The sequence below is a fragment of the Mangifera indica genome, chromosome 9 (assembly GCF_011075055.1).
Source record: "Mangifera indica cultivar Alphonso chromosome 9, CATAS_Mindica_2.1, whole genome shotgun sequence".
NCBI classification, from domain to species: domain Eukaryota; kingdom Viridiplantae; phylum Streptophyta; class Magnoliopsida; order Sapindales; family Anacardiaceae; genus Mangifera; species Mangifera indica.
This window is the reverse complement of record NC_058145.1, coordinates 3,085,956-3,228,830: the sequence shown is the minus strand read 5'-3', so window position 1 is coordinate 3,228,830 and position 142,875 is coordinate 3,085,956. Positions and strand designations below refer to the sequence as shown.

The 142,875-nt window shown below is 31.2% G+C and overlaps 17 protein-coding genes and 1 long non-coding RNA gene across 32 annotated transcripts; 6 read left to right on the top strand and 12 right to left on the bottom strand.

The window, feature by feature from the left end:
- Positions 1-4,441: 4,441 nt before the first annotated feature.
- Positions 4,442-8,667, top strand: LOC123225122. The gene is made up of 4 exons (XM_044648990.1): positions 4,442-4,935; positions 7,051-7,234; positions 7,573-7,669; positions 8,129-8,667. The coding sequence occupies exons 1-4, from the start codon at positions 4,445-4,447 to the stop codon at positions 8,422-8,424; spliced, it is 1,068 nt and encodes a 355-aa protein (XP_044504925.1). The 5' UTR covers positions 4,442-4,444; the 3' UTR covers positions 8,425-8,667.
- A 7,985-nt stretch (positions 8,668-16,652) lies between these two features.
- Positions 16,653-19,294, top strand: LOC123224725 (NADPH-dependent aldo-keto reductase, chloroplastic-like). Its single transcript, XM_044648424.1, has 4 exons — positions 16,653-16,822; positions 17,087-17,262; positions 17,617-17,860; positions 18,835-19,294. Exons 1-4 carry the CDS (start codon positions 16,703-16,705, stop codon positions 19,240-19,242), a joined length of 948 nt encoding a protein of 315 aa, XP_044504359.1. The 5' UTR covers positions 16,653-16,702; the 3' UTR covers positions 19,243-19,294.
- A 4,746-nt stretch (positions 19,295-24,040) lies between these two features.
- Positions 24,041-27,299, bottom strand: LOC123224853 (NADPH-dependent aldo-keto reductase, chloroplastic-like). Its single transcript, XM_044648583.1, has 4 exons — positions 27,180-27,299; positions 26,766-26,941; positions 26,210-26,453; positions 24,041-24,448 (listed from the first exon to the last, which is right to left on the bottom strand). Exons 1-4 carry the CDS (start codon positions 27,297-27,299, stop codon positions 24,041-24,043), a joined length of 948 nt encoding a protein of 315 aa, XP_044504518.1.
- Positions 27,300-50,875: 23,576 nt separating this feature from the next.
- On the bottom strand, positions 50,876-53,585 carry LOC123224781 (NADPH-dependent aldo-keto reductase, chloroplastic-like). The gene is made up of 4 exons (XM_044648495.1): positions 53,466-53,585; positions 52,999-53,174; positions 52,405-52,648; positions 50,876-51,306 (listed from the first exon to the last, which is right to left on the bottom strand). The coding sequence occupies exons 1-4, from the start codon at positions 53,583-53,585 to the stop codon at positions 50,899-50,901; spliced, it is 948 nt and encodes a 315-aa protein (XP_044504430.1). The 3' UTR covers positions 50,876-50,898.
- Positions 53,586-63,836: 10,251 nt separating this feature from the next.
- LOC123225680 (receptor-like protein EIX1) lies at positions 63,837-65,304 on the bottom strand. Its single transcript, XM_044649790.1, has 4 exons — positions 64,857-65,304; positions 64,315-64,583; positions 64,040-64,145; positions 63,837-63,943 (listed from the first exon to the last, which is right to left on the bottom strand). The coding sequence occupies exons 1-4, from the start codon at positions 65,302-65,304 to the stop codon at positions 63,837-63,839; spliced, it is 930 nt and encodes a 309-aa protein (XP_044505725.1).
- Positions 65,305-65,320: 16 nt separating this feature from the next.
- On the bottom strand, positions 65,321-66,277 carry LOC123225679 (receptor-like protein EIX2). The gene is made up of 2 exons (XM_044649789.1): positions 65,733-66,277; positions 65,321-65,570 (listed from the first exon to the last, which is right to left on the bottom strand). Exons 1-2 carry the CDS (start codon positions 66,275-66,277, stop codon positions 65,321-65,323), a joined length of 795 nt encoding a protein of 264 aa, XP_044505724.1.
- Positions 66,278-68,803: 2,526 nt separating this feature from the next.
- Positions 68,804-69,658, bottom strand: LOC123226126. Its single transcript, XR_006504289.1, has 2 exons — positions 69,302-69,658; positions 68,804-69,176 (listed from the first exon to the last, which is right to left on the bottom strand). It is a non-coding gene; the product is annotated as an uncharacterized LOC123226126 (long non-coding RNA).
- A 2,569-nt stretch (positions 69,659-72,227) lies between these two features.
- Positions 72,228-82,350, bottom strand: LOC123225071 (structural maintenance of chromosomes protein 2-1). 3 transcript variants are annotated; one of them, XM_044648921.1, is made up of 22 exons: positions 82,133-82,346; positions 81,594-81,928; positions 80,306-80,986; positions 80,026-80,169; positions 79,619-79,909; positions 79,348-79,533; positions 79,103-79,267; positions 78,954-79,013; positions 78,686-78,748; positions 77,666-77,757; positions 77,322-77,418; positions 76,814-76,930; positions 76,455-76,673; positions 75,857-75,997; positions 75,620-75,787; positions 75,359-75,543; positions 75,109-75,202; positions 74,954-75,042; positions 74,636-74,861; positions 73,697-73,771; positions 73,305-73,436; positions 72,228-72,515 (listed from the first exon to the last, which is right to left on the bottom strand). In XM_044648921.1, the coding sequence occupies exons 2-21, from the start codon at positions 81,909-81,911 to the stop codon at positions 73,317-73,319; spliced, it is 3,531 nt and encodes a 1,176-aa protein (XP_044504856.1). In that variant the 5' UTR covers positions 81,912-81,928; positions 82,133-82,346; the 3' UTR covers positions 72,228-72,515; positions 73,305-73,316. The 3 variants fall into 3 exon arrangements, 2 of the variants coding, with proteins under 2 accessions (XP_044504856.1, XP_044504855.1); XM_044648920.1 differs by lacking the exon at positions 72,228-72,515 and having other exon boundaries at positions 73,172-73,436; XR_006504099.1 differs by lacking the exon at positions 72,228-72,515 and having other exon boundaries at positions 73,309-73,436; positions 73,697-73,782; positions 82,133-82,350.
- A 2,139-nt stretch (positions 82,351-84,489) lies between these two features.
- LOC123224715 (NO-associated protein 1, chloroplastic/mitochondrial) lies at positions 84,490-89,865 on the bottom strand. The gene is made up of 13 exons (XM_044648412.1): positions 89,428-89,865; positions 88,811-88,996; positions 88,521-88,607; positions 88,353-88,432; positions 88,040-88,121; positions 87,618-87,638; positions 87,072-87,117; positions 86,301-86,419; positions 86,072-86,185; positions 85,887-85,985; positions 85,697-85,786; positions 85,052-85,161; positions 84,490-84,974 (listed from the first exon to the last, which is right to left on the bottom strand). The coding sequence occupies exons 1-13, from the start codon at positions 89,818-89,820 to the stop codon at positions 84,725-84,727; spliced, it is 1,677 nt and encodes a 558-aa protein (XP_044504347.1). The 5' UTR covers positions 89,821-89,865; the 3' UTR covers positions 84,490-84,724.
- A 1,315-nt stretch (positions 89,866-91,180) lies between these two features.
- On the bottom strand, positions 91,181-92,269 carry LOC123225678 (probable aquaporin TIP5-1). The gene is made up of 3 exons (XM_044649788.1): positions 92,140-92,269; positions 91,795-92,045; positions 91,181-91,703 (listed from the first exon to the last, which is right to left on the bottom strand). The coding sequence occupies exons 1-3, from the start codon at positions 92,267-92,269 to the stop codon at positions 91,314-91,316; spliced, it is 771 nt and encodes a 256-aa protein (XP_044505723.1). The 3' UTR covers positions 91,181-91,313.
- Positions 92,270-93,284: 1,015 nt separating this feature from the next.
- LOC123225110 (GDP-mannose transporter GONST3-like) lies at positions 93,285-95,650 on the top strand. Its single transcript, XM_044648974.1, is given in 2 exon segments — positions 93,285-93,402; positions 94,120-95,650. A coding segment is annotated over 1 exon segment (1,128 nt). The 5' UTR covers positions 93,285-93,402; positions 94,120-94,193; the 3' UTR covers positions 95,322-95,650.
- Positions 95,651-98,915: 3,265 nt separating this feature from the next.
- LOC123226200 lies at positions 98,916-99,702 on the bottom strand. The gene is made up of 2 exons (XM_044650729.1): positions 99,314-99,702; positions 98,916-99,232 (listed from the first exon to the last, which is right to left on the bottom strand). The coding sequence occupies exons 1-2, from the start codon at positions 99,614-99,616 to the stop codon at positions 99,032-99,034; spliced, it is 504 nt and encodes a 167-aa protein (XP_044506664.1). The 5' UTR covers positions 99,617-99,702; the 3' UTR covers positions 98,916-99,031.
- Positions 99,703-100,585: 883 nt separating this feature from the next.
- LOC123225134 (cell number regulator 6-like) lies at positions 100,586-103,384 on the bottom strand. Of its 2 annotated transcripts, none has more exons than XM_044649005.1 (5): positions 103,233-103,384; positions 102,865-102,989; positions 102,597-102,711; positions 101,594-101,859; positions 100,586-101,060 (listed from the first exon to the last, which is right to left on the bottom strand). In XM_044649005.1, the coding sequence occupies exons 2-5, from the start codon at positions 102,970-102,972 to the stop codon at positions 100,839-100,841; spliced, it is 711 nt and encodes a 236-aa protein (XP_044504940.1). In that variant the 5' UTR covers positions 102,973-102,989; positions 103,233-103,384; the 3' UTR covers positions 100,586-100,838. The 2 variants fall into 2 exon arrangements, with proteins under 2 accessions (XP_044504940.1, XP_044504941.1); XM_044649006.1 differs by having other exon boundaries at positions 102,865-102,972; positions 103,233-103,377.
- A 3,078-nt stretch (positions 103,385-106,462) lies between these two features.
- Positions 106,463-107,353, bottom strand: LOC123225450 (peroxisomal membrane protein 11B). Its single transcript, XM_044649394.1, has one exon. It carries the CDS (start codon positions 107,213-107,215, stop codon positions 106,538-106,540), a length of 678 nt encoding a protein of 225 aa, XP_044505329.1. The 5' UTR covers positions 107,216-107,353; the 3' UTR covers positions 106,463-106,537.
- A 5,324-nt stretch (positions 107,354-112,677) lies between these two features.
- Positions 112,678-117,799, top strand: LOC123226013 (luc7-like protein 3). Of its 12 annotated transcripts, none has more exons than XM_044650444.1 (10): positions 112,678-112,922; positions 113,000-113,128; positions 113,307-113,346; positions 114,786-114,861; positions 115,360-115,560; positions 115,844-116,056; positions 116,140-116,547; positions 116,652-116,712; positions 116,866-116,931; positions 117,308-117,799. In XM_044650444.1, exons 1-7 carry the CDS (start codon positions 112,880-112,882, stop codon positions 116,503-116,505), a joined length of 1,068 nt encoding a protein of 355 aa, XP_044506379.1. In that variant the 5' UTR covers positions 112,678-112,879; the 3' UTR covers positions 116,506-116,547; positions 116,652-116,712; positions 116,866-116,931; positions 117,308-117,799. The 12 variants fall into 12 exon arrangements, with proteins under 12 accessions (XP_044506379.1, XP_044506377.1, XP_044506378.1 ...); XM_044650442.1 differs by having other exon boundaries at positions 116,859-116,931; XM_044650443.1 differs by having other exon boundaries at positions 116,851-116,931.
- Positions 117,800-120,749: 2,950 nt separating this feature from the next.
- Positions 120,750-127,374, bottom strand: LOC123225870 (conserved oligomeric Golgi complex subunit 7). Its single transcript, XM_044650181.1, has 10 exons — positions 126,943-127,374; positions 126,454-126,543; positions 126,258-126,377; positions 126,039-126,140; positions 125,676-125,956; positions 125,114-125,259; positions 124,232-124,430; positions 123,361-124,039; positions 121,815-122,147; positions 120,750-121,194 (listed from the first exon to the last, which is right to left on the bottom strand). Exons 1-10 carry the CDS (start codon positions 127,225-127,227, stop codon positions 120,916-120,918), a joined length of 2,514 nt encoding a protein of 837 aa, XP_044506116.1. The 5' UTR covers positions 127,228-127,374; the 3' UTR covers positions 120,750-120,915.
- Positions 127,375-128,924: 1,550 nt separating this feature from the next.
- On the top strand, positions 128,925-129,920 carry LOC123224828 (heat shock 22 kDa protein, mitochondrial-like). Its single transcript, XM_044648554.1, has 2 exons — positions 128,925-129,278; positions 129,374-129,920. The coding sequence occupies exons 1-2, from the start codon at positions 129,074-129,076 to the stop codon at positions 129,781-129,783; spliced, it is 615 nt and encodes a 204-aa protein (XP_044504489.1). The 5' UTR covers positions 128,925-129,073; the 3' UTR covers positions 129,784-129,920.
- A 5,192-nt stretch (positions 129,921-135,112) lies between these two features.
- On the top strand, positions 135,113-137,939 carry LOC123226185 (putative glycerol-3-phosphate transporter 1). The gene is made up of 3 exons (XM_044650702.1): positions 135,113-135,233; positions 135,541-136,616; positions 136,736-137,939. Exons 2-3 carry the CDS (start codon positions 135,611-135,613, stop codon positions 137,302-137,304), a joined length of 1,575 nt encoding a protein of 524 aa, XP_044506637.1. The 5' UTR covers positions 135,113-135,233; positions 135,541-135,610; the 3' UTR covers positions 137,305-137,939.
- The last annotated feature ends 4,936 nt before the right edge of the window (positions 137,940-142,875 follow it).

Sequence of the window (142,875 nt, the reverse complement as noted above, 5' to 3'; positions counted from 1 at the left end):
TTATTTAATAAAAATATTTTAAACTCATCATGTCTTCTCCCAAATTTAAAAACTAATAATATATTTTTTTAAATATAAAATTTGAAAAATGACTATTTTCCTCATAAGGTTTGCATTTTCTCCCTTATTATTTCTCTAATAATAGGAGCCGACTAGTCTCCTCCCTCCCATCTCTTGGAAGAGGACGAATCATAAGTCAACCAGAGGTCGACCGATGATTCGTTTGTCCAACGTCATAGATCTGTGTGTCACATAAATCGATTCAATTGATTTGTGCATCGATTGATGCATAGATTAGTTAGATGAAGAGTTAAAGTCTTCATTTGACTAATATATGGGTTGGTCGATGCACAGATCAATCAAACCAATTGGTGTGACATACATATCCACACGTGGCACAAATCTGAGAAGCAGGTTGACGAATTGTTGGTGGACCTCCAATTGGCTGATGATTCATCCTCGTCCTGAAGATAGGAGGGAGAAAGTTGTTCGACTCCAATGGTGAGAGAAGCAGCAAAGGAGAAAAAACAAACCCTAGAAGAAAAGTAGTCATTTTTCAAACTTTGGGCTTAAGGGAAGGGGAATTATTATTTTTTAAACTTTGTTTGGGGGGAGGGGGGGAATAATCAATTTATAATTTTTTTAAATATTTTTATTAAATGAGTATTTTATCTCTTTCAGTAATAATAAAATTTATTGAAATAAGGTTGAAATTTGTTGAAAATGATTACCTTTTACAGTAATATTTGTGTCGTTTATCTAATGGGGCACAATAAATGATAGATGCAAGAAATAAGGTTGAAATTTGTTGAAAATGATTGCACGATAATGACTTGACATTATTTATTATTTTTTAAATTATAAAATTATGTATATTTATTTTAAATATATATACATTTATATATCATAATATACTTAAATAATTTTAAATTAAAGATAATATATTATTTAATCATATGATAATATATATACATATATTTATATATCTGAAATAAATAATATAATGTTACTTTTTTTCAAATTCTCAAACAAATCGCATCTCAACCCGAAATATCCAAGGGTTAAATAATTTATAAAAGGCCAAAACACTATTTTTCACCCCATGTATGATAAAATAACAAAATTTTACCTCTACCTTTTGAAAAAGTAAATTATAACCATTATCAATTTTTTTTATAAATAACTATTTTACCTTTTAATTAAAATTATAAAATTACTATTATTATTTAATATAAATATAAAATTATCAATATAGTATTATCAAATTTAAAATTTATTAGTTAAAATTAAAAAATATCAAAAATTTAAGTTTTCTGGGAGTGTAACATTATTTTTTAAATTATTGATGAATATACTAAAATTTTAAAAAAATTTAGAAACAATTCAATTTTTTTAAAATTTTCAAAGACTCATGAAAAAAATGATTAACATCTCAAATATTTTTAATAATTACTTTCACCCCCCAAACGCGTGTCACTTTGAAAAAGAAAAATAAATAAAAAAATCTATGCAAAATATTTTTTTTTATCTTTTTACTTTACAAAATTTACTAAAAAAAATAGGTAACAATTGAAAATTTAGTTTTTTAAAACTTAAAAATTAAAATTTCATTTTAGCAAATATTAAGTGGGAAATGGTATTTTGCCCTTTATTAAATAAATTTCCACCTAGGTTTAAGAAATTACATAAATTCCCCACTATTGCTGAATGATTAAAAGGATATAACATTAGACTTGATTTATTTATACCATCCTTATTATTTATTAAACATTCACACTTCAAAAGTATTACTATCTTTTAACATTATCCCTTTCCTTGATAGATTTTTTTAATGGTTAATCTAACTTTGAATCGAATGGGAAGATCTGCAAACGCAGCCATAAAATTAGATAAATTAAATTTTTTAAAATTAATATTCTTTTATTTGAATCTTTTATCTATGATAATTAAATTATATATTATATTATATATCAAAAACCTAATATTATATATCATATATTAAATACTCCACTGATGATGTATCTTTTAAAAAATAAGATAATAAAATATTAATAAAATAATAAAAAAATCTAATTGACATATTATTATTTTATATACATCTATTATGTTGTTATCATTTTTAAAATATATATTGATTTATTTTAATAATATATATCATAATATATTAATTTGATATATATTATAATATATATTATTTTATATATATATATAAGTCATAAAATATTGATAACGATAAGTCTGTCACTAAACTGGCATGAAGGACGTAAACTCTTTTTTTAATCTAAATTTCATTTGAAAATTAACGCCATGGTTGGTCCATTCCCACACGTAAAGCAACAATTGATTATAATATATTTAATATTTAATGACACGTGCACTCTCAACAGACATCTTTTTTTTAAAGTTAACTAAGTACAAAATTAAACCCAAATCCAAATCATTAAGCTTGGTTAATGAATAATGGCCAAATAGCTATTTCTCACCAAAGGTTGGGTGCAGACCAATATTTTAATATTATTTATTAAAAATTTATTTATCTAATAAATTATTATTATTATTATTAAGAATAAAATTATTATTTAATAAAAATATTTAAAATTCATCATGTCTTCTCTTAAATTTAAAAATTAATAATTTTTCTCAAAACATAAAGTTTAAAAAATGAGTATTTCTCTAATAGAATTTGCATTTTCTCCCTTACTACTTTTTTGACAATCAGAGTCAGCCAATCTCTTCTCTTTCATCTCTTGAAAAAGGATGAATCATTGGCCAACTAGAGGTCAATCGACAATTAGTCTGTCAAGTGTCATAGATCTATACAATACATAAATTTGTATGTCAACAGATTAGTTTAATTGATTTGTGCGTCAACCGACACACATATCACTTAGACAAAAAGTGAAAGTCTTTGTTCGACAGATCTATAGGTTGACCAATGCACAAATCGATCAAACTAATTTGTGGACGCACAAATCGAAGACGTAAGTTGATGAATCATCAGTGGACCTTTGGCTAGTCGACAATTCATTTTTATCTTGATATGGGAGGGAGGAGGTTGGCCGGTTCTAATTGTCAAATAAGCAGTAAAGGAGAAAATATAAATTCTAAAGGAAAAATAATCATTTTTTAAACTTTGAGTTTGGGGAGGGGGGAGAGGGAGATTATTAGTTTTTAAATTGGGGGGATGATCCATTTATAATTTATAATTTTTTAAATATTTTTATTAAATAACTATTTTATTTTGATAGTAATAATAAAATTTAATTAAATGAATAGAAATTTAAATTTTTTTATGATTAACAGATAAAAAATAAATGTTTGATCAAACCTTGGGTGGGACATAGTCATTCGGCCTGGATAATTAATAACGGGTCAGCAAATGCCAAACTTAGGGCCACAGCTTTTAATAACCGGAGCTGAAAATGAAGGATAATATTATAGTTTAATTTTAGATGTTACGTTAGAATTGTTTAAAATATTTAAAACATAATTCACATCGAAAATATTTAAATAAATGTTTAATTTATTGGATAAATATAAATATTCTTATTTTTTAATTAAGAGAAATCTCGAAAATAAAATTTAATCAAATTAAAACAAAGATAATTAAGTAATTTCGAAGTAAATCTTTTTAGAATTTTAATTTATAGAATTCTATCACGGGGATTTCGATTTTTTATTATTTAAAAAACATTCGAAACGTTTAAACTTTAAACGGAACGGAAAAGCATGAGAGAGATTAAAAGGGGATCGAAAACGGTACTGTTTCCATTCTATCCCCACAAACAGCTTTGGGTCTATCGAACAAGGTCTCAGTACAAAAAGCTAGGTGAAATTCATATTTGCCCCTAAATTTTAGATAAAGTTGTACAATTTTTTTTTCAAAATTTTCTTAAACGTCATTTACAGAAGGGTTGGACACTAATTAAATTGACTTAGTTCAAAAGCTAACTTGACTTGGTTCAACTCAGTTTGAATTTAAATTGAGTTTAAGTTAAAAAAGTTAGTTTATCTTTTAAATTGAGTCACACTGAGTTAGAAAAAACTTGACTTAATTCAGTTTAAATTAATGTCTTGACTTTATAGTTTAAATTTATAATTTGAATTTGAATTTATTGACAAAACGATATCGTTTCATCTATTCAAATGAAGTTTGAATTAAACTAATATTTATTTGAATCAAACTAGTTTTGGCTCAATAAACTCCAATTAAACCTTTTTATTATTCAAGCTAAACTCGAGTCAAGTGATATTCAAACTTGATTTGGTTAGTATCTATTCCTACTTAGAGATTATCTTTACCTTTTATGCTTAGGGTGGTGATTGGTAATTTTTAAATTATAAGACGCGATTGGAAATTATACTAAAATTTGGCCAACAAAATTGCAAGCGTGCAAAACGGAGAAATGAAGCAAACGAAAGCTTCTGCTACAATATTTACTATATGTTAGAACTTAGAATAAAGAAACGGAAGAGAGCCACTGATAAATACTTTTACGAAATGATGTTTGGAGGAGGCAGAAGCATGGGAGGTGGAGGAGGAGGAGGAGGGATGTTAAGAACAGTTGGGAGAGCGGTTACAAGAACTGGAGTTACGAATCTCCAAGAACCCATTTCATCTTCTTCTTCAAATTCCAGTACTACTAGTACTACTGCTCCTACTTCACCTAGAAGGACTTCTCAGAACCGGCTTAACTCTCCCAATCATCTCTCCTTGTCCGCTGTTACTTCGCCTTCACCTTTTTCTCCGCATAACGTACCCGTTTCTGCAGCTTATGGGGCCCCCACTTGGCCCTCGTTTGGGTGCGAAGATTATGAGTGGGTGTCTGTGGATGGCGGAGATGAAAGGTCCCATGGAGTTTTTCTTGATGACTTTGTTGTTGGCCCCGTTCCTTCCCTTGATGAAGTTAATAACGCTGTCTCTGCTCTTCAACAGTAAGGATTTTTTTTTTTTTTTAAATTTCGAGGCTTTTTTGTGTGTTTGTGTTATGATAGTTTGCTGTTTCTTTCGTTCATGTAGGGTTTTGTGCTGTCTTTGAATGGAAATATGCTAATTTTGTACTTTGATATCTCTTTTATTAATTGGAGTGTTCAAAATTGCAGATTGTTTTTTGGATTTGTAAAATTGATGTGGCTACTGTATTGATTTTGAGTCTCAATTGGTCATCGTTTTGTTTGTATTTTGTTTATATATCGTGATGCTGTGGGGGCCGTGGTGTTACCCATGAACATGATGATAGAATATGACATCTGCCTCAACTTATTTACTAGTGAGTTCCCCAGTGAAGTGTTATAGTTAAAGTATAAATCATGTCAGGTTTAATTTTACACTTTGGGGAGCGATTGGTTTGGGAAAAATTTTATTATTAAAATTAGAATATTACCTTGAAGATATATTAGTTTGAGAATTACTAGGTATAAATTATTACTATGTTTGATAAAATTTGATGAACTAGATAGGTATAAATAATTATTGTGTTTGGTTAGAATTAATAAAAGAATACGAGTATATTATTTTACTTACATATCCTTGGGTATAATTACTCTAAGATATTTTTTTATATTATTTGTTATATTAATTGAAAATAAGATTATTTTGCTAAAAAAAAATTAATAAATAAAGATATAATTATGATAAAATAAAGATTACCTTAATAATCTTTTAATACTTAATGTAGAAGTGATAATCAAATTACTTCTTATATTACTTGTCACATTACCATTAGTAATAGAACATTACCGGAATCTTTTAATAACCCCTAACCAGACGCACCGTTATAGTCATTCTTTTTGCAGTGAGGAATGAGGATGATAGTGATGGTGATGGAAAAGTTCATGATTGATTATGTATAAGATAACAAAGTTTCTCATGAAGGGAATTTTCTACAAGGATCCAAGATGAACAGTTGAAACAGAAATAGTTTGCTTAGAAGATTGTTGACAAATAGATTTTTGTTGCTTTCCTAGCAATCTGGAGCAGCTGTTAGACTTTTCAATTTTGAAAATTGGGGAATTGACTAAAGACCAGTGATGGTTTCCTAGAAAACTAAATTTTCATCTTATTTACCTTTTCTTTTCTTTCTTCTTCTTTCTCTTTTTTTTTTTGGGTCAAATTTCGCTCAAGTTACTTACTACACCTGATATCTGTAATAGATGAGAGAATATGTATTCAAAATGCTGTTGAATCAGGGCTTGATGGGAAATGGGGAGAAAAAGCTGAATTCTTCTTCAAAATAGTTTCTTTGTCTCTAGCATGATTCCTTGATGAGAATGGTGTTTTTTTCCCTATATTCACCCCAATTCAAATATAGAATAGGATTCAGGAAATTATAATTTTAACATGCAAATGATCCCTACATCCTTGATCAATGGAGAAGTTCAATTTAATAGTTGAAGTTAAAGTTAATAAAGGTCAGTCTTTCTCATTATAGAACACCTTTTTGCATAATGATACCCCTGAACCCAACTCACGAATTTTATTACTGCACAGTGATGATTTTGTTGTCCATTTTAAAGTTGCTTAATTAGTGTGAGTTTTCTTCTTTTTGGTTGTTTTGTTTCGAGGTCTATGACTTCACCTGATGAAGTCCAAAATGCTGCCTCCAGTCTTAATTTTTTGAGTTGAATTCTTTTTCCCTTTCTAAGCTTTATAAATCCTATGCTAATGGGTTGTTTACTGTTTATTGGTTTTGCATATGTGGAAGGAAAAATTTGGTTGATTCAATGTTTTTCATCTATCATAATTGTTGTTTACAATTGTCATGGTGTCCACACTATTGAAGGGCTTTACTTTTTTTAATGTCTTCATTGTGGTGGAGATTAATTAACTATCACTTCAACATTGAACTTTTATACTTGACTGATGCATTATTTGATTGGCTCACATTTAACCGATGTTGGCCTTTTCACTTGTTTGTTAGTTTATCCAACACGAGGAAAATGTAGATGCCTAATTATTAGTCTGTAGTTTTTCTTTTTGAAAACTTTAAGCATTGCAGATTGAAATAATACATTTAATTGAAGCTGATTTGTAAGTTTTCAAATTTGTAGGGGTTTTGACCCTGATTCATACTCCCTTGTGAGAGATAAGTATGCCTATAACTTGGACAAAGATGCTGAGTTGGATTGGGTAGAGCCCTCACTGCATCTGAGTAATTCAAGAGCATTGCAGCCTTATGGACCTGACAGAGTTTATGATGCTTTTCATTTATTACAGAATGATCCATCTATCCAGGTGCGTTCCTTATTTCAAAAAATTGAAAGCATAAAAATTTTCTTATTTTTGGATTTTAAATGTCAATTCAGTGCATCTTCCTGGAGCCAACTGCAATAGACTGCCTAAGTATAAGTAGTACAAAGCAAATAGAATACTTAGAGTCAAAAAAGTAAAGCATGAATATGTTCCAGCGCTTTTTACCAAACTTAGATGTAATCAGAACAGTGATTGTTCTTTTTTATTGTCTAACATGAAGGGAGGATTGATTTTATGTCTCAAACTCATCATGGGTTTGTACTTGTTTCAAATTTATCTGTCACACTATTAAGGGTTTTTTTTTTTAAAAATCTTTCCAGAGAATGGTCGTTTCATTATCTTCAGATCAAGCTGTCTGGAATGCTGTTTTGAATAATGAGGTGGTTCAGGAACTGAAGGAGTCTTTCTGTGCAGCAGGTTGGTACAAAGATAGTGAACATCTTTAATTGAACTATTCAACTGGTAATCCTAATCTCATGAAGAAAAGTATTATGATTACTACTGGAGAGGTTTTATTTTGTATTCCATTGCCTTCAAACTTGATGTCATATCACAATGGCGCAAATTGGGTGTTTTTCTTTTTATTTTGCATCGTGTTCTCCTTTTAGATTCTCTGCTAAGTTTTACTGTGGTATAGAAAAATTTGACTTAGGTGAAAATCAAGTCACAAGAGTCATAGTTGTTATTTTATGAGAAAGAAAACCGTTAAAACATGATCATCAATTTTGTGGTTACATGAACAATTTGAATGACTTTCTTTCTCCATAGAAAGGGATTCAGATCCATATTACTGAATACTTTCTAGTTGATATTGCTAGATTTATATAAACTCATCTAAATTATCTACAAACATGAGATTTTGGATTATGTATGCAGCTGAAGACGGTGAATTAGAGTGTTCAAGTGATTCTTGTGATGACCCCAACCCTGCAATGAATATCATCAAGTGGATTTTCCACAACACTAGGGCCAAAGTCATTGAAGTAATTGATAAAATTACTCATATTGTGAATGAGTTGTTCAAGCCTTCTGATGCCGAGACTCCAACAACAGGATCTAAATCAGCAGGGGCTATGGACCCATTTGAGGAAAAGCTGAGAACTTCATTCCTTCTATCCATTATCGTCCTGTTGGTTGTAGTTGTGACTAGAGCTGGTAGGGCTTCACCATAATTTGACGACATGACAGGTAATATTTTCCCGTAATCGTTTACATTACTAGTCTTTAAGCTGAAGTTATGCTTGTAAAATTTAAAAAAAAAAAACCAATGAAATTAGAGAGACTGAAGTTAGCACATGGATGTGTGGTATCTATTGATCTAACTATAAGAATGTTTATATTTTGTAAAGATGGTGACTGTGACACTATTGTGCTTAATTGGTCTGAAGGTTATGTTTACCGTGTAGGATTTTAAAGTTTTGCTGTTTCTGTTCTTTGTTTTGGCATTTTGCTACTTATTTAAGTCTTTTTTTCTATATAAAAAATGCTTGTGTAACATATAATTAAGGGTTGTCATGTTATGTCAGTATTTAATTGGGTATTTAAAATTAGATAAACATAAAAAATTGGGTCTATCATTTACAGCAACTATTCCCAGCCCCAGTCTTATGAATTTTACCATTTCATATGCTTGAGACTGGGCTCGGAATAGTTTATGTAGATGATAGACCCAATTTCTAATGTCTATCCAGTTTTGAATATTCAATTAGATACTGATATAATGTGATAACATTAAATTATACGATGATATATTATTTTGTATATTTAATTGGGTGTACACAACATTGTTTAAGTTAGTGTTGTCTTGTCATAAGAGTTCCAATATTTTTGTATGGATCAAGATTTGTTGCTCATGCAGCCTCTACTCAAATTCTAAAACCAATGTTTCATTTCCTATATTAGATAGTAAAATAGTTATGGAAAATCCAAATAAATAAATATTAAATATTAATTAATTAGATAATTGAAAATGTGAATTCTTACCCTGCGAGAAACAAATTGCATGCAACAGTTTATCACCTTACCATACTGATGTGATGAGACTATATGATAAAACTAGGCCTATAGATTGGCTAGGCAAGCTCCAGGTTTGATTATTTGATCTGAAAAATTCAATTTTGGAAAATAGAAGTTTGATTTTGGGCTTGTTGAACTAAAAAATTTGCCCATTGCCTTGTGGGGCTCAAACTTAAATAAAGGTTCAAGTTTGAGGCCCGATAGGTCCAAAAAATGTAGTGTGTGTAAATTTATATTAATGTTATATTTAAATTAATTTGTTATGAATGAAACAGAATAAATTTAAAATAAGATTAAATGTTATATATATATATATATATATATATATATATATAAGTGTAATTAAAACTAAATCTTTTAATTTTCCAAGTTGATTTTTTTTCAATGTATATATTCAATAGCATTACGAGTTTTTTCTTATTATATATTTTTTAGAAATCATGTATATTGCAATATTCAATTATTTTATATATTAATCTTATGTATGAAAGTTTTTTTATTTTTTATTTTTGTTTCGTGGGCCTCAATTATTATATATTAAAATTATGTATATAAATAATATGTATAATTTTGTACATTAATAATAATATATCATTATGTGATTGGATATTGATTTATCGTTAATTTAAATCACATAAGGTTATGTCATTATTTGTGTATACATTTATGCATATTATTTATGTATAAATCGCAACCCAAAATTATAATTGTAATTTATGGTTGTTTCAGTTGGTTATTTTTTAATTTAGTAGGATGTTCTTACAATTTTTTTAATATTGCAATAGTTTTATTTTTATTTTTTCAGTTTTTAAAGTTAAATTTGCATACCCAAAATAGGTCTGAAGCCCAATTCAATTTAATAAACTAGGTCACAACAAAATTATTTAGGCTTCAATGGGTACGCTTGAAGCCTGAGTTTGAAGTTTTTTCAGGGCCTTACTTAAACCTGATCAAATAGGCTTATTTGACATAGAAGAGAAAAAAACCATTGTCAAACATTAACATAAGACAAAACAAACTAATACTTTTAAATTGAGTTAGATTTGAATCAAATTAAGCTCAAATATGAGTTGACTTGAGTTTAGTTTGAATTTATAATAGTCAATTCAAAATTGAATTAATTTGAATTAGACATTAATGTCACCAATAGGATGAATAGTTTCACCGTCCAAATAAATATAACGAGATAAATATATTATTAATATGATAGAAAGGATCACCAACAAGGGATACGAGCTAAGTTGCTTAACAGAAACTTTGACTTGAATTTAGTTGGAATGGATTCATAGCTACTTTTAAAATTGTTTTAATTTTAAAATCCATTATTCTTATCTTTAAAGAGAAATTATAATTAGATAACACAATTTTGGTTGGAGTTAAAAATAGAAAAAAAAAATATAATTGAAATATATCACATGATTCAATAATAGGAATGAATTATGATTATTATTTGCATAACAACTATAAATAATCTAGACGAAGAGATGGAAATTGTATAAAATATTTAACTGAATGAAAAATAATATCATCAAAATAATCTAAAAACATAACCTATAGCTTAAAATAGGTTCAAAAGTTAATATGAAATGTTAAATGTTTTTATTTTTGATTTTTTTTTTTATGTTTACGGTCGAAGATTTGTGTTTTACGTTTCAGTTTAAGTTAATATGAAGGTTTATGTTAACCGAAGGTTTAGGAACATAACCTATAGCTCAAAATGGGTTCAAAAAGTTAAGAGGTGTTCAGGCTCAATCTGGTTTGTTTTCACCTCTAAACATAGAGTAAAGTGTAAACAACGAAAGCATATGTTTTCGGACCATATAAATCCTCCCCCAAGTGTAAACCAGTCTTCGCAGTTGCTCTTGAATCCCTTGAACAAATTGACTTGATTAGTTGCGATATTTAAAGGGAATGAAAGAAGAAGAAAGAAGGTTGTAGTTGTAGTAAATGTGGGGAGAATTGGTAAGATTACAAGAACATGCAATAATCAAAGGCTTCACATGACTCTTGATTTGGCTTTTCAGACCTCGACATCTACTGTGGCGGTGCACTATTTTACAAGACATCAATTCTGGCATATGTTCCCCAAATCCACTTTGTTCTTTCTTTTCTTTTCTTTCTTTATAGATTCTATGATAGAATGAGTATTTTCATGGTTACATTATACCCTTGATTTTCATTATCCAAATGAATCACTTTGCTTGGATTTACTTGGACATAAATAAACCTTAGATTTAGAAAAGATCTTGTGTCTGGTTATTGTTAAAATATTGTCTATTTTAAATACATTATCTATAACTTATCTTGACAATTTAATAATTCATGGACAGTTCAGCCAAACTTTATTTTCATTCCTTAACTATCTAACGTTACACCTTCGATTTTTATAATCCTAATGGATCACGTTGCTTGGAGTCACTCTAAATAAACATAATATTAAATTCAATAAACATTATGTGCCCGATATATAATCAATATATTATCCACTCTGGATATATAATCTAACATAGTATTAATTTTAAGTTTTGTAACTTAAAATACGTTTTGGTAAATTAAGAGTTGACACACCGTCAAACCAACATTTTTTTTTCATTCTTTAATTACGTAAAATAATTATATTTAACTTTTCTTCCGTACTTTATGGATAAGAGATAAATTTACTCTAATTTGATTAATAGTTTATTATAAGAGAAAGAAACATTGATTCATGCATATTTAACTTTAATCAATTAATTTTTAGGTTGAATAACTATTTCCCACCTGATCTTTGATGAAAGAAATTTCCCACCGTTTATAAGTTTAGTTTTCACTTGTTTGTCCATTTTGTTAATAAAATTTGTTAAATTTTGTATGAAATTGGTGAAAGGATAAAATAAAAGTCCTCTTTGTTTAAACTGAAGTTCAATAATAGTTTGTCTAAAAATAATAATAATAATTTTTTTATATGCAATGTTATATACACGTAAGAATCAATTGGATCTCAATAATATATTATTATATGATTAAATATTATTTTATTACTAATTTAAATTGATAATTATTATAAATACAAATAATTTTATTAATTTTTTATTTGCCTTTGATTAAATAAAAACTAAAAATTATAAAAAGTTGCCAACAGGATTAAATTTATAGTTGATGAGTGCTATTTCGGCTAACCCTTGTTCCCACCAACTCGAAGATGTCTTGCCCCTTGCATGGGCCTCAAATGCATCTAAATCCACAAAATTTTCCTTAGGTGGGTTTCTAGCAGCTAAGATACGAGAAAGGAAGAGGAAAAAAAAAAAAAAGACGGAGTGAAAAAAAGAAAATATAAAATAGTTATAGTAAAAATATAGTGTGCTTGTATTATTAAAAAAGAAGTGATATTAATTATATTATTTATTAAACAAAATAACAAAAATACTATTTAATTATTAAAATTAATGTATAAATTTGGCAAATGAATTAGAAAATAGATTTTTTTCAAATTCAAAATTTGGGGAATATTTTTTTATCAAGGTAAGAAATAGTCATTTAGCCTTTATTTTTATAATGGTTCAATTTTTGATTATAATAACATAAGAACAATACTCTATATGTATGTTTGATTATAATACCTTGGTAATCTATCTTTTATTCTCTTGTTTGGTTTGTCAGTAATAAAATATTACAGTAATCTTCTATTACCAATGCTGACGTGGCAGGTAATATAAGTGGTAATCTGATTACCACCTTCACTTTAGGTATTTAAAGATTATTGGGGTAATCTTGAGTTTATTATAGAAAAATTATTATTTATTAATTTTTTGAGATAAAAATAAATTTATTTTTAATTAATATAACAAATAATATAAAAAATATTTAAAAATAATTATATTTAAGGGCATTTAAGTAAAATAATTTACTAGTAATCTTTTATTACATTTAACCAAACACAATAATTATTTATACTTATCAAATTTTATCAAACATAGTAATCATTTATACCCAGTAATCTTCTAAGTAATCTATCTTCAAGGTAATCTTTCTATTTTAGTAATCAAACATTACCCAAACCAAACGCCCCCTATATGTATGTTTGGTCAAGTGTTTGGCTTGATACTTTGCCGTGTTTCGCTAGCCAACCAACAAAAAAAAATCCTTTAAAAATAAAAGTTACTTGGTCGGTCGATTAACCACGTTTCTGCAAGTCTTTTTTTGTCAAAAAGTGATTGGTTGGCTAGCTAAGCATTAGCCCAAGAACCTGCCCAAACAATTTTTACTTTTAAAAAGAAGTCAAACATAAATATGATTATATACATATATAAAATTAAGAAAAGGCTAAATATGTATTAACAGTTAAAAAAATGATTAAAATAATTAATATCTCTATAATCAATGTAATATATTAATACAAAAATGGTCATCTGTATTAAGATAACATTAATTAGATATTATATGTGAATATTAAAGAAAAAGTAATTTCATCTTACAAAATTGTTTCTTTGTTTGTAAGTAACTTTCGCTCTAGCCTAGCGTACATAATTTAACTTTGAATTAGAGTAAATTATAGGTCAAAGAACTATTTCTCACCTAAATTATGCTGAATTCTCAAAGTTCCTCCCATTAACTATGAAAATACCGTTTACCTATCCATGACTAGTTAAATTTAACAGAACCCTAACGTTTAGAAATTTTATCTCCTTTTGCCCCTTTAAACTTTAAAAACTAAAGTTTCTACCAGTCTAAGTTTTAAAAAATGACAGTTTCACATTAGGGTTTCGTTTTGAAATATCTGACGATATCTTCGGCTCTATTATCGATGACCTCTCCCACTGGGAAGACTACCGTCTTCTCAGACGACGAAGAACTTCGTCTCCTAAGGTTTCTTCGACGTCGATCGGACGTCCAAATAGGAGGAAAGAGATCGTCGGAAGGAGAGGATGCTTTGAGAGGGAGAGGCCGTCGGCAATGGAGTCGGAGATGTCGCCGGAGATTTCTAAACGAAACCCTAGGGTGAAACTGCTATTTTTTAAAACTTAGGCTGGGGGGAAATTTTAGTTGTTAAAGTTTAGGGGGGGAAAAATAGATTATATTTTAATTTATTTTTAATATTATAGAGCAAATAACAATTTTACCCTTACTACCGTTAATTTTAACTACTCATAGGTGGGTAAACGGTATTTCCATAGTTAATAGAGGGAACTTTGAGAATTCAGCATAGTTTAGGTGGGAAATAGTCGTTTGGCCTAAATTATATTATTTTTAACCAAGGTTTGATATAAAAACACTTTTCCATCTTTGACCACATAAATTATATTTTTCATCTCAAATTAAATTATATTACTAGGGAAAAAAAACCGTAAAACAGTGTTAAAAAATAAAATTATCTTATTATCCTGGACTATTGCACTTTTTAAAATTATTATATCATCTTAAATTTACAAAAATTATAAAAAAATCTTTAAATGTTAATTTACATAAAAACCTTCTTTTCTCGTTTTCTTTCACTCTCGTCCTCTTTCTCCTTGAAACCCATTCGATATTCTCACTTCTGACAACTTATTTGTGGCACTAATTTGACCTTTACACACACTTTAGGCATCAATCTCTCCATCTCCTACTTATTTTCCTGTCGATATCATTGTTTTTTAGTTCATTTTATATTGATGAAACTCCAACAACATATTTGACACATTGATCTCCTCCAACATTTGTAACTTTGTTCTCTCCATCTTTCACTCATTACCTCATCAATATCATCGTTTTCTTGACGAATCTCCGACAACATTCCACACTTCAATCTTCTCCTTTTCAGCATCATTTAATGCCAATTGTGACTTTTGATAATTAATCCTACCAATATCAACCTTTCTCATTCTATTAGACATTGATTTCACCATCGGTGATGATGAGATTCCAAATTTACAATGAAATGGTCGTTAGGATTAACATTAAAGTTAGATTTATAAAGCGGATATTTTTTTATTTTTTTTCAATTTTTTATCATAAAATTATTATTTTACTTTTGAATTGTTAATTTTTTTAATTAAATTTGATTTTGAGTAGAAAAATGTTATTTAAGGCATCTAAGGGTGAAAATGGTGTTTTTGGGCCAGGGGTAGGAAAATAAAATTTACTCAAACTAAATTATTTATTTATTTCTAACTTCTAATTAGCTAATAAGTTGACAAATGGCAACACCAAAATCAAATGAACTGGTTTATTTTTCTGCAACAAGTTGAGGGTTTCCTTCCACTTCCCGTTTTGACAATTTCATAAAATCAATACAAAATTAACAAAGCAAATTCAAGTCAACCTATGGACAGCAAAGTATAATTATAATAATTGTTAAGCAATTAAGTCAACTCAAAATTATATTAAGGTTTAAGTTGACAAAATTAATCACAAACCATTCAACATTTCCCTATCAAAACATCTCCCATTTTATAATTTTAATAAAACTTCGTGCTACATCATTTTGAATATATAATTAAATACATAAATAATATATTATTATATAATTAAATAATTTTATATTAAAAATAAAATAATATTCAATCACATAATAATACGTTATTTATATATTTAATTATTATTTAAAAATATATACACATAATATTATTATATATATAAGAGTAATATTATGTGTATCTAATTTTAAATATTTAATTAAATATTTAAATAATATATTATTATTTGATTAAATATTATTTTATATTTAATTTAAAATAATCTAATCATATAATATATAATACTATAATATCGAATTATATATTTCAAACTGAATATGAGTAATTTTATTTTATATATAAATACATTCCAAACTTAAACCCTTTTCCTCAACCTCAAACGCCCCGCCGGAGCCCTTTCTATAAATAGGAAGGTGGCAACTGTGAGAATTACATTAATTAATTATATTTTCAAAGGCCAGCTAATATTTTGACTCTTAAATATTTTTTATTATTTTTTCTGTAAATCTAAACAGAACCCATTTATCATTTTAATCTATTGAAAACCCTTCTTATTATGAGTGGTTTTTGGGAAATTAAGCAACCATAAAAATTCTAAATATTGCAAAAAAAAAAAAAAAAAAACTCTCCAACAAATTTTCTCAAAATTCCAAAATAATTTTCTTTTTGGAAAATAAGTTCCATAAAGGACTTTTACATAAGAGTTGGCTTTAGAAGATGGATTGAATTGAGCTGAGCCATCTCATGAAATCCGAAGAGACATGAAGGATCCCTTTTGATTTGTATTCTTCAATAATTTAAGCCCCCCACTTCTTAGTTTTGGTTACTTATATTTATCTCCAAGGGGTGATGTGTCCTCATAAACAATTATGTAATGTTGACTCTGTGGGGTATATATATCCATGTTCAGAGAGCCAAGTTTGTATGGCTGTGCAGAGACCAAAGCCAAAATCACAGAGATTCTCAAAGGAGAAAAAGAAAAATTAATTTCCTCATCACCATGAGAAGCGATCAAGTTCGTTTAAATTCTGGCATTACAATGCCTGTTCTTGGCTTGGGAACTTACTCCTTTGCCAATGATAAGGCTACCACTGAGCTTGCTGTTCATTTGGCGCTCAAGGTGCACTCTTTTTCTCACTGTTTCCTTCTTCTTCTTCTTCTTGCTATTCATTTTTCAATTAAATCTTCTACTTTGTTGTTATCTACTTGTTTTTGTTTCTGGGTTTCTTTGGTTCTTATATGACAAGATTCATATTTCATTTTCATGCAGCCTTCAACCATTTGGCAATTTTTTTTTTTCAATTTTTACGTGAAGACCTGCTGAAATGTTTTTGTTTATCTAAAATTTGCATGAAAATTGATATATGTTTTTATATACATGCAGATGGGTTACAGGCATTTTGATACAGCAAAGATCTATGGCTCTGAACCAGCACTTGGAAACGCTTTAAACGAAGCCATTATCGAAGGATGTGTGAAGAGAGAGGATGTTTTTGTGACATCGAAGCTCTGGGGAAGTGATCACCATGATCCTGTTTCAGCACTCAGACAAACTCTAAAGTAAGCCTCAAAATTCAAAATTATATTAATAAACCTTACAATTAACAAAATCCATCATCAAAATTCTCCCAAATCTTGTGTTTATGACTGGTATCATTACTTTGAGTTAAAGTAATTAGGACTTAGGTCAATCTTTGCAAGTGGGTTTAAGGCTTTTTATTCTTTCAATATCTTGCAAAATCTTACAGAATCTGAGGGCGTCAAGATCTAGAAACCTCAAGCTATCTTTCGGAAATGTCAAAATATAACATAGATGATTGTGCATGCAGTCTCATGCAACTGAATAGATTGAATTAAATTTCTTTTTGATTTTTCTTGTCTATATTTGAATTTATGTTGATGTTGCTGGTGCAGGAACTTAGGGATGGAATATGCAGACATGTATTTGGTGCATTGGCCAGTGAAATTGAAGCCTTGGGCAGTAAATCCAGTGCCCAGTGAAGAGGACTTTGAGAAGTTGGATCTTGAAGCAACATGGGCAGGCATGGAGAAATGTTTGGAGTTGGGATTGTGTAGAACCATTGGTGTCAGCAATTTCTCTAGCAAGAAGATCCAACGGTTGTTAGATTTTGCTTCTGTACCTCCAGCCGTTAATCAGGTATCATAACAATTACCTTTTATATATATATATTGCTCTTCAACCGTTCGTGGTCACCAAGTGCATAATATAATATTAAAAAAAGTTGAATTGGGAAGGCAAACAATTTAAATATCAAACACTCATGAAGAGTAATTTAATAATCTTCTCACAAATATCATCTACAGGTCTCGCTTTGGCTCTGTATTTGTAATTATTAATTAATTAGACTAGAAGGCTGTTTTTCACCCTATATATGATTAATTGTTTGTCACTAATTTGATTGATTGTTTTGATGTAGATCCCTGTCCATTGTGCCGTAGCCCACGGTGTTCCTTATTTTATTATATTTTATTTCTTTTTAAAAGTTTTGCCTTAACTTTTAAAAAATATTCAAGATATTAATGAAAATTTTTAATTTTGGACATTTAAAAATTTTGAAAATTTAAAATTTTAATATATTCCTCAATAATGTTAAAAATGATAATTATACTCCTAAAGAATTTACTATAATATAACAATTTAAAATTAATTAGAGTTTTAATATTTTTTATGAGTATTAACGATGAATTATTAAACTAATAAAATCATATTGGTAATTTAACATTTATATTAAATATTAATGGTAATTTTATAATTAAAAAAAACAAAACAATCATTAAAAAAATTTAATAGAAATTTATAACAGATGAAAATTTAGTTTTTTGAAACTTAAAAATGGGAAAGAGTCATTTCATCAAACCTGGAGTGGGAAATTGTCATTTGGCCTAATTAATTATGTAAATATATTAATGAGAAAAAAAATTAAATTTGTAAGGTCTTCATGTGCTTTGAAAACTCTATTATTATAATTGATATAATAATATTAATTCCAAGTGCAAGTATCTAAAATAATTTATGTTGCACGACTAAAAAATCGAAAAAAAAATTATTATTTAAGAATAAATGTGTAAAAATAAATAATTTATTTTTCTGATGAAATTATAATGCTACAGGTGGAAATGCATCCGATGTGGAGACAAAGCAGGCTACGTGAGGTATGTGCAGAGCACAAAATCCACGTCAGCGCTTACTCACCACTAGGTGGGCCCGGAAACTCATGGGGATCAACGGCTGTGGTTGAGCATCCGATCATCCAATCCATTGCTCTCAAACACAAGGCTACTCCGGCTCAGGTGGCTCTCAAATGGGGACTGTCAAAGGGAGCTAGTGTGATTGTGAAGAGCTTCAATCAGGAGAGAATGAGGGAGAACATGGCTGCTTTTAATCTTAAATTGGACGATGAAGATCTCTCTCAGATTGAAACGTTGGAAGAATGGAAGATTATGAGAGGAGAATTTCTTATCAATGAAACAACAAGCCCATACAGGACCCTTGAAGATTTATGGGATTACGACATCTGATAAATAAACACCAACAATTTTGGTATATTATCAATGTATTATTAATGCTAAATCATCCACTAAAATTATGTTATCAAAATTTTGTACAAAAATTTTGTGCAAAAACTTCACTTGAAATATTAATGTACAAATCCTAACTTTTTGTTATTTTTACTTTGTTGGAGACTAAAAAAGTCTCACATCAACTCTATATATATATACATATGTTTGTATGTATGTATGTATAAAAGTGAGATAGAAATATTTTAACATAAATTAATTAGTTTTGTGTAATATGAGTTTTCATCTTCATACTTATAAGTTTAATATATTTTTACATTGTATCAAAGCTCAAAACTAAATGGGTGAGTTTAACAACCTAAAGTGATACCAAGTGATAATACACCCAAGCGAAATAGCGGACCTAACGGCTTATAATGGTTACACTTGAGGTTGAGTGTTAGAAACTAAAGAGTCTCACATCAAATAAAAACAACATAAATAAATAGTATATAAGTATGATAGAATAGACTTTAACACAAGTCATTTGATTTAATATAATATAAGTTTCAATTTTTACGTTTATAGATCCACTATATTTTTACATTCTTTTATCTGTGACCGTCATGTGGTTGTAGTTGTGACTGGAGTCAACAGGGTTTGATTGTAATTTGACGACATGACAGATAATATTTTCCCATAATGGTTTACATTACTAGTCTTCTAGTCGAAGTTATGGTTGTAAAATAATTTAAAAAAAAAATAGCACATGGATGTGCGGGTATGTAATGATCTGAATAGTGGAATGTTTATATTTTGTAAAGAAAGTGACGGTGACTCTATTCTGCTTAATTAGTCTGAAGGTTATATTGACTGTGTAGGTTTTTTCAAGTGGTGCTGTTTTTGTTCTTTCTCTTGGCCTTTCTTCTTATTTAAGTCTCTTTTCTATATTAAAAAATGCTTGTGTAATTCAAGCATAAGAAGAGGTAAAATTCATGAGCCTGGCTGGGAATAGTCGCTACATATTATAAGTAATGCTTTGTGCATCATATTTTGAGTATCCAAATAATATATCATTATATGATTGAATGTTATTTTATTTTTTAATTTAAAATCATTTAGTTACATGATAACACATCATCATCATCCGAGGTTTGTTTTGGAAAAAACCTTTGATTATGTTTTCTGTGAAATCAACCCTTTTTCCTATATAAGGGAGGATTAATACTGATTACAACACTCGGAGATGTGCAGAGATGGCAGAGAGATGTGCAAAGGGAATGGAAAAAGATTTAAAATTTTGTTCTTGATATTTCTCTAGATACTTGAGGCTGAGCTTTTACCTTCTCATGTTTCACTGAAGTTTTAAATTGCCATACTGGTTTTTGAAACATTAATTCCATGATTTCCCTTTAACACAAATGAGGCCTTCAATCAATAATTTGTGTTTCCCTACCTTTTTTCTCTTATTCAATGATAAACCTAATTTCTTGCCAATAATTTTTACAGGGCTAATAAGAAATTTAGAAACTATTTAGGATTATCTCTTCTCCTTCAAGTCACAGGTATGCTTCTTCATGTCTATTGAGCAGCTGCTGCGTGACAGGTTTTGGCTGTTTGAAACAAAAATATAGCTAATTTTTTAAGATAAAAGCGATAAAGATTATTATTGTTTTCATATTCTCTGTCCTATCAGAAAAATAAATAATAATAAGAAAATTGTATTTGCTGAAGGCTTACATTAAATGTATGTTTCTGGAAGATTTTGGCTCTATAAAGATATTTTCTTTTGTTCAGAATTTTTTCCCGGCATCTTGGAAGAGTGGCTGGATTTTTAGTTTTGGTTTTTTTATATCTCGACCCATGGGATTGTCTTTGTGTATGGAGCAACATAAATGACAATGATGGAGTAAATAGCAAAAGATAACTAGGATATTGAAGTTGGATCCAAAAAATGGACCTTCTACTTAAGGTTCCAAGAGACCTCAGGAAGACTTTAACTATGAAATTTCATAATGTCTATTTGGAAATCATTTTTAATGAAAATGATTATTTGTCTTTTAATTAAGCTAGGCCAATAGAAAAATTGCAATTATAAGCTGTGAATACTAATATTGGCTCGTAATATTTAGCTCCTCTAGTTCAACTGACTTGATATGTTGGCCCCAACGCAATATGATCCCAATAAAATTATACGTACTCATTTTAAATATATAAATAAATACATACTTATATATGTCATTATGTGATTAAGTAATTTTAAATTAAAGATAAAATATTACTCAGTCACGTGATGACATGCGTTTGTGTGTATTTATTTGTGTACTCAAAATACATACACATAATGTAAATTTATTTTTACCAAAATTACAGCAAACAATTTATTATAGTAATACTTAATACTATAATTCAAGAAATCAATAAAAATTATATTCACATAATGATGCAAAACATTTCGTATGTCTTAATATGCATCAACTCAACATGAAACTTAAATATATATAAACATTGTTTTTGAGTTTTACTAATGCTAATTTTGTCCTAATTCTATTCTTATGAAATAAGAACATGCAATTATTACAGATTAATTAAGTAGACATACCTGACTCAATTAGTGATTTTATATAAGAGTTTGGTTTACTTTTGGCGTGATTGTTAAAAAACCTATACTAGGTTTTTCTCTCTTTCTCCTATAATCTATTATGTGTATCTTTGTTGGTGAGTAAAATATAATATGATATTGGGTAGAGAGAAAACCCACATTTTATAACTATTATAAAAACATCAATTACACCCCCACAAAGTGTAGTATATTTCATAAATTCTTTAAGTTTGATTAATAATACTTTAGCCTCTAATTTATTATTATACTTTATGTTAATTACACATAGAGCATATTAATAAAAATATTCGTACACATAATATCGCTAGTATGATTTTCAGAAGTATGAGAGAATAACTATGGCTATCTAGTCTTGGGGAAAACGGAGACCTTTGTGGAATATGTAAGGAAGCCTTCATTTTGGGGTTATATTATTGCATCTTCCTGCATCAGTTAAATCGCCGATTTATCTCATTATCATTTGGGAAATGCTAAAATTCAGGACATTTACTTCTACTTTTTTGTAATTTTTGGAATTTGTATAATTATTGCCAATGTAGTGATGCCTTCCCAAACGTCGGTAGCTGGCTTAGTTTGTTGGAATCTTATAAAGCTAACCTTTCTATTTGTGTTAATTCCTTGTAATTCTTATTTTTGTTGGAATAGGGTCTGACGGTGGCCAGTATATTAACAACAACATTTCCACAAACCTTGGATTGGCTGCATGGGTATCTTCTTAAGGTTTAACTGTTTATGTATATCTATTTTGGGTATATTTAATATGTATTATTAAGTGATTTAATGATTTTAAATTAATGATAAAATAATATTCACTCATATAATAATATATTATATATATTTAAAAAAAGGTACGTAGAGTATTGCTCTGTTGGGATTTCATCTTCTATTAAGGAAGGGTCTTCCAGATAAATATTTTCCTATCGACTTGCATTAATTTCTTGTCACTGTTGTATGTAGTTCCTGTATTCCTTTTCCTGCTAACATGTTGGTTACTGTAATTCGTTGTTTTTCTGGCACCTTAGAATAAATGTCTTGGCATTTTCTTAGAATGTTACTGGAACATATGATAAATTGATTTTTCTTTGTTTCTTAATCAAACTGATGCTTTTAATATCTCCATAATTGTTTCCATTATGTAGTGTGTAGAGCAAGGCATTTCATCAGTGCCCAACAAAAACAGTGAACAGCCGGCAGAAGATTAGAAACATGCAGTTCTTAGCCTGAGCCGGGACAGGTATGAAGACAATTGAGATAGACTCGAATTTAATTAAAAAAAAAAAAAAAAAAAAGATAGAATATGCTAAGCATGGCTAAACCAGGCTTATGTTGTCTGTATACTTAATTTCATTTTCCTTGCTTTCACTTCAATGACCTGTCTTTTCCTCTTCTCGTGCATAACTTTCCCTTTAGATATTTCTTGCAGCGCTCACTACTACAAATTTCATAAAATTTGATGAAAATTTTTGTCCAAAAAAGTAAAGAATTCATCCATAAAAGTCAATTGGGATGAAAGAGTAAATTGTCTAAAAAAGGCACATTAGCAAAGGGTTATGCGCATAAAAATAAATCATCCTTAATAACTAATTATTATAAATGAAATGATGTTTCGTCATAAAAAAGATATATATTTTAGAACGAAAATTTTTATTTATAAATGAATTAGATTTCATCTCAAATAACTTTATTTCGTCCCAAAAAATTATACTTAGGAATAAAATTTTTTATCCTTATTTATGCAAAGAATTGGAGACAAATTTTTTCGTCCCTACTTGCATGGCGAATTAGGGAAAAATTTTTTTATTTTTGATTCTATATTGAATCATTGTAAAATGAATTAAAGATAAAATATTTTGTTAAATTAAATCAGGCTCATGTTGTCTATATACTTAAGTCCAAATGTAGTTCTCTCTGAATACATCAGCTTCATATAATTCATCTGACCCAAAAAATTGGTTGATAAATTATATATCTTTATGATACTTAATCTCCTAAGTAATCCACTGACAATGCACCCAGAGATAATCGAAAATCTGGCATTACAGAAAGTAAGTATTTGTACATCTATATTTCAAGTGAAGTTTGGGTGGGTCTAGTACAACTGCAGCATTGTAGTATAGTGGATGGTTTTAAAAAAGAAAAAGAAAAATGGACACAAATTAAAGAAAAAGAAAAAGAAAAATTATTAGTGTTTATCTATCAGATTTCATAATCCCATAAATCTTCAAGGGTCCTGTAAGGGCTAGTTGTTTCATTGATAAGAAATTCTCCTCTCATAATCTTCCATTCTTCCAATGTGTCAATCTGAGAGAGATCTTCGTCGTCCAATTTAAGATTAAAGGCAGCCATGTTCTCCTTCATTCTCTCCTGATTGAAGCTCTTAACAATCACACTAGCTCCCTTTGACAGTCCCCAATTAAGAGCCACCTGAGCCGAAGTGGCCTTGTGTTTGAGTGCGATGGCTTGGATGATCGGATGGTCAACCACAGCCGTTGAACCCCATGAGTTTCCAGGTCCACCGAGTGGTGAGTAAGCGCTGACGTGGATTTTGTGCTCTGCACATACCTCACGCAGCTTGCTTTGTCTCCACATCGGATGCATTTCCACCTGTAGCATTAAAATTTTATCAGAAAAATAAATTATTTATTTTAATCTTAAATAACAACTTTTTTGTCGGAATTTTTTAGTTGTGCAACATAAACTATTTTAGATACTTGCACTCGGAATTAATTTGAGACTTTACAAATTTACTTATTTTTTCATTAATATTTTTACATAATTAATAAGGTGAAATGACTATTTTCATCTTTCAAATATCAAGAGTCAAGTTCTCACATGTCATCCATTTTTTTTAGTGGATCAATTAAATTTTTTTAAAACTAGTTGTTTTATCTTTTTATTGAAATTATAAAATTGTTATCAATATTTAATATAAATATCAAATTATCAATATATTTTTATCAGTTCAAAAATTTATCATTAATACTACTAAAAAATGTTAAAACTTACATCAATTTTAAAATATTATATTTTAGTAAGCTCTTTAGGATGTAATTGTCATTTTTAAAACTATTGTTGGATATATTAAAATTTTAAAATTTTTAAAATCACCCTTGAACTTTTTTTGAATGTCCAAAAAGGAAAAAACCCTTTAAATATTTTATTAACAAACCTAATATTTATAAAAATTACAATTTGTTGTCTTAACTTTTGGAAAGAAAAAATTTAAAAAAAATAAAGATAAAAGAGAATAGAAATAATACAGGAAAACAAGAGAAAGTAGAAAAATCTATACAAAATAATATTCCTACCTTTTTACTTAACAAAAATCTGTAACAAAAACAGATAATGGGTGAAATTTTGACTTTTTAAAATTTAAAAAGTAAAACTCTCATTCCATCAAACCTTGGGTGGAAAACAATTTTATAACCTAGTTAAGAATTATAAATACGAAAGCCAAGCAAGAGTTATCTATGATATTTGTGAGAAGATTATTAAATTACTCATCGTCGATTGTTTGATGTTTAATTTTTTGCCTTCCCGATTCAACCTTTTTTAATATTATATTATGCGTGTCGTAAGCATGAACTCTATATATATATATATATATATATATATATATATATATATATATATACACATACTAAGCCAAAGGATATATTTTCACATCTCTTATCCATTAACTATCAAAAATCTAAACTTTCATTCATGAACTATTAAAAGTAATAAAAATAGTTAACTCCAGCGGTAAAATCATCATTTAATTTGTAATATATTAAAAATAATAAAAAATCATTTATTTTCCCTCAAGATCAAACTTTCAAATCTTACATTTTTCCCATAGGGTTTAGAGTTTTTCTTCATCCCCTTTTTTGGCACTAGAACTGGCCACTTAACTCTCCCTCCCATTTTTCGGTGTATCTCCGACGTAAATCCCCCCACAATGACTAGCGATGAAGACATTGCCTTCGTCAAATGATGAAGATGAGTCACTGTGGGGGGGTTTACATCAAAGATGGGCTGGAAAAGGGGAAGAAGAGCGAAGTTGTCGGTTCTGATGCCAAAAAAGGGGATGGAAAAAACCTTAAATCTTAGGGGAAAAATGTAAGTTTTTAAAGTTCAATCTTGAGAAAAATGGTTAGTTTTCTAAATCTAGAGAGAAAAATAGATAATGTTTTATCATTTTTAATATATTATTAGTTAAATGATGATTTTATGTTTATAATTAACGATTTTTATTAATTTTAACATCTTATGGGAGAAAGTTTGAATTTTTGATAATTAGTTGGTGGAAGATTGGGTTTGCATCAAGCCTCGGGTGGGAAATAGTCATTTGGCCTATATGTTATACGGTAATTGTTATGATACCTGATTAACGGCTGGAGGTACAGAAGCAAAATCTAACAACCGTCGGATCTTCTTGCTAGAGAAATTGCTGACACCAATGGTTCTACATAATCCCAATTCCAAACATTTCTCCATACCTGCCCATGTAGCTTCAAGATCCAACCTCTCAAAGTCTTCTTCATTGGGCACTGGATTTACTGCCCATGGCTTCAATTTCACTGGCCAATGCACCAAATACATGTCTATATATTCCATCCCTAAGTTCCTGCATCAAAAGAAATTTAATTTAATTTACATAGTAGCATGAGACTGCATGCACAATCATCTATGTGACAATTTTAATATTTCCAAAAGATTACTAGGCTTTGAGATCTCGAAGCCCTTAGATTCTTTAAGATTTTGCAAGATCTTGAAAGAATAAAAAGCTTGAAACCCACTTCCAAAGATTGACCCAAGTCCTAATCACTTCAGCTCAAAGTAATGATACCACTCATAAACACAAGATTTGGGAGAATCTTGATGATGGATTTTGTTCATTTTAAGGTTAATTAATATTTTTTTGAATTTGTAGGCTTACTTTAGAGTTTGTTTGAGTGCTGAAACAGGATCATCGTGATCACTTCCCCAGAGCTTCGATGTCACAAAAACATCCTCTCTGTTCACACTTCCTTCGATAATGGCTTCGTTTAAAGCGTTTCCAATTGCTGGTTCAGAGCCGTAGATCTTTGCTGTATCAAAATGCCTGTAACCCGTCTGCTTATATATAAAAGCATATATCAATTTTCGTGCAAGTTTTAGATAAACAAAAACATTTCAGCAGCTCTTCACGTAAAAATTGAAAAAAAAAAAAACTGCCAAATGGGTGAAGGCTGCATGAAATTGAAATATGAATCTTGAAACAAAAACAAGTAGATAACAACAAAGTAGAAGATTTAATTGAAAAATGGATAGCAAAAAGAAGAAGAAGGAAAAAGTGAGAAAAAGAGTGCACCCTGAGAGCCAAACGAACAGCAAGCTCAGTGGTAGCCTTATCATTGGCAAAGGAGTAAGTTCCTAAGCCAAGAACAGGCATTGTAATGCCAGAATTTAATCGAACTTGATCGCTTCTCATGGTAATGATGAAATTAATTTTTGTTTTTCTCCTTTGAGAATCTCTGTGGTTTTTGCTTGTGTTTCTGCACAGCTGTACAAACTTGGCTCTCTGAACTTGGATACATATACACCACAAAGTCAACATTATTTTATTGTCTATGAGGACACATCAGCGCTTGGAGATAAATATATTTAAACAAAATTAAAATATAAAAATGTTATTTGGGAGGCGATGAAAGATGTGGGGTGGCTTAAATTATTGAAGAGTACAAGTCAAAGCTAAGGGATCTTCCATGTCTCCTGGGATTTCATCAGATGGCTTAGCTCAATCCATCTTCTAAAGACATTTCTCTTTAACTGTCTTTCTTTATGGAATTTTTTTTATCCAAAAAAGAAAATTCTTTCGGAAATTTGAGAACACTTGTTAGAGCCAGAGTTTTTTCTTTTTTTTTTTTCTAGCAATACTTAGAATTTTTAATGTTACATAATTTCTCAAAAACTACTCCTAATAGAAAGGATTTTCTAAAGAAATAAAAATGATAAATGGGTTCTTTTTATTTTTAAAGAAAAAATAATAAAAAAATATTTAAGTTGGCCTTTGAAAGTATAATTAATTAATGTAATTCTCACAGTTGCTACCTTCCTATCCATTGTAAGGGCTGGGGCGGGACGTTTGACGTTGAGCAAAAGGAATTAAGTTTTGACAGGAAAATTGTTGAATGGGTTATCATTAATTCGGTCAACTTATGCCTTAATATAATTTTGGGTTGACTTAATTGCGGAACATTTATTATTATTTTACTGTGCCGTCCTTAGGTTGACTTCAATTTGTTTTGGTTATTTTGTATTGATTCTATGAAATTGTCAAAACGAGGGGTGGAAGGAAACACTGAACTTGTTACAGATTGATTTTGGTGTTGCCATTTGTCAACTTATTAGCTAAGAAGAAGTTAGAAACAAACAAATAATTTAGTTTGAGTAACAAAAGCACATATCTACCCATTTGTCAACTTATTAGCTAAGAAGAAGTTAGAGACAAACAAATAATTGTTAAACTCTGTTGAAAAAATAATAATAGGGGTTTAGAGGCAAAATAGTAATTCCCTGATTTAAAAGTTTTGAAAAATAAACAAATAATAATCCTTTTATAGATCCAACTTTGACGAATTAAACATAATAATTTAACTATTATATAGGTTTAAAATCCAACAATTTAGTCCCTAAAACCCTAGTCATTATCCTACTATAATCTCACCATCATCGATGATGAAATCAATGTTGAATGAAGTGGGAAAAGTTGATATTGGTGGGATGAGTTGTCAAGAATCACAATCGATGTTTGATGAAGCTATAAAGGAAGAGATTGACGTGTGGTATGTTATTGAAGATTCATCGAGAAAATGATAATATCGACAAGTGTTTGTGAAATGAGTTGAAAATAGAGAGATCAATGACAAAAGTGTTTGTAAAAGTCAAATAAGCTAGATATGAGGAGATCAATGCATGAAATATATTGTTGGAGTTTTGTCAATGCAAAATGAATGGAAAACAATGATATCAATAAGGGAATGAATCAGAGATGGAGAGATTGATGTCAGAAGTGTATGTGGAAGTCGAATCAATGCAAAAAATGAGTTCTTGAATGTGAAAATGTTGGTTGGTTTCCAAGGAAGAAGAAGGTGTAAGTTAAAAAAATGAGAAGATAAGGGTTTAAATGTAAATTTAATATTTAAACAATTTTTTAATTTTTATTAATATAGAGTAATATAGTAATTTTGAAAAGTAAAATAGTTGTAGAAAATATGGTAATTTCACTTCTTAACATTATTTAAGGGTTTTTTCTATTAACACAATTTAATTTTGGGTGAGAAGTGTCATTTTTGTCATGAAATGGTGGAAAAGTAATTTTGGGATGCAATTTACTCATTTCGTTTTAAAGTTAAATTATAGACCAAAAGACTTATTCCCACTCAAGGTTTAGTGAAATTTTAAACTCGCATATGCCAACTTTTACAAACTTAAAGTCTCATCCAACACCGAACTTTTATTAAAATTTTTTATTATAACTAAAAGTAAAATCATCATTTTATTAAAAAAAAATATAATTTTATTTTTTTCTCAGGTTTTGAAAACTGATAATATTACCCAAAACTCAACTTTTTTTATTTTGAAAAGTGCCCCCCTTCCCCCCCAAGAAAAATCCCTAGGGCTTTTATCTTCCCTCTTTGGCCACTATCTCCTGCGACGACAACCATACAACAAGGGAGGAAGAGAGACGACAATCATCTCCTGATAGACAAGCTTCATTGTCAACAAAGATGTCTCTTCGTCTCCATTAACAAAAATGTTTTCATCTCTTTGTTGACGTCCAAAAAGAGACGAAGAATCATCTTTGTCTCTTCCTAGACTTCAACGAGACAGAGAAAAAGAGACATTATCGTCAACGACAAAGCTCGTCTATTGAGATATGATATTTATCTATTGCTCTTCTATTAGATGGTTGTCGCCGCCAAAGAGGGACAATAGAAACCCTAGGGATTTAGGGGGGAAGTCATTTTTTAAAATTGAAAAAGTTGGGTTTGGGGTGAAATTGTTAGTTTCCAAAATCTAAGGGGAAATAAGATAAAATTATATTTTTTTTAATATTACTAATAAAATGATGATTTTACTCTTAGCTCTAACAAAAGTTGGGCGATGAGTGGAACATTGAGTTTTTGAAAATTGGAGAGTAAGAGTTTGAAATTTTACTAAACTTCTAGTGGGAATAAGTCTTTTGGCCTAAATTATTTATGCTAGGCTGAAATGGAAGCTACAAACAAACAAAGCAACAATTTTGTAAGATCAAATTACTTAACAGTGTTTAACGTTCATATCTAATATCTAATTAATATTATCTCAATTCATATGACTATTTTTGTATCACATTCATAATAAGAGTGTAAAAATTAAATGTTTTAATCAATGAAACTCTAACACATGAATATTTGTGTCAGCTCAATAAGAAAATAAACTATTATAAGAATTAAACAAGGTTATTTCTCACCTTTAGAGTTTAAACAAGTTTACTTTTTTCACCCATCCATCATTAATTTTAACTATCTAATGGTGCTTTTGTCACTTTGTATAATCAATAATAGAGTTAATATCACTTACATTTTTTTTTTTCCCTTTCTTCTCTTTTCTTATTTTTTAATCGCTGGAAAACAACTAAGAGAAATTCAATGGATTTAGATGCATTCGAGGCTTGTGCAAATGACACTCTAAGTTTTATCTCTGGGTTTGTCACTATCATCAACAATAGATTTAAATGAGAAACGGCAAATCCATTGGTGATTGCTTAACGGTGATGTAAGAGTTGCAACAATGAGAAAGGAATAATTTTGTCAACAACCTTTCATAATTTTTTAGTTTTTAAAATGATTAATTAAGGGTGAATAAAAAATTAATAAAACTATGTGCATTTATAATGATTATTAATTTGAGTATCAATAATAATATGTTACTATGTGATTAAGTGATCTTGAATTAATGATAAAATAATAACTAACAAAAATAATAGACGGGTGAAAATGGATTTTTCAAATTTAAAGGGTTGAAAATAGTTGTCTCACCAAAGTTTGGACAGGAAAAAATCATTCAGCCTAAAAATTAATTGTTTAAAGTTAAATCTACATGAATCAGTGTTTCTTTCTCTGAGCATGAAATGTTGATCGAATTAAATTAAATCTATAAGACTATAATATCTCAAGTCAAATCTCGCATCGATAAAGTATGATAAAGATGTTAGGTATAAATTTCTCAAATAGTTAAAGAATGATAAAAGAAATTGATTAAATATTTTGTGACCTAAATATGTTATCAGTGGTGCACACATGATTTTCACATAATCTAAGATATGTTTATGCCAAAGTGAATCCAAGCAAAGTGATTCATTCAGATCATGAAAATCAAGGGTATAACATTATGATGAAAATACTCATTCTATTTCCGAATCTCAGATTCTCGGTTAGATAATAAAAAAAGAAAAGAAAAGAAAGAACATAGTGGATTTGGGAAACATATGCCAGAATTTATGTCTTGTAAAATAGTCCACCGCCACAGTAGACGTCGAGATCTGAAAAACCAAATCAAGAGTCATGTGAAGCCTTTGATTATTGCATGTTCTTATAATCTTACCAATTCCTCCTATATTTACTACAACTTCAACCTTCTTCTTCTCTCTTTCTCTTTAAATATTGCAACAAATCAAGTCAACCTGTTTAATGGATTCAAGGGCAACTTCCAAGACTGGCTTGCATTTGGGGGAGGATTTATATGGTCCGAAAACACATGCTTGTGTTTAGGAGTGGACACGGTTTGATTTATTATAGTTTAAAATTTTTTAAAACCAAATTAAAAAATAATTTAGAAAAATTTCAAATCAAAGTAAACCATTTTAAGGTTTGGACCAAACTAAACTACAAAAATACGATTTTGTTAAATTATAGTTTAAAAATATTAAAAATCATTTATTTTTAAGTATGTCATATTTAATCGATAATAATTAATTTAAAGTTTTTTATAATATGAAATAAACATTTGAAATAAATATAAAATATATATACAATAAACACATAAAAAAATAATAAAATAAATATGAAAAACAAGTGATATACCTACTTGTTTATTAAAAATTATTTTAAATATATATATTAAAAAAAAAGTTTATGTCTTAATTTGATTTGAAAATCGCTCAAACTATAATCTGAATAGTAAACTATTTTTTACAGTAATTTTGGAATGATTCAATCCGGCTTAACATTTCAGACTGAATTACACACCGCTATTTGTGTTGTGTACAGTTTACTCTATGTTGGTTTGGTTTTACGGATATTTAGGGCGGAAAGATTGGGGGTCGGTTACCTTAAAATACGAGTGAGCCGGGGAATACAGTTGAGTGAAAAATGTGCATGTTATTGTACAGATAGGAAAAAGCAACTTCCAAGAAACCAAATCCGAATCCAGTTTATATGAGGATGAGATTTTATACGGAATCATACTTAAAGTACAGCTGATTCTACATGTACGCTTGGTCTCGATACTGCCCGACAGCTTCCTGGCTGTCGCTGTTCTTCAAATAAATTATAGAAATATTTTCTGAAGGAATCGCTTTGTTTCTTTTGTGAAGATATCAAGGTGGTGTATCTTTTAGAAGTCATTTTAACTCTTAATTTTTTCTCACTTTCATGATCATGACATGTGCTCACTTTATTGCTTGATCCTTTGATATTGACACACCGAAAGCAAACATTTAAAAAAGAATCAAGAGGTGTTGTCGATTATCCCCGAGAAATCTTCTCAGCTGGGGATATTTTTGTCCTCCAATTCAACGTGCGGGGGCATTGCCAACTTGGCACAACACTATGTTATCCAATGTCTCGTCAATTCATATATATGCATTAAATGAACACTCTAAACCAAGTATAGGAACGAAAAATTATTAAGTGGCACAATTGAAAGAAACTTATGAGAGCGTGTCAAGAGGACCTTCACATACGACAAATTGATGCGAGCTACTTCCTCATATTTCCTGTACATAGCCCACTCATAGGATCCATGGTCAAGTTCCAAATCAAATTTTACTTATTGTCGTGAGGTCATTTGCCAACATCAAAAGATGATATGAAATCATCATCCTGTTGTCTGCACCCAAAAGTCTGCCAGCGATGCAAAAAATATAGTGAGGCAAACTTGACAATGTCCTTATTGTTGTCCCCTCCATAGAATCGCATTAAAAATAGAAATGAAGTCATCATAGCTGGCATACTGCATCCCAAAAAGTATGTCTCTTTAATTCAGTTCGCTCCTAAACACCGACAGTAACACTAGGCATCGGTGTGATGACTAAACTGCAGAATTCTGTCACAATCGAAAACTCTAAAGGGCTAAAGCCAACATTAATTTCTTTTAGCTGAAAACAAAGTTCAGAGTTGAGGTCCACCTTATTTATTTGTTAGAAGAACACATAATAGATTAAGACAATGCTAAACTTATGCTCCACAACATCTAGAAAGACTTCGAAGCATGTCTCGTGGACTAAGACAATGTCAATTGGACTCTATAGTGCAATGACAAATGAAACCTTTCAACCCCTGACTCTAGATTGACCAAATAAGAGATGTTCTTTCTTGTTTGCTTAAAGACTGATCGTTTAAAAAATTGGCAATATGTGTTAATTAAAACAATATTCATCAAAATATAACTCAAACAATAAAAATATTTAAAAAAAAAAACACTTACAATTGAAAAAAAGATTATTTACCAAAGAAATTGCACTTGTTGCTACCTAGATAGGCCCACTGGAAAATACGAGTGAACGTTCCAAAATGTTCACACCTAATTACAAAACCCTAAACGTCTATTGTAAAATATCAATTAACCCCTAACGAAATTTAATGCTTAATAAAATATTAATTAACCATTATTAGGCGTTTATATAATAATTTTAAAAAAATTACATTTATTGTAAGAGATTAATTAACCTTCACTAGGAGTTAGCCTCTCTCTTATTTTGTTTACTAAAAAAATATCATTTACCCCTTATGCATGATTTTACCTAGAGAAAATTCACTTACCCAGGTTACCTACTAGGCAACTAATTCCTATTTATGGGATTTTGATCATTGTCTATGTTAAATCCTGGATTTTCTACTGAAGACCAATGTAACACTTCCCAAATCACTTTTTTGTCAACAACGAACCATCTGTAACTAAAAGAACACAACATCATCATCGAAATTACTAAACCTCTATGTACCAGATATGTAAAACACAAACCCTAAACCATAAACATGAAAAAAATCATCAAAAAAAAAAACTAAAAAATAAAAGCATCAAACACTCTCTACTCTCCTTTAAACCCATTTTGAGTAGACTTTAATTTGCTGAGGAATGATTCATGCTCAGAAAATTTTTAACTCTGTTAGGTGTTCAGTTTAAATATAGGTTAACTTTGGTCAGAACCTCATTTGTATATTAGAATAAATTCGTCTAAGCTCAATCTAGTGCCTATATTCAAATAATCCTTATAATATTGTCAAATTTTATACACATCCCTCAATTAGGGTTATTTAATTATTTATTGTCTCGTTTTATTCTCTTGCAATAATGTCTCAGCTGCTGTTACATTATATTGACATGGACTGCGGACAAATCTGCTCATGTGTGAAGCTATTATGTTGAGATGCCAATGAAGATTGAGTTAGTTGAAAACCAAGTCTTTAGAAAGATTATTTATTTTTAAATGATTAGTCATGCTTTACATCAGGAGATAAATTAGATTTTCTGTTTAGATTTTTTGTATTTAAGGATATGCACTGAATCAAGAAATATGATCAATATAATTTTAAGCCCAAAATACTTGTCTCTCTTAATGGATCTTTCACTATATTTGTTCTTTGTATTGTTTATTTGCAATACAACAACAAATTGGTATTAAAGCTGTTATCTTGAGGGATATGTGAGTTGAGTGAGTCCAAAAACATAAATCAAAACATAAACACTAAACCAAAATCACAACAATAGAAAAAAAATACAACTTTCTCATCTATTACAACACCGGTGTTTGATGGTGATAATTATCAAGTCTGGGCTATTAAAATGATAGTTCATCTTGATGCATTAAACCTTTGGGAGGTTGTAAAAGAAGACTATGTCATTAATCCATTGTCTAAAAATCCTATAATGGCTCAACTCAAGTACCACAAAGAAAGGAAGTCCAAAGCTAAAGCTTGTCTATTTTCTGTAGTGTCAAATGCAATGTTCACAAGGATCATGAACCTAGAGCCTGCAAAAGATAATTGGGACTACCTTAAAAAGGAAAATGATGGTAAAGTTTGAAATGCAGAAGATGAGGAGGCAAAAAATCAGAGATTACTCTGACAGGTTGCTAAGCGTAGTGAACAAGGTGAGGTTGCTTGGTGCAAATTTCTCTGATGAACAAATTGTGTGGAAAATTCTTGTAACTCTACCTAAGAAATATGACTCTAAAATCTTTTTATTAGAAGAGTCAAAAGATTTGTCAAATATATCATTGACAAAGTTGGTGAATGCATTGAAAGCATAGGAACAAAGACAGATGATGAGACAAGAGGATTTTGTCGAGGGTGCTTTGCTAGCAAAGGCACAAATATAAGATTTATGGCTCACATAACAATAAAAAATTATATTATCAAGTATAATTACATGTATTTGATAAAATAAGTAATATTTAATAATATTTTTTATACCTAAATTCTATTGATGAGTGTAAAAATATAACTTCTTATGATGAAAAATATGACTTTTTACTGGTGAAAAGATACAACTCTTTTCTAATGAAAATATATGACTCTCTGCTAATGAAAAGACATGTCTCTTTATAATAAAAAAATGTGACACTTTATAATGAAAAGATATGATTCTTTGCAAGAATATAACTTTTGATGTGGATTTACAATTAACTCTATAAATAGTAATTTAGTCATCTCTCTACCCCTTATACTCTTACGCACAATACACTAATAACAATAACTTACAGATAGAAAAACTTAAGTTTTTTTATCCATCATTAAGTAAAAAGGTCAAATGAGAAGAATCGATATCTTTTATATTCTTCATTAATTCCCTGTATGTTTCAAAACATGATGGATCAAAATATGTTTTTCTATCTTCAAATTATGTAAAAAACATGAAGTTTATGATTTATGATATGATTGTTTGATGTTTAACTATTTCTATATAAATGTAATTATGATAGGCAAAATTCAAGAGTCAAACACTAAAAAAACAAAGAAGAAGAAGCCTAACAACAATGTAGACAACTATAAAAGCAAGGATGGAACTTATCCACCCTGCCCACACTGCAAGAAGACTAATCACCTGCAATGGAAGTGTTGGTGGAGACCAAATGTTAAGTGCAGGAAATGTGGTCAAACTGGAGACATGGAGAGAATATGCAAATCACAAAAACTAAACAATATCAGGAGGATGTTGAACAATATCAAGAGGAGGATGTGCTTGTTGCAACATGTTTTGCAATAAACAATAGCTCTAATGACTCTTGGCTATTTGATAGTGGTTGCATAAATCGCATGACTAATGATCTAGAGTTATTCAAAGAGCTTGATAAAATTGACATTTTCAAAGTTAAAATTAGAAATGCTGAATATATTCTAGTTAAAGGCAAAGAAATTATGGCTATAGAGAATTTGACAGGTTTGAAATACATTATAGATGTTTTATATGTGACATTGACCAATACTTGCTTAGTGTTGGATAGCTACTTGAAAAGGTTTCCAATTTTTTTTTTGAAGACAAATTGTGCATAATCAAAGATGCAAAAGGCAGAGATGTATTTAAGGTGAAATGAGAGGAAAAATTTTGCTCTGAATTTAATGCAAGAGAAGCAAAGCCTTTCCAAACAACATAAGCAATGCATAATTATGGCACAAAAAACTTGGACATTTCCATCATATGCAAAAACATGATTTGATGAAAGGGATACCACCATCAGGAAAGACGCAACACTCAGAAGTTCTTCCAAATAGGAAAACACAAATCAAGTATCAGTTAGAGGTATAAAGCGATTGTCTAATATTTATGAAAGGTGTAATATTGCTTTTTCTGAGTCTGCAGATTTCAAGGTGGACAAGGATCACAAATGGATTAAAACACTGAAAGAATAGCCTAAAATGATTAAAAAGAATGATACTTGGGAGCTGATGAAGTTTAAAGTTGAAATGTTCAAAGTACCTTGACTTGATGTCTTATTTTTAAGGAATGGAAGTGAAGCAAAATCAAGTTGAAATTGATTTTTAAAATGTCAAAAGGATTATGAGATCAAAATTTTAAACTTTGTGGTTATACTAACAGTGATTAGGAATATTATATTGATAACATGAGAAGCACGGCAAGTTGTTTTAGTTTTGGAGTGGCAACTACTGTTGTTGTGAGTCAAACACTTTAGCTCAAAAAGATACATAGAAACTTCAACATGAAACAGAAGAAGCCAACACAGACATATATATGCTTTATATCAGGAGCTACTAATTGTTATTTTTAAATTATTAGTTATGCTTTATATCAGGAGCTAATATAGATTTTCCAATTAGAATGATTGTATTAGATGATATGCATTGAAAAATTATCAATATAATTTTCAGCCCAAAATACTTGTCTCTCTTAATATTTCTTTCACCGTCTTTGCTTTCTATACTGTTTCTCTGTAATACAACAAAATATTTAATAGTTTTAATTATTTTACGTTCTAAAATAATTTATAAAAACTACAATTTTTAAAATATAATATTAATGTGAGACTTGAAATCCTGAGAAAGAATTTATTGCTGTTAATAATTATAAGCTTATATGGAAGCCATGATTGAATGTGAAGATAATTAAAGATGTATCAAAATTTCTTCACAATCTCAACCCCAAAACTCCTTTTATCATATTGAGATATTTGGGGCCCTCTTTTAAGTATAAAAAAATGGGAGATAGTATTTAGGGAAATTGAAATTTTTAACCTTATTTTAATCCGTGTATATATAAATGTCACCAATTCTAAAGCTTAAACAAATATACCACAACAGTAATCAATTTCCTCAAAATACCCCTCTTTAATCTTTCATGCAGAGATTCTCTCTCTTTTTCTCTGCAATTTTTTCTCTCTTCTTCCTTATCTTTTAAGTGATAAAGACATCATGTAGAGAGATCCTCTCTCTTCTTCCTCATCTTCAAAAACAAAAGAAGGAAGGAAAAAAATTAAATTCTTCAGATTAAGAATTCTTCAAAGTAAGGATTTAAAAAAAAAAGAGCAACCCACAAAAACTAAATCACATCCACTTTATATCCTAGAAGAAATGACGATCGAAGAAGATCATTTAGTAGTATTGACATTTAAGGATTTAACTTAAAAAAAAATTTTGGCATTTAACTGAAAAAAAAACCTATTGGCGTGAAAGTTGCAAGGTAATAAGGGTTGGCGTCGGCATTGATGCCAACCTTTATTTTAACCATAATATATATATTATATATAATATTATATTATATATTATAATATATAATATATAATATATTATATTATAATTATAATTATATTATAGTATAATTATAATTAAATGGTGGACGCCAACCATATTTTTACTATTATTAATAATTTTTTGGACATAAAATATATTATATTATATTTTCATCAGTCTTAGAATTTTCACAAATAACTATAAAATATATTATATTATATCAACATGGGGTTCAATATTTTCATAATTTAGACATGAAATTCAATTACTACGACTAATTTTCGAACCATCCTTGGCTTGAGATTTGTATGATCTAAAACAGGGCATCTTGATAATCAAACGCTCTTCATATTTATAAGGATTCGATCTCCATCAATCGGATTGAGAAAAGATATTTTCTCTATCTCTAACAATATTAGGAGTAACTTTATCTAAGATAAAGTTATTATAATATTTGCAATAGTCTATATGTCTTGCACTTCGTTGATTTGGGAAAATAAAGAGAGATGTTGACTTTCTTATATTCATTATAATTATGCGTTCTTCAGCGAGCTGTAATTCATCCATACATTGCCAATAATTCTTAAATTTCTTATCTCGGACAAGATAAAAAATTATTGAAGTCCAATAATTTGGTAATGATCTTAGTAATTCAGATATCTTCTCCTTTTTAGTTAATTTTATGTCCTTGTCTTTTAAATCATAATATATCTCATGCATGACACCAAGATGAGTGAAAATGTTGCGCACTGGATTCATCTTATAGTTTAGATAGTAGTTCTTAGTCAACATGTTTACCTTATATATGAGCACCAAATAGAGAACAATAATTAATACATGCATAACAATATAAATATTTACTTTAATCAAAATATATATTTTTATTTAAATATAAATAAATTAAGCCAAAATAAAAAATGTATTTTTAAATTATAAATAATTTATTTATTAAGCCAAAATTCAATAATAAGGTGTCGCCAATCCCTTATTTTTTCCAAATCTTTCCAGTCAAAAACAATTCTCTAACAGTTTTTTCTATTTTAAAATTTAACCAATTGACTAATCAACAATATTATGAAAATTTCAATATTTTACAATATGTTGATTTACTTAATTGAATTCCGATAGAATTAATTGAAGTGATTTAGAATGAATCCAAATTGATATAATTTTGGTACAATACAATACACATACATTTATGCTAAGGTTTTTATAGAAAAACCTTACCTGTTGTCCTGCCATTATTTCCTCTCTGCAAATCCAACAAGTTTCATCTGTCGATTGCTCAATGAAATCTTTTCTCGTGCAAAGAATAGATCTCTCTTTCTTTTGTGGTATGTTTAAGATAGATGTGATATATATATATATATATATATATATATATATATATATATATATATATATATATATATATATATATATATATATATATATATATATATATTATTATATTATAATATAATATAATATTAAGACATGTTTCACGTGAATACTATTGCTAAAATGCATCCCTGCAAGTCAATTTATTCTCTGCAAGATTCTTCTGCAATATTCTTTCATGTTTCTGCAATAAAATTTAACAAGGATTTAGGGTGGGCTTACGTTTGTATAAACTAAAAGAAAATTGGTATAAAAAAGGTTGGCTTGTTAGCATTAATTTAGGGTGGGTCCACCCTTGTATAAACTAAAACACTTGGTGTAGGAAAGGGTTGGCATTGATGCCAACGCCAACCCTTTTTTTATTTTATATTGAGGTCGCCAGACCCTTTTCCCACCTTTAATTATTCTTCTGAATCTTTATTGTTATGCAGAATTTTTTAAAAATGTTTTTCTAGATGAAATAATGAATCCTGACATAAAGTTGAATTATTGGCATGAATAGTACATAATTTTATTAAAGAATGCATGAATGTGGAGTATCCTAAAGAATATATATGAATAATTCACTGACATGAATAGTGCATTTACTTTAATAATTCAGTAGTTGCCATGTCTCAATAATTCACTGGAACGTTTTGCTTGATTGGAAATTTATATGTGCAAGTGTTTTCATTTTTTTCCCACTAAAGTTTTTAGTTGCTTGCTTCCATATTTCCCACAAAAGTGTTTAGTTGCTTGTTTTGGGTTGTTTTCTCATTCAGAAGAAAATCCAGCAAATAGCTTCATCGAACATTGATACTATCAACGTAATGGCAGGAGGACATGTTATGTTTCATTATATCAAATTTAATAATATATATTTTCAAAAGTTTTTTTTTTTGGATTGGATTAATATGATCAAAGATTTTTGTGGATTAGATTTTGTCGTTTAGCATAATTTAGCAATTTTGTCCTTTTTCATTTTTCATTGACAACAATTTTTGTGGGTTTGGTGCATTTAGTTATTTATTTATTAATGGTTTTTTTCCTCCTTTTTGAGTGGAATTTTATGAATTTCGATTTCATTTCGTTGCATAAGTAAATTACTTAATGGTTTAAGCTAAGGAAACAATTTTATAATTTTGTCTATGCTTGAGGAAAATGAAGTCAAGTTGATTGGAAGGGTTCGAATGTTGTATTTAGTTAGCTTTTATTTTTCTTTCAGAATTCAGTTATTCTTTCTCTCTGTATTGAGAATGTAAATTATTTTTCTTGATTGACTTTAGTTGTATGAAATTTAAGTTCGTTCAGCGTGCATTTTCTAAGAATACATATATTTAATTATGACTAATTTAGTTCAGCGTGAAATTTACAGTTTTTTTAAAATGTAGAAGAAAGATATAAAAAATTAAAACAAATAAAAAATTAAATTGATAACAAAATTGATAAATTTTTTGTTTTACAGGAAATTAACTAAAATAACCTTCATCTTTTTTCCTGTGTAAAACATTTTAGCCCATTTTTAAATTATTATTATTTTTTTGGTTATATCTTTCTATCTATATAGTATGTGCATAACTAATTATTGTAGTGATGTGAAGAAGAAATTGTGTTATGTTAAAGCGGTACAAATTCTAATACATGAATCTCGTGAGTTATTGCTTTTGGAATTTTTAAGACATGTTTGTATAGTTTACGTTGTTTTGCATACATGCTATGTTTAATTTACTAATAATAATCCAATTTCTTTCATTAATGTAATTTAAGGAATTAATATATATTTTCAGGCATTTGCAATCAACCATCAAGAGGGGTCGTATAGATTCCACAATGTATATAGATTTCGTATGCACATGTCGCTTTGGACAAAAATGGACACTGTGATTATAATTAGAAATAAACTAACGTTTACTCAAAGAGTCATTTTTCGGATAACTTGTTTTGGACATTTACGAGATTTGGCGGAGCCACGATTCAGTGTCATTTTTATTCAAGCAATGTTATTACGTATGATCAACCGCGGGAACCCAGACAAGGAAATGTGATTCAGAATAAATGGTGTTGAATTCTGATTCAACCCTGTTAAGTTTGCACTCGTGACTGGTTTGATTTTCGGGGAGGACATGGATGTGTCCAATTACGTTGATTGCACGGATACGCCTCGATTGAGAGAGAAATACTTCCCGAACATTCACAGGTTGTTGTCTCATGGGGAGATCGAGCAAGCATTTGACAATGAAGTTTGGGGAGACAATGATGACGACACAGTGAAGTTTGCGTTATTGTACTATGCATTTACAGGACTATCAGAGGCGGACAATAGAACCAAAGTACCTGATCATTTTTTTGCATTTAGCAAACGATTTAGATGCATTTAGTCGATACCCATAAGGAACACTAACATGGAATAAAACAATAGACTCGATACGAAAAAGTATACATAACAAATATCAATATTGTGTTGAACATTACCCATCGTACACAAGTCCGCTCCTACTTCTCAGTTACAGTATTTTGAGATACCCGATTGCTTTTCAAGTAAGTATCATATAATAGATAAAGTTTACATTCATATTGAGTATTGTAAATACTAACCATGAATATTGTACATTGTGTAGTATTAGATTTATGAGACGATTCAGAATTTATCGCCTTATATCCGTTTGGAAGCAAATGATCTAATCCCTCGTATCCTAAAATAGAAAATAGTTGTACTACCTACATGAGATGACATATCGATACTTTGGGACGTTTCTCCGATATGTTGCTCATTTATATTTTATTATTCCGTTTTGTATTTCAATAATTTTTATAAATTTCTTTTATTTTCTAGGAGGAGATTACAACTACATTACATCCCACTGAGATTGAGCATTACTCTGAGTGGTATATTCGAGCTTTGGAGTTTATAGGAGAACACGTACCATCTACGTATTCAGACGATGATGATGCCATCCAGTCGAACATTCCTATTGCCTTTCAGAAAGCCCCCAGAGGGTCTTCATCTTCTTCCACTACTTCCGTATGAATTTCTTCATCACGAGGTGCTAGACTCGTGGTTCCTAGGACGTTTAGTATTGGACATGCATCCCTTCCACAAGTGTCATCCTCCCGCACAGCATACCCCGCAAGTTACATAGGGACACACCTAATGTACCTGTTTCCTCACCACGAAAGTCTACTTCCTGCGCCTCTCATTCTCGAGAGCACCAGATAAACGAGCCTGTAAGACACTTGGTCCATGGGACATCGTACAGTGGTGTTTCATACGACTGTTTTCAACAAATATTAATGAAACATGGAAGAGACATCAGCTCTCAGATGCAGCAGCAATTGGACAAGCACAGTACAATGATGTGCACGGAGTAGGAGCACCAGTCGTCAATGTTTCATGAAGAGATGCAATCCTATTGGCAACAACAAACATCAACGTTTTAGGAGGAGATGCAGGACCAATGGCAACAACAACAATCGACATTTCGGGGGGAGTTACAGGATAGATGACAACAATAAACATCGATGTTTCGAGGGAAGTTACAAGACCAATGGCAATAACAAACATCGATGCTTCGAGGGGAGATGCAAAAAAAAATGACATCATTAAATAATCGAATTATAGGACTTGAAGATTCTTATGTTCAGGCATCAGAATCAGTACATGTTATTATCCACCATACTTAATTTTTATTTTCAATTAGTTGTATTACTTAATTTTTATTTTCAATTGCTTAATTATAAAATATTGATAAAAATAAATTTGTTAACTTTTTCCAGTTAGACGAATCATCAGACGATGATGTCCAACAACAAGTGCAGGACTAACTAACAGATGTTCAGAAGCTGATGACAACTAAAAAAGTGTTAGCTTTCGGACGTGTACTACGAAAAGAGAAACAGTTGGTAAGTCCATTCACAAATCAAAATAAGGGAAAAAAGAACAAACAACCCATAACTGAGGGTCATCATCTAGACCCGTGATTAGTTGAGTCATATTCAGAGTTCACATTATGGTACCGTCAAACGTCAGATAAAGAGACTTGACGTGTCTTCCTCGAAGGACCCAAATTGTAACACTTATATACCTATTCAGAGAACGATCGCTTATATGCCCAAACCATGGTTGACCCAAATTGTAACACTGGGGCAATAGTTGGAAAATACGGTATGTACCCTTCCCTTGTATTTGTTCATATTAGTTATCATATTCAACTTATGATGTGACTTATATGTGTACACAACATATCGAAGCTTTTATGGGTATACTCCGTCAATCTTATCTAGATGATAATTGGATAACTGTTTCGACCCAGTTTGTTAGACTTTTCCCACAATGTTATAGTGAGTTTAAACAGTTGGGTGCAAATATGGAGTGACCCACGTTTTTTCTAGATCAAATTAATGGCATCTCACGCCTTCAGACAATTGAATTCTTTCGGCCATGGAGTAGTGTTGACAAGGTGGTGTACAACTGTAATTTGTTTACGATAAAATTGATTATAGGTACTTATTTCTCTTCATTGGTTGACAGGTATTCATTCCGCTCAACTTCGACAACCAACATTGGGTGTGTGGCGTATTGGATATCAATGATTGGAAGTTGTATATATACTACTCTGCCCAATATACTAATAGCGTATAGAGGGTGAAGAAGTTATTGATGCCATGTAGGACACTGACACATCTAATGAAGGCGAGTAATTTCTATACATCAAAGGGAATTCAACCGTCAGATACTCCACCGACATTACAATACAGGTGTATTCATGATGTGCCAAAACAGAATGTTGGAAGCGGAGACTGTGGCATTTTTTTACTCATGTTTATGGAATACCTTACCCAAGATCAGCCATTTAATTTCACATCGACACATTTCAGGAGGTTAAAAAAACGCGTAGCTACAACCATATTCCAAGGAAGGGCCCTCAGTAAGTATTTAGTGTTTATAAGTTTATTTATATGTCAGCAAACTTTACTAAACTGGTTGTATTTATTAAATTCAATTGGATTGTGAAAATATAGGCTTCGAGGATTTCGATTAAGGCATGGATGGACAGGCATGCATATGAATTGGATGTCATTTTATTATTATTTGTATGGTGTATTTTATTATTATTTTATTGAAACACGGTATGGGAAAAAAATCAAATATATACATAAAATTGATAGGCTAACAAATATATGTTGAGGTAATTCCATTCAACTATTTTGATCCATTGTCATCACATACATGTAAGAGTTTGAACAAAAAAAATAATAAAATGCAATACATTAAAATTTGTACAAAACCTAATAGATAAATTACATAAAATTAAACATGAAATACATTAAAATTCATTGTCATCGCGTACATGTACAAAACCCAATAGAAGATTCAACATGATAACCTATTCGGTCGTATGGGTTGCACCGTGAGTATGACGACCTTGGGTTCGTGTGTTACTAGGGGTGCGAGACGAGCTAACCACAGGCACTGGAGCTAGACTCTGACATTTCAACTGAGTATGACCAGGTTGATGACATCGACTGCAGTATTGTTGTCGAACTTCCTCTCCTTGTGAAGGTCTTTTTGCATGATTGGAAGGGCGACTGGACCTTCGTTGCTTCATCACTGAAGGATAAATCGCAGACATATTTGATGGTGCCCAAGTTGATTGATCCCCTAGTGGATTAATATCTTCTTTATACACCCTACGTAAATATTCAGTAGAGTAGTATGTACTGACCCAGCCTACACAGTCCGATAGGTTATTATACCTTGTTATAGCTACAATGTATGCACATGGAATTTGGGAATGTTGAAAATTTCCACAATCACACGTTCGATATAGAATATTCACGATGAACACTTGTTGTCATAAATCATGAACTTCGTATTGTTGCATATTGATTGGTTTAACAACCATGTTGGCAGATTTGAACACATGTCGAGCAAGCTCGTCCTCAACCCATGGTGTTAACGGTGAGATCTCTCACCTGCAAAAAAACAACTAAAATAAATGCGATGAAAAAATAGAAACATCAGAATAAATTTTAGTCATACGAACCAGCCATGTTTCGCCTATTAAAAAACCAATGTTGCATTGTGCTTCGAAGAAACTCTACCAATATGGTGATGGGCAAAGCGCGAGCAGTCCGTGTCAAAGCATTGAAGGACTCAACAATATTTGTCGTCATAATATTATACCGTCATCCTCCAAAGTGGGCACGCACCCATCTTTCATACCCATCTCTGGTCGCTTATGGCCGCCATTTACATTGTGGTTGTACGCACTTAAGCTCATACCGTATGTTATCGGAATGACCAACCTTTCATTGAATTCTTGTCTCTAAGGCATACGTTCAAAATAATACTCTCAATTCTGCCTTGGAGTTATAAAAACCTATTACTTATAAATGGTTGCCCCTTTGTGTTGCCCGGTTAGTAATACCTGTATTCTCAACATCAACAGCAGACTCAGGAACCCATTGAAATGGATTTGAATTATGGATGTGACTTGGATATGCTCCAATATTCATAAAGCCATGACGTCTTGTGCTACATTTAACCCCATCATAACAAGCATGACTTTGACTTCTGCCAATGTCTTGGCTTGGAACACTATATATGTCATTATCAAACCCCGAGAATTATTCGTCTTCATCATCATCATCATCATCCTCCTCCTCATTACCTTCTACTTCATAATCTTCATCCATGTTGTCATCATTATCATCATCAACACCATAATTCCCACTAAACTCTTGAAAACTTTGTGGATGTGCCTACTCATCTGTCGGATAATTTTCCCTTTCTTCCTCATGAACATCTTCGCCTTGTTTATTGTCCCTTCTGTCAATTTGACTCTCAGTAACAAAAAGTTTTGTGTATCCTTGTGAACTTCTTGCTACAACCATCAAAAACTTCATATCATCATCGTCTATAATCTCCACTGGACCCATATCACCTAGTGTAAATACGCGCATATTTGACTGACTTCAATCGAGTCTTAGACGATAGTTGATTCTTGCAATGAATCCTTCAAAATCAACATTTATGTCAATACAAATCCCTCTCTCATTCCTACCAATATATCTTGCGACATTATCATCACCTTCAACGCATTGGCCTCTATAGCGAATCTTAAATGCAGTTTTTTTCATCCTAACTAAAAATAAACCTAAAAAACATAAAAACTTCAAATTACACTACTTTACCATTTTTTCAAATTAAGCCCCAAATGCAATACCAATGTAATCAAACTTTATATATACGTATTTACAACACATTAAACTATCATATCATCAGCTGATCAGCAAAAATTTATCAAGGCAAGACAATAAAAAACATGAAAAAAATGACAATGGCAATATCATAATTTTTTATGTAACTTTCTGTCAAAACAAGGAAAACAATACACACAGAAGCTCCAAATTGGAATAAACAAGCATAAAAAATAAAAAAATTAAGTGCAATGGAAGAAAACAGAAAAAAATAAATAAACTCACTGGAGCCTAGGGGGTTGGCGTTAACGCCAACCTGTTCATCATCTGGAATTTTTTTTTGGGCTATATTTTGGTATTTTATAACCATCACAACAACATTAAACAATAATAACAACTTTAAACAATATAAACAACATGAAATAATAGCATTAAACAATCTAACAATATGAAATCACAATAAAGTTAAATTTTACATGAAATTATTATGAACATGAATATACCATACTTATTTCATTTTCAATTATTTATAAAGAAAACACATAACATACAGGGTTAAGTCAACACTCACCTGAACGTGGATGATTTTGCTATGAAGTCTTTGCAACAGATGTTAATTCTCTTAATAAATTTAGCAATTTTCGTCTCTCCCTCCCTTATGTCCAAGTTGAATCTTTTATAATGAATTTCTCACAGGTTTTATTATGCAATCACATGTCTTCTTCCTTCCATTAATACCAATATTTTATTGTCATGTTGTTGGGATTCCTTCCTCAGTTGAGAAAGAAGAGAGAACAAGTTACAGAGAAAAACAAAGATTCTCTGCATGGATCATTTCAAAAAGGGTATTTTGGGGAAGTAGATTACTGTTGGCGTCAACCATTTAATTATAATTATACTATAATATAATTATAATTATATTATAATATTATACTAAAAAATATAATATAATTATATATTATATATTATATAATTATAATTATATAATATATAATATATAATAAGGGTTGGTTTGGCGTTAATTATATTATAATATTATAATTATATAATAATATTGTAATAATATTAAAATATATTATAATTATATTAATATTATAATATTATATACATATAAGGGTTGGCGTACATATATTAAGGGTTGGCATCAACGCCAACCCTTGGTGGCGTTGACGCTAACCCTTATTACCCAGTTCATGCCCTATCCCTTTTTCACTTTTTTTTTTCTTTTGTTAAATGTCAATCTTTTATTTTTCAATTAAATCCTTAAATGCTAATTTTTTATTTTTTTCAGTTAAATTATACTAAATGATCTTCTTCAATCGTCATTTCTTCTAGGGTATAAAATGGATGTGGTTGAGTTTTTGTGGGTTACTTTTTTTTTTTATAATCCTCACTTTGAAGAATTCTTAATCTAAAGAATTCAGTTTTTTCCTTCATTCTTTTGTTTTTGAAGATGAGGAAGAAAAGGGAGAATCTCTCTGCATGATTCCTTTATCACTTTGAAATAAGAGAAAGAAGAGAGAAAAAAATTGCAGAGAAGAAGAGAGAGAATCTCTACATGAAAGATTAAAGAGGGGTATTTTGAAAAAGTTGATTACTGTTGTGGCATATTTGTTTAAGCTTTAGAATGAGTGACATTTTTGTATACACGGATTAAAATAAGGGTAAAAATTTCAATTTCCCTAGTATTTATTTGAGCTATCGGTTATTATATTCTTAGATTGGTCATATGATATAATTTTTCATTCAGTTAAATATTTTATACAATTTCAATCTCTTTCTATTCTATGAATAATTTATAATTGTTTTGCAAATAATAATAAAAGTAATATTATATATATATTCATTTTAATTATATAAATATGTATATACTTATATATATTATCACATGATTAAGTATTATTTTATTTGTAATTCAAAATCACTCAATCATGTGATGACACATATAAGTGTGTATATATTTATATATAAAAAATAGATACACATAATTTTATTGTAATAATAATTCATTCTGTTATTATTGATTCAAATGGTTTTTTTCTATTATATTATTATTTTGCTGCTTTTAACTTCAACCAAAATAGTGTCATCTAATTATAATTTCTCTTTAAAGGTAAACAAGATTAATGAAATTAAAATTTAAACAGATTAAAAAGTTGGTTTGGATCCGAATTGAGTTTATTCGATTTCAACTTAATGCGAACAAGAACTTTAATTTGATAACTCGACTCTAATCCCTTTTTTACACTGCTATTAATCTTGTTGGTGATATTATTTATTTTGTCAGTAACATTATTTATCTTGTTAATAATATTATTTATCTCATCAGTAAAACTATTTGCCCTATCGACGACTCTACGACAATATCAATATCTAATTCAAATAAGTTCGAACTTGAATTAACTATCATAAATTTAAACTGAACTCAAACCAATTCATACATGAGCTCAACTTAGCTCAAATACATCCATATTAAAAGTACTAGTTTATTTGTTATAGGAAAAGATAAATTAATCTTAGAATTTGAGTAGAGATTAGATATATGATAGTCGAATCACCTATCATATTGTATTTCAAAAATTTAATTTTATATTGTGTATCGCACATCATAGGACATATCTTTTTTATAAATGATAATAATAAATTAATAAAAATATATCATTATCATGTTATCATCTTAAAAAATATCACTAAACAATTAAAATTCTAAAATTTCTTTAAATAAATCCAAACCACATCATCACATTTCTAAAAAAGTATATCAATATATATTAGTAATGTGCATCATATAATACACCTAATCTATTGTATAATTTTCTATACAGCTTAAAATAGATATCATATTCTAGTTATATTATATCATAGGATGGGTATGTTTGTATGAGCAACAAATAATGACTTATTCATAACTGTTGGAACTCCTATGACAGGACAAGACTACCAAAAGCAGATACAGAAACTGGGTCTGTAATCCATGGCAACTATTTCCAGCCTAGTCTCATGAATTTATCTCTTCATATGCTTGAATTACACAAACATTTTTTGTTAATATATAGAAAAGAGACTTGAATAAGTGGAAAAGGCAAAAGAAAGAACACAAACAACACAACTTTAAAATCCTACGCAGTAAACATAACCTTCATTTTGTTTAGACACCTTTTTGTATAGTCTATACTTAGTGGAAAAACCTGAATTTCCTTTTTACTTGTTTCCTGGTTTGTTTAAATTTGTTGCGACTTTCTTTTTAAACTCTATCATGATTAGAATGCGATAGGCCTTCAAAAAAAGAAGTTGTTGGTTTATGTTTTGTTTTCAGTCTTGTCCTAAAGCTTTTTTGCTATCCTCCCCATGGGTTGGATGTGCTTAAGTTGTATCCGGGTCTTCTCGTTAGAGATTTCTTTACCTTTTTGTCTATATATACATTTATTTACTCAAAAAACAAAAAAAGAAAAAAACATGACCTTCACCATCTTTACAAAATATAAACATTCCAATATTCAGATTACTACATACCGCACATCCATGTGCTAACTTCAGTAGGTCTAATTTCATTGTTTTTTTTTTTCAAAAAAATTTTACAGGCATAACTTCAGCTTGAAGACTAGTGAAGTAAACAATTATGGGAAAATATTACTTGTCATGTCGTCAAATTACAGTCAAGCCCTGCCAGCTCTAGTCACGACTACAACCATCAGGACAATAATGGAAAGAAGGAATGAAGTTCTCAGCTTTTCCTCAAATGGGTCCGTAGCCCCTGCTGTTCCCTGAGCGATAACCCAAACCGTAAACCCTTTTTTTTTAATTTATCAATCCAAACCAAATTATTTTATAAATCAAACCATACTATTTAGTCCCTTCTTACAATTTGAATTGAATTACACACCAAATACACGAGTTTCGTATAATTCAACTGCACCGGAAAATTGGTTGATAAATTTTATATCTTTATGATACTTGAGTTTCCTAATGAATCTGCTGATAATAAATTGATAATATACCAAAATTATTAGTGTTTATTTATCAGATGTCGTAATCCCATAAATCTTCAAGGGTCCTGTATGGGCTTGTTGTTTCATTGATAAGAAATTCTCCTCTCATAATCTTCCATTCTTCCAACGAGTCAATCTGAAAGAGATCTTCATCGTCCAATTTAAGATTGAAAGCAGCCATGTTCTCCTTCATTCTCTCCTGATTGAAGCTCTTCACAATCACACTAGCTCCCTTTGACAGTCCCCATTTGAGAGCCACCTGAGCCGGAGTAGCCTTGTGTTTGAGAGCAATGGATTGGATGATCGGATGCTCAACCACAGCCGTTGATCCCCATGAGTTTCCTGGCCCACCTAGTGGTGAGTAAGCGCTGACGTGGATTTTGTGCTCTGCACATACCTCACGCAGCTTGCTTTGTCTCCACATCGGATGCATTTCCACCTGTAGCATTATAATTTCATCACAAAAATAAATTATTTATTTTTACGCATTTAATCTTAAATAATAATTTTTTTAATTTAAGTTTTTAGTCTTACAACATAAACTGTTTTAGATACTTACACTTGGAATTAATATTATTATATTAATTATAATAATAGAGTTTTCAAAGCACATGAAGACCTTACAAATTTAATTTTTTTCTCATTAATATATTTACATAATTAATTAGGGCAAATGACTATGTCCCACTCCAGGTTAGAAGAAATGACTCTTTCCCATCTTTAAGTTTCAAAAAACTACATTTTCACTTGTTATAAACTTTTGTTAAATTTTTCTAATGACTATTTTGCCTTTTTATTAAAATTATAAAATTATCATTAACAATTAATATAAATGTTAAATTACCAATATAACCTTATCAGTTTAATAATTTATCATTAATACTCATAAAAAATATTAAGACTCTAACTAACTTTAAAATGTTGTATTATAGTAAATTTTTTGGGAGTATAATTATCATTTTTAAAATTATTGAGGAATATATTAGAATTTTAAATGTTCAAAAATTTTGAATGTCCAAAATTAAAAGTTTTCATTAACACCTTTAATATTTTTAAAAATTATAATTTTTATCTAAACTTTTGAAAAGAAAAAATATAAAAAAATAAGGGGAAAAGAAAATAGAAATAATAAGAGAGAAGAAGAGAAAATAAAAAAATTGATATAAAATAATTTTTTTGCCCTTTCACCAAATAGAATTCGCTAATAAAAGTAAATGAGTGAAAATTTTAACTTTTTGAAATTTAAAAAGCAAAATTTTATGATTTTATGATTTCATGAAATATTGGATGAAAAACAGCCCTTTAGTCTAACTAATAATTGCAAATACAGAGCCAAAGCGAGACTTGTAGATGATATTTGTGAGAAGATTATTAAATTACTCTTCGTGAGTGTTTGATATTTAAATTGTTTGCCTTCCCAATTCAACTTTTTTTAATATTATATTATGCACTTGGTGACCACGAACTATTGAAGAGCAATATACATACATTCATACATACATACATATTTATATATATAAGGTAATTGTTATGATACCTGATTAACGGCTGGAGGTACAGAAGCAAAATCTAACAACCGTTGGATCTTCTTGCTAGAGAAATTGCTGACACCAATGGTTCTACACAATCCCAACTCCAAACATTTCTCCATGCCTGCCCATGTTGCTTCAAGATCCAACTTCTCAAAGTCTTCTTCATTGGGCACTGGATATACTGCCCATGGCTTCAATTTCACTGGCCAATGCACCAAATACATGTCTATATATTCCATCCCTAAGTTCCTGCACCACCAACATCAACATTAATTCAAACATAGACAAGAAGAAATCAAAAAGAAATTTAATTTAATTTATAAAGTTGCATGAGACTACATGCACAATCATCTATGTGATATTTTGATATTTCCGAAAGATAGCTTGAGGTTTTGAGATCTTGAAGCCCTTAGATTCTGTAAGATTTTGCAAGATCTTGAAAGAATAAAAAGCTTCCACATCCATGGATTGACCTAAGTCCTAATGACTTTAACTCAAAGTAATGATACCGGTCATAAACACAAGATTTGGGAGAATCTTGATGATGGATTTTGTTAATTGTAAGGTTTATTAATATAATTTTGAATTTTGAGGCTTACTTTAGAGTTTGTTTGAGTGCTGAAACAGGATCATGGTGATCACTTCCCCAGAGCTTCGATGTCACAAAAACATCCTCTCTCTTCACACATCCTTCGATAGTGGCCTCGTTTAAAGCGTTTCCAAGTGCTGGTTCAGAGCCATAGATCTTTGCTGTATCAAAATGCCTGTAACCCATCTGCATATATATAAAAAAATATATTAATTTCTCATGCAAATATTAGAGAGATTAAAACATTTCGGCAGTTCTTCACGTTAAAAAAAAAAAAAACTGCTGATTGGGTTGTTCAGTTCAGTCATAATAATATGATCACTATGTGAAGGCTCCATGCATGAAAATGAAATATGAATCTTGTCATATAAGAACCAAAGAAACCCAGAAACAAAAACAAATAGATAATAACAAATTAGAAGATTTAACTGAAAAAGGAATAGCTAGAAGAAGGAAAGAGTGAGGAAAAGAGTGCACCTTGAGAGCCGAATGAACAGCAAGCTCAGTGGTGGCCTTATCATTGGCGAAGGAGTAAGTTCCTAAGCCAAGAACAGGCATTGTAACGCCAGAATTCAAACGAACTTGATCGCTTCTCATGGTGATGATGATATTGATTTTGGTTTTCTCCTTTGAGAATCTATGTGATTTTGGCTTGTGTCTCTGCACAGCTATACAAACTCGGCTCTCTGAACATGGATATATATACCCCACAAAGTCAACATTATCTAATTGTTTACGAGGAGGACACATCACCCCTTGGAGATAAATATAAATAACCAAAACTAAGGTGTGGGGGGGCTTAAATTATTGAAGAATACAAATCAAAACTAAGGGATCTTCCATGTCTCTTGGGATTTCATGTGATGGCTCAGCTCAATCCATCTTGTAAAGGCAACTCTTATGTAAATTTCTTTCTTTATGGAACCTATTTTCCAAATAAGAAAATTATTTTGGAATTTTTAGAAAATTTGTTGGAGAGTTTTTTTTTTTTTTTTTTTTTGCAATATTTAGAAATTTTAACGTTACTTAATTTCTCAAAAACCACGCATAATAAGAAGGGTTTTCTATAGATAACCATGATAAATGGCTTCTGTTTAGATTTGAAGAAAAAATAATAAAAAAATATTTAAGAGTCAAAATATTAGCTGGCCTTTGAAAATATAATTAATTAACGTAATTCTCACAGCTGCCACCTTCCTATTTATTATAGGGGCTGGGGCGGGGCGTTTGAGGTTGAGCACAAGGAATTAAGATTTGAATGTATTTATATATATAATAAAATTATGTGTATTCAATTTTGAATATATAATTTGATATTAAAATAATATATATCATGTAATTAGATTATTTTAAATTAAATATAAAATAATATTCAATTAAATAATATTATATTATGTGAGTATTTAATTAAATACTTAAAACTAAATATATATATATATATAATGTTATTCTTATATAAAAAATAATTTTAAATATATAGATAATATATTATTGTGTGATTAGATATTATTTTATTATTAATTAAAAATTATCTGATGATATAATATTATATTATTTATCCATTTAATTGTATACACAAAATTCTGTATATAGAATTTTATTGATAAAAAAAAAAGGAGATGTTTTGCTAGGAAAATGTTGAATGGTTTGTCATTAATTTGGTCAACTTATACCTTAATATAATTTTGAGTTGAACTAATTGCGCAACATTTGTTATTATTTTACTTTGCCGTCCTTAGGTTGACTTCAATTTGTTTTGTTATTTTTGTATTGATTTTATGAAATTGTCAAAACGGGAAGTGGAAGGAAACCCTGAACTTGTTGGAGAAAAATATTTAGATTGAGTAAATGTCATTTTACTCTTGTGTTGCCGTTTGTCAACTTATTTATGAAATTGACAAATTGCAAGTTATTATAATAATAGTTCATTTCATTCTGGTGTTGCCGTTTGTCAACTTATTCGCTAATTAGAAGTTAGAAACAAATAAATAATTTAGATTGAGTAAATGTCATTTTCCCACCAAGGTTTGTACTAAAAGTACTTTTTTACTCTTTGGTGACAAAATTAATATTTTTCCAATCCAAAACCAAACTTTATTAAAGGCGAAACAATGATTTCATGATCCAAAATTTTGAAAAAAAAAAAATTGAAAACCTCCACATTCAATTTGTTAAAGTGTAATTTAACAAAGTTAATCTTAATGTATTAAGCATAACAATTAAACTTTTTTATGATTTTGAAAACCTCCACATCAAATGGAGTGGGTAAGGTTGATTTACGTGGGATGAGTTGTTAGAAGTCACAATCAACATTGGATGAAATTAGAAAGAAGGAGATTGATGTGTGGTATGTCACTAAAGATTCACAAGAAAAACGATGATATCGACAGAGTAATTAATCGAAGATGGAGATATCGACGTTAAAAGTGAATATGAAGGTCAAATCAACATCAAATAAAGCTAAAAATGAGGGCATCAACTTGTGAGATATGTTGTCAGAGTCTTGTCAATGCAAACTGCATAGAAAATGACAACATCAATAGAGGAATGAGCTAAAGATAAAGAGATTGATGTCGAAAGTGTGTGAAGGTCAAATCAACACCAGAAAAAAGTTGTCAAAAGTGAGAATGTTGGTTGGGTTCAAAAGAAGAAGAAGGTGAGGGTGAAAGAAAATGAGAAGATAAGGTTTTTAGTGTAAATTTAAGGCCAAAAGACTAGTTCTCACCCGAGATATAGTGAAATTTCAAAGTGTCACTTTCTAACTTTAAAAAACTTAAATATCCACCCATGAGCCAATTTTTATTAAATATCTCAGTTAGGATTAGGGATAAAACTATTATTTAATAAAAATATTTAAAAAACTAAATATTTATCATATTTTTCCCCTATGGTGTTAAAAACTAATAATTTCCCTCTTACCCAAAGTTTGAAAACTAATATTTTCACCCCTAGGGTTTATTTTTCTCTTCCTCTAGCAACATCTTCGCTTTGACTGTCAGCCAGCTAATCTTCTATCTTCAGTCACAAGTTTTGTCATTCATCTCTTCAATCGGATAAAGACGATTCGTCTTTGTCTAGCATCAGATGAATCGTCTCATGGTCAAAGACTTGTTGTTCAAATGATTCGTTTGGACGATAATGTGTCTAGACAATCATCTTAACAACAATTAAGGGTAGGGAAACACACAACCAATGTCGATAACGGTTAGGGTGAAAAGAGGACGTTGCCAATGCCAGAGACAATGACTAGAGGTGAAGAAAACAAAACCTAGGTTTCAAAGGGGGAAATGTGATTTTTTAAACTTGAAAAAGTTGTTAAAATTGATGAATTTGTGAGTTTTTAAAACCTAGAGGAAGAAATTAATAAATTATATATATTTTTAATTATGTTAATAAAATTACAATTTTACCCCTAACTTTAACTGAGATTTTTAACAAAATTTAGCTCATGGGTGGGTATTTGAGTTTTTGAAAGTTGGAGAATGACACTTTGGGGTTTCACTATACCTTGTGTGGAAACAAGTCTTTTGATTTAAATTTAATATTTAAAGAGTTTTTTATTTTTATTTTTTTGTAAATATAAGGTAATATTGTAATTTTAAAAAGTGAAATAGTTATGGACAATATAATAATTTTATTTCTTAATACTATTTTATGGTTTTTCTTTTAACAAAGTCTAATTTTGATTAAAAAAGTGTAATTTTGTAAGATCAAATTACTTAGCTTTTAGTATTCATATATAATATCTAATTTATGTTATCTCAATTCATATGACTATTTTTGTATCAATATATCACGTTAATGATAAGGAATAAGATGGTAAAATGTAAATGTTTTAATTAATGTAATTCCAACACATGAATATTTGTTTTGGTTCAATAAGAAGTTGAAGCATTTTATTTCCTTCCGAACTTTGATGAAAAGATGATTTTTTACCTTCTAAATTTGAAGGGTCTATTTTTGCACACAATCGTCAAAATCATACATTAATTTTAATAATTAAAGGGTATTTTCATCATTTTATAAAATATATAATAAAGTTAATATCAATTACACTTTAATAATACAAACAAAATCAATTTTACTTTAACTATTTTATATTTACATATATATATGTTTTGTTTTTCTTTTCTTCTCCTTTCTCATTTTGTAGTCACTATATATATTTGCTCTTCATTTTTTTTTTTTCCTTTCTTCTCCTTTCTCATTTTGTAGTCACTAAAAGACATCTCGAGAAACTTGCTAGGTTTGGATCCGCTAAGTGCTCATACAGGCGACAAGGTGTTTTGGAATTAACAGAAACAACAAGATTCAACCAAAATAGAGTTCATCAACAATAGATTCAAGCAAGAAGCAACAAATCCACCAGTAACTTTTTGATAATAACCCAAGGGTAGCAACAATGAGAGAGAAACAATCTCAGTAAACATCATCAACTTTTTATAATTTTTAGTTTTTATAATTATTAGTTAGTAAGGGTGGATAAGAAATATATAAATTTTTTAAGACAAATTGTTATTAAGTTTTAGTAACACAAAGGGTATTATTGTCCTTTTAGCAAATTTATTAAAAAAATTAACAATTTTTTTTAACAACACTAATATACATGTGAAAAAATAGTCTTTTTAAAATTAAAAGATGAGAAATATTCATTTCATCAAAGTTCAAATGGAAAATAATCATTTGCCCTAAAAATTAATTGTTAAAAATTAAATCTACGCATTAATGTCTCTCTCTTAGCACAAACTGTTGTATGAATTAGATTGAATCTATATATAATATCCTGTAGTCAAATCTTACATCGATAAAATATGAAAAAAAATATTAAGTATGAATATTTTATTTCAAATAGTTAAGGAATGATAATAAAAATTAATTAAATAATTTATAAACTCCTAATTTATTAATACTCATTATAAATGGTATCCCTAGGGATATGTATAATTTGGTTTAAATCATAAAATCGAACCAAACTATTTAAAAATTATAGTTTGGTCTGGATTGAAAATTTGTCAAACTGTTTTTGTTTTTTTTAAGTTTCTATTACGGTTTGAATAATTTTTAAACCAAACCAAATTGTAAACAATATTTTTTTAAATATATATATATATATATATATATATATATATATATATATATATATATATATATATATATATATATATATATAAAACTATATTTGGGAAAAATTTTCAATAAGCAATGAGATATATAACTTGTTTTTTCATATTTATTTTATTAATTTTTTACATGTATATTGTATATATATTTCGTATTTATATTATTTTAAAAAAAATTATAATTCAATTAATTTTATTAAACAATATATATTTAGAAATGTATAATTTTAATAGGTTCAAACCATAATTCAAACTAGATTAAACTATATTTTTTTCAATTTGATTTGGTTTGATTAAAAATTTTTCTAAACTGTTTTTTTTTTTTCAATTTAGTTTGAAAAAACTATCAAACCACATCAAACCGAACCATGCACACTCCTAGATATTTCTAAAGCAAACAATATGTTATCAGTGGTCCACACATGATTTTTACAGAATCTAAGATATGTTTATGCCAAAGTGAGTCCAAGCAAAGTGATTCATTCGGAACATGAAAATCAAGGGTATAACATTATGATGAAAATACTCATTCTATTTCCGAATCTCAGATTCTCGGTTAGATAATAAAAAAAGTAAAGAAAAGAAAGAACATAGTGGATTTGGGAAACATATGCCAGAATTTATGTCTTGAAAAATAGTCCACCGCCACAGTAGATGTCGAGATCTGAAAAACCAAATCAAGAGTCATGTGAAGCCTTTGATTATTGCATGTTCTTAGAATCTTACCAATTCCTCCCATATTTACTACAACTTCAACCTTCTTCTTCTCTCATTCTCTTTAAATATTGCAACAAATCAAGTCAACCCGTTTAACGGATTCAAGAGCAACTTCCAAGACTGGTTTACACTTGGGGGAGGATTTATATGGTCCGAAAACACATGCTTGTGTTTAGGAGTGGGCACGGTTTGGTTTAATATAGTTTAAAATTTTTTAAAACCAAATTAAAAAATAATTTAGAAAAATTTCAAATCAAAACAAATCATTTTAGGGTTTGGACCCAACTAAACTACAAAAATACGATTTTGTTAAATTATAGTTTAAAAATATTAAAAATCATTTATTTCTAAGTATACATATTTAATCGATAATAATTGAATTAAAGTTTTCTATAATATAAAATAAACATGTGAAATAAATATAAAATATATATATATAATAAACTCATAATGAAATTATAAAATAAATATGAAAAACAAATGATATACCTAATTATTTATTGAAATTTTTTGTCAAATATTATTTTATATATATGTATTTTCAAAAGATATAATTTAAAATTTAGCTCAGTTTGAAATTTGTTCAACGAAATGCAAACATTAAACTATTTTTCTGAAAGTTATCTACCCAAACTAAATTATTTTATAAATCAAACTAAACTAAATTAAATCAAATCATAATTTTCAAATAATTCATTCTAGATTGACCGTTTAAACTGAATTAATCACATCACTGCTTGTGTGTTTACAGTTTACCCTATGTTGGCCTGGTATCGTATTACGGATTTTGAGGGCTGAAAGATTAGGGGTCGGTGATCTTAAAATACGAGTGAGGTGGGGGAATATATGTTGAGTGATAAATGAGCATGTGATTGTACAGATGGGAAAAATAAAGCAGCTTCCCAGAAACCAAATCCGAATCCTGTTTTTATAAGGATGAGATTTTATACGGAATCATACTTGAAAGTACACCTGATTCTACAAGTACGCTTGGTTTCCACACTGCCCGACAGAAATAAGTTAAAGAAATATTTTCTGAAAGGAATCGCTTTGTCTTCTTTTTTTGAAGATTCGTAAGTTATTCACTCAATAGTTCTTTTGATCCTCTCTCTCTGAAAACGTTTTTGTTTTCATTTCTGCATGATGATGTATCTTTTAGAAGTCATTTTAACACTTTTTTTCTCACTTTCATGATCATGACATGTGTTCATTTTGTCGCTTTATCCTTTGACATTGATACACAAAAAGCAAAGTTTCTTAAAAGAATCAAGAGTTCCTAAAATTATACGTGTTCAGTGGCCATTCAAACCATTTCATCTGAGAAAATTTTATTATGAGCAGGGGAAGAGAAGAAAATCCCTAAGGAAATTTTAACCATGCCCATTGTCAACAGAAGTGTGGCATCTTCAAGTTAACAGCATTACTATATACATTTACAGGGAGCATCTCAATCATCAACTCAAGTGCATGTGATAAGATGTCGTCAGAAATTGAAAGCCCACCTTGCATACGGCAGATGGGAACAAGCTAGATCCTCATATTTCCTCTATATAGCCCATCTCATAGAGTCCATTGTCCAGTTCCAAACCAAATATCGGTTAATTGTCGTGAGGTTGTCTGCTAGCATCAAAAGACAACATGAAATCATTTCCCAAAGTCCACGGTGCAAAAAAATATAGTAAAGCAAACTTGACGGTGTCCTTGTTGTTGTCCTCCCATAGAATCACCTCAAAGACTGAAATAAGGTCATCATAGCTAAGGAATTGCATCCCGGAAAGTATGTCTTCTTGATTTAGTTCACTCCTAAACTCCAACAATAAAAATAGACGTCATTGTGATGACTAAACTTCAATATTGTCACCATTGCAAACACTAACGGGCTAAAGCCAATATCATCTCTGCTTAACCAAAAGCAAAATTTAGAGTTGAAGTCCCCCTTATTCTTTTGTTGGAGGAACACAGATGAATCAAGACAATGCTAAACCTCTACTCCTCAACATTTGGATTGACACCGAAGCATGTCTCATGGAATAGCTTCTCTGACTGTTTATGAGGTTCCCATATATCTTTACCATAGCATCCTTATGCCTATGAACTGTCAGTTGGACTTTGAAGTGCTATGACAAATGAAACCTCTCGGCCCTTGGCTTTTGGTTGATTGCATAAGAGGTGTTCCTTCATTTTGGTTTAGATGTTGATCTTTAAAAGAAATTGGGAATTTATGTTAATTGAAACAATATTCATCAAAATATAACTCAAATTATGAAATTATTAAAAAAAAAAATCACTTACAATTGAAAAATCAATCCTATCGCACTTACTGCTATCTAGATATGTCTAGTAGAACATATCAATTAACCCTCCAAGTGTTCACACCCAGTAAAATATCAAAAAGGGAAATATCCTCAAACCTCTATTATAAAATATTATGCATCAGTATAATAATATAAAAAAATTACATAGTGTGGGTTGAGTCAATATGGATACATCCAAAACTAAGTGCGAGTCAAAAATGGGTCAAATTATACGGATAAGAAATACGAAAACCTATACTCAATTTTGCGGATGCGGATAGACCCACAAATTACTCGTATAATTGAGTTTGATATTTTTTAATTTGTAAATAAATAAATGCATTTATTTCTTGCGAAATGCAATAATATATGTAAATTAGTATTGAATAATTGTATTGTGAAATTAATAAATTTTTAAGTTAATTCAATTTTTGGAGAAAGATGAGCAGGAGATTGAAGAAGAGAGAAAGAGTGGTAAGTTTTCTTATTTGAAATAATAAGAAATGAAGTGTGAAAGATGGCTAGGGACTAAAAATGAGAGTGTAATTTAAAAAAAATATATATGAAAAATGGTATAATTAGTATACCTAAATAGATAAGGATAAAATTTCTTTAACCCGCCCGCAAAAATCAAAGTTATGTCAATACAAGTTCAAAAACTTATAACTGTATCCATTTTATGGGTAGATATCCACATGTATTATGAGTAACTCATCTGTTTTGTCAAATCTAATGATAAAATAACATGAGAAGTTGAATCAGGCTCACATGCATAAGTATAACGATTAAGCGTGAAATAACAATCATCGATTAGAATGTCATCTTTATTTATGGAGATGTCTTTGTCATTGGCCAAGATTTCCTCTACAAGAAATGAATAAATTAGACTAAGATCCCAATACTCGACAACCGTTAAATTGTGGTTTTAATCTTCATGATGCCAAAGTACTCCATCACATGTCTATACCAATTTCTTTTTAACTATCAAAAGTACAAGTGGTAGTAGGTCATGTTGAGTCGATTTCAACATGATTCATCGTGTTTGTAAGTTATGTAAAGTATGGGTTTACATAGTAACAAGTTTTACAAAGTGACACAACCCGCTTTTTGTAGGGTCATGTCATGTTAGACCCTAAACAGACTGACCTATAAATCTTATTACAAATAAACTTTTTTTTATAAATAATTTAATTTTTTAAATTAATTATTAAATTTTATTAATTTATATTTATTTTTAAATTAATATAACCGAGAATCCTCCAAATCATGTTCTATATTTATTTCACATAATTGATTAAGACAATGCTAAACCTCTACACCTCAACATCTAGAAAGATGTTATTCTGATTATTTGTGAGATTCCTATGTATCTTTACCATAGCATCTTTTCCCCATGATCCATCGATTTGACTCTAAAGTGTTGTGACAATTAAAACCTCTCAACCGGAGCTCCAAGTTGACCACATAAGAGGCGCTTTCTTTGTCATTCACAAATCACACTTGTCTCGATGTAGGTACACCTAATGGAAACTATCAATTAACCCTCTAAAGTGTTGACATTGGTAAATATCAGGAAAAAATCTCCTAAAACGTCTACTGTAAAATATTAATTAGACCTTATTAGCACTTAACATTTAATAAAGTATCAGTTAACCTCCACTAAGCATCATTCAGTATATAATATTAAAAAACCATTATATCTGTTGTCAACTAACAATTAGCCTCCCATAGGAATCAGTGTCTAGTAAAATATCATTTGACCCCTCTTATTTTGTTTATTGAAAATATTATTTACCCCTTAAGATAATTTCACCTAGAGAAAATATTATATCTGTTCTATTTGCTACGCATTATAAAAATCAAATGCATAACCAATGTTTTAAATTTTAATACCTAACCAAGCTTTGACCTATTCTAAAGCCCAATTTGGGTCAACCATTGGTCCGATTAGTCATATTGATGATTGGACTTGTAAACTATTTAGGGGTGGCTTTGTTAGTTTTTACTTAAGGGATATAGATAAATACTTATTGGTGATCTTTTTTTTTTTTTAACAAATACCAAAATTATATTTTTTAAAAAGAGTATAAAGAAAAGGAGAGGTGAAAGAAACTCTAGCTGTCACACAATCCCTAGTCATTGCCAATCTCCTCTTTAACAATTTCTCTTGACAACGAAATCATCATTTTTATTTTTTTTCTAAGCGTGGATTTCATCATTTAATTCATATCCAATATTGATCACATCATTTGATTCTTTTTAAATATCAATTTCATTTTTTCTAACAACTTATTCTTACTTTAAACTGGTGATTCACTTGTGATTTAGTATAAACTTTCTAATTGAACCGCAGACCAATAAAATTGCTTAGAGCCATTGTCTGTGGGTCTTAGTCAGACCTATTGAACTGAACCATGTGCATAACTCACTAAAACTGGCGTAGATAGCCAGAGCCATGCAAATGACCAACCAGATTTATTTGAAAAAGAAAACTGCAATCAAGTAATTACCCAATATGGGAGATTTTACAAATCAGCTTCTAAGCCGTCGCCGCACATGGGTCAAGTTCACTGCTACAAAGACATAAAAACTATCTGTAACATAATTTATAAAACTAAAATAAGCATATCTCCATGTCCTTATGAACACAAAAGTGCCACAAAATCCCCAGAAGCCTACAATAAATCCAACAATTATGCTGACATAGAAACCTCGACCTATGAATCCTTCCTCATTATCCTGCACTCCAGCACTCCACCAATGGCAGGATCCTGAGAAGATTCATCTTCCTTGCATTTCTTTGAAAGAGGAGACCCACAGAGCTCTGGATTACCCGTTCATGAAGAAGCATCAAAATTCTGAAGCTGAGTGGTTAATGGTATTTTTCCTGATAGGTTGTTGTTGGACAAATCCAATACACCCAGATGACCCGATTGAGAAAAACTTTCAGGAATTTTACCATTAAGCTTTTTGCTTGACAAGTCAAGTGAATTCAACAAAGTTAACTCACCAATCTTTGCAGGGATCTGTCCAGTCAGAGTGTTTGATGAAAGGTTTAAGGAGATCAATCCAGTAAGACAGGTGATTTTTTCAGGAATTTCCCCAGATATTTTGTTGCTTGAAAAATCAATGCATTTCACAAGACCTAGGGTGTTTTTATACAATGTGTCAGTTTCGTTTCCAGAACAACAATACTTGGTCAGTGTAATTGAGTAGACAAGCAAAATACTCATTTGGGGCAGCAAAATCAAATGGGTATGTGAGGATTGCAGTTGAGCTTTCTGTTTGAGCCATTGCAGTAATATTCCCAAGACAATTTAGCATTTTTCCTGAAACTTTGTTATAAGAAAAGTCCACAATTTGAAGCTTTGCTAGATCACAAAGCTGTTCAGGTATGCTTCCATGAATCTGATTGGATCTCAAACTTAGAACAATCAAATTTGCTAGGCTATCACCTATCCATCCTGGAATTGTCCCAGAAATATTATTATTTCCTAATTCTATAACTGTTAAAGATGTGCATCTCCTCCAGGATGAAGGCAGCTCTCCAATCTAATTATTGTTGCCTAAATGCAACGATTGGATTGAACAATTCGAGTTCATTAAGTCAGGAGCATTCCCAGAAAACTTATTGCTGGCCAAATTTAAAACAGATAAACTTCTCCAATTTCTCAAGCAATCAGGAATTTTTCCTGATAATCAATTATTCGAAAGGTCTATATAAGTGAACTCCTCACTTGCACATAAAACAGAAATCGTCCCTGAAAAACTGTTTTTGGAAAGAATTAAACCTGTCATATTGGGAGAAATTGGTGGTATTGGACCCTCAAAACAATTATAACTAAGATCAGTTCCAGGAAATCCACTGAACTTGGATGATAAATCCGGTAATATTCCCTTCAGCTGATTGTGAGGGACATTTAGATAATATAGACTAGAGGAGAAGTCCCAGAACCAATTTGGGACAGCATCTGAAATTCCAGCAATAGAGATATCAAGCTCTGAACAAAGCTTTTGATTTCGCAGCCAGTTCGGAAAATGAGGCCCCAATTTGCAATTTTTCAGAAAGATGCTTTGCAGTTTGACGGAAGGAGACCAGTCAGGACTGAAACTTAAAGCCAAAGAGTTATCAGACAAGTCCATAAACAGCAACTTCGAGAGATTCAACGTGTGAACTTTGGTCATCAGGCCTTCTAAAGAATTAGTCCATAAGAATCAGTTGCTCCAACTTGGAAAGTTGTCCTAGACCTTCATTTACTGTACCATTTAATTGATTGCTACTGATATCAAGAACTTTCAACAAAGGAAATACCGAAAGATCCAGTATCGACCCCCATAGCCAGTTCCTGTCCAAATACTGCTCCACAAGACTTGAAGGTTGTTGAAATGCTTCAGGAAAGAACCATTTAATCTGTTTTTGGAAATGCGCAGTTCTCTCAAGGAAGAAAATTCTGTGATATCAGGAAATGACCCATAAAGCATGTTCTTAGTTAACTCTAACTCCTTCAATGCCCTTTTTGTGCAACAGTTGAGGAAGAGCTCAAGGAAGCTGCCCAGTGAGATTGTTGTTACGTAAATTCAATCTTCTCAAGCTGCACATATCCTGGAAAGACCTCGGAATTGTACTGATTTGATTAAAAGAAAGGTCAGGATTCACAAGAGAAGTCATGTTCCAGAAGGCATGGTCCGGAATGGGGCCTTTTAAGTGGTTATTATACAGATAAAGTGTATGAAGATTGCTACTAACGTTGAACAACCAATCATACGCTGAATTAGAAAGACCACAGGAAAAAAGATCAAGGTATGCAAGAGTTGAAGAAGTATTAACCAAGGAAAGAGATGGGTAATCTGTTATGGGAAGAAGAGAAGAACCCAAATTCAAATGTTTGAGAGAAGGTAGCCCACTGATCACTTGCAACAAATCAATGGATCCCCTGAGGTCCAGAGAATACATTAGAAGGTATTTCAATTTATGAAGATGAGAAAGCCAGGCAAGTCTGCTTACATTTAATCCATTATTTGCAATGTTAAGATACTGCAAGTTTGAAAGATTCCCAAGCTGGAAAGGAATTCTACCACCAAAATTCGCAGAGGAGAGATCAAGGTATCTTAAACGGGACAGAGAGCCAATGAACGTTGGAATTTGTTTTCCATCCATGCTGAATAAACTCGGGTCCAAATGTTTTAAATGCTGCAGTGAAAGCAATGAGGAACTGATGTTACCTGTCAGAGTCAGGCCAGGACATCCGAGTCTGAAATCAGTTTGGGATGTGGGATTGATTTTAACTACATGGCCTGTTTGTTTACTACAGTGGACACCTCTCCATTTGCAACTGTTGTTTCTGTGTTGTTCAATTCCCCAAGAAGAAAGAATGCCGCAATGATCTGTAAGACCTCATTTGAACTTGAGGAGTGCTTGCCGCTCGCTTTCTAGGCATGTTTTGTTAGCCTCTCCATCTCCCCAGCTGAAAACAGAAGCATTGACTGAAAGTAAAACAAGCACAAAAAGTAGTTGATGAAGAAATCTGAAAATTCTATTCATTATTATCATTCAGTTTTTGGGCATCTGCAATTCTAGAATGCATATGCCTTTGGCTTGCCACATTATTCTTACAGATATTTTAGCATAATTCACCATATTGTTTATCTTGCAGAGAAATTTCCTAGACAAAGAATTGTCATTGATTGAGTTCGAGACCATGTACACAGAAAAACCAAGAGCTTCATGACAAAAGTAGAATGAAGGAAAACACTAGGTTGGCTTTATAAGATAGGATTGGCGATAAAAGAGTTTGTCGATTAAGAAGTCCTGTCTTTATTAGTATTCTGTTCATTGATATGAACGTACAGCGGCATTATAACCACCGTCTTAGAATTGAAGAGGGAAGCTTCTAAGAAGTATGTAAGAGAAGGAACACAGAAGCAAACAACTAAGGAGCTTTGTTCAAAACTTAAAAAGAGAGAAAAAGTTACGAAGGCATTTCACTATTTTCCCTAAGATATTGTTATGAGAAAAGTCCAAAAACTGAAGCTTCTCTAAATCACAAAGCTGTCTAGGTATGCTTCCGTGAATCTGATTTGGATCTTAGACTCAAGACAACCAAACTTGCTAGACTTTACCGATCCATCCTGGAATTGTCCCAGAAAATACTAAGATCAATTCCAGGAAATCAACTGAAGTTCATTGATAAATTTGGCACAATCCCCTTCATCTGATTGTAGGAGTTATCAGTGGTACGAAGACATCCACAGTTCCCTGCAAAGGCGTTGCTTCGTCTAGGAAGACGAAGAGTCTTCCCTGTCACATGGATGTTTCCAGTTTGAACGGTGGCTGGAGGGAGAGATGAAAAGAGAGAGACTATCGAAGAAAAAGAAAGTCTCGAGAGGAAGAGGTCATCAGAAAATGAAAACTAAACCCTATAGAAAAAAATATTATTTTTTAAAACTTAGTCTAAAAGAAAATTGGTTAGTTTTTAGAGTTTAAAGGAAAAAATATATAAAATTTTAATTTATTTTTAATATTATTAATGATTTTATTTTTAACAAACTAACAGTTCATATAAGTATTTGAATTTTTTAATTATGAGGGTTGAAAATTTCGAAAACAAGTAAAATTAGGTGGAAATAAGTCCTATGGCCTTCAATTTAAATGTTTTTGTTGTAAGGTCAGAGGTGAAAGCAAATTTGTGTTAATAAAATTGTTTAATTATAAAGGTTTATTCTTTTTAAAGTTAATTATTTTCTACAGCCCCTCAAAATATGATCACTCTCATTAATAACCCCAAATTTTCACTATATTTTTTTTCTTGTTATTAAAAAAAGAAAAAAAAGAGAAGTCTTTGGGCAGTGTAAGGACTCATTTGTCTTGAACAAGCTAACACTAAAATTAATTCATTAATATCTTTTATAAACGCAGCATTTTTAGAATGACAAATAATGTTGGAAAGGCTGTTTTCTGCACTGGAAAAGAAAGTAGGCAATATTTCTTGTATATTTGTTTTAATGAAACATGCTATCACAAGTTTGTTTTCGAGTTTGTTTTCACTTTAATGACCTTCGAGAATTTGCTAAACTTTTGAATTCCTAATATTAAATAATTAAGTAATTAGTTCAATTAAGTATATAGATAACGTGTCATCTTATAATTTTAAATTAATAATAAAATAATATCTAAATTATATAATAATATACACATATATGCAACTAACATTTCTTCGTATGAAAAGTTAGATAATAGAAATAACGGGGAACCCAACAGAAGTTACGGGATTAGCTAATCTTTCTCGAGTTTGAAAAATTATTAGTTTAAATATATATATATAACCCACAAATTTTCACCCCTTTTTAGATTTCATTATTTCTTGATGAACACTCCCATAAATTTTATCTCCAAATCCACCCTGAATACATGATCTTCTAAATTCTCAAACCCGTCTGAATAGGAAGAAGTGGCAAAAACCAGAGGTTGTGACCCAAGTGAATGGATGCTCACAACACTATAAAGAGTCCTTGTGTGGCCATTTGACACACTTCAATAGTGAAAATTTCTCTCTTTCTCCTATAAATTTCTAGACCTTTTCTTGCAAAAAGACAGTTTTCAAGCATTAAATCTAGTGCAGAAACAGAACACCAATTCTTGGCAGACTCACAAAATTCAACATTATTCGGAATTTGCTTTTGTTGGTTCAGACTAAAGGCAAACAGATGGTGTGCTTCATCATATCATGGAGGTGACTTTCCAGAACTACAATTGGCAGGAACAACAATTTGTAATGTATTTGTTGAGTTCCAATTTCACTCTCTTTACATTAGGAAAGATCCTCAACTCTTCAGATACATCAGAATTTTCAATGAACAAACATGATTGGCACTCTTTCAGCATAAAATATATAAAATATTATCAGAAAAAATAATTACCCAGGTCAGCTTCCAAATGTAAGCAACCAGAATGGTGAAGATTGTAATTAAATTTGTAATTCCAGGGACGATCAGCAGTCAAAAGTATTCCCTGGAGTCCTACCAGTGAAACTGCAAAAGCTTATTCCGAATCTGTACACCTGAAAGAAAGAACAATACAATTGCTGTAATCTTAAATCATTTTCAAGGCTTCATATTTGTGCCAATTTAATAACAATAAAATCAAGATCATAATGAAGCAATGAAGAAGAGAAAGCAGACTTACGACCCATTACTGAAGACTCCAAAGCCCATCCAAATTTGCTTGCAGACCATTCTGAGGCTATGATCAGAAGCACGACAAGCACCTTCAGAATTGTGAAAGCAATAAAAATAAATTTCCAATTCTTGGGGGCCATAATTTTTTCAACAAATTCACTGTGCCTAGATCCAGATCATGAGTCACATATATATATTAGAAGCTTCCCTAGAGTCTATAAATTCAAAGTCCAACTTCAACAGCGGGGTTGAAAGGAACTGAACAGGGAGACTCATTCAGCTTCAGCCAAGCTGCTGATTATTTCCATTCAAAATTGAAACCAGATCTAGAAAGAGCAAATTGCATTTATCCACCTAAGGTTTGGCCTAAAGCACTTTTCCTCCCTATTTTTCCAATTAAAATCAAATTCATATTTAAAAAATAAAAAACTAGGTCATAAGGGCAAAATAATAATTTTATCATCTATTAATTTTAAAAAAATAATTTTTATCTGACTCAAATGTTTTGAATATGATTATTTTAACCGTTAAAAAATTTAAAAACTCACAAATCAATTTCTAAAATCCTGTCAAATCATCATATATTTTGAAATTACTATTTATATAACCGCAATAATTATAATATAATAATTACACTTATAATTAATTCAAGTTTGTTCAATTCTTTAGGGAAATAAGTATCATTTTTGAAACTATTGGACATAGATTGATATTTTAAAATTTTCAAAAAGATCCACAATTTTTTTTTTTAAATTTGAAAATTTTTAAAAGATCAATATTTTTAATAATTATAATTTCCCTTTTAATATACGTTTATATTATAAAGAAAAGATTGGAATGAAAAAAATAATAATAATAAACAACTTTTTATATAATTTAGATATTAAAAATATTTTTAATTTTAATTAATTTAGAATTTTATGATAATTTTGAAAAATAATATAGTATGAATAAAATGATATTTTACTTTTTAATATTGTTGTTTTATTAACAAAATTTAATTCTAGGTGAGAAAATGTCATTTATGCTTGATTTTGAATGAAAAATGTAATTGTACCAACTAAGGGTGAAAAAGAGTCTTAATCCAAACCTTGGGTAGGACAAGGTGATTCACTCATTTAGAAAATTTTGACTGCATCTCACCGTTATAAGCGGATATCACGGCCAATAAAAAATTAACACCCATAAGTAGGGTTAGATTCAAACCAAATCGAGTTTAAGCTCGATTCAATTTATATATAGTTGAACTCGAATTCGAGCTTAAACTCGTGAAAGTCAAGTTCAAGCTCGATTCAAATTCAATTTGACTTGTTTTTCGTTATTAAAATGACGTTATTTTAATACATATTGATCAAAATAATATCGTTTTGTATCAAAATTTTTAATTAAAAATTTTGACGAATAGCTCAAACTTGAGCTTAAACTCGACCAAACTCGTATAAGATTGATTCATTTTGAATCTATTTAAATCAAATTCGAGCTCAAACAAGCTCGATTTGAGTTCAATCCTACCTATAAAATCACAAACCAAATTGAGAGAACCTTTAAGCAGTATTTCGAAAACTGGGCCAAACCACCCGGCTGAATCGGTTCAACCAAAATCCCAGTCTACAATTTTGATTTAATTTTATAATTTGGCTTAATTTATATATAAATATTAATTTATTTAAAATTAAAATTAAAATTATAAATTCAACGGATTAAAAAATTATTTATAATTTATAATTTATAATTAATTTTTTATCTATATAATAAAATGACAATAATTTAATTAATATATTTAAATAATAAAATTATATTAAAACAATAATATATTATCATATGATTAAATGATTTTTTATGTTTAATTTTTAAGTGTTCAATCACATAATAATATGTTATTTGTATATAAAATTACACACAAAAATTGTACATATAATATTTCTCTATCTAAAATTAAGTTTTATATGTTTTATGTTAAAAAATGTGATAAATGTTTAATACTATTTAAAAATATATATCATAACTTGACAATAAATTAAATCGAATAATTGTCTAATAATATTAAAGTATCTAAAATTCGATTCAATTCTAATTAACCAAAATATAATAAAAAGACTTTGGAGAACCCCATTCCACAGTGATGAAATCCTTTGAATTTAGTTGAAATTTTAACCATTTTTTACCCAAATCTTTGAAATATTTGCAAGATTTAGCTATAGGAGCTTTCGTGTAGATATAGAATATTCAAAATTATCTAATAATGAAACTAAATCAATTTTTAAAATAAAAAAATAAATTATTCAAAAAATCAGTTTGAATAACAATTCAAAAATATAAAAAAATCAGTTTTTTAATTCAATTACTAATTTGTCTAATTTTCAAAACCAACTAACTAAACCAATTTTTAAAAATTGAATAAAATATTTACAAAAAATTAAAATAATTCTTTGAAATTCAATTTAAAACCAATTAATCAAAAATTCAATTTAATTAATTAATATTTTCAATTCAATTCAAAATTAATTAATCTTTAAATCAATTCAATATCAATTCAAAATTCTTTTTCAAATCAAACATTTGATTTGGTTTAAAAAATTGGTAAATTGATTCAATTAATCTACTTTAAACACCTCTAATGTGGACTGCATCATCAGTGTGACCCAGTTTCAACATTGACAAATCATGTTTGTAAATAAAATGGTTGATCTCAAACTCCAGTGTTAAATTCTAGCTGGCTAGATAAAAATTGTTTATTTTTTCACTTCAAAATCCTCCAAATCGAATATTACCATTTCAATTTGTACAGTTAAATTTATACATATAACAAAACAATAAAAGTGAGTAAATACATTACTGAATACACAGATAATATATTATAATATAATTAAATAATTTTAAATTAAAAATATCCAATCATAAAATGATATATTATCTGTATATTCAATTATATATTAAAAAATATATACGCATAACATTACTCTGAAAAAAAACTTAGGAGATCCAGAGCATCTTAAAACTAAGAGGTTAAGTAGATTCAGGATTTCTACAAACTGGGCAATTTGCACGTAGTCAGGTAATCATATACAAGATCATTCGTAAGCCATATGTGAACAGACAAAATTTTATATATCATCAATCTAAGGAAGATAATCATGAGCTTCAACGGCCAGATTTACCAGAGGCAACTCCTAGGCTCGCAACTGGCTAAGCCTGCTAAAGGCATCTGGACAGATAAAGTTCTGTATAATCATATATAACTACCATCAAAACTAGAAACAGGATGAGGGAAGTAGATTTTTCATTTATTTAATACTAATATGGTCCAGAATGTAAAAAATTTTGCAGCCATGAACTCATTTAGACAGCAATTTTTAGCTCACTCAGACATACCAATCTGACCAGTCTGAGGCCTACTTAGGTGACAGACAAAAGATTTAGTGGAACAAGAGAATCAAACATTCGACCCCCAAAATATTCAACATTGTCATCAGCTTGACCCCATTGTTGTATATCTATGATCCTGTATTAATTAACCAGAACTTTTGTTTAAAATACTCAAAACACATGGCTAGAACAGAGCAATCAGAGACTGGAGACTCCCACCTAATACAAAGGTACGCACCAATGTTGTTTTGTAAATAATCCTATGCGCCCATTAACTACAAATAAAACTATACATATAAATAAATTATTCAAACTTATCTATACAAACTTAAATAATAATTTATGATTGAATTATACGATTATTTATTTTTCCTTTCACTTCAAAATTATTCAATTAAATGTTATCATTTTAGTTTATATAAACAGATTTACACAATTTGTTTATACATATAGTATTACGTATTAACTACCACCTATTCTTTAGGCAAGAAGGTGACAAGTTGGCAAACACTTTGTTCAAAGTACCACTCATATAAAGTACGTTTGCTTAAAGAAAAACTTGAAGGATAGTTTAAGCAGTGGACACCAAAGGGACACAGACTTAAAATTTTACTTCTAAAAAATAAAAAAAGAACATAAGACACAAAATAAAGCTTTCAGTTGGTCTGCTTTGTAGCCACAGTCCTCTGAACAGTAGACACACCATCCACAAATTTTGTCCGGAAGAGAACATTAGCATTGTTGAACATGCCTTCTTTTAGCGAAACCACAATAAACTACAAGACATAAATACCAAAGTCAAATTATACGATGAAAATTCATCCAAGGATATTTTACCCTATAGTTTCATCAACAATTGAAGCACTCAAATTTAGTCCTTTTTCCTTATCTTTCCTTCTCAATAACTAAGCCAAGCATTACCTAACATTCCCATTGACTTATTTGTATAGCAATACTCTTGTTAACTGAATGTATGTGTCCTTAGATTTAAAAAAGAACAAAATGATACAATCATCTTTAAAGAAAATTGTCAGACCTGTGAATGAGGAAAGTGAGTCTTGATCATTCTCCCTATGTTTTGCGTGTGACTTAAATCAAGGGCTGCATCAACCTGTTAACAGCCTTGAGAACATTATTTGCAAATCCATCTCATAGAAACTTTTTACTTGAAATGTTTGTGTAGGAGACATAAGGAGCAAGTACCAGAATGAATTAGAAATAAACTCTAGGCATGAAGTATGTCCTGTGTTAAAGCTATTAATCACCATGAATTTAATTCAGCTGTTCTTTGGAAAATTTTCTTTCAACTTAATTCCATGGCTAGAACATGAAATATCAAGTCATCAAGAGATAATTACTCCACCAATAACCCAACTTTGCTACACATACTAGATAAATCTGAAGGATCAACCAAACAAAGACTGGCCACAAGAATGCAATGTTCAATTCAGTGATGCATTCCAGCAACAATGAGAAGAGATCAGAAATTTCTAGAATAACAATAAAAAAATCATTATAATGTTTTTGATTGTCATTCGAACTTGCCACAAGAAATCCCAATACAAGAAAATAAATCCAGGATTTCAAAATCATAATGTTGTTGGATCTCTTTATATGCATATGATTTATGCATTAGATTGGATTAAGGGTCAATTTTAGCAAATTATTAGAATTATAGGCCTAATATCCCACCTCATAATCAACAGAATTAACAACCTCTTAGACTGAACCATTTTGCGAAAGCTATTACGATACAATACAATTAAATGACAGAATAAACCCTTACTTTAGTATATCATTGTTACTAATGCAAGTGATGTACTTCTCAGGAAATAACACAATACAGTTTGATGAGCTTATATTAAAAACCTAATAATTTGTTAAAATATTTCAGATGCAGTCAGATTCAACTAGCAATAATAAGCATAACCAACAAGTGAAAATATCATAGAGAAAAAGCAGGACTTGAGAATACCTCATCCAGTATATAAAGAGGAGCTGGCTTGAAGAGAAGCAATGCTAAAATCAAAGATAGTGCTAGTAGAGATCTTTGACCTCCGCTCAGTTCTGACAAGGACTGTTTCCAAACACCTCCAAAAGCAACACAAACTTCTAGACCATCAAGGAAGCTACCACCTTCAGGAGGTTCTAGCTTTCCCATTGTGCCAGGTAACAAAGTAGAAAAGATTGATCCAAAGTCTCTGAAGAAAGTTAATGTTAAGAGTGACTAAATTGTGTTGACCTCCCTCAAGAACCATTGATAGAGACTGGAATGACCCAAAAAAAAACTCACTTGTTGACTTTGACCCAAGTAACTTTTAGAGTTTCCTTCTTCTTCTCATCTAGCTCTTCAATGACCTTCTTGATTTTAGACTTGTCATTCTATGCAACAAAAAATTAGCATAAGTAGAATGTACAACAATGTTTAGACAAACAAAGTGTACATACCTCAATAATGTTTTTCTTGGACATCAAATCATGGTACTCATCTTCTGCTTTCTCAAACATTGACATAACTTTCTTGTTAACCCTTTTCTCCAGGCTTCATATTAGCAAAAATAGAAAGAATAATTATAAAAGCAGTCACCTCTTAGGTTCATAAAGAAAACAGAACTATGATACCTCTATTAAGCATATTAGCATTCAAGAAAGTTTTAGAAAGCCAAAAAGATAACCATTAACTTCCGAAGTCACTCACCCTGATTGCTCGGCTTGAAGTTTCTCGAGCTCTTCCCTGGCTTTAATAGGATCACGGGATGAAAAATCATAATCTGTTCCACTTCTTCCAAATAGCTGTTTCTCAGATGAAATCCAGGCATGCTTTTCAATCAATCTGTCAACCTTTGTAGAGCAATCTTTCTGCTCCATCTCCATCCGTTTTACCTATTATAGAAATTGAAAAAGTTGATAGTACCTCATGCCATGAAAGATATGTCTAGATTGTACTAATCAATATTACCTCATTTTCCAGCTTCTTCCTCTCAAGTCTTGTCTCACTGAGCTTATGTTGAAGTTTCTGCTGCTCCTTTACAATGCCACTAATTTGAGAGTCACATTCCTTCATCTTTAAACGAATCGAATTGAGCTCAGACTGTGCTTGATCATGATAATTCCGCGTGGAAGCAACCTACAACAGGAAGTCATATTGCATTATGTTAATGCAACATAATTTGACAGTTCAGATATCAGGGTCTACCTTGGCTTTTTGTGCTTCTACTTCTGAAGTGAGACCATTAATCTGCAATTTCAATGCAGCTAATTGATTCTCTAAAGATGCTTGTTCCTTGGTGATTGCTTCCTGCTCCATAACAAGTCTCTCTCTTTCATTTTCATGCCTCTGCTAGTCACAAGAAGTTCAGGAGCTATAAGAGTGAGAACTTATAACTACCAACATCAGAACCACAGAAAAGGTTGCAGGCACGATTCAACATGGTGGACATAATTATAAGGTCTAATTTGATTCCATATAAGAAGAAAAACTCTCTTCCACAAAGTAAGGATCTCATGTATAGCATCATTTCATTATTAAAGTCAAATTATATATATCTGCATGCATGTGTGTGTGTGTGTGTGTATCTCAATTTTGAAAGAACTGAAGTAAACTACTAGAGGAAAAGAAAATAAAGGCATCTCAACTACACACAACATATAGTCCCACTTTTCAGTTGTAGGAATGAACGTATCTCGTACAAAAATGGAAAACTATCAAACATAATCTAGACAGAATCAAGAAAAGCACTGTGAGACAAGATATTGTTGCAATCTAAAGTAGATTCAACAGCAACATAACCTACCTTTAGATCCTTTGAAGCTGACTGCATTTGAACTTTTACAGCCTTAATCTTTTTCTCTAAATCTTTGAGTATGCCCTCTCGATTATTATCATGCTCTTTGATTGATTTCTCAAGCATCGACACTGTACTAACACATTTTTCATACAAAACTTGCTTCTCTTTGGCAGCAGCTTTTGCTTCTTCAAGCTCTTGTTCAATCTTCTTCACCATCTCACCAAGCTACATTTCAGCCACACAAGATCCATAAATGCAAAAAATATGTGGTGATATACAGTAATACAAGTGCACAAGAAGAGATAAGACAGCGGGATAAATAAAATGCATTGATATTATATTCAAAAAAGAACAAAGATGCAAACCTTGTGATGCTCATTTTGCTCAGCCCTACCCTCGAATAATGAAAGATCATATGATCTTAGTTCTAACTGAGATTTAAGGTCCATAAACTTTTTCTGAAGAGGCAGAAGTTCCTTTATCTGAAAAAGGTAAGGAAGATTCTATAACTATATGAAATACTCTTTGCATATAGGAAAGACCCTGCTAAGAGTGAGAACTTAGAACCATAGAAACTACATTAGTAACATTATGGATAAATGATTCGAAATATGGGAACTAAATTTTATATTTTGCTAGTTAGATGTTAAATGCATTTGTATTCCAACAGAATATCACAGTCCACATGACAAACAAATGCACTAGTCAAAGATAAGCGTTCAAAACCTATATATCTGAAGCATCAATCACAAATTATATGAACAGAAAAATTCATGTTAAATACAAGTCAGAGGACTTGTGCAGATGTTTCACATTAACAAGAAAGAGGTTAATCTCTTCACTTCTAAATTGGGAAAGAAAAGAAGTTGGTACCTTCGCTTCAATTTCAGATAGCTTTTTCTGATGTATCAAAAGATTAGATTCAGCCTCCGCTAAATTATGAAGTTGCCTTAACAGATCACCTCCACCCCTGCAAAAATAAATTTATTTTACAAGCTTTACAAATTCGAAGCAAGCAAAAAAACTTGAAAGCATATTATGGCGTAATGTTCACCATATTATACTTGGAAGTATAATATTAAAAAATATGAAGAAAAACGAAAAAAAGTTATCTGAAAGATGTCTACCTCCAAACCTCACTTCAGACGAAATAGCAAACACAAACAGAAATACACATTTGAAACATTAGAACAAATAAGGTCAAGCAAAGAGCTTACTTGCGGCTTCCACCAGTTAGAAGACCACTGGGCTGAAATATATCACCTTCAAGTGTAACACTTGGAGTGCGAATTTCATGATTAAAAGCAACCTACAAAATATCCATTGTAATACAGGTCATAATTTTTATATTAACAAACAAAAGTTCTGCTGTATGGTTACCGAAAATGATTTAAATAAACAGCGCATATACATTACAGGAGATATGCTTTTAAGATGAACTAAGGTTATCAAAGATCTCACTAACATCCCAGTGACTTCTTATGCTATTAATCTATCAAAATCTCTAAACATAACTATCAATTACATTTAAAAAATAGAATATAAATTCCGATGTCCAAATTTCTAACATTTATTTGACATCTTCAACAAATTTAAGGCCAAATTGTGAGAAAGATGATAAAAATGAGAAAGAGTAGACTTTAGAAACCCTGTGTTAGTAAACCCAAAGTTAAACATTGGTACATAAGATGGCATGTTAAGTTTATAAACAGTCATATCAAAGAGTGTATTATAAAAAATAAAAGACTGGCATCCCTAGGAATAACACCCAGCAAAGTGATTTCTTCGACTTGTAATAGCTGAGATTAAAATGGATCAAATGCATGTGACAATTTTGAATCTAGTAGAACCAATATTGCCAGTGATCCATGGCATAAATAAAAGTCTTCTTATATATGAAACCTACTTCAATTAACTGTATAATCTTTGGCAAAGACCACGCTACTAAATAATCTTACTTCAAACATTGTCATAAAAATTAGATAAAAAGAGACAAATTGAATTAGAAATACCAAATCTACCACATGCTCTAAGATATTTTTCTATGATAAATATTTTTACTATGATATTGTTTTATGATCCTTTAACTAGAAAAAGAACTAAACAGTGTATTCGCAGCTTAACAATATCAAAAAACTATCCACTACATGATTCAAACCTTCAGAAAAAGAAACTGTATTATGAAATGAATTGTGTTACAAACAATGCACTGATGGATTACAAAAGATGTTGCATACCTCTTTTGCAGAATCAATGCTTTTGCAGACAAAGGTAGAACCGAAAACATATTCCATAGCACTCTGCAATGACATCAATTTTCAGAGCAGAACATTCCTAAAGAGAACATGACCTAAGAGTATTTAAATTCTAATAATCCAAAAAATAAAAAGATGAAGGGCTAATTACAACTCCAACCATCCATTTTCCATTACTACAACACAAGAAAAATGATTTCCACAACAAACTTCAAAGTTCCAAAAACAACAATTGCAAGGTAACAAGTACCTTTAATTCGTCACTGTAGCCAACCAAAGAAAGAGCAAGTTCGGCATTTTCCTTGCCAACCTGTTTATGCAATGATGAAACCATTTATTAGACCATGAGCAAAGCTTCCTGATTTGAAATTATATTAAAAGTGGAAGCAAACGACTGACCAATCTAGCAGCAGCCTGCTGAACTCTGGAAGGAACAGTATTGGCTTGAATTTTATTCAAAGGAATGATTGTTACTCTCCTCCGAAGATCACCATTTTGAAGCAGTTGTTTTCCAGTATTTTCAGTGTCTACAATAACATTAAATAATTTTCCTCCAGCAGTCACCTGCAAGTAAACTCATTGCTAGAGAATTACCAACTGAATCCATATTCTATAAAACAAACTATATAAGAATGATTACCAACCTCTAAGGCAGTCATTGTGGAGCTATCCTTTACTTTAATAAGTTTAGCAACCACACCCTTAACCTTTGATCTATCAAAATTCTTCACAGGATCACAGTATGTGAACTGCACGTTTGCTAAATGAGCTGAAAGATCCCGTATATCATCCTTCAACTTCTGCACCAACTCCATCTCAGATGTGCGGTCCTGAAAATATGATATGATTCATAAACAAAGTTAACATAGAAGAAATATTTTTATTATTAGTGACAACGTCAAGGGAAGAGCATACCCTTTGTAACACTTCCATCTGGCCCTCTTTATATGGAACAGATTCCAACGCTTGTTTAATATTTTCTACATCTTTTCTTCTAACATTCAGTTCATTCTCTACAGAAATAGCTTCCTCACGCTTTGACATTAACTGATGTCTTTTCTCTTTCAACTCCTTCTCACAATGACTTATTCTAGTTTTCAGTTGTTTCAATTCAGTTTCAGCACTCCCAACAGCGACCTTGGCATCGCCTAGCTGGTCTTCAAGGCATTTCTCCTCCTTCCCACTGCTCTTCCCAGCTAGTACACCCTGCACTCAGAGTAATTACGGCAATTTCTTTAAACAACTTGGTTTGCTGATGAATGACAACAATATATGTCAGTGGGGTAAAACAAACAAATTCAAGATCTCTATGGACTCCCTACCTGGTAATCTTTTTCATACTCTTCCAGGCTCTTAGAAAGTTCTTCAACTCTCATTTTGAGATCGGCAGCTCCTTCTTCAGATTTTCTGACAGCAGAGGCCTTCTCTTCTACAGATTGCTTCAGCTCTTCAATATTATGAACAATCTAGCAACATCAATATATTGAATTAAATAAGATACCAGCACATGGCATATAATAGTAGGAAATGAACAGAAAACAAAAAACTGCAACGGGTATTCACAGCAAATATAAAGGATTATGGGTATATGATAAGAAGCACCTTTTCAGCATTCTCTTTCTCACTCCTGAGTGTGTCATCCTTGTTATTCAATACAGACACTTCACGCACAAGATCTTGAGATATTGCATCTACTTTCTCTGACAAAATTCTGACTTCCCCACCCATGCTGGCTTCCTTTTCAGCAGACAAGTTTGATACTTGCTTTTCCATTTCCTCTATTTTCAAATCTGTGCTTTTTGTATCGTCATCGATTTCAGCAATCTTTGCCTTCACCTGTTCCACTTCCCCAACTGCACTGTCTCTGATCTTTTCGGCTTGAACATATTCATAGGCAATGCAGAACCTTCTTAGTCGATCTAATTCAGCATTGCCATTAGCCCATTGCATGTATTGAGTTCGTTCTTTCCTTAGTTTCTCCAAAGCAGGCAATATTTCCTGGTCAAGAAGATTATTCATCTCATCAACCTTACTCTGCTTCTTCTCAAGTGTTTTCAATGCAGACTCTTTCTTTGTTTCATACATTCTTGTCCCAGCAGCCTCTTCAAGCATAGAAAGAATTTCTGGGGGTTTCATATTTAAGACCTTGGTGATTCGACCTTGCATTATGAGAAAATGTGGATTGTTAACATTGAGCTGCACTGAATGAAAGAGGGTTTGGACTTGACTAGGCTGAGAAAGTTTTCCATTGATAAGATATTTGTTCCTTCCACCAACCACAATCTGCAGTGAAGCAAATACATTTCAAGATATATAGATGCATTTTCAAATAAGAACCATAGCAACGGTCAAAAATGTCATCTACTTATTATTCACACGAAAATGATACGGCTTGCTCTACAGATATTTATTTTCAGGCATATGTACCATAATCCAATTTGTAGATCCAAGCACATCAAAATTAATTAGCCTTGTAATATAGAATATTAAGCAACCCAAAATAGAAATAAAGATTATATTTCTGGTGAATTGAAGAATCATAAGCAAACTCATATTAGTTTTTTTATTAAAAGAATATACAAACTAAGGAAAAAAATAGATAGATAGATAGAGATATTTAAAACGCCTAAAATTACAGTCAACTCAATTTTTAAACCAAAATCTTACCATAAAAATAAACAGAGAAAGGCACCATCCCACATTTATGCCTAATTTGAACTTCTTGGCAAATCAATTTACTTGTAAACCTAACAAACTCTATAACCAAAATATAAAAGGCCAAATCTACCATTTCATAAACTTGTTAATATTAAACAACTCAAAAAGCATGTGAAACAATTAAAAAGGTAATAAAAATAATACTGCAAGACTCCACATAATTGTGACCAACCTGTCGAGTGACAGTAATCTCTGGATGTTCCTCATATCCAAGAGGGCTTCGATTCCTATCAGAATTATCAAACACGATGGAAACAGTAGCTTTAGTAATTCCAGCTTGGCCTTGCTTGTACACAAGCTCCTGAAGGTTCGAAGCACGAACCTGTTGCAAATTGGTTATACCCAAAACGAAACAAATTGAATCCAGAATATTGGATTTTCCAGACCCATTTAGACCCGTTATCGCATTAAAATACGGATCAAAACCCGGTACCACTGTCCTTGACGCATAGGATTTGAACCCCTCCAAGCATATCTCTTTTATGTACATTTTCCCCTATTCCTATGCTGTGAAGGAAACAATTAGGGAAACAATATTAAACATACATACTCAAAAACACAAAAATTGAAGATAAATTATAAACAAGCTAGATAAAAGGTAATTTAAAAAATTATCCGCTAATTTACTTGAATAGTTGACAAGAAATGCATTTTCTTTTTTCTCAGATATTGGAGGTAAGAAATTGACTTTGAAATGATTGATGGGCTTACCTTGAAAGCGACCGAAGCCAAGAATTGGAGTGAAATTGAGTTTGGGAGTTGGAGAGGTTGTGACTGAAGAGTTTCTGAGTCCGAAACCCTAAAACCGGAGAATTGAAACGGTACCGAGATTGCAATGTCAAAGATAGGAGGTAATTTCTTTTTCTTTTTTGGGGCGATGAATTTGAAATCTGAGAGCTTAAGAAGCAAATGTGTTCAGTGGGGGCTTCTGTCGGATTTTGTGAAGAGAAAGAGGCGGGAAAATCATACTGCTGGTGTCAGATTCGAATTATTTGAAACATCCATATTGGCGCTGATGGACTAGGCTGGGCTGGGCTGGTTCGGTCCAGGGTTTATAATAAGCCAAAGAGTTGTTTCCACTGAAGGAATAGTAAAATCTCAAAATCACGTCCTTTAATTTTTAAAAATCTAAATATATTCATGAATCAATTTTTGTTAAAAATTTTAGTCAAACTTAAAAATAAAATTGTTATTTATTAAAAAAAATTAAAAATTAAAATTTTATTATATTTTCTTTCTCAAATTTAAAAATCTTATAATTTTTTCCTAACGTTTAGAGACTGTCGCCAAGGACAGCAAACTATGCTATCTTCTATTGCATTCATTTCTCCCTTTTAGCTTATCTCTCTTTGTTGATCAAACTCTCCTCTCCGATGAAAACGAAATCATCTTTATCGAAATGTCTTCATCCGAAACAAAGACATTCAAGTGAAAACTTTTCTTCTTTCGCTAAGACGGAGATGAGAGTCTCCATCGATAGAAGGGCTAGGAGGGAATAATGGCCAACCAGGGGAGAAGAAAAAGGGAACATCGGTCAACGGGCAGGAAGGATGACTTGCCGGGGAGAAGAAGAAAAAACTTTAGGGAAAAAATTATCATTTTTCAAACTTTAGGTGGGGGTAAATTGTTAGATTTTTAAACTGAGAGAGAAAATATGATAAAATTTTAGTATTTAAAATTTTTTAGTAAATGATAATTTTACCCATAACCTTAACTAAAATTTTTAACAGAAGTTAATTCATAAATAAGCATTTAGGTTTTTGAAAGTTGAAGAGTGAAACTTTAAGATTTCACTATCTTTTAGGTGGGAACAAGTCTTTTGACCTTTATAATATAATGGCAGTAAATCCATTAAGTATTTCTCTTGTTATTATTTTTGTAAAAATTTTTATTTCTCATCTAAATCACGTTAAAACGATAAATTATCATATTTAAAGTTGAAAAACGATAAATGTTTAATTTTTATTCAAATTTTTAATCAATTTTAACACTACAAAAGCATTCAAATAATTTTATTTATATAATTTTAGGATTTAAGATTAATTATATTATTTGTATTTTTTATGCAATGAAAAAGGATTGTACTCGTCATTGAATACATTGTTAAACGTTTTAGTGCAAACAAAAGGTTAAAGTTTGGATCATTTAATGTATGATGAGGCGATGGTGGTAGTGTTGTCCATGGACGCAATGAGTAGTTGTTTGAATATGGTGGTATTTTTATGTGAATTGCAATGTTTGTGTTGTTGTCGATGGTAGTACGGGATCATTAGTTGAATGTAACGATGGTTTGTTTGTGGATTGCAATGATGGTATTATCAATGGAAGCATAAGGTAATAGTGGTCTGGTCAACAATTGTAAGTAGAAGTGTCAAATGGTTTGGACCAACCAATAGCCCAGACTGAAACACAAGTAAATGGTCTGAACTATTGCTGTTTTCATAATTATTAAAAAGTTAAAAAATTAATAATTATAATATAAATTTTTTTTTTATTAAAATTAATTGATTGACATATTACTGTTGTGTTTGACCTGACCTATTACTGTAAACACTATTTAATCTTATATATATATGGTCGAGTCATGGCTCTTGTACTTTATATAGGTTGGACCGATTTGTAAAGCTCACTATTGTGTGGGCATTAGGCCCGACAGGCCACATTGAAGTCAACCAGACTAAACCCATTATCACCTCTAATTATAAGGCTTGATGGTGGTTTTTCCATCTCTATTTATTGCAAATATTTTATAATTTGCATATATTCTAAAGTATTTTACACTTCTTCCACCATACCATGTACAAATTTTTTCAACCCCACCGTAATTACAACATCATGATTTGGTTCATTAACATTGGTTCTATAAACTTCATTAGCCAAGATGGTTTCATGGTTAACAACTTCAACATAAGTCTAACACTCAGATTAACTCAGATCCTGGCTTCGTACTGAAACTAATAACACTAATATTTAAACTTGAAAAGTCAATAATCAATGATATTTTCATTTTTCTTTTTAATGTTTTTGCTTTGCAATGTAACAGAATTTACCAGTGGAACCTAACGAAATGTAAGAATTTTTCGTTTTTCTTCGATTGAATATAGATTTGTATCGTAAGATAACATGTTGTTGTGTCACAATAAAATTATGTGCAATAATAGATCATTCTATCCTATTCATCAACCTCAAAATTTAGTGCAACTCTCCCATCTAGTTGTGAATCCTACAGACAAATCAGCAGGTATACAAGTTTCTAAGCAAGCTCTGAGTCTCTCTCACTTCGCAAAAAGAGAATCGCCACAATCAAAAATACCACCTTGGTCTTTCTTCCAGTTCTTTGTCTGTCAATTCCTCATACTGGTACCAATCTGCTCCAGCCTTGCCGACTGGCAATGGACTCCGAACAAACACTTCAACAGGTCTTGGGAGACAGATGGCCAAATGCAGTTCTTTAGAAGTTTCTTCTAAATTTATATTAGAAGTTCTGACTGATCTGCGAATAGGCTCGACTGTAATCCATCCCAGACCGGAGATAGCCACATCACCAGCAGGCCTGTCCAACCAAAGCACAAGAAAACTTTACATTTGACTGGCAAAATATAAATAGCATGAGCATAATTTCAGTTATACCTTTCAACATCTTCAAATTTTATTTGCAGTAGTCGCTCTATTTCAAGTCCTTTCCAACCGTCTGCTCTTTCTTTTCCAGTTGGAGGAGTCAGCAGAAGACCAAGTTCTTTCTGCAGCAATTCAATAAATGCCTCTATTGACATCAAAAGTGCAAGAACATACAATGCCACAGAGGCCAATGAAGGAAAATAAATAAAATGATAAGAACAAAGCAAATGCACTTTAGAAAGACACTATAAAACTTCAATATGCCAACTTTCTAACTACAATCACAACAGCTATGCTGGTGTTAGTTTAATGATCTGTTATAGTATAAAAACTTCATGCACAGCATCACACAATGTTATAAACAACACCAGAATGTTTATGCAGCTCCAAATATTATTCACCAGTTCATGAAATGTGAGTTGCACTAAAATATCCTACCACTCAGATAAAATTATTTTTTTGGTAGTGGGAAAACTAAAAATAGCAAGAAATTGTATAAAACTAGTTCAGCCAAGGCAAGCACTTTTTAAGTATTCACAACAACAGAAAAACCAAGTACAGTTTTGTATCCCAAACAGAAGTTGCAAATTTCTCTGATTATAGAATTACAAGCATCAAATAGCAATATGATCAACACTGAAAAGTTTATTGGACTGCCTGGTAAAATTCATCTGCTTTATCAGTTGGTACTACATGAATCTGCAAGGACTTGGGTCCATAGAAAGTCAGACATGTATCTGGGAGGACCTGAAAGCATCAAGAATACAATATGTTGGATTCATAAAAACAGTAAAGTATCCTTAACCTGCCATAAAACAATGTATCATGGGATCTACAAGAGCAGAACCTTCAAGACATCGATTCTGACAAGACCTCCCCAAAATATTGTAAATCCATTCAAACCATGGGATTTGAATTCATCTGCTTTTCCATTTTCAGAGGCCACCTGAAAATTATGGGTGCAACAAAGTAAAAATCCTGCAAATGGAGGCTAATGGTGTAATCCTAATAAAATCTTGAAAAGGATCTTACAGGAAAAGATTGACCCCTAAGCCGACTTTGGGGAGCAAGAGCAGGTAAATCTTCTGCGTGAACAACTGCAGCTTGCCTATGATGGAGATGAACTCCAGGTGTATCATATAATTTCTGTAGGAAGTAGATGTTGGTTTATACAAGATTTCATAAGATAAAAATCAAAATACCAACACTATGAAGGGAAGCTGGCTTTTACAAAGGCAGTGCATTATTAAGATGGTCATACCCCTCCACTAAGAAAGGCATCAATCTGAATTGGACCCAAGGTAGTTCCAGGAACAGCAGATTGTATCGGCTTCCGCTTTTGTGCCATTGCAGCAGCCGGATCCCTTTCCGCCATTGTTTCTGAAGTTAAACAATGAAACTATAAGCCAAGCTTATACATGGTTGATAGAAAGGAAAAGGAAAAAAAATCTCAAACATATTGCTAAATTCAAGGCAAAAACATTACATTATTATGAACAGCACAACATATTCAGAACAAACTATAAAAGCGCAAAAAGTTATCAGAAATCAAGTACACTGTTCCATAAGTATCAACTATCATAGGTAACATTATTCACTACAGAAGAATTAAACTACAAAAAGAGGAAAAAGAGAGGAGAACACATAAATAGGATACTCATTCATTGATAATGACATCAGAAGAGACCTTCACAGGACTGAAACAGAGATATAAGCTGGAAAAAAGTTCATTTGCTCAACTGCAGATTTGTATCTGCCAGAAAACTTTAATATTTAGCATACTTGCATTTTGGACATCAGAACAGGTATGAACTATGAACACCAAATTTCTGTGAATTTCAAAACAATTGTCCAACAAACATATCATGCAGTGAGAATATTACAATGCTAACCTTCAGCACAAAACCTTATCATGAAACAGAGGTTGCCACTATGCCCTTAACAATTAAGTTACATCCTTTCTTCTTTTTCATTTTCTTGAACATAGAGTTGCATCAACCTAATCGACATAAATTAAATAACAATTACTTACTCAGTAATGCATTGATGAATGCAGATTTCCCAACATTAGCTGACCCCTGTAGGGATGATGAAATTGAAGATTTAGAAAATCATAAATGCCTACTAAGAGATTATGCTGTTTCAAATTCACTAACTTAAAAAGCTTATTTACAGACACTTTAACTCTTGAGAGCAAAAATGTACATTAAGAGGATTGGACTATGAAAGGCAGAAGAATATATTAGTATTTTTGAACTTTGGTAACGTAATGCATATACAAATTGAAATAAAAATTTTATACCAAATTTAGTACAGAATTGATTTCAAAAGCATTAAGAATCTAAGGAGCAGTGAATTAGTTCAATGAAAGTAATATTCAGCAATCAAGCAATTGTTTGCTTTGATTTCTTGGAAAAGGAGAGAAAGTATTACGGTGCACAAGTGAAATTTGAAACAAGTATGAAGCAGTTTCAACACAAATCAGAGACTCTCTCAAAACTTGTATAGCAGAGGATATTTCAAGCATGTCTAAGTTCAGCAAACCAATGTGAAGCTTGCAGTTCAGAAGGTTACTAACCAGAATGTAAACGTCCCGCCCCTGCACCAAAAGACTCTAAGTTAACAACTAAAGAAAATCACTGTCTCATTATTTCATACAATAGCTAAGCTTGCTCCTAGGATACGAATTCAGAATTAATTGTTCCCTGCAGTGTGACATTAATACATATTAACGTACTTAAAGCTTAACAATAAACAACACAGAGTTCAGATTACTGGCTTGTCCAATAATGGTAAGTTACAATTCTTAAGAAGGTTTGAATAGGAGAATTAGACATATTTGAGAGAACTTTGAAACTGATGTGAGCACCAACATCCATTAAATTTAAATTTTATAGCCTACTATTCATACAAACACTGAACAATATCAGTAAGTTTCAACATGAAATAACAGAGAAATGTCAACTGTAGGTACGCATATAATAATTTTACAGCAAGTACCTTCTTTTCCTTTTGAATCTCTGACGCTACTCCAGCAATTCCAACTAAAGACTTGGAACTGGTGAGATGGACACTCAAGACACTGCAAAAATAGCACAGTCCCAAAATATTCAGATCAAAGCTTCCAAATTAAAATCGTAAAACCTGAAATCTTATATGGAAAATCTATAAAATGCTTCAAAAGAGAAAACACACCAAAGCCTAACACCAAATACTTGGTCAACAACATGGCTTCTTGTTTGTCATTAAGAATACCAGTCAAATCAGGGAAGATAAATAACAATCAAATCATAAGCAAGGAACCAAAACTTACTTGAGTTTCTTTTTCATTATGGCCTCTACAACCCAATCACCAACACAATTAAGATCAGTTCCCTTTGGAAGAAGATCAACCTAATGGTAATGAACTAAAATATGAATAATCTGAGCAATTGCATATCAGAAACCAATGATTGTCAATCACCTATGCGATTATGATTACCTTAGTTACAACTAATATTATTGGATTTGCACCAGCAAGATCACGAACACGAGACAAAAAGCTGCCATTGAAGTCCACAATATCAACCTAAATGTCATTAACCACAAAAATTAGAGGAAACTACTAATTTATTTAGCAGAATATGCAGTGGATTAATAATTTCGGGATATAGAGTTTAAAACATAGAATCATATGTCCAATTTCAGGATATGTTCTGTTTTCTCTACAGCCAGATTTATTTAACACATACTTGACTCAATAAACAAAGGTCAAAATACAGATACGCTCACCAATTTAACAATTAAAGCTTTCTCATGACGCAAGTGAGATAGCTTCTCCCTAAGCTCATCGGCCGAGACAAACTGCTTCCCACCAGAATATCCTCCATTACCACCAACTGCAGTAATCATGTGGCCATGGGATAGAAGCTGGCACCTCCGACAAAGTACAGTCTTAAGTTGATGATGTTTCTTCTTCTGCAAGTCAAAATCAATCATTCAGTAAGCGTTCTCACATCATCCAGCTTTGAATTTCCTCATACAATGATAAAAAAAATCATTAAATGATACAAAACCCATTTCAAAATATCATTCCTCTGAAACGAAAGTTCTCAAATATACAAAATATAAGGTCACTAATCTCGTTTCTCTCGACAGTCTCCATTCCTAAAATTGCAATGTAACAAGTTGATAAGTAAACACCAAACAACATCATTTAAGCTCGAACAACCTTGGGATAAGATGAAAAAGAAAAAACCCTCTGTTCGAGCTTAAAGTGCAACTATAAATACTACCACAATGTTAATCAAATAGTATGAAATTGTTAATAGTCTCGAACTCAATCTCTAAACTAGTCATAGTCATACCAGTAATCCATTGAAATAATTAAATAGCTCATAGTTGAATACCAATTCATATGTATCCGCGTCCACGTAACCCGGAGCATCCACCTCCGAGGTTTGCAACGGAGCTCCACAACCATAGCAAGAAGCAACAGCTGTATTAACCTTCAAGACCTTCTCTTTCCTCTTCTTCTTCTTCTTCTTCTTATTCTCTCTTAACACCACCTTAGCCGCCTCCTTAGCTTGTTGAAGTTCAAGAAACCGGTCTCCTCGTGTCGGGGCAGCTGCCCCGCTACCTTCGGAATCGAATTGGGTATCTGGTACCAGAGTGGACTTGCAATAAATGAGAGAGGTTTTAGTGTAAAATTTGAGAAATTTAGGGGTAGAATTAGTGCCGAAGCGGTGTCTTTGAGGGAGAGAGAGAGGACATAGAAATGTTGAGAGAGTTTGAAGCGCCATTGCTCGGTGAGATGACGGTCTTCGGAGTTTTGAGAATCACAGATATTTATTTATGAAAAACTATCTCTATGGTCCTTTTACATTTTCGTTTAAATTGATAAAAACGGGCAAAGCTGCTTTACACCACTGATAGACTAAAACTACGCTAGGGTTGTTTGGTATGCCTAATATTTTTAAAAAGATTATATTAAAGATAGATTATTTAAGAGGTTATTGAGTATAAATAATTATTATATTTGATAAAATTTAATAAATATAAATAATAATGGTATTTGATTAAAGTTAATAAAAGATTATTAATAAATTATTTTACTTAAAATATTAATTAAAAATAAATTTATTTTTGTCTTAAAAAATTAATAAACAATAATATAATTATAATAAAATCAATATTACTTTCGTAATTTTTAAATAACTAAGGTGAATATGGTAATCAGATTATCACATATATTATCTATCATATCAATATTGGTAATAGAAGATTACTGTAATATTTTATTATTGATAAATCAAATAAGGGAATAAAAGATAAATTATCAAAATAATATTTAAAAACTGAAACTAAATTACCCCTAAAAATCAATTCAAAAAACCCTAGGCGTTTGGTTTTGGTAATATTTGATTACTAAAATAGAAAGATTACCTTGAAAATAGATTACTTAAAAGATTACTGGGTATAAATGATTACTATGTTTGATAAAATTTGATAGGTATAAATAATTATTGTGTTTGGTTAAAGGTAATAAAAGATTACTAGTAAATTATTTTATTTAAATGCCCTTGAATATAATTATTTTTAAATATTTTTTATATTATTTGTCATATTAATTAAAAATAAATTTATTTTTATCTCAAAAAATTAATAAATAATAATTTTTCTATAATAAACTCAAGATTACCCCAGTAATCTTTAAATACCTAAGGTGAAGGTGGTAATCAGATTACCACCTATATTACTTGTCACGTCAACATTGGTAATAGAAGATTACTGTAATCTTTTATTACTGATAAACCAAACAAGGGAATAAAGGTAATCTATCTTTCCGTCAACCAAACGCACCCTAATTAGTTTCGCAAGCCTTTGTCATTGTCAGTTCAAGGCCCTGTGAATTCGTATCTCTAAGAAGCATGTCGCAACAAAAGAATGGTCTTCTATGCATTTCATTATTTTCGAAAAGGGTACTCAAAGAAGTACCCCTGTTATGGTGAAACTCTTGGATGTACTAATATTATAATAATTTTGAAATAAGAAGATATAACATCAACCATATAAAAACATAGCTATTTAATTATATACTCAAAATATTTTTAGATAGCAATTGCTCAAAAAATAATCATTCATACAGAAGATCAACCAAATTTCATAAATAATACATCACTACAATTACAAAATAAAATTGCTAGCCAGCCATTTGAGTAATACAAAAATCCTAATAAAGAATAATGTTTAATTACTCTTATAATTTCAAACTAGACCTCAAAATTGGTAAAAATTACACTCCAGTACCCTCTAAACCCCCTCTCATAGAATTTGAATCAGTGGGTTGAACAGGAAACATCAAATTATCATACACAAGTCCTGCAACCGCGCCTCCAATCAAAGGGCCAACCCAGTAAGCTGCTTGATTTTTGAAATTCCCGGCGACAATGGCAGACCCGAAGGCACATGCCGGGTTCATCGAGCCACCGGAGAAGGGTCCTGCTGCCATGACAATCACCCCCACCATCATCCCAATTGCCAGAGGCCCAGTGAATCCCAAAGGACCACGCCTTGGGTCACCAGCGGAATAAACAGTGTAAACCAAGGCAAAAGTCAGAACACCCTCCAACAAAGACGCCCCAAATCCTGTCATTTCCTCTGCAATTTGGTAGGTTGGAATTTGCTGCAAAACATCAACCATTCCGAACATAAAATCTCGAACAACAACATTAAAATGTACAATTATTCTCTTATAATAGAGTTCGATTTGTTACCTGGTCAGCCGTTACCATTCTCAAGAAAAGGCAAGCCATAACAGAGGCCATCATTTGAGAAAACCAGTAAAACAAAGCCATTACCGCGCTGAGGTGCCCACAAACGGCCTTCGCAAAAGTGACAGCCGGATTCACATGTCCACCGGAGAGATTTGCGGCAATATAAACAGTCGACGACAGAGCAAAAGCATTTGCAAGGCCAACTATCATAAGACTGGACGGATTCGCCGCCACATCTGGCATCAACCTCCCTGTCACACGACACAAACATTGAATATAAACTTCAAGAATTCTTTATTTACAGAATCATTAAAAAAAGAAAATTCGAGAGTTTTGAACACTCACTTGAAGCCATGGAAGATCCCACTGCGGCCAACACGAAGAAGAAAGTTGAGATAAATTCCGCGAGATATGCTCTTAAAGCATCTTTGGTGACCGAATCATTGAGACGCTTAGAAAGTACTGTTGGAGACATTGTATTCTTTTGCAAAAGAGTATGAAGGTTTTGATAGGACTTCCATGGAGGTTGAAACAAGTATATATAATTGCAGAAGGGTTGCAATGTTCCATGAAAGCTCGTAACACTCTTCAAAAACTAACAGCAAACCACGTGGCAGCGATTGTGGATTTAGATTTTGGATCGTTATACCGCTATAATATTTTTCTAAATTATATTATATCCTCCAAAATTGAGATAATTATAAAAAGTACTATAAATAATTTAATTGAATACTTTGTAAGAATTTTGATACAACCCCAAAGGAATTATATAATGATATTCCTGATTATACGTAGGCCTTCTGTCCTTTGCTTATATTGTTGCCTTGCTTTAAAGCAGAGTTGAATTAAGATAAAAATAATATTTAATCATATAATAATATATTATTATTTATATATAAAATTATATATATTATTTGTTAGTTTAATTATAATATGAGAATTACTATTTTTAGAAATATGATATAAATTATATGGTACATAACTCAATTTTGGAAATTGGTTTAGTTTGGTTCGATATTATTTGAATTTGTTTAATTCAAATTCGAATAGAATTTAAGATAAGAAGGGTATTTCATTTTTTAAATCAAATTAAGCTTTAATTAGAAAAATATTGACTTGATTTGACTTAAATTCGATTTGTATTTATGACTCTAATTCATCGTTTAAGTTTAAATATATTGATAAAACGATGTTATTTTACAAATTATTGAATAAAATAATGTCATATTATCATTTGTTAACGAGTTGATAACTTGAGCCATAAATTTAAATTATAAATCTAAATTGAACTTAAACTGAACTAAATCAAACTATTTTTTTAATTGAATCAAACTCAAACAATTCGTAATTCTGATTTAACAAATTTAGAATGAGGAAATATTTGGGATCGGCTCGGTCCAGGACAATCAAGAGTTTGGGTTTGAGTCAAAAGTTGCACGTGCATCACGTGCATAATAAGACTATAAATATCATTGTAACAAAAAAGAAAAGAAAGAAACGAAGATTGCTTCACTGGTTGCAGCTTCACTTGACTCCCAAATTCCTTCTTTCGGCGGAACAACTTCGACGCTATTCGATTGAAATCTCTCACAAATATTCCGGCTGCAGGTGAGCAATTATCTTACTTTCTCTTCGTTTCTGTTGTCCCTCTCATTTATTTTTCTTGTAAGTTGATCTAGAAATTGATTCATGTTTCCAGCAATGTGAGTGCGTTGAATATTAATTGATTAATGTTTTTTATGATTCGGTTAAATCCAAGCTTGTAGCCGAGTTAGATTTTATACCTGTTATGTTGTTTCATTTTTTTAAGTTCTTTTATATGGTCGAAATTAATCTGAAAAGATTGATTCGGTTTTATTATAATCCATAAATGTTTGTGAACATTAAGCTTCCCTAAAACTTCAATTTTTCTTTTGCTGCTCTTTGCAATTAGTTTTGTTCTAACCTTTACCATTGATATTCTGTTTTTATCAAGAGTTCAAGAGGTAAGTGTAATTTATTTGTTTTATGGCCTTTTGTTTTCGTGTGCTTTCTTTGTTTTGTACAGGTACTGAGTACCTTTTGATGAAGGGTATTATACCCATTTGTTTGGAAATGATAATATGGTTATTCTAAAGATGGAGTATCTGTAAATTTACCTCAGATGAAAGGAAATACTTTTGTTGTGTTGTTTTGGCCTTGTTTATTATTTAGCCATGTTCAATTTCTCTTATTTTTGTGCCATTCTTTTTGTTTTCTTTGTTAGGTGTGTAAACAGGGCGTTGATTTGTATCACAATATTTTTATCTTCATGGTCTTGTAGTTCAATAACCTTTTTTCTGACAGAGCTATCCATGGGCTGCAGTTAGTTGCAGTCAAATGTGTTTATTTTGCTAAAAGAAGTTAATAATTCTTGTTAGATGTCTAATGATGAGGAGAATCCACCTGTTAGCAAAGCTTCAAATGGTTCACAAGCTCCACCTCTGCCCAATCAAATCCAAGTGACGTGGTACAGTGCTTTAGTTCAGCAAGCTTCAGTCTATGGTGTAGCTGCTGGGTACTGCCTCTCAGCTTCATTGCTCTCCATTATCAACAAATGGGCTGTCATGAAATTTCCTTATCCTGGGGCACTAACTGCTTTACAGTACTTCACAAGTGCAGCTGGTGTCATCCTTTGTGGGTACTTCAAGTTCTTAGAGCATGATGCGCTTGACCTTTTGACCATGTGGCGGTTTCTACCTGCAGCCATTATATTTTACCTCTCACTTTTCACCAATAGCGAGCTCCTCCTCCATGCCAATGTTGACACTTTTATTGTATTTCGTTCAGCAGTTCCCATCTTTGTAGCAGTAGGAGAGACCCTATTTTTGCACCAACCATGGCCAGCAATCAGGACATGGGTCTCGCTTGCTACCATCTTCGGAGGAAGTGTGATTTATGTTCTAACAGATTACCAATTCACTGTTATGGCATATAGCTGAGCTTTAGCTTACCTGGTAAGCATGACCATAGACTTTGTTTACATAAAGCATGTGGTAATGACAATTGGTTTGAATACATGGGGTCTTGTTCTGTACAATAATCTTGAGGCTCTCTTACTGTTTCCTTTGGAGCTACTTATTATGGGGGAGTTAAAGAAAATAAAGCATGGAATCTCAGATGAGTCAGACTGGTATTCTTTTGAGGTGGTTTTGCCAGTGGGGTTATCATGTTTGTTTGGTTTGGCAATATCTTTCTTTGGGTTTTCTTGTCGAAGGGCAATTTCTGCAACCGGCTTCACAGTTCTGGGTATAGTTAACAAATTGTTGACTGTTGTGATTAATTTGGTTATTTGGGATAAACATTCAACCTGGGTGGGAACAATTGGACTTTTGATTTGTATGCTGGGTGGCATCATGTATCAGCAGTCTACTAGTAATAAACCCAAGGCTGTATCAGAAACTAAAGCACAAGGGAATGAAGAGGAACAACAGAAGCTACTCAAAAAGCAGAGCACAGAAAGCAACAATATCCTTAAGAAAGTAAAAGAGTCAGAAGGGGATAAATGACACAGCTTATAGAAGGCGACATGATTTGATGCTTTGCCATTGTGTTTTTGAACTCGTTACTGGGTCCAGAGTGGTTGATTTGAAATATTCTTGGATTGGCAATTTCCATCCAAGTAACTATGTGTATGGGCAGAATACTTTTTTACTTCTGATCAAAGAGAAAGCTCATAGGTGATGCCAACGCGGCAAATTGGTCAGGTATCCCCTTGATCAATAAAACTGCAACTTACATTACATTCATAGTTGATTATTTATTTTTACATCCAACCTGAAACAGGCTGGGATCTTTTGTTCTTTTGTTTGTATTATTGTGAACAGCCTTAATAGCAGTGCATCTTTGTTAGTATTGATGTAGGGCTCATTTTGTCAATCAATTATTTTTATATTACAGATGACCTTTTTTTTTAAAAGAAAAAAATACTTGAAACATTTCACGTCATGATAGTTGAATATCAAAAATTTAATTTTTTGTATATCGTATTATATGATATAGTTTTTCTGAAAAATAAAATAATAAAAATTTTTAATTGATATATCATTATTTTAAAAAATATTATAAACATCTTTCAAAATTTAAGATTTATTATATACACTTATATTATATTATCATTTTTTTTTAAAAGCGTATTGATTTATATTGATAATATATATCGTATTTTTATATATTACATATATTGTATCATAAAATGTGTGTCGGGCAATGTTTTCAAATCTTAAAAGAGAATATCATAATGTGAATTAACCCTTCAGTTCCTAGGGATCAAACCGACTAATATCCTAAGATAAGTAAATCAAATTAACGTGATACCAATATATTTTTTGGAAAGTGACGGCATGTTAGGAGTTTATCAGGCAAATTTTAAAACTCTAAAGAATATTTTCTAAGATTTATTCTTAAACATGTATCTTACCATATGATTAGAGATGAATTCAAATCGAATTGAGTTTAAATATCCTTTGGCTTGAGTTTGGTTCAGATAAAAAATGTTTTGGTTCGAATTTAGTTCAAGTTTGTTGAGCCGAAATTAAGCCTGGTTCGAGTTTGACTCGAATAAAAAACGATTCAATTTGATTCGATTCGAATTTGACTCAATTTTATAGCTCAAATCAATGGTTTAAATTCGTAGATTGGTTCGGCTCAAATAAATGGTTTGAATTGACGATTTGAGTGTATGACTCAGATTCGTAGCTCGAGTTCATGGTTCCTTGACAAAACAATATTATTTTACTTAAATAATATTTAAAATTTCTTATTCGAGTCAAGATTTCGAACTATTGAATTCGAACTTATTCAAATTGAATCAAATTATAAATTTGAATTATTGATTTGAGTCATAAATTCAAATTGAATCGAGTCAAACACCCTTTGTTTTGAGTTCGATTCAAATAAAAAAATCAAATTTTTTAATTTAAATTTTAATTAAACAAATTTAAATCAAACTAAATTGAATCAAATTGATTTTTCAGATTAAATTGACTCAAATCATATCCACGTCTATATATGATATGGGATGCACAATACTGATGCATAATACAAGATTCTGACTACTATGATTGGGATAGAGTGAGAAATCAATTTGTAAGATCCACTAGATTTGGCAGATACGATAAACTCAATAGCTTTTAATAATGGAAAACGACAACACTTACGCAAAAAGGAAAATTTACAGTTAATAGTGAAGTAAAACAGTAAAAAATGTACTGAAGAAAAACAGAAGAAGAGTTTTAAGAACTTGTGTCAAGATCCAAAGCAGCATACGAACTTCTTGAAGCAGTCAACAACGGAAGCTCTTCGTCTTTGTATCTTTCTCAAAGACTTCATAGCTTGTTCTCTTCTGTACAACTCAATCACATCTTCTTTGTAATCTCTAAAATCACTCATATCATTAACACCGAAAAATAAATCACGATCCAACGGCTGTTTCGACGTCGCAGTATCCAGAAAAGCACCACAGAAACAAATAAAATCCTCTTCAATCTCTCCATCAGATCTATGACCTCTTCTCGCCATCACTGAAACTACACTGTTTTTCTTCTCTGTGTTATGTGATAGAATGACGATTTTCCTTTGATATTAGGTATTTATAGGCTTGTTCTGTGTTCTCCAGCAGAAGATAGAATTTTATAGGTAGACTTACACTGATATCTGATAATGATAAGTTTCTCTTTAGAAGAAGATAAACAGATAATTTTAGATAATTGTGTAGGGCAGGCAGTGATATTTGAAACAAACTTGAATTGCCTATCGGGAATTTAATTTTTACTCTCGTCAAGTTAAAAATAAAATAATAAAAAATTTTAATTAATATACTATTATTTGAGAAAAATATTATAAACACCTTTAAAAATTAAAAATTTTTCATATACAACTTTATTATATCATCATTTTATTTTTTTAGTGTATCGATTCATATTGATAATATATATCGTATCATATATGATATGTAAGATTATATTTAAATTAAACTTATTCGAATTCAAATTTAAATTCGATTCGAATAAGTCTGAAACGAGATACCATTATTCTAATTCTTAATTTTGAAAATTAGATCAGATAAATATGATATAATATAGATAGACATTACCCATTCATAGGAGAAATCAATATCCCATATTTAAATTTGATAAATTGACACACATCTTATATAAGAAAAAAAATTTCTAACGAGAAATTAATTATTTTACCTTAATTTTATGTCATCTAGGGTTAGATTCAAACTGAGCTCTTTTGAATTTGAGTTTGAGCTTAACTCGAATAAACCCAAAACAAGTCAATCCTATATAGGCTCGGTTGAGCTCAGGCTACTCGTAAAAATTTTCAATTAAAAATTTTGATACAAAACGACATCATTTTGACTAATATGTATTAAAATGATGTCATTTTGATAACGAAGTAATTAAAAACTCGAGCTCGAAACTAACTAAACCGAATTCGAACTGGACTTCTACAAGCTCAAGCTCGAATTTGAGCTCTGCTATATACAAATCAAGTTGAGCTCGGCTCAAATCCAACCCTAATGTCATCTTCGCAAATTTAACTACAATTTTTTTATCATACAATTATAACCAAATTAATGCAAACTTTCAAAAATGCCCTTGCATATATGAAGCCTTACTTACATCCTCTTGTTTCCCTTCTTCGCATAATACAGCCATTTTGCTAGGTATGGTGATGTAATTTGTCTGAAATTGAAGTATTTATTTGAAAATTGGAAATTCCTCATAAGATGGCTAATGTTTAAGGGCACATCCAATGCAAATCAAATTCAATTTGAATAAAACTAAGTTTAAGCTTAAATTCAAATCAAACTCAAATTTAAGTTAACTTGATAATATTGTCAAACAAAAAATGACTAAATGATGTCATTTTAATATATATTAATTAAAATAATATTATTTAAATTTATTCGTATATAAATTTTTTAGACTCGTAAGTTTGACAAACCAAACAATTAAAAACTTACGTTGAAGTTTAAAAATATTTAATTTTCAAGGTCAACCTTGCATTCGACTTTGCTTGAGTGAGGCTTGTTCGAATCAAACTTACTTTCCAAGTTAAAAAAATTCGATTTGAATCTAATTCTAGAAATTTCGATTTCAAAGACAAAAAATTTAATTGATGAAATTCCATGTAATTCCAGAGGAATTCCATTCTAACATCTGTTAAACACTTCAAATCCCTTCCATTGTTAATAAAAAACAAAAACAATTCAACATTTAGCTTTACCGGTGTTCGACTGGAGCAACAATGGAGACTTTTTAGCAACTGGACGAACCTCTGTTTTGAACAGCAGAAAGCAAAGCTTGTCCATCGAAAAATATACAAATCCGCCCCTCGAATGCGTCACAAACGACCCAAAACTCTTCCCCACAATACAGTGCCATGCCGGACCGTACACTGCATCAAATTCCTGAAACAAAAAGAACCCTAAAATAAATTAAACGACACAGCTAATCTCGTTTTCTAGTACAAAATACTGATATCTTGTTACCTTTTTAATGCACAAAGCTAAGTGTGTAGGATTGAGCTTCTTGTCGTTGGAGTTGGAGTCGAGAAGAGCTCTAGCGTGTCTGATCACACGCTCTTGCATTGAAGGGGGCATATCGGCTGATCTCAGCCGTACGTTTAAATCGACGGCTACGGTTGCTACCTTTGCCTGGTTCAACGCATGAGGAGGAACGGGAAGCGGCGGTGCAGGCAACGCTAACATGCGCCGGGGTGCGCACTGGAGTACCGCCCCTTTGTTCTTCGCCAGTGTTCTCCTTCTTTCGTTGTCTGAGTCTGGTCTCTCCATGAAGTGCGAGAGAGAAGAAGTGGGCTTTGGAGAGAGAAAGAAGCAGAAATCTTTGAACGATCTTTGACTGACTGCCAATAAGTTTTAAATTATTATATATAGAAGCGACAAATTACATGTAAGAGAAAGATTCGGCGTTATGATGGAGCGAATATTATTCAAACGAGAAAGAAACAATTAAACAAAAAATAATAATATTTTATTTATAGGTAACTGTCTTTCATCTTTATTCGCCTATGGCTAACACGAGAGTCAAGAGAGATGGTTTGGGTGGTAAAAAAAAGGTTTTTAAGTTGGTGAGTTTGGGTTTAAATTTTTTGATAATATATTAAAATAATATTATTAATTTATCTAATTTAATAATTATAAGATTGATAATTTAACATGTTTGATGTAATTAATTTGATTTTATAAAAATAATCTGATTCGAATAAAATTTTTCGTTATAAAAAAAAATCACTTGAACAAGAACCATATTTACGGACAAATCATCAAGTATGTGCTTGGATCTATGAGTAGACATGACATTGATAATGTTAGATGCCTCTAGCTTGACTCACTAAACTTGAGGATTGAGTTACAGTTAAACTGTTAATTGGTGGGCTTAACAAGCCTACACGACTAGCAAATTTTGTAAATTATTTCTCAGCAAGTCATGCCAAAAATTGGGAGTTTTAACTAAATTGCTCGCCAACCCATTTACTATGTTTAAGTATGAGATTTAGAGTTCACATCAGAACATATGGACTCTTGATGTGGAATTCATACGACTTTAAACTCTTTAATTTAAATAATTAGATTTTTAGGGTTGATTTTATTCTAAAATCACATATTATCTCAATAAATTAATTTTTTAATATTTTAATCGTTCTTAAGAACACCTTGGTTTTCTAATGATGTCGACAATACGCCATGCGATTAATGGATGGGAGACAGCCTGAGGTTTCACATAAAAACTAGACCACATCTCTGAAACCAAAAATATATTTGTACACCTATATAATTAATGTGTAGTTTCAAACTCTCTCTCTCTCTCAAGGCTGTCTGAATACAACTTTTCCCTCTGTCAACTATCAACAACGGCCAAAAATTACTAGTTTGATGCAAACAGGCAAGGAAGAGACTGTATAAAGGTAAATCCTATGTTTTTTCAACATGGGGAACATGTGGTAGAAACCCTCCCAAGATCAAATGCGTTTATTCTGTATGGGCATGGTGGATATTATAAAGCTTGCATCTCCAAATTGGTGGTGTTGTTTCCAGGAGTTGATGCAGGATCCTGGTTTTCGCTGGCAGAGTTCATCTCTTGGACGGGGGGAGGGTTGACTATAGTCATTGGCATCACCATATTATCTGAGAGACGGCTCTTCATCTCCCTGTGCTCCTGGCACAATGCACACCAGTGCATGCAGCAGTGCACCATGCATGGATCACAAGGTGAGTTCTGTGGTTATCAAATATATGGGTCAGCAAGAAGTAAAATCCAACAAAGAAAACAGCAGTAGTTTCCTTTTTTTCCCTTTCTGAAGCCAAGAGTCTCAGGCCTCAGGATTAAATCAATCCTCATTTATCACTCAATCCCATTAATAGCTAATTCTTCAAAAAATCAAATTCAACAGCCAATGTGTATCTTAAAATGGGCACAAAATACAAAAATATTAATTCTTATTCACCTATGCCTTGTTTCAATGAACTGATGATCGAAGATATAAGTAAACACACCAAGCAGAACAAATTAAATAAGAAACATGACCACAGTTAACATCACTGTGCTCCAAGGCAACACAATGGAGCATTGGCAGTCATCCTACTTTATTCTAATGCAAAAATATTAATGATACACAGTCAAGTACTTCTTACATATGAAAAGCAGAATGCAGCACATATTGTATGTACAACTGTAGTGCATATGTTTCATAGTACAGCATACATATATTACCAATTATTGCATATTAACATAAAGAAAATCTGATTTACCTTGAGATGATATTTCTTCTGCAAGGATTGCCGAACAAGACCAGTATATATCCCACACATCCACCAAGCAAAAAATAAACCCTCAAAAATAAGAAATGATGTTCTTGGGTCAATGCCATGAAAGATTGCTGTTGCTGTGGCCAATGCAATGCCGCCTTCAACACAAATTCCATGGCAAATGCAGGGTTGAGTCCATGGGGTATCTTCTCTTAAGTTCTCAACATTACGCCCAAATAGAACACATGGGCAGAATAGTCCAGTCCAGCCTGCAGAGGTGTAAAATAAGAAAATTATAGCAGATTCTCACATCTGATTAACGAGAGACATGAATTGGAAATAAAGAGCCACTTTCAGGTAAAAAACAACAAACAGTCATTTGTTTTCCAACCAATCTGAATTAGCAACATTAATGTCTGTGCCAACAAATTCTGGAGTGTCAATGTCAATAACTAGATCAATCAGTAAAGCATATTATGATAACATCCCTTAAGCTTGAACGCCTCTAAAAAAACAGAATTTAAACTTTTCTCTTTTTTTTTTTTTTTTTTGTTACCTTTAAGTTATTTTTCTTTACTCTTCAGCTAAACAACCATCATTATTCTTAAACATGCTAAACCATGCCAGCCAAAGCCATAATTAACACAATGATAACGTCGCTCCTACAATCATTGAGATCAACCCATCTCTAATCCTGTTTCTCCACTATTGTTTCAATTTATCATCTGATTGAAAACCAGATGGATGGTAAGTAACATAAAGCCCATAGTGCCGAAAACAGCACCCTATCTTGGTATCTAATTAACATTGATGCCAGCCAGCAACACATTAGTGATGAGCACATTGAATACCAATCCACCAATATGGATCTAGAAACAAGTAAGGACGCCAACAATAAAAAAGTGGGAAAAAGGTAGTTCAGAACCAGTTAAAATGGTTCAGAGAAGTGCTTTACAAGACATAGCATGTGACAAACTTTTGAGACCCACCAATTAAATGAACTTACAACTCTCAGTATCTTCAGTGCAGCCAAAAATTCCAGTAGTCCAAGGTTCATCAGCAGGAGCCTCAAAATTTTCCGGTAAAGCCTGTCCGCACTCAATGCATTTACGAACATTCAGCTGCCCATTTACCCACATGATCACCACCATTTACTCATAAAATCCATAACATATTTCAACAAAATTGAACCTCACTTCAATACTTGACAAAAATATATGAAACAAAAAATAAATAAATAAATAAACATCATATATTTTATGTCCCTGAGTTACCTGAGGAACCTCAATGGGCTGGTTGAGCTCGCCAGGCTTGATGTCCGGCAAAGGCTCCTGATCTTTCGTCAGCTTCACATATCTTGATTTGGCTCCCCCTTCCGCCATCTAATCACCACGTAAAACTAATATAAAAACAAACAGTGAAATAATTTAAAGTTTAGATATACAATACAGTCATACAGATCAAATTAATCTAGCAACAACCAGTAAAATTATCTTCTAAACTTCTATATTTCTTAAATTAATTAACTACAACGAATAATTCCATTCGCAGTTGAATCAAAAAATGACTAAGTAGATTCAACCATTCAGAAAAATAAAATGAAATTCAAATTGAAGAAAAGCAATTATGGAAGAGTTGTTGCCTGAATCAGAGAATGAGCGAGATATGCGGTTAAAACTGGAGAAGATCTGAATCTGGAACACTCCGTCCGTTGAAGCCAAAACAACCGTCTATCGAAGACAATGAATCGAAGTCGGCTTTTAACCAATCTTCAACTGCAATGACCAAGGTTTAAACGGTTGTTAAGGTACGCCTCGCATGTTGGGTAGACCAATCACTGCTTCACACGTCATCAGTTTTAAAGTAAAAATTTAACCTGTCTTACCTCATATAAAACCCCATCATCTTGTTTGTTTTATTGGATTATTAGGCGACTTTTTGCAACAATTAATGAATAATTTTGAAGAATTTTCTATGAAGTATTACTTCAACTGCACCATTACCGGAATCACAATTTTTTTAATAAATAATATATATATAATTTTATATACAAATAATATATTATTATATGATTAAATATTATTTTATCTTAAATTTAAAATTATTTAATTACATCATAATATATTATTTATATATTCAAATTATATATAAAAAAATATTTTAACAATAAAACTATATATACATATTTTTATATATAATTTAGATATATAAATAATATATTATTATATAATTAAATAATTTTAAACTAAAACTAAAATAATATTTAATAATACCATAATATATAATCTATATATCTAAATTATATATAAAAATATATATATACAGTATTGCTCATAATTTATTAAATAAAAAAATGACATTCTTCATCTACTTCTACATACATATATACATGTTTGATTAATACGTTTAAATTGTTAGAACTGTAATAAAAGAATCAATATATAATTTGATTGTAAAGATCATATAAACACGTATAATAATCAATCTAAATAACACAAATAATGTAATAAAACTATCATTAGATTAGATGACTTTATTAAAAGGCAACGATAAATTTCATATGTTAACGATGTTTGTAACAATCTAGTATAATACATATATGTATATCGAGTGCATGTTTATTGAATTAATCCTTAAAAATATTTTATATAGATAGTAATAGAACAGTTCCTCTAATGGATTATAATGTATATAATTTGTAGATTTGAAATCACAAAAGTGTTGTCATGCATCATTTGATCGAATTTTACACTCGCGTAACATAATCTTCTTATTAGGGTATTAATATTTTAATTGAATTAATTCAATAGTTTAGAATTGCATTACAGATTTAATTAATGGGAATTTATAAAGTACCCGTATCATTGCCGGCCAATACAATCCAATGCCTTTTTGTTTTTTTTTTAAATTTTTTTTCAGTTAAAAAAAGCTTCGGAAGTTTTACTAAGGTAGGTTGTGCAAGAAATACTCACATCAAATCAGAATTCAGAAATTGAGAACAAGGGCCAGAAGTTAAATTGCCATTGCAATCTATGAAAAATATAATTGCAAAAACTAGGCAGTGGTGGTCGCAATCTCAATGGATTCAGAAATTGTTCCGGAAAGGCCGAAGGACTCGATCTGTTCGAGTCTCATCTATTAATTTTAAAAATTTCATTTATCCACTTATAGGTTATTAAAAGTAACAAAATTCTAATTCCTTAAAATTTTATCTTTTTTTTCCCGTAACCCTAAAAATTAACTATTTCTCCTACAAGCCAAGTTTTAAAAAAATCATATTTCCTCCCTTAAGGTTTAGTTTTCAAACTCTAACAATATTATCGACGACTTCTCTCTCCCGAAGTTTTCTCTCTCTCCAACGATCTCTCTCAACTCAATTGAACGTCTGATCGACATCAAATAAGGCTTGGGAGATGAAGAGTTTCATCGAGAATACGAAGTTTTTCGTTTTTCCAAACTCAGACAAAGATCCCGTCTTTGTCTGAGGTCTAGGAGGACAATCATCTTCCCATACGAAGACGAGATCTTCATCTTCGTATGGGAAGATGAAGAGTTTTGCCTTCCCAATAAAGTTTTTCTTCTCCCAAGCCTCATTCGACATTGATCGGACATCCAATTGAATAGAGAGAGATCATTAGAGGGAGAAAAAACTTTAGGAGGGAGAGACCGTTGATGATGACGTTGGAGTTTGAAAACTAAACCATAAGGGAGGGGGAAATATCATTTTTTTAAAACTTAGTTTAGAGACAAACTTTTAGTTTTTAGGATTTTTTTGAGGGGAAAGGGGAAGAGGAGATTAAATTTTAATTTATTTTTAATATTACAGGTGAAATAATAATTTTGTTCTTAAAATTAATAGACTTAATCCTTTATAAGTATGTGTTTAAAATTTTTATAGTTAGAAGATGAAAACTGATATTAAAGAATACTTTGGGTGGGAATAAATCCTTTGGCCTTCTAGAAAGTGGCTAATCTTGGGAACTTATATTGTACATGACAACAAACATGACAGCGGAGTAAGCAGTTGAATCCTTTAATCCTTATTTTCGTCTCTGTTGAATTTTTATTTTTTTTTAAATTCCCGTTTCATCCTGCGCTTTGTCCTCCCCATCCCCACTAAAAATACTTTCTCCCATTCTGCTTTCCATCTCATGAGGAAATTTCTCCACGTATTCATCTCTCTATCTACACTAAAAAAACTTAATAAAATTTTTATAGTGTTATAATATATTTATAATAATTTAAAAATTGCTATTCAACGTGTAAAAGTTAAGAAATATGAGAAGAGAGAAAGAAATGGGGAGAAGACACTTTGGGCGATACATTTATCCTCATCTTCGACTATAAGAATATTTGTCATCCTTATCTTGATTGTTAGGATTAAATTCGAATCAAACTTATTTGAACTCGGTTAGTACAAACCCAAAACGAGTTCAAAATTGATCTTGAGTCTGAAAGTTTAATATTTTTAAACTCGAGTTTTGAGGTGTTCAACTCGTTAAACTTGTGAGCTTAAAAATTTTGACACAAAATGATATTATTTTAACTAATATATATTAAAATGATACCATTTTAATAACAAAATAAACTAAAAGTTTAATTTAAGTTCAAACTTGAACTTAGTTTTATATAAATTAAGTCGAAATCAAACTCAAATAAGCTCGAGTTTAACTTGACTTAGTTCGAATATAACCCTATTAACTACAAAGATTTTTGTTATCTTTATTTTTGTTTTTATAAAAAAATCTCCTTTTCATTCAAAAAGGGCAAGTTAAAGACCCGATTTTAGGAGCTGAATTGTGAACTCTACAACTATCCAATTTACTAGTCATTCTATGCAAAATCATTTTAAGGAAAAGAAACAGCATATTGTGAGTGAATAACTCAACTTCTTGCCAATTTCAGTAGTTACTTACACCAAAAGTAAACAAACTGCAACCAATTTGTTTAGGAGGGCCAGTTTCTGTACCAACCAGCCCAGGCAGACACCAATCCACTAATCCCCAGAGTAACCGCATGGTTGCAAAACGGGTTCGGTTCAATATCCGCCAGTGCAATGATCAAATCCGCCACGTTCGCCGCCACGCCCATCAACCTCATCACTCTATCGCCTCTTATTTTCTTCAAACTCTCCTTCACTTCCTTCGAATCCTCTTTCGAACTCACAAGCTTTCTCTCTTCTTTCAATCCCTCTTTCAGAATAATAAAATCAGATAGAATGAAAAAAATATATCCGAAAGACTCACCGAACGCCGATATGAAGCTCATCCTTCCAGCCAATTTTGCATCTAGGGTTCCGATTCTTGCCAACCAGAGAAAGTGGTCAAAAAACCAGTACACCATCTCTCCCGCATTGGCTAGAACGGCCAAAAGCCTGAGAGTTGGAGTGGAGCCGGGATTTCGTCGGAGAAGGTTGAAACCGGTGAGGAACCTGCCGGTTCTGAAGGCTTTTCTGCTCAGGCCGGAGGAAACTTCCCAGTGTTTGAATCTTTGCGCGATTTCTGGTTGAGTGGCGTGGACATGCCAGTGGACGAGCTTGGAGACGTACTGAAAGGTCTTGACGAGCTTGTCGATGCCGTCTCTCTTCGCAAGGAAGATGACCAATTTGTCCACTGTGTCATTCATGGTTCAAGCTGAAGGGGAGGAAGATTATGAATTGTTGTGAACGGATGAATTTTTATATTTTTAAATCCAAGGGCAGCCACAGAAAAAAATTGGTTTTTGGATAAAAGACTCCACAGTATGCTTTTGCGGTCGATTCTCGTTTTGCTCTTTACACAATTTGCGTGTGAAATACATGTTCCCTCTATAGTTATGATCGGTAATTTATTTTCATATCATATAATATAAATTAAAAATAATATATATTATAAAATATATTAAATTAATATAATATAATAATATATTATATGATATAATATATATTATCAATACAAATCAATACACTTTAAAAAAAATGATATTATAAGAAAAATATATGTAAAAAATTTTAAATTTTTTAAAATATTTATAATATTTTTTAAAATAATGATGTATTAATTATATTTTTTAAAAATTATATTATATAATATTTGATATATAATATAAAAAATTAAAATTTTAATACATGATAAAATTTTATATTTGATAACCATAGTTTTCTCTTGAGCGGAAGCCGGAAGCAGAAGATCCGGTGCTAGTGAACAAATTTACATGAAAGGTAATTGGCCAAAATACAATTACAGAAAGGTTTCTTGAAAGGCCGAAGGACTTATCCCCATCTCAAGTATGTTGTTATCAAAAGTTTTTTTTCATTAATTTTAAAAATCTCATTTACCCATCTATGTGAAGGATCGAATGACCTAAAAGGAAAAATGAATTAGATAATTTAAACAATCTTTATCAAATTAGAAAATTAAAACAATTTATTCAAATAAATGAATATCGTCTATTTTTTAATCCAATTTATGAGAATAACAAAAATATTTTAAATAATCAGTACAATCAAAATAACAAAATATAAAGTATGAGTTTAAGGGAAGAAAAAATCAAACACTCGATATATAGTGGTTCGGCTTAACTTGGCCTACGTCCACTCTTCCAAGCTTTCTCCTTAGAGTATTCTACTAATCTTTGGTTGACCAAAAACTCAACCAAGCTTTTCTTCACAACAAAATAACTTCCAAGGTGCTATTAACCCTTACAAGTGTTAAAACTCAATTTCTCTGACTAGAAATTTTCTAATCTCTCCAAGAGTGAACCTCACTCTTTTATAGTATAAATTTTAGTGTAAATTCGAAGTATGATCTCTCTCAAAGAGTGTATTGAAAGATTAAACTTAGTACAACCCAATACAAAATGAAATTAAAAAGTATATGAGCAAGAGTTTTAATTAGAGAAGAGAATTTGCAAGTGAATAACTCAAAACTAATTTGCTCTCAAATATGTGAAAGTTTTTTGTGGCAAAAGTTTTTTTCAAATGAATTTGATTGAGTTTATATAAGAGAAAATGAGGAAAGTTACCGTTATGTACAAAGAGTAACCGTTTTAATTTTTCAAAAAATGAACAATTCGGTCAACCGAATGTGATATGACACTCCCGTGTTGCTTACGTGGCACTAGTCGTTAAAAAGTTCAAACCAAAATTCGGTCGATCAAATTTAATTAGGTCAACCGAATTTCTTAAAGTCAAATTACGTGGCTTCTGGACAATTTGGAAGCTGCCATCGAAGAATTCGGTTAACCAAATTTTATTATTTTTACCCCCACAAATTTTCAAAAATTTATTTGACCCCTAAAACTTTGAAAAGTGACAATTTAACCCATTTTTGAAAATTCTTTAAAAACCAACTTTAAGATATGAAAATGTAGTTCACAAAACTTAATCATTTTAAATGAATTAATAAATTTTAGTGAAAAAATTGGGTTAACCCAATAAGTTTGAAAAATGACATTTTAACCCAAAATGTGAAAGATATGAAAATGAGTTTTCAGGTGAGCTATCTCATGCAAATAAATATTCTAATCAAAATGAATACTCCAAATTATAAATATATCTATCTAAGACTTGAGTTTTTCTTCAAGAATTCTTTAATTGATTTTCTCTTTCATTTCCATCTTGAAACTCCTTCAAGTGCATTAGATAAATTCTTGCAATCTAAGCTCACCCTCAAGTAAAATTATTAGTTAATATGTTTAGGGACATATTAGTTTGTTATCATCAAAATAAGAGCATAATGACTCCTTGAGTCAATACTATGAACGATTAAAATTAACGGAACTCTAACCTCTTAAAATTTTATCTTTTTTTCCTCTCAACCCTTAAAAATTAACCATTTCCCCCCTAGGTCAAGTTTTAAAAAATAACATTCCCCCCTAGGGTTAGTTTTCAATCCTCGATGTCAAATCTGACCCTATTGCCACTGACGAAGCTTCTCCAATGCATCACCATGCTCCAACGACCTCTCTCCCCTCCTCTAAAAGGTCAACTGACATAGATCTAACCTAGAAAGACGAAGATGAGATGTCTGGGAAGATGATCATCTTCCCAAACGAAGACAAGGTGCTCTTTGTCTTTCCAGGCCAAATCTACATCAGTCAACGATCCAGAGGAGAGAAGAGAGGTCATCGGTGCATGATGATGCGTCAGAGAAGCTTCATCGTCGGTGATGACATTGGATTTGATGTCAGTGATTGAAAACTAACCCCTAAGAGGGGAAATAGTTAGTTTTTAGGGATTGAGGGGAAAACAAAATAAAATTTTAATTTATTTTTAATATTACAGATAAAATAATGATTTTATCCTTGAAATGGTTAATTTTAATCATTCATAGATGAATAAATAAGATTTTCAAAGTTAACAAAAATAAGCTTAAGAAAACAACATATTTTGAGTGGGAAATAGTCCTTTGGCCTTCTTGAAATTACCTACCTCGTAGTGAATTCGTTAACTTAAAAAGAAAAAAAAAAGAAGAAGAGGTATTTTGCATAAACTATAACCTTTAAAAATATTTAAAGTATTAATAAAACTTTTTAAAAATTTTGGAAATCCAAACAAACATTAAAAATATTTTTAAAATTTTATTATATTTTATAATAATTTTAAAAATAATAATTATATTCTAAAAAGTTAATCTAATCATGAAGTTTTTATTTTCTTTTTAAATCTAAATGATAATTTTTTAAAACAGTGAAAAATATATTAAAATTTTAGTACATTAATAGGTCAAAGGGTTATTTTTTATTTAGGATTTAATATAAAAATAATTATATATTTATAAAATTTTAAAAACTTAAATATTTACCTGTAAAGTAATTTCTGTTAGAGATAAGAGTAAAATCATCATTTTGTCATTAAACCTTAAAACTCTAATAATTTATATCATTTTTTTCCTTTAATTTAGAAAACTAACCATTTTCCTTAAGATTAAGTTTTGAAAAATTCATTTTTTTTAAGGTTTTTTTTTCTTCTCTAACAATTGGATGTTGTTCTTATTGTCGGTTGACCTTCCCACCATTTTCTTTTCCTGTCATCGACCTTCCCATTAGAGCAATTTCATCGGAAGAAGACAAATTGTCTTTATTCGGCCTACTAATTAACATCAAACAAATTTGAATTTGAATCACGAATTCGAGCCATAAATATAAACTATGGATTCAAACAATAAATTCAAGTCAAATTTGAATCAAACTCAAACTGAATTATTTTTATTTGAATTACCCTTAATTTTAGTTTAAAAAATTCAAATCAAATTATTTTTTATTTAAACTAAACTTAAATTAAAAAAATATTTAGATTCAATTCAATTTGTATTCATCCTTACCACTGTTGGTTAATTTGTCATGAGCCAAATATTGTAAACAGAGTCAAAATTATTAGTTTTTGTATGCTCTTAATTATAACCAGTAAAATATCATCGGTTAATCGCCGACATTGGATTGGATTGGTTAACCATGTTTAAAAAAAAAATTAGTAAAAAATTATTTTTGAAGTTAAATTAAATTTCATTAATGGTCTTTATTCTAAATTAGTTTAAAATGGCATCAGAACGAGCCTTTCAATTTACTTAAATTGAGATTAGTTAGTAAAATGTAAATTATTTGTAGTCGTATTTTAAATATATTTTTTTAAAATTTTTAAACAAAAAATATATTAAACCTTTATTTTTATCTTGTTTTTACATTTTTTATTTTTTATAAATTTTTTAAAGTATGATAATATTCTTTTTATTTTTAATTAATTGTCATATTATTATAACTATATAAAACAAAAAACTCAATTTTTTGTCATCTAAATCCTTAATTTTTTTCGATAATTTTTTGTGATAATTGAATCTTGATTATATTTTATATTATATTAAATTTAATAATCAATTAGATATTTTACATTTAAAATGTTAACAAAAATATCTATGAAAAATATTAAAATTATAATTAATATTATTGTATTTTTAAAAATATATTATTAGCAATGTATCTTGTTAAACTTGTATATACACATTATATTTTTTTTATATCTGAATTTTATAATTATTTTATTATGAATATATTTTTTATTATTTATCATACTATACATATACAGTTTTTTTTCTATTTCTGTATTCACTAATCAAGGTTATAAGTTCAAGTTTGCTTCACTCTTAATAGAAAGAGGAATTGACAGTGGAAAAGCTATTGTTTTTTTTTTTTAAACATCCATAAAACATTAAGAATAGGTTTTTCATTCTTCGTTATTTAATTTTTATTCTTAATTTGATAGAATTGTGAATAATTTAAGCAATAGCATTATTTTATATTGAATAACTCGTAGAACGGGGATGTGCATTTTCGTGAATGGTCGTTAACCAAAACCTAGAGTTTTAAAAAGGCCAAAGGACTCATTCTTATTCAAAGTATATTGTTTTATCAAATTCTTATCTTTTAACTTTGAATATCTCATTTACTCATGAATGAATTATTAAATATATTAGTTTAAATAACAAAATCATCATTTTATATTAATATTAAAAATAAATTTAAATTTTATTCTATTTTTTCTTCCAAACCCAAAAAATTAATCATTTCCTTTCTAAGTCAAGTTTTAAAAAATGATATTATCTTTCATAGGGTTTAGTTTTCAAACTCTAATATTATTGTGGGTGACCTCTCTCTCCCGACGCTTCCTCTTTCTCTGACAATCTCTCTCCTTTCACCTAAACCTCCGACCGACATTGATTGAAGTCAAGAAGAGACGAAACTCTTTATCTTTCTAATTTTAATATATGCCGATTGGAGGTTTAGATGAGAAGAGAGATATCACTAGAGGGAGAGATTGTCAATGATGATGTTGGAGTTTAAAAACTAAACCTTTGAAGAGGAAATATTATTTTTTAAAATTTGATTTATAAGTGAAATGATTAATTTATAGGATTTAAGAAAAAAAAGAGATAAAATTTTAAAAAGTTATGATTTTGTTAACTTTAATTACTTATAAATAAATAAATAAAAATTTTAAAGTTTAAAAAATATAACATACTTTGAGTGGGAATAAATCCTTCCGCGTCTTGAAAAAGAAAACCAAAACCCAAAAAAAATAAAAATGCAAACAAAAATGGGAACGGATGGACCTGTTAACAGATTTTTTGGGTAGGCCTTTCTCCGTGTCAGTTCGGGTTGTCGGTTTCCCGGATTTTTTTGCGGGTCTACTGTCTACATCCCTTCTACCCTCATCACCGAATTCTCTCGCAATTTCCTATTTATCTAAAACCCTAAAACCTCCGCATTACTTTCTCTCTGTTTTCCCTTTAAGTAATTTTTGCTCAACGTCATCCAATGGACGCTCAGCGGGCTCTTCTGGACGAACTCATGGGAGCTGGTACTTTACACAAACCCTTGAGCTAGATTGTTTTATTTTTTGTCCCCCGTATTCTGAAAATTGTTGGTTTATTTTAGCTCGAAATTTGACTGAGGAAGAGAAAAGAGGTTACAAAGAAGTGAAATGGGATGATAAGGAGGTTTGCGCGTTTTATATGGTTCGATTTTGTCCACATGACCTATTTGTCAATACTCGAAGTGATCTTGGTGAGTTGTATGCTTCTCTTTGTTTAGATTCAGTTCAAAATTTTGTATCTTAAATGTGTTTATTTAACATCTTTTTAGTGACATCGTATGAGTTCTAATTTTATCATTCTTTATGATAAGCAGAGATGGGAAGATTTTTCTAACTGTGTTTTATGGTTTGATGGTGTCACTATGACAGGACCATGCCCTAGAATTCATGATCCAAAGTTGAAGGAAAGGTATAGATGAGCGTGGCTCCGATTCTTTAAAACAAGGAATTCTTGTCTGTGATTTTGTGTTTTCTAGGGCTTGTTGCACATTTTTTGTGTGTTTAAGTGGCATGAAATTTGAGATTAGCCTTTTTTTTTTTTTTTCAATTTGTTATTGTAAGTTTGTGAATTTTGCAGCCTCATTTGGCTATTTAATTATACGTGGTACTTTTGGCATATTTCATGGTTACTATATAGATTGACTTATTTGACCTTTTCTTGTGTAAAAGTAAAGTTTTTTCTACTAACTTTATATCATTTTAGATGTTAACCTTCTGACCATAGCTTCATCATCTTTTAAATTTGGGTCTTGCCATTTATGGGGTGAAGTTTTAAGTTGGTGGGTATAATCGAAGATTGTTTGTCAATTAAAGTCTTTCTGCTGTTATGAAATGATGAGACAGTTTGGAACCTTGTTTGCTTTTCCCATTTTTTAGCTCCATGTTTGCAGCTTCAGTCGATACTTTCTCCAGTGAGCTAGAAAACAAAGTTGATATTGCCGGAGGTGTGCCTTGGCAAAGTTGCGTTGGCACTTTTCCTGCTGTGTTACCTTTACAAGCATTGAGGCCGCTGCCTTATAACATTATCAAGATGATAGCATTTGGGCTCACCTCATGGAACCCCACTCTTTCATTTTCCTTTTTTAACTGATATTTTCTGGTTTCATTAACAAAGCAGCCTTCATTGTTGCCTGCTTTGTGATGCTCAACTCATTGCTTCTTCTCCCTTATATGTTTCTTTGGGTCAGCATCCCTTCCAACTAGGTTGGAGTATCAAAAGTATGGTGGATAAGTCATCATCTTTTCTGAAAAGCTTCAGTAAATTTGTCCAAAGAGTAAATTGGCTTCTCATATGCTTGGTTAAAAGTTAGGTTTGTTGAACATCAATCTTGGTAATTCCCAAGTGCAATTTCACTGTTCTTTTATTGCAAGCTTCATAACAGTGTTGCTGATTGTCTAAGTCCTCTTTTGTTTCAAATTGATTTTGAATTTGTGTCTTTACTTCTTTATGATGTTTATCTCCATCAGTGTTTATATTAGGAACCCAGTTCTTATTCTACTAAAACACAAAAAACATAATAAACTATAACTATTTCATTAATCAAAATATTACAAAGATAAACTGAACATTTCGAGGAGTTCGGAACCTCCCATTTTCCGGCCGTTCGAGGCGCTGGAGACCTCCCTAAATCAGTCAAGGATGGCTGCCCTCAAACAAAACCCTAATATATTTTCTTCTCCCCTTCTTTTGAAACCTAAAACATATATTTATAATAAAAATTGACCATTGGATAGAGGACAAGTGATCCAATCTTAACAGTTTATTTGTGAAGTATTTGTGTTTTGTACATTCTATATCTATGGGATGAATTTTCACAATTCTGTATTCCTGTTTTATGTGTATTATAGTTTTGAGAAGTCCACAAGACATGATGCTTACGTACGCAAATTTGAAGCTGAACTTGTGCAGTTTTGCGAGAAATTGGTAAGTTTGATATCTAACTTTGCACTTTTTTTCAGTCTCTAAAAGATACTCTTCTCTCTTAGATCCTTCCTGAAGGAAAATTCAGCATTTTTTTGCGTGCACAATAATATACACTTTTATGAAGTAGAAGACGAAAATCTTGCTTTTCTAGAAGCAACTTTTTCTTTCTGAAACTTAATGCAGTGTTCATGAGTTTCGAACCTTATTCTTTTGATGGGGATTATTCCGGATATTAAACCACTAAGGTTTTCAATAAAAGAAAGAAACAGTGAAAATGTTACTTTCCGCTTGAATTTTTTTCAGTTTTAGATTCCGTTATGTCAATTTCAAAAGCGGGGAACAAAAAGTAATAACAAAAGATATATATCTATATAATTACTTCCTAAAAGCAAAAAGTAAAAAATTGAATTGCATGGTGGCTTGGCTTAAATTAGTTTTTGCCACTTATGATGGTTTATAACTTTTACATATTATCTAATAGTACTTTTTTAATTGTAGGTCATGGACCTGGATAGAAGAGTTCGACGTGGGCGAGAACGCCTTGCTCAAGAAGTGGAACCTGCACCACCTGCTCCAGTACCAGAGGAAAAATCTGAACAGCTCTCAGTGTTGGAGGAGAAGATAAAGAATCTTCTGGAACAAGTAGAAGCCCTTGGTGAAGCTGGTAAGGTGGATGAAGCAGAAGCGCTTATGAGAAAGGTCTTGCAATACATCTCTTGAGTTTCTCTCCCTTTCAACTTTTATTTTGGTAACTTATTAGTTAATATAATAAAATGATGAAAGTATGCTGCCATTGTCCTAAAATATATGTTCTACATGGATGTTATGGAATTCAATCTGAGTTATTTAGTTCTCCAAACTGGTTGATAGCTACTGTTATGCTTCCCTTTATTCATTGTCTTCCTTTTGAATGTCTCCATAAGGTTGTGAACCATGAATTTGCTATCTCCAGATTTTGTCTGATGCTCTCTTCTTCTTGCAGGTGGAGCTACTTAATATTGAGAAGACAGCCTTGACCCTACAACCCCAGAATGAGAAGTTGTTGATGATGGCTCAGGAGAAGAAAATGGCTCTTTGTGAAATCTGTGGTTCTTTTCTGATCGCAAATGATGCTGCTGAGAGGACTCAGTCTCATATTACTGGAAAGCAGCATATTGGTTACGGCATGGTTCGTGATTTCATTAATGAGTACAAGGTCAGTCTCCCTTAGTTAATGCGCAGATTGGAATTTACTTATCCAGTTTTATGTTAATTAAGAATTTCATTCATGCTTTCCAGACTGCAAAGGAGAAGGCAAGGGAAGAGGAAAGACTAGCAAGGGAAAAAGAGGCAGAAGAAAGGAGGAAGCGGAGGGAGAAAGAATACGAGAGTAGAAAGAGAAAAAGTGATTCGGGTGATAGGGAAAGGTATTGTGATCGAGACCGTGATAGGGAGCGAGAGCAATACAGAGAACGTAGTCGGGATCATGAAAGGTCTCGGGAGTTGGATGGTAGAAGTGGTCGGGATGGAGGGAGGAGAATGGATTGGAGACACAAGAAAGAAAGAGATGAAAGCAGGGAAAAGTATCGTGATCATAGCAGATCACGGTCCCCTGTTAGGCATGGTCATGGGAGGTCACCTAGAAGTCCAGTTCGCCCATATTAGTGGATTGTGTAGATAGGTCTCTGATCTTTGAAATTAAATGAGGTAGTTTTTCTTAATATCTCAGAGTTTTATAAATGTGTGCTTTTGGCGGCTTGCATTTCATAGTCATCAATCATCATGGGTGAAACTTTTTTGTCATCTCACAGCTTTTGTTGAGACTATACAATCTCCCTTTCATCAATTATTATTAGAGGAGACAGGATTGAGGTAGGTATAACTATAGCGATGTAACTCTTGTTTTATCATTTAATTTGGGATTTGGTTAAACTGAAATTTTTATGCATGGTCACTGAAATATTGTTTGAGTCTCTTTTTTGGGTTCATGGATGGCTAACTGTTCTCAAGTATTTAAGAGGACAGGCTCAAAAACATATTGTTGAATGGACACTGCTGCTGACGGAGGTGTTCTTTTTCAATTGGTTAGAGGTAACATAAATTTTTTTGTTGGTCATCACCAAGCCATGGATTAATGTGTCTTGCCATTTATATGGTTTCTTGCCTTTTTATTTTCCCTGTTTTTCTTTTCTGGATTCGAGTCAAACCAATTTCATTGCAAATGCTGCCCAGATTAAAAAATGCAATGTAATCACAACATTTCACTCTTCAACAACAGTCATAAGATAGGAGGCTCATTTTTCTCTTCTCTTCTCCTTGCCATTCCCTGTTCATTCATAGAATTGATTGACTACTTTAGTGCTTGTCTGGGCAGTTATTAGACCCATAGACTTGAGGGGATTTTAATGATTAATTTAAAATTTTTGCATGTTTAATCTTTACGTGAAATAAATTTCCTCTTTTACAGATTCGGGTATTTTTGGAGTTAAAATTTCAAAAGTGGGTGTCAGATGCTAATAGGTAACTACTTTGTCTTTGCAAAGTGATATTTTATAGCTCTATAGCTGTCTGCTTAAGACAGTTTCTTTAGCAGAAGTTTCTACATGTATGGAAACCATCTTGGGTGAACTGGGATGGATGCAAGGCCATTATCTGTATATTGCAAAAATATATGGGTGCCTGGAGGTAATAAAATTCATAATCTGTCGAATAGCATAAATAATTTTATTCCAGCTTGCAGGATCAGCGGCTAACTTCTTGAACCTTGAAGGTCTATAGTTTCTGCTGGTTAGTATGTTCTTGTTTGGGTTAAGGAATGATTTCTGCAGGAATTTTAAAATTTCAAATTCGCTTCTGTTCGGCATATATTTAGGCTAAAGAAAGATTGACATTGGGTATCCTAATGTGAATAAAATTGGTTGGAACTCTTGTGCTTGTTACACAATGAATTTTCTCTGAATTTTGTGGATTGTTGTGTATCAGTAGCACATCGACAAAGCAAAGGATTTGAAAATTTTAAACAGTTTATAAGTGATCATCCTTGACAAAAGACACAGAAACTTTAATAAGAACTTTTTAGGATCATCTTTCTTTTATTTCATTCTCTTTTCTTCAAGAGTAGGTTCCTCTTAAGTTTGCCTGAAATAATGTCTCTCCCTCGATGATAACACTCCGGTATGTATACAGTCTTGAGCAAGCTAGAAAATAACCAAACACCAGCAGCCCAAAAACAAAAAATGTGCTAAACACATAATCTAGCTTCCCGTTATTTAATATCATCTGGTAGCCAAGTTGAAGCCTGGGGGGACTAGGTCTATAAAAGCTGTTGTCAAATAGCAACTAATTCTTGTGATTATTCTCTTAAAATAGTATATTTGTTCAACTGCGCATAGCCTTCATGGTTTTGCACCTGATCCATCTGATCCAACGGTGCATAGCTTTCAGAAATATATTATAAATCACTAGCAGTCCAGCAAGAGTGACTTCATGGATCATGATCAGTAAAATTAACACAACATAATTGTGCAAGAGAATTAGAGATACCTGCAATCATTGGGAAGGTGATCCATCCAGCCTTCCTGACACTTGATTTTCTTTGTGAATGGCAATGGCATCCATTGCTACTGCCATTTTGTTAATTCTAAGGAAGAATTTGTTTTTTATGTTGTTTTGTTGATAGAGGGGTACTGATTAGTAATCAAGAATATCGGTTAAAAAATAAAAAACAAATATTCGCATGGTCCCTAAAGTTTATTTTTTATTTATTTTGATTCTAATAAATTAACTAACTAATTGTTCACCGCCCAAAAAAAAAAAAAAATTAACTGAAAACTCTAGTTGAAATAACTCACTCAAAACACCTTTTAAGGGATTACGTGGTACAATTAGATGGAATAAGCCCTTATGGAATAAATATTTAGACACTTGTGAACCTTTTAAGTACTGGCTAGCCAATTTGTATGACTTGTCATCAATATCATAGGGCCAAAAGATATACTCCCACCTAAGAGTTAACCCATTCCCAAATTCATATATATGGTATTTCAAAAATCTAAATATTCATCTATAAACGGTTAAATTTAACTAAACTGTTAGTTATAAGGGATAAAATTGTTATTTTATCATTAAACCCTTAAACTGTTAAAACCTATATCATTTTCTTTCCTTACTTTGAAAAACAAACATTTTACCCCTATGAATTAAATTTTGAAAAATTCACCTCCTAAGATTTTTTCTGCTTTCTTTGACGGCTAGAAGTTGTTTTTGCTATTAGTCGGTTTTCTTAGTATCTTTTCCTCTCGTCGTCAGCCTTTTCACTATCACAGTTTCATCAAACAAAGATGAATGGCCATTTTTGTCTCCTCTTTATTTGACCAATGGATTGGTATCAAAAGATTCATCTGATATTGATTCGTCAATCGAACAAAGACAAATTATCTTCATCTAATTGAAGAGATAAAAAGATAATTCATTTTTGTCAAACAAAACTACAACGTTGGGAAGACTGACGACAAGAGAAGAAAGACCAACTGATGGTGGGAACAACTTTCGATCATTGGAAAAAGAAGAAAAAATCCTAGGGGAAAAATGAAATGTTTAAAACTTAATTTTGGGAAAAAATTTATTAATTTTTCAAATCAAAAAGAGAAAATAATATAATTTTTTAGAATTTATTACTAAAATAATGATTTTACCTTTTATAACTTATGGTTTTGATTAGGTTTACTAGCACATGACTGAGTATTTAAAATTTTAAAATCTTACGAATATGTACTTAGAAATAGGTTAGACCTTACGTGTGAAAAAGTCTTTTGGCCATGTCATAGGTGTAGAATTTTGTTTTCTGCAGTAGCCACCAATAGTACCTTGTTATTCCAGTCAACAGTTGGTTTATTCCTTCGACATGAAAGATCCTAATTACAATGAAGTGGTGGTTACCATAAACAATAAAATTATGTATATCTAGTGTTTAAATAACACGTTATCATATAATAAAATGATTTTAAATTAAAAATATAATAACATTTAATTACAGTAAAACATAGGCCTAGATATATAAAATCAAGTGCTTCTAAAATAATAAATCTATATATACAAATAATGAATATAATTTTTTACACACAAAAATAATGACATATCACAAAATAATTGTTAAAAATAAAACAACATTTAATTATATGATAACATCTTATTATTGTGCACAAAGTACAATATGCATATGACACCACTCCTAAAGAGACATTTGGTTTGGAGAATATTTTATTACCAAAATTAAAATAATACATTGAAAATAAATTATCTTTAAGATTATTGATATAAATTTTTACTATGATTAACAAATTTGATAAAAATGAATAAATATAAATAATTATTGTGTTTGATTAGAGATTATAAAAAAAAATATTAATATATTATTTTACTTAAATACTCTTAAGTTTAATTATTTTAAAATATTTTTGTGCTATTTGTTATATTAATTAAAAATGAAGGTATTTTCATCTTTAAAAAGTTAATAAATAAAGATATAATTATAATAAAATCAATATTACTTTGATAACTTTTTAATACTTAAGATAAAAATTATAATTAAATTACCTTTTAAATTACTTATCACATCCCATAGATAAAAGAATATTACCGAAATTTTTTATTACTTATCAATTAAATAAAATAATATAAATAATAAAAGAGAAATTATTTTTTACCCCTTAAACCGCACACCCCATAAAATGTAGATTTTTATCATTCCATTACAGTAATTAAACTTACATTCCTTATTCATTTGCTATACAGCTTAGTTAAATGCCAGTACAAATACATGATTTATACATATTATGCAAATGACTTACCTGTAAATATCATGTGGCCATACTGGAAATAATAATGTAAAATATCCGGAAGCAAAAAAATACACTCAAATTGGGAACATCTTTATTGTGTAGAATCATTCGTAATATCATACAGAGTAAATCATGCAAAACATCAAATTCTGATGAGAAAGGAACCAAACAGAGGTAACGATTTTGAGGAGACTATAATCGATTCCAAAATCAAAATTTTGTTAGATGGAAATTTCTAATCTAAATTCACACGCCGGATCTTACATACAAGGTTCGCCGTTGGAAGATCAAGCTGGTTTCCTGAATCTGATTTCAATATTTCTTTAAGCTGATCCCTTGGGGTGGAAAGGCAAGTGTGAAATGTGGCCAGAACCGGAGGAATCGGCACTGATAGAGCAGAAAGCACATTACTCAAGTACTCGATATCAACTGAAAGTTGCTGTGCTCCATGATCTGTTATATACTGAATGCCGCGCAGCTGCTCCATGTACAGAGCAGTGGCACCCTCTGCAACCTTTACCAGAACAAAAACCAAAAATGTCGGGCATTAGTTTGATTTACGGCATGATTAGTGCACTCGATTTTAAATATAGAATTTGCAATTGTAATAATGGGTATAGCACAGGACAATCTTCCAAAATTCACCTAAGATCATAGTTCACGAGTACCATACAACAAAAGTTTCAAATGAGAGGAAGGTATTGGATAACTATAATTGGACACTCAACACATTACTAGAGCAGATTTCCAGATATTGCTTCATGATGAACTCTTAGAAGGTCATTTGGGAAGCTCTCAGGATGACCGCTGACCAGGCTGGAAAACCAGTTTTTCAGTATCTAACTCAAATGAAAACTAACAATTTATTGGGTCAAAATCATTTTGGCACCCTGGGGCAGAGCCTATATTTGTATTCTCTACTTCTCTAAAACGGAGTATTCTGGTCAGACTATCAACAAATATTAGTTACTTAAGTAGCTGGACTTTACGAACAGCACCTATACATTCCAGTGGGGACCAACATGTTATTAACACAGGTTTCATTGTAAGCCAAACATTCTTAACAACTTTTAGAATGTAGAGGTTTGAGCACTCATATCCAAGATTTAATTCCCACAAGTGTAGGTTGGTTACCTTGAACATCCATTCAGTTGCAAAGAACTGGGCTTCCTCATTGTTGACATCACTGGTAGCAATGCCCTCAGCTAGCGGCTCCAACTGTTGGGGTAAAGTAAGCAAATACTCACCAACACTAGTCACGTAAGATTGTGGGTATGCACTAAAGGTTGGGAGATGAAAGGCACTTTGTTCCTCTACTGAGGACCAGATCGGCAAGCGAGACACATCACTGAAGCGTTGTCGTACTTTAGATATGAGGACATTATAAACAAGTTCATTCACTGCATCAGCAAATGCTGCAACTCTCTGAGATGCAAGAGGGAGAGCATGAAACCGAGGATCTTTAGACTGCATAACAAGAAAAGAATGTTTGTTAGTGTAAACATATAAGTGCAAAGAAAGGAAGTCTTCAAAGCCAAAGAAAGCATCACAATTTAGAAACACAGTATAAAGTAATATTGAAAATTGATCGTTAAAAACAAAAATTGGCAAGTAAAAGAAAAAAGAAAATATTAGGAATTTGCTCACTAAAATTCCAACTGAAGTGGGATGTGGAACAGAGTTAACTACTATAATCATTCAGAAGATATATCTATTAAAAATTTCAAGGGCTGAGAAACTCATAAGACTATTACTTCGGATGCTCTAGTTGACATTGAAACTTGACAATCTAAACTCAGAAAATAAACTTTGTGTACTGAGTATATAATGAAGACTGTCAACCTCTAACTCTGAAATGTTTCAGAAGATTCCAAAAATAAACTTTAAACCACAAAAAATGAGTTTTTATCACCCATCTTTTGTGTACTGAGTATATAATGAAGACCGATAACAATTACAAGCATGCACAACTCACATGTACAAAAATTTTCAGTAACCCAAAAATAGAGGTAAAAAACAAAGCAAAATATAAAAATAACAAAAGGCATAACTAAAAGCCAGATTAACCAAAGTTAAAAATAGGAACAGCTGTCACTTGCTGTCAATATTCAGTTCACTCGGATTTGTTTTATTTTAAAATGGCCAATTCAAACATAATTAACTGGAAAGAAGAAACTTGTTATACCTCTGATTTTGTAAACCACAATTGAATCACCACTAGCATTTTTAAAAGTCTTCTTTAAATTAATTTTTTTTGAATATTTAAATTAATGTTCATTAATTTACTAATGTAGACACTGTTAATGACTTTTGAAAAAAATTGGGTCATTCCAAAACTTTTCCAATACAATAAAACTATGTGTATACACTTTTGAGTATACAATTGGATACACATTTGATATTTCATCATATGATTGGATGATTTTGAATTAAAGATAAAATAACACCCAATTACATGATAACATATCATCTGTGTTTTCAAAAATATGTACACATAGTGTTACTCTTTCCAATAAGATTTTATGGGTGTCCACTGCTATTCAGTTATTATAAGTCAACAACCCCCGTTCAACCTCCATGGATGTCAAAATAAAAAGAATGAGCAAATTTTGTATTCAAAAAGAAATAAAGCAATCCCTTCTAAGAAGAAATGAATGGAATGGATATAAATATCATGTACCTGATCTAAAAGGTTAAAGAGTTTCCTAGTTTTCTCAGGAACATCAATGAGCCTCACAGCTGCAACATCCAAGGCAGCCCTTGCTGCTGTGGACAATTCCCCATTTCCATCAACACTGGCCACATGTGACTGCTTTTGGTCCAAACTTGAACCAAATACTGAAAGGGGCAATGTAGTGCTCAGTCTAGCAAGGGTTGCTCTCAAAGAAGCTTCAAAGACTGAGGACCTGCTTGTTAGACAATCTGCAACAGTGAGTATTTGCAGAGCCCCTTGTACAATGGACCATTCCTCCTCATTTGATATGTCAACTTTCCTTGCAATTTGAGTTCCTTCCTTTTTATCCACACTCATCTCCTTTTTTGAACTAACACCATCACCAACATCAACTCCACAGACAGCTCTTAATGACTTGAGGAGTTCTTGCAGGGTGGAAATGTACTGTAACATTATGTCATCAAGTGCAAGAATTAGCTCATCAGCCTCAGAACCACCTGTAAAGCTTATGCACCTCTCTACTGCTGCTTCAAGAAGTACAATAACTTGAGGAATAGACTCCTCCATTCTTCTCACTGTCTCACTGAGTTCAATACCCTGGGCTCCAACACCACGAGTAACAGCACCCCTCAGATCTACCCCTGCAATCTCAGAGGAAAGGAGAGAGCGCTCCATCTGTCCGTACCTAGAACACATCTACTTATTAGTTATGGAAAACACCAACACATTGTCTAACATTTATAGCATAGGAAGAGAATCAGATTCAGGCCAGAAATTATTTGGATTCAAGGGACAAAGGAATATTTTTCATAATTTGAAAATACTTTAAAAAAGGAGAACACCAAGTGTAAGTTTTTCCAACTAAACGATAACTTACCTCTGTTTAAAAGTGTCATAAGGAAAGTATACGGCTTTCATTGTATCCACTAAAATACGGACATCCGATTCTGAAAATAAGTGTTGAATATTCCTTGCAAAGGTACCCGTCATATTGTGTAATTCAATTAAGGCCTCTAGATGCTTAGTCTGCAGCTTGATGCCCTTTGGCATATCTCCAGTTAAAATATCCAATATACCTGAATTATGATTTTAATCAGATGAATCAAAGGGTAGAAAACTGAATGTTTGAATAAACTTAAAATCACAATAAGTACACTGATGTCCGAATTAGGCAAACACTACTTTGAAGGTATAATAAATGATAGGAAGATAATTAGCGTTAAAGATCTCCAACAGTCTCTACAATGCTTGAAGTTGTGCTTTATTTTATCCAAGCTCTTCAACAGGAGAAGTGAGAAGAATTTTATATCAAACCCATCTTGGATTGTCATTTCTCCGGCTAGAAGATTAAATCTTAGGATTAGCATCAAAGTACTTAGTGACTATTACTATACAATCTGATAAATGGAATCGCAACATAGTGCTCATGAATGAAACCAGCATCAGGAATTTGCACAGGAAGGAAAAAAATAAGAGAATATAGGCAGTTCAAGGGAACACACATCACATAATCATAGATGACTGATAGAAAAGAGGTACGTTCCAAGAGAGCACTCATCTATTTTTCTGATTCTAGAGTGACTATATAATTTACTTTTGCCCATTGGTACTAATCAGTTTCCTCAGAAAAAGGTTCCAATGGTAAACAGTTTATTCACACAATCATACAAAGTAGCATACGTTATCAAAAGATAACAGATGATTTTTTTTTTTTAAAGAATTCAAAAGTTATATAACTCTAAAAGCTCTTAAATATAACCTTTAGCCAGTGCTTTAGTTTCAGGAATAACATCTCCAGTAGCAAGGTTAATACGTGAAATAAAGCTTGCCCCCACTACACCCATTGTCTCGATTAGCAGCTTTGGAACAAGAGTTCTGTAATCATCTGGAAAAGCAACCATACACCTGAAGACAACCAGCATTAGATAGATGCTTTTAAATGTATTGAAAAAAAAAAAAAAAAGCTAGGCCATAACTCTATCTACTGATACATTCTAATTGCTTTATCATATAGTAAAAAATCATTATGAGCAAAATGAACTTGTTTCTATGAGATGTTGACTACTAAAGCTCATTAAAAAATGTGGATGGATTAAGCACAAAGGGGAAGCTAATTTCCCATGGAAACATCAGAAATTTGAATACCTCACTGTTAACCACACAATTTAGATTTCCAGAAAAATAAGTTAGCCTAATCTAAGTGGTAGTATTAACATGAAATTCATCATGTATGGAAATTTATGGCTCTTGCTTTCATTATTTTGACCAAATAGTTCAAAAATATATGAAAGAACTTATAAAGTAAACAATATGAATACTACCACTTCCATTCTTGTTCAAGATACAGGAGCAATTCGTCATAGAAACTTGGCAACCAACTGAAAAAAGAAATTGACGGCAAATTTGATTGAAACTCGTTATTACTAGAGAGTCTTTCAAGCTCGTTCTTCTCGTTTGCGGCTTTACTGGCATGTTGTCTTGATTCAAAATCTTCCCAGAGCTGCTTTATATGCTTTAAGTGAACTTTGGTATAATGCAGCTCTAGAGACTTGAATCTCTCAATTCGAATGAGAATTCCCCGCAAATCTCGGGCAATATCAATCTGCACAGTAGTATGAGGTTGAACACATGAGCAATTCATAAAGAATTTCAGAGAACTGCAATTTCAAAAGAAGAAAATTGACCTTGCGATTTGATAAAGCATCTGTGAGACGAGGTTGCACCATTGCATCTAGTCTATCCTCTAAAACCTCAAGTTGCTTCCTTATGTTTGCAAATTCAGCAACCTATAAACACAGATTTACAAAAATTAAATAAGTCAAAAAAGAATTAAATCAAAAAAATAAACTTCACGAATCACAAAATAATAATATAACTGCACTTGGGGAAAACTGAAATATTACCTCTCCAACAGCTGACAAGCAATGCCTCATATTGGCCAAGGTTTCTGCGGCCCGAGGAAGATCACCACTAGCAAACACATCCTCGACGGTTGAACTTAATTGAGTTAACCCGGCAGCATCCTGTTATTATACAACTAAAATTAAGTATTATATGAATCATTAAACACAAAAACTAGATTAAAAAAATAGTCTCTACCTGCAATGTCTTGTAAGCAGCTTCCATTCTTTGCTTGACAGTATCAACTTTCGCTAAGGCCGCTATTGACTCTGCAGAGGATCCCTCAGCCTGCAATTCAGACATCCCTTATTATAAAAACACTCAAACAATCTACAGCCTTAATTACCATTAAGAATACAATCAGCTGACACAGTATACCAAAAATCCAGTAAATCTCCGAACACATATTGATTTATTCAAGAGAACTACGATACCAATCCAAGCTAGTTACAATGAGAAAATGCTAACATTATCCAATCACTAAAATAAGGTCGAGCAAATCCATAGCTAATTTGGCACTATATGTTACATGCTACCCGGATTTTCATCTCCATTCAGAACCATTCAATGATTTATATAAAGGAAAATGCTACTCATCACAATGTGAATCCCCGCATTACTATAGGGACCAACAATTTTGAGTGATCTAGCTTTCGTAATTATATAAACCGGATCTCTAATGTATACCTTCTTGAGCTTCTGGAGAATTCCGGAGACGGAACCACGGAGCGACACGGCGTCGTCACGAAGGCGGACGACGTCTCTTGTGGCGCGAGGCACACGGAGAAGAGCGGCTGCACTCTGCTCCTCAAGAGAAGCAGCGATTTCTTCGGAGACCATTTGGAGCTTCATCTCGAGATCCACCAGGTGATTGTCGAGAGAGTCCTGAGAGTGCCGAGTCTGACACGCCGAGTTGATCCATTTCTTCGGGTCGAATTTCTCGTCCGAGAACGGACCTAGATCCAGCATCATGCCTACTGATTTGAGTCTGATCCAGCCAGGGAACTCGAGTCCGTTCCTTACAGATTGTGGATTTTTTTTTTTTTTTCTTTTCCTTTCGAGCTTTTTGCTTGTTGTATGGAATATGAGAGTGAGGGGGCCAATTGGAATGGTCAAAACACTTATGGTGTGACAGGGATAATAGATGAAATTGGGTCTCTGTTTGGGTATAGGTGGATGTTTGTCTTCGCAACGCATAGGTTTGGCTCCTCTTCCGGCAACTTGCAACTTTTCATTTCTATTTAGTATTGAATTGACAATAACAAATTCGCATTTTCAACGGTTAATTTGATATTAGGTAGCGGTAGTTTCGTTATTTTAATAGAAATAATATTAAATATATAAATAAGAAGAATTTATATAATTATATATTATATTATTTTTAATTAAAAATTTATTAATCAAGAAATATTTAAACAGCCAAAAGACTTATTTCCAATGAAGATTCAATATAAATTCAAATTTGTATTTGTTAATTTTAAAAAATTTAAATATATATCTATTTGTTAATTTTAATTATTACTGTTATAAATAAAATTATTATTTAGAAAATTTATTTAAAAATATAAAAATATTTTTTTACTTTAATTTTAAAAATTAATAATTTTTTATTTTTTATGTTTATAAAATTCACATTTGCCCCCATTTCTAGGGTTTTATATTTATATTTTTGAAACCTTCCTTAGACCCCCCCAGCATATTTTTTGTTGTTATCCGCCACCCTATGCTTTGAAACCTTCACTTCCCTTTCTCTTCTATAATTGCATCTCACTTTTTGGCATCATTGTTTGTTTTATCGACACTCTCTCACTCCTAAATTAATGGACAGACCACAAAAGTCAAACACAAAACCAAAGTAGATTGAATTGATGCAAAATAAGCTTAAGATTTTGACTTTGTCTTGGATTCGTCGATAAATTCACACCTTTATCAACCTTTCCTTCAGTGGTCAATGATGATGCAACATCTCCTTCCTCCAATTCATTAAACTGAAGGGAGATTGAGCGTTGATTTGACTTAATAAAAGCATTAATGATTGAAATCAAGCAAAATCTCTTGCTCGATTTTCACCAAAAATTTATGTCAGACAAGATATAAATGAAAAGAAGGTAAAAGGAATATCATAGTGGCTTGACCTCAATTGTCGTAAACGAAGGGAGACAGATGTCGATGGTGTTTTGGAAGTTGAAACTAAAAAGGGGGTGAAATGAAACTTTTGAAAAGGTTGGAGGGTGGCTAAATAGGAAGAATGGGAGTGGGGTTGAAATATTTTTAAACCCAAAAAAATAAAGATAAATGGTTAATTTTTTAAATTAAAAATAAAAAAAGAGATTTTTTTATTATTTAAATAAAATTTATAAATAACGATCTTGTCTTTCACAATAATAATCAAAATAGATGTTTAAATTTTTGAAAATCAACATATATAAATTTGGATTTGTATTAATTCTTGTGTGAGAATAAATCTTTTGGGTTATTTAAAAATATAGACTTAATTTAATTGATTAAAATAATAATTAAAAAAACAAGAAGTTGTTATTTCATCGAACTATGGGTGGAAACTAGTGATTTGGCCTTATTTATATTGAAGGTGCTAAAATATCTTGCACTTTGCCGAGGTGTCCTCCTCGTTCCGGAATTATCCAGAACAAAATACTCTCCAGAACCTTTATCCCTTCTCGCACCTTCGCTCCCTCCTATAAATATACTTTTTCTTCCGCACCGATTTCGTCTTCAGCAAGAAAAAAAACATCAGCAGCTCTGCAAACACAACTACACAAGCCTCTCGTTTTTTCCAAGCACCTACCCTAACTGATCCATGGCGTCTTCTTTCGTTCTCAAGAGATTCGTTTCTTCTACTCTACTCCCCAGGTCTTTCAGCCGTACCACCATCGTTCCGACTGCCTCCTCAGCCTCTCGCTTCTTCAACACCAACGCCGTTCGTCACCGGGACGATGAGTCCGACGCCCGCGACCTCGACGTTGACCGTCGATCTGTTCCTCACCGCCGCGATTTCTTCTCAGGTACGTGCATAATCTGCTTTGTTACGTTTAAACTCTCTTAATTTGTGTTTTAAGTTTTTGAAAATAAACTAAAATTTGACACCTCTGGTTTCTAGATGTGTTTGATCCGTTCTCTCCAACAAGGAGCTTGAGCCAGGTTCTGAACCTGATGGACCAAATGACTGAGAATCCGTTCTTTGCTGGGACACGTGGCGGCCTACGCCGAGGCTGGGATGCAATAGAAGACGAAAACGCTCTGAAACTCCGAATCGACATGCCAGGGCTAGGAAAGGAAGATGTGAACGTGTCAGTGGAACAGAGCACACTGGTGATCAAAGGTGAAGGAGCGAAAGAAGCTGATGATGAAGAAAGCATTCGAAGGTACACTAGCAGAATCGATCTGCCTGAGAAGATGTACAAGACCGATGAGATCAAGGCGGAGATGAAGAACGGTGTGTTGAAGGTGGTGGTGCCCAAGGTAAAGGAAGAGGAGAGGAGTGACGTGTTCCAGGTAACAGTTGAGTGAAAGCCGAAAGGCCTCAGTGAATACTTCTTGTGATTTGTAGTGAGTGTCGTTTGAGGTAATAATTGCAAGCTGATTGTAATCCCGTTAATGGTTTCTTTTTTCTTAATTAGTGACAACTAAAAACAGTTACTGGTTTACTGAATTAGTGAAATTGGTTTTGAGTTTTTTTTTTTTTTAAATCTCCATTAATTTTTAGTAGGTTGGTCTTAGTCTGGACCCTCTCTAAAACAAAGGCCTAATAAAACCGGTAGCGGACTCCTTATAAACTGAAACTCTGAAAGGTGGATTCGCCACGGATTGGATAAAATTAGATATGGTAATGGGCTGGTTGGCCCGGGCACAATCCATCCTGTATAGCAGTTGACAGTCGGACTGACTTTGGATTCGTCGATTGGTTAGACTAATGGGTCAGGGTGGCTCACTAAGAGGCCTAAGGACTATTTTAAGTGATAATATGTCCTTTGGGCCGCCCTAATATGTCAAACCTTTGCGATGCAGTGGTTTTCTGAGTTGTGCTCATGCAGGGCTTTTAGCTGCTGGCGGCCTATATATTGGTTTGCAAAAATTATTAAAAATTAAAATATTAATTAAAAATTATTAAAATCTCATAATTCGGTAGATTAATTCGAAAAAACATGTAGATCTGTTTATTAAGGGTTTAACATGGCATGACCCAAGAGATTATTGGTTGTATTGTGGGTTTTTTTCATCTGATGAGTTAACCCAATTTATAAGATCTGTATTGTATCGAGTTTGGCATAAATCATCTCATCAAAATATAATAAACTATGCTAAGGTCAACTTGATTGACATAGATCGTCACCATGTCTACTATCAATTGTCATCTCTAATTTTAGGTGGTTCTAATTAAATTAATTAAGATTAATATTTAACAAAATATTTGAAGGCCAATTAATTAAACTATTTTTTATGATAATCATTTATTGGAGTTGTTATTTTTTTATGCGTTTTTCTTAAAAAATGGTAAAATAATAAAAATTTTAAATTTATTATTTTTAAAAAATCATATATTTGATATTTTTAGATTCATTTCGATATCTTTTGGAATTAAATTATTTTTTATTTTTAAAAAACCATAAATCAAAACCGAATTTGTTGAAAGATTAATTAGTTTTACGTTAGATTAAAATTATTAAATAATCAAACCCAATTTTTGTTAACTGCTTTTAAATCAAATTTTTAAAGGGATAGTCATACCGAATTTGGAATGATCATTTTGGCATTAAACTTTACAATTTCTTTAATTTTTTCTAATATTCAATCATAATTTTTAAAAACCTTACTAGTTTTCAGTTTTTTTTATTATCACAAATCTCTCAAACTTAATAGCATAATAGACTATCTTTATTTTCAAACATAGACCATTTAGATGAGCCCTTAATACATTTTTTTGAAATCTCCATCTTCTCTTCAAACATTGTGAATTGATTTCTTTTGTCTTGCAAACCCAATTTCATCAAGTATGACTTGATTCCTAACTTTTCAAAATCTAAGGTTTCTTATTGTTGTTTTTGTGGTTTGATTTAATAATTAATTTGTTTAATTATTTGGTTACTTATTGAATACATAGTAATGTATTTATGTTAAATGCATTCTTGAATGCATATTTGTGTTTTTTGCTCGAAACTAAGGTTAGATATGAGTCAAATCAAATTTGAATAGGGTGAAACTCATTTTTAAAAGGGCTCAGCTTGGCTCGTGTTAGGCTCATTTTATAAATTGAGAGTTTATGTAAATAAACTATACCCGTTTGTTGGAATTTAGTTCCCTTATAGCTTGTGTGATGCATTTAAAATTTTTTAATATATTTAAGCTCAGACTCGAGCTCATATATGCCAAGCTTGGCTCATGATTGATTTTAAAAAAATATTTTAATTCAAGTTTAGACTTGAATTCGTATATGATAGACTCAGATTTGGGTTGGATTGAGTAAAACTTATATCAAGATTGAACAAACTTATTTCAAATCTAGTTTTACTCAAAACCCATTGTTTTGTCTAGAAAATACATGTTTACTAGATAATTTATAGATATTTTTTGAACAATGTTCTGAAACAGCAATTTAGACCAATTTCCACAAATTTTTTACATAAAAAGGTTTTTCAAAATAATAACTATCAATTTGAACAACTTTTGTATATGATGTTATTGCAATGTTTTTCTTGTATATTTATTATTTGTTGAATTTATGTTCGTTGCTATTTGGTGCATATGTGTTTACATTTCCCTTTTAGTCAATTAGTTTAAGCTTTGTTTGAGTGTTAAGTTAAAATTTGGCCAAAGGACTTATTCCCACCTAAAGCATATTCTTTTCCTAAGTCTTGCATCATTTATCTTTCAAAAACTCATAGGCTCACCTATAAGCAGTTAAATTTAATCAAATTCGTTAGTTATATCATTTTTCTTATTTAAATTCTAAAAATTAAAAATTAAAAATTTTCGCCAGTCCATATTTAAAAAAAATATATTTTCCCCCCAAGGTCTGCAATTTTTCAAATACATTTTTTCTGACGATTTTTAGGTAATGTCTCTTTCTCTCTGACATGTCTTCCTTCTAGCATTGTTTCTTTTTGACATTGGGTGGCGTCGTCATTAAAGAATGAAGATAACTTGTCCAATATTTGATAACGATGCTACATAACGTCGAAAGGAGAACACACTGAAGAGGAAAATACATTGTTTGAAGATAATCAGAGAAATATCTTCGTCATTGAAAAAAATGTATCTAAAAAATTGAAAACTTTAGGGAGAAAATATTATTTTTGAAAACATGGGTTGATGAAAAATTGTTAGTGTTTAGGGTTTAGGAAAGAAAATTATATAAAATTTTAGTTTTTTTTAATCTTATCAGTTAAATAACGATTTTATCTTTAAAACTAATATATTTAATAATTTATGAGTGGGTTTATAGGTTTTTAAAAGATAAAATATGTACCTTAAGAAAAGAATAAAATTTGGGCGGGAATAAGTTCTTTGGCCTTAAAATTTTGTTTAACTTGGATTTATGTTTCCTTACTTATGTCTCCCTCTTGTGTTTTCTATGAATTGTTACTGTGACAAATGATTTGATAGCAACAAATTACAAATATCACTTTGAAAAAAATAAAATTATATAATTATTTAAGTTAAAAATAAAATTATATTAAATATATATTTAATTATATAATTAAAAACAAAATTTTAAAAATCAGATTAGATCAATCGGTTAAATTAGAAATTAACTCTAAACCCAATTTGATTTACATTAAAAATTAGTTTAGGTTTTAACTCAGTCAAATTAAATTAAACCGGTTAAAACTAATATAATCGGATTTGATCAAAATTTGATTATTTTTAAAAAATTTAATTATTTTTAAGTAATTTAATTATTTTAAATTAAATTTGATTAATTTTTAAAGGTTTATAAATAAAATATAAGACCAAAAATAGAAGAAAAAAGAAAAAACATCTCATATCCATTAAAAAATTGTTTCATAAAAGATGAAATAATTTTGGATTTAACTTTTAGTAATACAATAAACCAACTTTTAAAGTTTTGAAATATCATATGACAATGATATTATATAATCTATAAAAAGACATTTTATATCCGTTAAAATATTTTTTGTAAGCAATGGTTAGAAGAATTATGTTTTTTTTTTAATCATAAAATTGAAACATTTTTTAAATCTAATTATTTCATTGAGATTAGGTAAATAATTGTCATTTCTTGAAAATATTATGTTCTAATCACCATAGATTTAAGTATTCTGATTGATTTTTTTTACAAAATTTTAGACAATTGAAACTCTTTGTTCTGATTTTTCTATTCAAGTGTAAAATTTGTCAGTTATTTTGATATTATTTCTAAAAAAATTATTATAATTTGATAATAGATTAGATTAGTCGAACTATAAATCAGTGAAATAATCAATTTGGCCACCAATTTAATTTTAAAAACATTGATCAAAACTATGTATAATATACACATAATATTACTCTATCCCTAGTTACATCCAACAGCCAACCTCAACGGTTTGGCACAATAGCCTAACATGTTGTCAGTTGCATCACCCATTTCTATTTCAGCTCCTTTGAACAAGGCTAAAGCAACGTATTCAATAAAGACAGACGATCGAAATGGCTGTCCGAAGAAATGTGACTTTCATCTTCCATCCCAACTTTAAGTTTAATCCATAAGTGCATAAATCCAAAACCTTGTTACGAATTCATGACCTTTCCTCCGAAGATGACACACCAGGCAGGAACTTTCTTGCTTCTTTCGTCATATGTCTGATTTCAGGGAAAGTGTGAACGTTATTTCGATTGTTACCTGCCTGCATTCTCTTTATTAATTCTGCCACATCACCGGCTTGGATAAGCCACGTGGCATCATGGGCCGGCTGTCTCTGGATGAAGGTAGGTATAGTTAGGGATAATTCCTTTTGGATATTCGCATATGCGTTTTAAATTGTTTTAAAAATGGAGATGAATAGTGAAATCACGATAATACCCCTCTTGGTTTTGTAACCAAATTGCCCTTTTAATGTGTGGGGTAATTTGGGTAATCAGAAGAAGGATAATTTACACTTTTGACCTCATCCCTTCTTTTTTAAAGAATAATATTTTTTATTAATGCTTTGGTCCAGGTACAAAAGGTATAGAGGAAGACTTGTAATTGCTATCATGGCATTTAAATTCCTTACTGTAATATGTATAAAAAATTTAATTATTTATATAATATATCACATAGCATATCATATTATAAAATATATTAAAATTTTAATCATTCTATCATTATCTTAAAATATATCATAAATACTTTATAATATTTTTAAATTTCTTTATATATACTCTTATCACATCATCACTTTTTATAAAAATATATTGATTTATATTAAATATATAATATATTGTGTGATATTTTTACTGCATCATATCAGTTTTGATACATTTTAAAATATACGTAATTTTTCACTTGAATTATATCATATCGTAATATATATACTATGTATCATATATGAATTTAAATTTAAATAACCTGAGAATCTGTATGTAAATAAATAATCTCAACCTCAATCGGATAAAACAGTGAAAGTTGTATTTATATTGAAACCAAATTCTTGCTGGTAAAATATTAAAAATTTTAGAGAGATATGTTGAATTTGAATTTTTACCATCCTTTTACGGGCCATTCCACTTCATAGAAACCAAAATGCCCAAGGCCAATTTTGTCAACTCGACCAATAATCCACCCAAACTTAAAAAGGGTAAGATAGTAATTTAACTGGTCATTAAAATATTCTTTTTATAGAGCGTAAGGCTTCTTGTTCCCGTAAAGCACACGCTTGATCAAGGAGCTCGGAGAAACCAGAGCAGGGAGAGAAACTCCGAAGAATTTAGAGGGAAATTTCTCTCAACCGATCGAGTAAAGCTTATTTAAGCGTCTGGTAAGTTCATTAGTTGCTTATTTTTTAAGCCTGTTTATCCGTGATGGATTTATATGATGATAGTTCTTTGTTTTGAAGAAGTCAAGATTGTTGACTTTTCTTTTTGAAATTCTTTTGATTCAGTCTTCTAGCTTTTCTGTGATGTCAAAGTTTTGTTTTTCCAATAATAAATATCAGTAAGAAGCGAATATGACAAATGTGTGTTTTTCAATTGATTTCTCTCATCCAAATCGTTTTGTAGAATTGACTTAAACTTGCTAGAAGAAAGTGAAATCTGATTGTGAAGTTTATTGCATCTGTGTTTCAGCTTCCGGTTGCTATCAGAGGAAATTGAACAAGTGCTTCTTCCTTACTCCTTCTAGAGTGAATATCCATACATGGGTTCATTGGCAGAACCAACACCTGAGACAAATGGCAGAAAGCCCCTTGGAATTCGATTTATAGAGCACATAAAGCGAAAAAGAATTTCCTACAAAAGCCATCAGGCCATTGTTTTAATTTTGACATTTTTGACATATGCTAGCTATCATGCCACTCGGAAAGTCACTAGCATTGTCAAGAGTGCTCTTGATCCTGCAGCTTCGGATGTGAGCTGGAAATTCATCCCCTGGAGGAAAACTCACCTTCATGAACCACCTGCAATTGGAAAGTTATCATGGAACCTGGGTGATGGATGGACTCCATTTAATGGGTCAGATGGTACTGCCTTGCTCGGTGAGCTTGATGTGGCTTTCCTCTCTGTATATGCTTTTGGAATGTACTTCTCTGGACATTTGGGTGATAGAATGGATCTAGGGATATTTTTAACTGTTGGAATGATTGGAAGTGGTTTATTTACTTCTTTATTTGGAGTAGGATACTGGGAAAATATCCATAGTTTCTACTACTACTTGATAGTACAGATGCTGGCAGGGTTGTTTCAATCAACTGGGTGGCCTTCAGTTGTTGCAGTGGTTGGCAACTGGTTTGGGAAGAGTAAAAGAGGGCTAATCATGGGTATATGGAATGCTCACACATCTGTTGGGAACATCACTGGTTCTTTGATTGCCTCTGCTTTATTGAGTTATGGGTGGGGTTGGTCCTTTGTTGTGCCCGGTCTTATGATTGCTTTTCTTGGCTTGATGATTTTCTTCTTTCTTCCTGTTACTCCTGAATCTGTTGGTTGTGATAGAGAAGAAGATGTATTGCATTTCCCTAGGAAGATTGGGGAGGAAGTAACAGAGCCTTTATTGAGATCAGAGACAGCGGTTAAAGAGAAAGCTGTGGGATTCATACAAGCATGGAAAATTCCCGGTGTTGCTCCATTTGCTTTTTGCCTCTTCTTCTCCAAATTGGTTGCTTATACATTTCTCTATTGGCTTCCCTTCTACATTAGCCATACAGGTAATTTGACTTCTTTGTCTTCTCATTTTTGTGGTTAGTTTAAAGATATGAACTCTTACCTCACTTGCGTATTAATTTCTTTGATGGTTACTTATTCATTCACATTCATCAATCTGCAGCCATAGGCGGGAAGTATCTATCCAATTCGGCAGCTGGAAATCTGTCAACGTTGTTTGATGTAGGAGGGGTTCTTGGGGGGATCCTAGCTGGTCACATTTCGGATCATCTAGATGCCAGAGCCATAACTGCAGCAAGTTTCATGTATTGTGCAATTCCTGCTTTGTTCTTCTATAGGAGCTATGGAAACATTTCCTTGACTGTAAACATGGTTCTTATGTTCATCACTGGCATTTTTGTAAATGGCCCCTATGCTCTTATAACAACTGCTGTCTCAGCAGACTTAGGAACTCACAGTTCATTGAAAGGGAATTCACGGGCATTGGCAACTGTAACAGCGATTATTGATGGAACTGGCTCAATTGGAGCTGCTATTGGACCATTATTGACTGGTTATATTTCTGCCAAGAGCTGGAGTGCAGTTTTCACAATGCTGATGGCAGCTGCTCTAATTGCAGGGCTGCTTCTAACTAAGCTTGTTGTGGCTGAGGTTACTGCAAAGCTTTCTGAATCAAGGTCACATAAAAGGCAGCAATCAAGGTCTCCAATGGGGACAACTGAAGAAGCGTGATATGCTAATATCAACATTCTATATCTTGTGTAATTCTCATAGCTCAGTATATTACAAGTTCTGATTTAAACAAGAAAAAGAATGAAGAGGGCGAAACCCATCGAATGTGTTGGAAGATAGGAAAGAATGGTATTCAATTCTCTTTGAGCAAGGGTAGGAAAAATCAGAGGAATCAGTTAAAAGATTCCTCCAAGTCTGTGTATATGATTTTTCTGTATGTTGTATCAATTTGAAAGGTGGCATTGTTTGGAAGATTGTCTTCTACTCATGAATTCTTACTCATTTGGCTAAAGGGTTCATTGTTATTCAGGTGGGAACAGGGGACTCAATTTGCTAGGAACTTTCCACTTGGTCAAGCTGGTGATCACTTGGATTTAATTCTACTTTCTTAAAAGGGAGAATGTTGTAGGTCCCAAATTGGAATGGTGGGCAACATCTGACCATTTCATGGCGAAAAAGTATCGTGAGATCAGCTTTCAACCACTTTAGAAAAAGAACCAAAGTGAATCACACCTATATTTAAGTGGGGACTCGCGTTTCATGTGCTATTATAATACTAGGGAACAAAGTTTTATTAGCAATGTAATAAAATCAAACTTTTGATTCACTTGAAACATTGGTTGTGGATTTGATCACTTGATCCGAAATTTTACCTGTTTGGTTTGATCAGATCAACTCAAGTAAGGATGATCCTTTGTAACTTTATGTGACCTAGCCAAGGGTAACAGCGGGCCAAGAAACTCCAAAATCAACATTTGACTTGGAGAAAGGTAAGGCACCAAACTACATAACCACCAAGAAAATTCTAACGTGGTCCCTGTTCATCAGTTCCTAAAATTCTATCCAGTTTTTGTTTCTAGACCATGTGACAAGTGAAAGAATGCGAAAGGAAAACGGTAGATGCGTTTTTGCAGAAATGTAATATTGCGTTTTGATTCACATAATGAAAAAGAGCAAGTGGAGATATTGCCATTTGAGAGGCTAAAACCCATGGGCTTGGCAAATTCAACGGAAAAGAAAACAGAAAGATAAAAAAGGCACTTGCTCTGTCCACTTTCGAAATGAAAATTAGGACCTTTCTGTTATGTGAGATTTGAGAAGAATGGGCTAGTGGGTGACGCAGCCACTAACTAAAGAATTTACCAACTCTTTCACCAATCCATACAGGCCAAATCACCATTTGTCACCCAAGGATTAATGCAAACACAATTATTCGCTTGAAAATCTAAATATTCCCCTTTTGTTAAATTTTCTTATTACTATTAGAGGTAAAACTGTTATTTTTAAAAAATATTTTAAAATTAAAAATTTATTATATTTTTACCTTCATATTCAAAAACTAGCAAAGTCACCCCTACCAAAAGTTTGAAAACTTACATTCCCTCCTAAGGTTTTTATAGCAGCTGTCGACAATCGAAGATGACGACGTTCTCCCTCCCTCCAGGCTTTTCTCTCAATCTTGGTCTATTTTCAATCATCATCCCCTCACTAACAGTTCAACAAAGAGATCGAGATATAAGTCACTTCATCACATGATGAATCTCTTCATTACACCGTCAGTGAGTGAAAAAGACGATCGAAAATGGACAGCGTTTGAGAGAGAGGCCGAAAGGGAGAGAGAATACCACCGTTGTCGTCATCTCCAACAGTTGCTGCAAAAACTCATGGAATAATATAAGTTTTTTAAAGTTTGATGGGGTTGATTGTTAGTTTTTAAACTTGAGAGATAAAAATATGATAAATTTTTAGTTTTTAAAATATTTTTCTTAAGTGATAATTTTACTTTTGATAGTAACAATAAAATTTAACAGAAAAATAAATATTTAAATTTTTAATAGTTAACAAATGAAAAATTACGTTTGCACTAAGCCTTGGGTGGGAAATAGTCATTTGGCCATCCATATATTCCCATTTAAATGATAACCGCTACAAACTTGATGCTGCTCACTATTAACCCACTGTAAAGATTTGTACTAATTTCTTTATTAACCACAAACTCTTCGTTCTTGTGATCACAACCACTATTTAAATACCATAAAACCAAGGGGAAGATTGGTTCAAGGGAAAAAAAATCATAATAACCTATTTTTTATGTTATTTTATTTATTTTATAAATAAAAAGATTTCGATAAGTTTCTATGATGTGATAAATAATATAAAAACTATTTTTATTACCAACCTCAATTATTTATACTTATTAATTTTTATAACATATAATAATACTTTATACTTAATATCTATTTTTGTAATAATCTTTCATTTTTGATAATAAAATGTTATCTAAACTAAATACATCTTAAGTATCCATTTATATATATCATCATATAATTAAATTAAAGATAAAATAATAAATATACTCTATTATGTAATAATACACATAAATATGTAATTATTTCCTATGAAGAATCTTCAAAAAATGTTCCCCATACCAAATAATGTTGACCGGTTTAAGAGGTTTAATCATCACTAGTATTAACGATTTATTGACAAATTCAATAAAGTATACTCAAGAGACAATTTACAGTACACATAAAATATTACTAGTACGAAGTAGGTCGAAGGACTATTTCCCATCCAAGGTTTGTTGTTTTTAAATATCCATCATTTAACTACAAAAATACCAAAAACGCACCTATCAGTGGTTAATTTTAACACTTTCCATTAGAGAATGATTAAAATGACTGTTTTACCCTTTTCAATTGAAATGACAAAAATGTCTTACATGTCAAAAGACTATATTACCCTTTTTCATTAAAATGACTTAAATACCCTTAAATAAAAAGACCAAAATGATCTCTTACTTAAATAACTAATTTTTCATATTCCAAATTACCGTTAATAATCAGTTAACCCTACAAAATTTAACCAGCAACAATATTCATTTGGTAAGTTCATCCCTAATTCTTCTATGCACTGAAAACAATGCAGCATTTGGGTTTGCATTCCATATTTTCGTTTGGAACTGCTTTAGATTTTGATGGAATAAAATGCAAAAAGTTGTGTAATGCAAAGGACAATATTGACCTGCTTAGAAACTTGAAAATACAAAGAGTTGTGTACTGGAATGCATGCGATTACAGAGAATTTAGATTCATAAATGTTGAATGGAGAATACAGAATGCTTCACTGAGCAATAATCTAGAAAATTTAAATATACAGAATATTTCACTGAGCTATCCAAAAAATTTATATGCACAGAATATTTCACTGAGCAATAATCTCAAAAATTTACATAATTCAATAAATTTATCTGATGTAATTATCCACCTCCCATATAGTTCAAAATCTTCAGTTTCATATATTCAACAAAACCTCTAGTATTCATTGTATCTGTGATTGTGAATGTTGTGAGGAGGATGAAGATGAAGCAAACCGACTTTTAGTTGACTGACTTTTCATAGTTGAGATTGTTCTTCTCTGATATAAGGGAAAAAAATAATTAGGTTAAATAAAACATAAAAAACAGTAGCATACAGAATAATAACATATAAACAGAAGCAATACCCTTTTTTTTTTGTCTTCCTGCATTGTTTGGATTATGTTGACAGGACCTTTTGTTGTGCCTCAATTCATGACAATGAGTACACTTAAGTGTAGACATAGGTTTTCTCTCTCTCTTCAGTGCGGTTTTTCCTCCCAACCTTTTTGGGTCTCCCAGGTTTGACATGCTTAACAGGTGGTTGTAACTTCTCTTCACATTCCTCTGCCCAGGTTCTTTTATCTGGAATAAGATAAATAATTTTAGCATATGTTCTCATATATGCAAAAATTTGTAACCTGTCATCTACAAACTTATCAAAGGTGAAAAAATTCATGTGCAATATTGAGCAGACTGCATGTTGGCAAGAAATCCCAGACAGCTACCACATCCCACAATCACACATTTTTTTGTCCAAATTCAAGGTGTATGTTCCGCTTGGAATACCATTCATATTAATCACCTCGAACTCTTTCAGTCCAACATATAAAATAGAGACATTTTGAGTTGTCTCAATATTTTTGTTTAACTTTTTAACAATCGGTGGGCAGTGTAGTAACTCATTTAGTACTTGCCTTCAGCCTACTATGAAGTCTCTTCATTATTTTTTTTCGATACAACTCTAACAAACTAAGAACAAACAACTCCCGATCTTCTCTAAACCAACTATTAAATGTTTCAGACATATTATTTGTGATGTAGTTAGATTTGGCTTCAGTGTCAAAGCCAAATCTAGACCGTTGATCTGACTCATTGTCAATTACCCACTTGGAAGCTATTTCATCTACTGCCTTCATTTTATTTAATGCCTCCTGAAAATTCATTTTATTTGATGCTCGAAAAATAGTCCAAAACAGATTTCAAAGATGTACCCCAAGAAAAATTTTCTTAAAATTCGCATATACATGTCTTGCACAAAATCGACTCTTTGCATTAAGCCATTGAGTTTGCAAGACATGTATTATTCCTTTTTGCCTATCACTCATGAAAGTGATACGCAAGACATCACCCATAAATTTTTTCAACATCCCTAAGAAATAACCCAACTATCATTGTTTTCTACTTCACAAACACAGATTGCCAATGAGAATATCTCACTGTTCACATTAATCGCTACAACAGACAATAAGAGTCCCCCAAAATGCCCTTTCAGATGACATCCATCAACCCCTATAAAATAACGACATCCCTCTAAAAAGTATTTCTTCTGTGCAGTAAAACTTAGAAAAAACCGATGAAAATGCGGTATCGAGGGAATTCCATCCTAATTACCTTAGGGCAGCCTTTGATCTTGCATTGGTCATCAATACAACATTACAATATTTAAACAGTCAGTTATACGACTCTGCATACTCCTTTGCTAACAAACCAATAGCAATTTTCTTAACTGTATACAACTTTCTATAATTTATCCGTAAAAAATGCTCCTGCTCCAACTGACAGCTAGGGCTTAATGCGACTCATTTGTTGTGACCATATAAACCTGTCAAATTTCTCTACTATCTATGATGCACTCGCATCTGAGTTATTATGAACCTTGTGGCAAGTGTGCATTTGCTCATACTGACGTATTTGGTAGGAATGACCATCTACCATCAGCACTGCATAGAGATGGCAAGGGCAGCCTTTAGATCTACACACAACTTTTATTCTTCTCTTCTCATTGTATATCTTTTTTGTAGCAAACCCACGCTCGACCGTGTAATCTTTGAGCATACGCCTGAAATGGTCAACACTCTCGAAAACATATCCAACCTCAAAATAAATTTTCCCCTCTGCACCTTTCTTAAAAGTCTTTCCCTTCATATGCATAGCTAATCTTCTAACACCATCCAATATTTGGACAAAAGAATGTGTGATTGTGAAATGTGACCGCTGTCTGAGATTCCTGGCCAACATGCAGTCTACTCAATATTGCACATGAATTTTCCCACCTTTGATGAGTTTATAGATGACAAGTTACAAATATCAGCATATATGAGAACATATGCGAAAATTATTCATCATATTCCAGATAAGAAAACCTGCCCAAAGGAATGTGAAGAGACGCTGCAGCCCCTGTTAGGCATACCAAACCTAGCAACCCAAAAAGG

Bases quoted from the DNA above. Each gene is read 5' to 3' on its own strand.
- LOC123225122 (XM_044648990.1), top strand. From the start codon at position 4,445: ATGTTAGAACTTAGAATAAAGAAACGGAAGAGAGCCACTGATAAATAC. The intron at 7,235-7,572 runs GTGCGTTCCTTA...AAATCTTTCCAG, and splicing joins AGAATGATCCATCTATCCAG to AGAATGGTCGTTTCATTATC. The intron at 7,670-8,128 runs GTTGGTACAAAG...TTATGTATGCAG, and splicing joins GGAGTCTTTCTGTGCAGCAG to CTGAAGACGGTGAATTAGAG.
- LOC123224725 (XM_044648424.1), top strand. From the start codon at position 16,703: ATGAGAAGCGATCAAGTTCGTTTAAATTCTGGCATTACAATGCCTGTT. The intron at 16,823-17,086 runs GTGCACTCTTTT...ATATACATGCAG, and splicing joins CTGTTCATTTGGCGCTCAAG to ATGGGTTACAGGCATTTTGA. The intron at 17,263-17,616 runs GTAAGCCTCAAA...TTGCTGGTGCAG, and splicing joins GCACTCAGACAAACTCTAAA to GAACTTAGGGATGGAATATG.
- LOC123224853 (XM_044648583.1), bottom strand. From the start codon at position 27,299: ATGAGAAGCGATCAAGTTCGATTAAATTCTGGCATTACAATGCCTGTT. The intron at 26,942-27,179 runs GTGCACTCTTTT...ATATATAAGCAG, and splicing joins CTGTTCGTTTGGCTCTCAGG to ACGGGTTACAGGCATTTTGA. The intron at 24,449-26,209 runs GTATCATAACAA...TTAATGCTACAG, and splicing joins TACCTCCAGCCGTTAATCAG to GTGGAAATGCATCCGATGTG.
- LOC123224781 (XM_044648495.1), bottom strand. From the start codon at position 53,585: ATGAGAAGCGATCAAGTTCGTTTGAATTCTGGCGTTACAATGCCTGTT. The intron at 53,175-53,465 runs GTGCACTCTTTT...ATATATATGCAG, and splicing joins CTGTTCATTCGGCTCTCAAG to ATGGGTTACAGGCATTTTGA. The intron at 52,649-52,998 runs GTAAGCCTCAAA...TTGGTGGTGCAG, and splicing joins GCACTCAAACAAACTCTAAA to GAACTTAGGGATGGAATATA.
- LOC123225680 (XM_044649790.1), bottom strand. From the start codon at position 65,304: ATGACCAAAGTTCACACGTTGAATCTCTCGAAGTTGCTGTTTATGGAC. The intron at 64,584-64,856 runs GTGAGGAGTTCA...GGACAATTCCAG, and splicing joins GATTTCTGTTTTATGTGCAA to GATGGATAGGTGATAGCCTA. The intron at 63,944-64,039 runs GTGTATTGGATT...CGGGTAATCCAG, and splicing joins TTCTCAATCGGGTCATCTGG to AGCTCTGTGGGTCTCCTCTT.
- LOC123225679 (XM_044649789.1), bottom strand. From the start codon at position 66,277: ATGGATGGAAAACAAATTCCAACGTTCATTGGCTCTCTGTCCCGTTTA. The intron at 65,571-65,732 runs GTCTTTCCAGGA...CTGATATCACAG, and splicing joins CAAATCAGTACAATTCCGAG to AATTTTCTTCCTTGAGAGAA.
- LOC123225071 (XM_044648921.1), bottom strand. From the start codon at position 81,911: ATGTACATAAAAGAGATATGCTTGGAGGGGTTCAAATCCTATGCGTCA. The intron at 77,758-78,685 runs GTATGCAACATC...GATATTTTGTAG, and splicing joins GCATTGATTCTGCAAAAGAG to GTTGCTTTTAATCATGAAAT. The intron at 76,931-77,321 runs GTACCAACTTCT...TACCTTTTTCAG, and splicing joins TATCTGAAATTGAAGCGAAG to ATAAAGGAACTTCTGCCTCT.
- LOC123224715 (XM_044648412.1), bottom strand. From the start codon at position 89,820: ATGGCGCTTCAAACTCTCTCAACATTTCTATGTCCTCTCTCTCTCCCT. The intron at 88,433-88,520 runs GTAATCATAATC...CATTACCATTAG, and splicing joins TAATATTAGTTGTAACTAAG to GTTGATCTTCTTCCAAAGGG. The intron at 87,118-87,617 runs GTTAGTAACCTT...TCATCCCTACAG, and splicing joins GGCGGGACGTTTACATTCTG to GGGTCAGCTAATGTTGGGAA.
- LOC123225678 (XM_044649788.1), bottom strand. From the start codon at position 92,269: ATGTCTCCAACAGTACTTTCTAAGCGTCTCAATGATTCGGTCACCAAA. The intron at 92,046-92,139 runs GTGAGTGTTCAA...GTCGTGTGACAG, and splicing joins GGGATCTTCCATGGCTTCAA to GGAGGTTGATGCCAGATGTG. The intron at 91,704-91,794 runs GTAACAAATCGA...GATGTTTTGCAG, and splicing joins GAATGGTAACGGCTGACCAG to CAAATTCCAACCTACCAAAT.
- LOC123226200 (XM_044650729.1), bottom strand. From the start codon at position 99,616: ATGGAGAGACCAGACTCAGACAACGAAAGAAGGAGAACACTGGCGAAG. The intron at 99,233-99,313 runs GTAACAAGATAT...TTTTTGTTTCAG, and splicing joins TAGCTTTGTGCATTAAAAAG to GAATTTGATGCAGTGTACGG.
- LOC123225134 (XM_044649005.1), bottom strand. From the start codon at position 102,972: ATGGCGGAAGGGGGAGCCAAATCAAGATATGTGAAGCTGACGAAAGAT. The intron at 102,712-102,864 runs GTAACTCAGGGA...GTAAATGGGCAG, and splicing joins AGCCCATTGAGGTTCCTCAG to CTGAATGTTCGTAAATGCAT. The intron at 101,061-101,593 runs GTAAATCAGATT...TGATAACCACAG, and splicing joins AGAAGAAATATCATCTCAAG to AACTCACCTTGTGATCCATG.
- LOC123225450 (XM_044649394.1), bottom strand. From the start codon at position 107,215: ATGAATGACACAGTGGACAAATTGGTCATCTTCCTTGCGAAGAGAGAC.
- LOC123226013 (XM_044650447.1), top strand. From the start codon at position 112,880: ATGGACGCTCAGCGGGCTCTTCTGGACGAACTCATGGGAGCTG. The intron at 113,129-113,306 runs GTGAGTTGTATG...TCACTATGACAG, and splicing joins CAATACTCGAAGTGATCTTG to GACCATGCCCTAGAATTCAT. The intron at 113,347-114,785 runs GTATAGATGAGC...TGTGTATTATAG, and splicing joins GATCCAAAGTTGAAGGAAAG to TTTTGAGAAGTCCACAAGAC.
- LOC123225870 (XM_044650181.1), bottom strand. From the start codon at position 127,227: ATGATGCTGGATCTAGGTCCGTTCTCGGACGAGAAATTCGACCCGAAG. The intron at 126,378-126,453 runs GTAGAGACTATT...GTATAATAACAG, and splicing joins CTGCTTACAAGACATTGCAG to GATGCTGCCGGGTTAACTCA. The intron at 121,195-121,814 runs GTAACCAACCTA...GTTCTGGTAAAG, and splicing joins CAACTGAATGGATGTTCAAG to GTTGCAGAGGGTGCCACTGC.
- LOC123224828 (XM_044648554.1), top strand. From the start codon at position 129,074: ATGGCGTCTTCTTTCGTTCTCAAGAGATTCGTTTCTTCTACTCTACTC. The intron at 129,279-129,373 runs GTACGTGCATAA...TCTGGTTTCTAG, and splicing joins CCGCCGCGATTTCTTCTCAG to ATGTGTTTGATCCGTTCTCT.
- LOC123226185 (XM_044650702.1), top strand. From the start codon at position 135,611: ATGGGTTCATTGGCAGAACCAACACCTGAGACAAATGGCAGAAAGCCC. The intron at 136,617-136,735 runs GTAATTTGACTT...ATCAATCTGCAG, and splicing joins CTTCTACATTAGCCATACAG to CCATAGGCGGGAAGTATCTA.